Source organism: Ambystoma mexicanum, chromosome 10 (assembly GCF_040938575.1).
Source record: "Ambystoma mexicanum isolate Mex_15411 chromosome 10, UKY_AmexF1_1, whole genome shotgun sequence".
NCBI classification, from domain to species: domain Eukaryota; kingdom Metazoa; phylum Chordata; class Amphibia; order Caudata; family Ambystomatidae; genus Ambystoma; species Ambystoma mexicanum.
In genome coordinates this window covers 192,082,283-192,226,461 of record NC_090932.1, presented here as the reverse complement: position 1 = coordinate 192,226,461, position 144,179 = coordinate 192,082,283, and positions in this window count along the sequence as shown.

Below are 144,179 nucleotides of genomic sequence, written 5' to 3'. Positions count from 1 at the left end.
TTTTCTGGCAATTCATGGCGTGTGGTTTGAGTAACTGGCATAAGATGGCGGTGGTCTAAGTATGTTACTGTTGTGCTTCATTCAGCCCTTGCTTGACAGTGATGGTTTTACATGATTGCGGAATGCAGTAAGCAAGTTTAAGCATCTGGGAAGACTTTTTGGCATTGGACTCAAGCAGCTAGTGCATAAACGGTGTGCAAGTGTGCAATCATTCTGAGATGCGTGTGTTCTAGCATTGTATGAACACCATAAAGATTCCACGCAAATCACTGCGGCCTAAGGCGGTGCAGGGCGCAAAAGTGAAGGCCATGGGTGTGGTGGGAATTCAAAAATAATATCAATCTAACGTTACAAATCGGTTTGTGGTCGGGAAACAAAAAAATACTAAAATTATGACAACACCAAAGTGGGCTGGCGGTATGGGCACGCATATCAAAGAGTGGAGGTTCCTTTGGACGATATGTAACGGTTCTATGTTCATTGTTATTAAGACTGTACTATGTAACATTTTTCCGCAGTGTTTTTTTTGCCGAAAATATTGGGCCTCATTCCGAGTAGGGCGCAAAGGGATACCGGGCACTGTTAAGGACATCGGTGCCGGTAATCCCTTTGCGCCCTAATGCGAGGTCCCTTAGTGGGTCCCGCTATGGGCGCCTGGTTTTACCAGGCGCCCATAGCGGGAGCCGCAAAGGGACCAGGGAGCAAATAACGGTACCGCAAATTGCAGTACCGCTATTAGCTCCCTCCCCATTCCCATTGAGCTCTATGGGGGCTCAAATGGGAATGGGGATTGCCTTTTTCAATGGGGATTTACCGGTCCCACAAAGGTCGGACTACACAGGTAAGTCCCCATTGAACCAGGTCGGAGTCGGTAATGGTATTGGAGGCAGCCATGGTGCTAATAGCACCATGGCTACCTCCAATCTCGGAATGAGGCCCTTTGTCTGAAAAAAACGAATTGAATGTTTGATTATTTTATTTGGCGGGTCCCCCTCAAACTTCTCCTGCCCTATTATGTATTCCTCATTCCCCACCCCAGCCTGCCCCTTATATGCCCTTAACCTCTCACTATTTTTCGATGAGTTTTTTCGGGCAAAAATGTTTGCCCAAAAATGCAGTGGAAAAACAAAATGGCAATGAATGAACGTCATACCATACGTAACATGTACAACAATTTCCATGGCAAAAGTGACGTCACTCTGCTGGCAGAGAACAGTCAGATGTATACAACGATTACTGTGCTCATACCAGCGGCCCTTAATGTAGAGTTAAGGCCCGGTTTATCTCTGCAGCGCCACGTGTGAAGGAGGCTCGGGGCAGGGCCTGGTGAGGCGGGTTAAAGAGTGGAAAATCCGGAGGGGGGAAGAATGCCACGGATCCTGTACAGTCTTCAATCAAAGCTGTTCTCTCGAATGCCTCACAGGTGGGGGCCGATCCGTGGCCGGGGGAATTAATACTTAATTGAGAATGGTGGCTGAGGGCTCGTGGCCAATGGGGGTTGCAGATGCTAAGGGTCTATTTATTGCCCAAGGTGGGGTTGGGAGAATCGCCGGCTCTAACGCATCACGGTGTGTATAATTACAGCTGTGTGATGGAGGGCGGCAAGAGGAGCTGTCCTGGCCATGTAATTAAGTGTAACTGAATGGCATTTACTTTGGCAGTTACCGGATTACTCCCGTGGGCTGGGCACTTAGCCTGCAGCTACGCTCTTCCTAAGTGTGCAATTCCAGTGAGCGGTAATTACAAAATGGCGGAGTTAATCAATTATTGCGTTTGCAACAAAAACTGTCTTTGCTTTAAAGTCCGCTTTCCCCCCGTAGGTGAGAAGAGAAAACGGCTTCACCACAGCTGGATATCACCCTAGGGGCGAAGAGGGCGAGGGTGGACTAGGGCAGTGCCCAGAGCCATGGTCCACCTTTCACGATTTACCGACAGGGCTATGAGTGGGTTCCCTGAAAAGAGACCGGGATCCTGGTGTACTGGCTGCAGATGCACAATTCAGAAGTTAACCCCCTCTCTCCCAGCATGGGCACTTCAGGGCTGACTTGTCATCAGAGCTACTTAACAATCATGGGCGTCTGCAAGCTTCCCTCGTAGCACTTCTCGTACAACCCAATACTGCCACTCTCTAAAGCTAGACCAGTGATATTCAAACCGGGGGTCCGGCCCCGCTGGGGGGGCCCTCTGAACAGCACTCCTTGTGGTGTTTTCCCCCCATCTGTGCACAAGCCTGCAATAGAAGTCTGTACATTTCCTGGTGGGCACCTGCACCTTGGGTCTGTTTTGTGGGGGTGCACTTCATTGTTTACATTGCTGCCTGGTGCATGCCCGGTTCCAACACTACACTCCTTCCAGAGCACTTAGGTCCAGCAACGCTGCACGAGTACTAGTCCCCAACTTCAACAAGAAATGGCAAAGAGGATCCTCTTTTTCACTTCTGGCCAAAAAACTGTGGAACACCCTACCCAAACCTCTCTGCCTGGAAGGGACCCATCTGACTTTCAGGAAACAGCCCAAGACTTGGATTTTCAACCAACCACTTGGAAAGAAATGAAAAATAACAGCAACCAACTGAAAACTGTGCACCAGAAATTTGCACTAATTTACGACAACCACTTTTCAAAACTCGTGGCACTATTGGGAAACCAATTTGATTCGTGGAACATTCTGCTGCGTGACACTGGTTCGCGCCTTAATCTCATGAAGTCTACCACCAAGAGACAGGAAGTCAAGACTTCTGGCGCTGATGCATCTGCAAGATCACAAGGGTTTTGGGGTCTCCAGTTCCGCAGGACCCAAAGATGGTAATACAGGGGATCTGGGGGGAAGTAGTGTATACCAAGTACGAAAAGATATTCCTCTCGTGGCAATGGGACTAGGAAAGAGGTGTACGGCCTCTATTTGGGGATCCTCAGATGGACTGAGCCTTAGCCGCTGGACCAATGAAATGGACCGATGCACGTCCCTAGAGAAATGCACATATAACACCAGGGGTTGCCCTGGGAAGTTCCTGAAGGTCTGGGGGAAATGGACTGGAACTGCGTGAACACCTGGCATGGAAACGTCCCATGGGGCCTGGGTGCACGGTGACCCAAGACCCCTACTATCCCCCCTCATCAAGAACCCTTTGTCACCTGTTTCCTCACTTCTCTTCACTGTTGTACAAATGCAATATACTATACCTTTGCTAACCTGTTTTGGTTATGTTTGTTATTTGGTTTGTCTACCTTGGTTTGTGCTGTAAACCAATAAACAGATTTATTTTTTTAAAAAAAAGAGACAGGTAGTGACAACACCCTCACTGCCGCCTCCCCACCCCTATCATCCCTGAACTAACTTTTCACTACTAAAGTCTTGCACAATCCTTCAGACGGCCCCCTAGGTCTAGTGTTCTTAACAGATTCAGACATTATCCATCTTCAATCCACAACCATGCTTTCAATGTTTGTGCTCCACAATTTGGGGGCTGCACATATGGCTAACCTGCCTGGTTCGTACCAACCACAAACAACCTACAGATTTTCATATCGGCACACAGGTAACCAGTACTTCCAACTTGCATCCATCAACACCAAAGGTTCTGCATCTGCCTTCCTGCTCTCCGACTAACACCTCCTGCTCTCCTTTGTTACAGAGCCAATATTATTGGCAGAAGGGCGTTATATTTATTTATTTATTGGTAATTTATGTAGCGCCTACACACTTATACAAGCGTTTCAAAGCACTCCAATGCAGGGAGGGTGAGTAGTTAAGCAAGACAGAGATACATTCCTAATAGGCATTGGAACATTCAGAATGCGCAAGTGCTATGCGTTTAAAGGTACAACATAGAACAAGAGGAAAACAAAACTGAGTTCAACATATGACATAACTATTGTACGTGCCTGACGGTCGTTTCAATAATGCAAGAGCTTTACATGGAAGAAGGTGAGAGAGGAGGTGAGGGTAAAGACAAACAAAAAATGAGACTATCGTACGTGCCTGACAGAGTTTCTGATAGCGATAAGTGCATGGGATCTGTAGTATGAGAGGAGTAGGGGGGCGTATGGGATAGGGGAATAAGGGAGGGTTAAAGACAGAGAAAGAAAAGGGGTAGGGATAGAAAAGGAAGCGGAGGGAGTGGAGGGTACACAGAAGTTAAACACACCACAGTTCGAGAGTCCAGGGGCACACGCAAATGTTGCAAAATGGAGGGCGCAGAGAAGTTAAACACACCACAGTTCAAGAGTCCAAGAGCACAATAGGTGTGGGAACATCAGGACCTGAGATCCCATAAGAGGCAGGAGACGAGGGTAGGCTACCACCATAGCATCGACCGGAGGGACGAAAGAAGGATGCAGTGTAACAAGGTGGAACAGGGTTCAGGGTGGGGGGAGACAGCACCATAGAGTGAGAGGGGAAAGGCTACCATGCCAGGGAGTGGGCATGAGCAGAAAGAAGCTTAACCCATGGCGATCTGACCTTAGACAGCACTGTCGGGGGTAACGAATGCAGGAGCGGCTATGAACAGCTGAAGATGGAAGATGCCGGGATGAACAGGTTAAAGGGACCTCTGGTCCTTCCAGGCCCGGACAGGGCCAGACAGGGAGAGCCATGGCCCTTCGATGAGGCCCTTTGAGGGGGCCCGCAGTCGCCTGCCGGCTCCGGATCAGCAAATGTTAATGTTGTTGAGGCTGGCCAATCACGGCAAGCCTCCTCCATGGCCCGGAAGAAAGAACAGCTGATCAAGTTGCTGTGCAAGGCGGCTACTATTGAAGGTCCCTCAGTGGCATGGGAAGCAATGGTAGGTGCACTTCCATGTGCAGATGGTGGCGGGGGGAGCGGCAGCAGGGCCGAGGGCGAAAGACCACTTTACATTACATAATCCAATCAGAACTCTACATACTAAGAATGGTAAACCTGAAGTACTGAGAAGGAAGAGTTTTGAGCTTAGGTGCTGAAGCCACAATAAGAAGCTCGGTTTTGGTAGCGATGAGAGCCAATGAGTTAACAGCCATCCACTCATGGATGGCAACATAGATCTTGCTGAGATTGGCTGATTCTGTGGCATATTGTCAAGAGAGTGTCATGACAACCTGAGTGTTATGAGCATAATTAGTATACTGCACACCCAGGTTGTCCAACAATGCCAGGAAAGGAAGAATATAGACATTAAAAAGGGAAGGGGAGATACAAGAGCCCTCAGGCACCCCACTGGTGATGGGAGAGGGCACAGAATTGCCATCCCCACTAACAACTCTAGCCTGTTGTGGCCCCAAAAAAGAGGAGATCCATAAGGTTGCTAGGCTAGAGCAGCCAACCACAGAATAAAGTTGTTCAACTAAAAGGGCGTGGTCCACAAGATCGAATGCCGATGAAAGGACTAAGGGCCTTGATCCACAGTATTTAGGAAGTTGGCTTTGAGATCCAATAGAGCCGTCTGCATACTGTGACGTGCTCTAAAACCGGACTGATGGGTCCTCAAAATATTGTTTTGCTCGAGCAAGACCTGAAATTGCATGTAAGTCGCCTTATCCAGAATCTTTAGAATAAAAGTAACTTTACTGATAGGGCGGTAGCTGTCTGTCACAAAAGGGTCAAGACTCTTCTTCTTCTTCTTCAGGGGGGGGGGGATCCAAGCATCCTTAAGAAGAAGAGGAACAACGCCTTCCGAGAAGGAGAGATTAACATGTTTCATGACCCAGGGGCACAGAACGTCAAAGCCCTTAAAGAAGAGGCTAGATGGACAGATGTCCCCCAGACAAGTGGTAGGCTTCATGTGCGAGACCAAATGGGCAATAGAAGATTCGGTACAGGGAGAAAATGCAAAGATGGGCGACTCAGTAGTGATCAGCGAAGCCGAATCGGCCAAGACCACGGTCACATTTCTAGAATTAAGTGAACTCCTTAACACGTGGGTGGCATTTTGGTGTGCAATAACCTTGTTAGTAAAGGCGTTATGAATAGATTGGGTCGGATCTTCTCGAATCCAACATCTGTCAAAAATGCCTTCCCGGATCTCAGAGCCGGGGAAATTAATTTGCACTCTTTAGTTTTGCGTTTTTGGACTGCTTTAAATAGCGCTAAAGCATGGTTTTTAGGAACCGGAGCAAAGCACTTCACCACAAGACCCCTTGAAACTATGGTAGGATACCTGTGAAAACCCTTGTTAAGACTGTACACTATCAGTAATATTAAAGTACAGCTTTTTAGGTTGAAAGGGCGTGCACCTTTTATACCTTAATTGCAATATTATAGGAAATGCCCCTCCCTGGGGCTATTTTTCAGGTGTTCAGGATTAATCTTCTCAGAGGGGGATGAGGACAATAACACTCTCCAAACCCCCAGTCATTGCCTGGTGGAATCCCACAGTAACAAAATATCAGTTTCCAGTACTGGCTACAAAACCATTGGGAGAAAGACCTCCATTATACGAACCACAGACTCACAAGGGTGTGATTGCTTGGTGTTAACTCGTCTAGCACACGCACTAACCAACTTGTACGTGGAAGTTTACATTCGCAAACTTAAGAGCTGTGTTCACCTATACATTACTGCATGGATTCAGAGGGATGTACGAAAATACATATGGGGCCCGCCGACTGCCAGACTCTGCCTACAGGCCTATACAGACTCTGGCAATCTAAGATGGTGGGCCCTATTGGGTCTGTAGCTAAATATACATGCCGACTAGAAACGCTACCCAGGAAGAAAAGCAGAGAAATCCACATTGCCGGGCGGGGCAAGTATTAAGAGGTGTGCAGGGGTAAGTGGTAGTATGGGAGATTTGGGCAAGCACATAAAATGAGCAGATTGGAGAAGAGGAAGAGGAAGCTTTGGAGGTGGCTGGAAGAGAAAAGAGGCAATGACTTGGAGAAAAAAGGAAGAGGCAGTGAGCTTGTGGAGTAGAGGTGATTGAAGGAAGGAGTAGGGGGAGAGCTGGAGGAGAGGAGAGAAGGTTATTGGAATAAATGAGGATGAGGAGAGCTAGAGAGAAGCGAAGAAAACAGCTGAGAGCAGGAAGGAGGAGGGGAAGAACATCAAGGGAAAGCGGAGGAGAGAAGCCCCTCTAGGATTGGGACGATACCTGTAGGATTGGGGAGAGCTACGCCCCAGAGATTGGGAAGTGATAACCTTCAGCGGTTGGGCAGAGAGCTACCCCTAGGATTGTGAAAAGGCACACCAGAGAGGTTGGTGAGAGAGCTATCCCTCGAGACACTCCTAAGATTGGGAAGAGGTACAGCCCTGAGGCTGGGGAGAGATATACACCCTAGAGATTTGGGAGAGAAAACCCTAAGATTGGTGAAAAAAAGTACCCCTTGATTTTAGGAGAGAGATACACTGTGAGAGACAGCCATATGGTTGGGGAGAGAAGCACACCTAGGTCTGGCAAGAGAGGCACACCAGAGGTTAAAACGGTGAAGGTCACAGGATCAAATAAAAAGGCAAACAGAAGGGAAGCACACAGGGGACGGTCCTGCAAATATACACTAGCCCTGGTGGACCAGTGGGATTGCAAGGAGATATGAGCAAAGCATGACACATCGAAGTAGCGCTAGTAGTTGAGAAGAAGGAAGGTAGCTTCCGGCAGGAGTTCAGCAAGCAACCAGCGAACTCCAAGAGCAACCAAACTACCCGAAGCAAGACAGACACAAGTCAAGCTGTCCTCGGCAGTCAAGGCTCTGCTAACCGTGGCGTCATTGAACTGGTGGGAATTCAGGAGTGGCCGTGGACTTCTCATCTGGCAATAGAGGAAAAAAGGCCACCTTACAAGGATTGGTGGGAGTATTATGAAGACCACCTGCGTCTTTTGTTAATCAGGAACAAACCCCCTTTCGCTTCTATTCACATCTACGTGTCACATTCGTCCTCACTCATATTCGTGAGACTCGCAAACCCTCCTTAGTGCGGTTGTGCTTGCTGTTTCCTTTAACCGCACGGTGTAATATGAGGATACCTTGAAAAAGGTTTCCAGACCTGCATTTAGTTTTCAGCCCAGCTCCTGACCCCCCCCCCCCACACATATGCACCCAGCAAGAGGATTATATTATACTCATTCAGAATGATGAGGCTTGTCAATGGGCTGTGCCACCTCACAGATCAACTGATGACCCAAAACCAACTTGAGGTTCTCTATTTCTTTTATGATCATTGAAACAGTGATTAGCTTTGGCTGAGCCAACACTGATGGGGCTAGAAACAGTATAATGATCTGTCTGGCGCCCATCCACACCATTAGCCTCCTTGGGAACTGTGGTTTGTTTGTTTGTTTATTTATTTGTAGCGTGCACCAGACCCAAAGGTATCAGGGCGTGAGGACAAGGATACTTTAAGCTTACATAGTTACAATGAGTGAGGACAAGGAATACTTTGAACTTACAAAGTTACAGGTTACACTGAGCAATACAACAATACAGAGTGTGATGGCAGAATAGTGATACATGTTATCTTACAAGTAGGGTTACACAAGTGGTCTTCAGACCTTCCATCTCACTCTTAGTTTCAGGCCTCCTCTGGTTTAATCACTCAGTCTCTGGAATTACGTTAGTGTCTTGAACTTTTCTTTCTTGACTCTGTCTTACTTGGTTGGTGAAGAGGTGTCCTGCTCTTTCGTTGGTCCTCCTAGATTCCGATGCTAGGCTCGTCCACCCAACACCCTTAGGTCATTTGATGGGAGTCATGTGTCAGACATAGAATACACAGGTGGGCTCTGGGTGACTCCAACCTTTCCCCATCTCAATTGCTCCCAGCAACACCCGCTCGAATTACGGCTGTACTATAGGTTACCTCCCCTATGTTCCTGTCTTAAGCATTACTTTGCCCCTTGAGCCAGGCCCTCTTCGCCACTTAAGGAGCACTCCCCTGGCCCAGGTTTTAAAGGACGTCCTTTCCTTTTCCATCTTTTGAGGACCTAGCCCCATGCTAGTTTCCTTTAGTTCCTTTCCTCTCTCTTCCGGGTTATTTCTCTGCATTCTCCTCCTCCTTTCTGTCTTTCGGTAACCCCATCTGTTCCTTTCCTTCTCTCTAATGTGACACAGTTTCTGCTCTGTACTAAGTCCTCCGCTCCTCTCGGACCACTCCTCTCAACGATTTCCTTCCGTCTCCTCTTCTTTCTCTATCAGCAGCTTTCTGGTTACCTCCTTTGCTTTATATCTCTTTAGTTGACTGTCCCCATCTCCTTTCCTTTCATTCTTCTTAGCTGTTCCACCTCCCCTGCTTTCCTCTGCTCTTCCTAAGTGGCATTTGATAGTGAAGACATGCAGCTTGCCGAGCCCTGCCTTTGCAGACCCGCGGGTGCCCTGCTCTGATCTCCTGAACTCCTCACTTACAAGCCTAGGCTATATTTGCTATGCCACAATGGGAATGGCGGACACCAAAAATGGTGCCTCACGAGTGCCCATTGAAGGCAATATCACATTAAATGCTCAATTGGGACTGCAAAAGTCACCATGGATCTGTATAGGCAAATGCATAAATATTCCTTTATTAACATTTTAGAAACAACTCTTTCATTCTAAAATTACAATAACAAACCCTGGACACAACACATTTCATAACATTCATCAATAAAAATTGCACAAATCGTATGAAGCAAATAAATTGTGCAACAGACAAGCAAGGGATGTGAAATACGCATAATAGTGCAAAACATATGTTTTCTATAGACGCAATCTATGTACATAAAGCTTCCAAAAAACTCAATGTTTGACCTTATGCAAATGCATTATGACAACCAATCACCATGTAAACCAAGATCAAATGCATTCATAAAGATACAGGTTCATCATTCTGAATGTCGGGGCACTATCAGAGGGTTGACGTTAGAGGCTAGGGATGGGATTAGCACTTTGTGGGATACCTGTATACTGCATCTGGGGCCAGAAACGCAGAGCAAATGGCACGCCTGAGCCCAGAGGTTACTCCAATTCCCAACCTATGGCCCCTCTCTTTCGACCTCTTCACAAAACCCCTATCTATGCTCCTCACCTCATGTTTTGCTTAAGCAGCCTTTAGATGGGTTTGAGCCGGATGGTGAAACAGCCCTGAATTACCAGGAAGGGTAGCCATGTTTTCGTATTGATCCTCACTCTTTGTGTAGCACCTGTACCAATTGCATTGGGTTGGTCCCTATCCCCAGTGGATGATTTAAAAGAGTACTTCCATTGCCTGCCAAGCCCATGTTGCCCTAAGTTCAGTCAATTTGTTCTTTGCACTTAACATCCTGCGGCCCTTAGGACTGTCGGTATCACGTTCATTGGCTGTGGATTTCCTGTCCAATTCTGTGTCTGGAAAACGATTAAAGTAATTACTCCAAAGGAACAAACAATCTAAGTGGCAGACAAATGTATCAAACCATCTCCTTAAAAAATCCAGTTGATTCATATATTTTTAAATGATAGCCTATCAGTTGTATAAACCTCTGAATTTGAAATACCTACCCTGATTGCTTGGAATATACTCAACAATTCTGATCAGTGTTTCTACACCACAATACATACACCTTGTGCCCTGGCCATACACAAAGCAACGTATACCAGGCCTTCCCAACATCTTACCAACTTAATATTCCCAGGTCTGGTCGGGGGTGTTGGAAGGTCTCTCCATCGTGATAAAGTCCCCTGCCTGACCCTTGGGTAGGAAGGTGCAGGGGCTGCTACCTGCTATAGGATGCTGGGCCCGGAGCAGTGTGGGGAGGTTATCCTGGCCTACCTCACCCAGCGGGTTGGCAGAGGCTTCTCACTTGGAGCAAGAATAACTCTTTGCATCCTCTGGCCTTCTCTGCGCTTCCTCCTCAGGTCTTTCCTGCGCCTCCACTGGGGATCTTCTCCCCCTCATTTCAGGTTTTCTCTCCAGCTCTTCAGCTCTTCTCTCCTCCTGATAAACTCTTCTCCCCACCTCCTCTTTCCTTCCCTGAGTACTTCCCCACCTCCTCCTTAACACCCCTACCCAAATGTCCACCTCCTGCCTCTTCTCAATCTACCCAGCCTCTTTTTTTCTAACGCATCCAAGCCTTCTGCTCCAAATGCCCACACTGGGTGTGTTTTCGACAACCATCCTATACTCCAGTGTAGCCAGTAAGTAAGTATGACCTTAATGCAAGGGTGACTTTTAGCTGTGCAGTTTTTACTATGGGTGTACTGAAATGGACACTCAGGTTTACAGTTATTAATCTGTTACTAATCAGTTACTAATCAGTCACTAATCTCTCAACTGGACTAAGTTGAGCGGGGCAGCGCACTTCAGACCCGCGGACCACACTGTTCAGCAATGGGTTCGCCATCTTAAATCAGGATTTCCCTGCTACCTGCACAGCAGATGGATTGCTTGTGGGTCGCTTCTTAACTCCGGCAGCATCTCCCTGCTTCTGCTTCACCCGCTCTGCAAGCTCCTCTATATTTGTATTCTGGGTCCCTAATTGCAAATGTTTAAAAAGAGAATAATTATAGGTGACCTTCCTGCAGTGTGTGTGAGGGTGGTAGAAACCAGTGGTTGGTCGGCCTAAAAGAACTGTATGAAGTAACTAGTTATCCAAGACAACAACACTCATAGAACGATGTTTATAGAAAGAACAAAAATTGTTGAACATCAAAACAAAATGGTTGTTTAATTCATAAATACATATTGAACTTTCAAGGTGAAGCACAATAGTGAGTAACAAGAACAGCCGACCTGTGTTTCGACCCTAATGAGGGTCTTTTTCAAGGCTGAAAGAATTCTTGCCGAATTTCTAATTGGAAACTAATTCCCACGAGGCTCAACAAAGGGTTTTAACACCCATGCAGCTGGTGTGTGTTGAGAGAACAGAGGTATACAATGAAAGGAGGAGGATGTCAAGAACCGAACCCTGGGGAACATGTGGTATGAAGGAAATGAGGTGGACCTATTATCAACCGCAGGAAATGCTAGTAAAACCCAAAGACGTAAGAGTGGAAAGTAGAGCGGGAGGATCAACAATGTAACAAATGCAGCAGAGACGTCACGAAGAATTATTTAAAGGGATGAGTAGAAAGAAGTGAGTTGATTACGCCGAGAAGAGCAGTTTCTGCGGAGTGAAAACTGCCCAATCCAAACTGATATGGAGAAGAACCAGAGATATGAGCATCTGTTGCCGTCTGTCTGGGAAGGCAGCAGCCCAGTGTTCCCACAAGGGTTCTCAGTATTTCTTCAGTAGAACATGCCTTTAAGAGCACTCGACTCCTTAGTCATTTGCTGTGTGCACAGGGCTGCCATTTCACAATGTGCAACTTCCAAGGCTGTTCTTTACGTAAGACTCAAGTCGAGGGTAGATGCGGGTGGATGGAATCCACCGACCTTTATCAGGAGTCCCCCCACTTTTTTCAGAGGACACCTTGATATGCCCATTTCTGGCGACGCCACATTCAAATTGGTATGTTAATGAGTCCTCACACTTTTTTTTAGGACTGTATCACTGACGCCACGTCTGTGTTACACCCACACAAACCTAATGGTTCAGGAGTTTGTTCTGAAAATGTCTAACTTTACCATTATATTTCCACAGTCAGACCCTCGCCAATGTTTTGGGTGCATAGTGGGTGCCTTTGCGTTCAGGTGGACTGTTATTCACGCTGCAATGTTGCTTTATGCCATGTCTTGCCCAGACATCTTATTAGGGATGTTTGTTCAAACACTGCATGTATGCAATTGATTATTCATTCCAGCTTCGTGTGTTTTTATTGTAGACATCATTGCAATCCTGCTTTTTGATAATCTAATGTGTGTTATTGCATATTTTTAGCAATTTTCTTTCTGTGCAAAAGTAACCATAGAAGCATTACATACATTGATATGGGGATGAGCCCATGTTGGATCTGGGATTATCATTACATAGAGGACGTGTATTGACCTTGTTGCAACACTTTGTTGGTCCGTGCCCTGTAATACATCTTCACGTCAGTCTACATTTTACTCCTGAGAGAATTCTTCTTACTTATGGTTTCAATATCCCGTGATTTTACCGACATTTTTTTTTCTCGATGGATTGTTTAACTGAATCGTATCCATTGAAAAACACAGATTAAAAAAAAATATATATATATATATGTATGGGGGTAGGGGTTAAAACCAGGGCTGGACTGCCCCACCGGGACATCCCCCGGTGGGCCTCTGGGGATAGGGCCTCTTTGGCGAGGAGCGGAAGGATACCGCATTAGAGGAGCAACGATCACATGCATCGCGTGATCTGCTTGGATGATTCACATTGAATTGGCTACTGCCACCGCCTACCGAGGCACGTGGCACTGGCACATTTCTTTTCTTCCCCAGTAGCTCGTGCCTGCGCATGGTGATGAGGTCCTGGGAACCACACATGCCCTGCCTGCTGCTACATGCACATTGCAGCTGGCCGGCTAAAGTGTACTGGCAGAGTGGGCAGCTGCAGCAGCCAGCCACAGACCACAGCCATGCGACTGCCTGCTGCTTGTGCCTTCCGATGACTCAACGCCTCAACCACTAAGGTAGGTGAAAACAAGATAGTTGAGGGAGCATCTGACTTGGTGGTGGGAGACAGTGTAGGCTGTGCACCCTGGGCTGCCAGTGGTGACCTCAGTACTTAAGTCCAGGTGCTGACAAGGTGCGATTTGTCTTTAAATGGATGCCGATACCAATATCTGCCCTTAGACCTGTACTACATGATGCAGCTGCATGATCCATTTAACATGTAACATGGATCATGCAGCTGCATCATGTAATCCGTGTGTTTGCATAAGCAGCAGCAAAGCTCTGTCTGTCTGCCTGCAATGGGCTCTTGCCGATGGAGCAGCCAGGCCTGGGCACTTGGCGTGAATGAAGGAAGGCCGCTCTCTGCCCAGAGCATTCACGGTGAGGTGAATGAATTAGCGGCGCCAGAAGGGGGCCAAGCCAGCGCCTCTCGCCTGATGGAGCCCCTTTTCTTGATATTAAAGAGAGGCTCCAAGGTTGTGTTTGAAGAGGACTGTGCACGCCGGCCCGGGTCCTCATGTGGGTGCTGAAGAAGCCTGAGTGAAGCTCATCCGCCTTCACACAGTCATGTGTACATATGGTATGAAATTGCACCACATAATGACAGCTATCCTCATGCAGAAGCGTCATTCTCTGTCTTTCAGCAGGAATGTTGATGTGTCTGTCTTTTTTTTCTTTTTTTACTGCCCCGTGCTGCACCACGACACCTGGTTCACACAGGTATGTATTTTGTTAGCATTGCATTGTGGGACTTGTATTTCTGCACGGATGGACTACTCACACACCTGGTCTGAAAGCAACGGGCAGCTCATCTTAATAATACACTGTAATAGGATATATTTAGTTCCCCTGTTAAAGCTCCCCTCATCGCAAGATATGACTACGTTTCACCTATGCCACACTAGCTGCACTTTAGATGCCCCCCAGAAGATGGAGTGTTTGCCTATGAGTGCAGTTATGCAGGACTCGTTCCTTGGCCGGTATAAAGGCTGGGTTTCAATACTTGCCATAATAGCTGGAGTGCAACACCTGGCATAACCCTGATTGCCCCGCCCAGTATATTAACACATGACATCCCGAAAAAGCCATATACGCATTTTGTCAAAGCACAGGCAATCAATCTGTCATGCATGTGCAATACCTAGGCACATGGTACCATCTGACTGATGAACTGTTCCTAAATTCTCCCGGTAGCCATGCTGAGGAGGCATAGGGTGCTCAGCGGCGGTCCCTACCTTTTGGAACAACGTTTCGAGCTACATTTGCCCAGCCGCCTCCCTGCTGCAAAACAGTAAACTTGTAAGGGTTGTGCTATTCCATTAAGAGTCAGAAACCTGCCCAACAGACTATTTTCTCTACACATTACTTTTCTCTCTCCCCATTATTACTGCAAATTCTCCAATATCTCTCTTAGCGCTAGTACAAGCTTACTTATTGGTGTGCTCTGATGCTGTACCCTGTATCATGTATATACCTGGCATACAATGCTGTGTACTTGGCAGCACCCAGGCAACCCAGGCTGAGCCTGTCATAAGATGGCAGTGCCTCGCCATATGAGGCTGCACCTAGTATTGGATGGCAGCACTTTTGGGTCTTTGTGATTGTGCTGTGGACATGCCATACCCTTGAAAAGGTAATACAACTCACCATTCGTCAACTGCTAGCAACAAATGAATAGATCCCTGTCGCTTACATGCATTAGGTTAAGACTTAAATGATGTGTATACATTAGCAACGTCAAGGGCAAATATTATTGCTCAAATGTCTAGAGTAGCATGATGACAGGGCACTGCAGCTGGAGCAATGGGGTGGCCTGCAGGTTGCTGGAAAGGAAGAAAGGGAGCCTCTGAAGGAGAAATGAACATTCGGCAGCACAGCAAACAATCACTGCAAGAAGTAGAACGCTGGGGGCCACCCCGCTACTTATTGCTTAATTCTCTGGGCTACCTACAACCTCCTTAGTGTACTAGGCTGCACCAATTCTCCTTATTGTGTCACCCCTTTTCCTCTTTCCTGTTCTCTCTCCCGCACACTGTTTTTATCTTCCACCTGCTCTCTTTCCTATCTCTTGAATTCTCTCACTCCTCATGCTCACTCCTCTCTCTAAACATTTCTCTTATCCACCTCCTTCTCCCTGACAATCTCTTTTTCTCTGCTCTCTGATTTTATCTCTCCAATATACCATTCTCTATTGTTATACTTCTCCTCTCTGTTAGAATCTGTCTCTCCTCCCTTCATCCCCTTTCTCACACGTTCTTCTCTTTTTTTGCTCCTTTATGTGTTTTGTCTCTCTTCCCCTGATATTTTGTATTTTGTCACCTTTTCTCTGCCTACCTCCATTTTGAAAAATCCCATCACCATGAAGCAGGGATGGGCGGTGCTGGCCAGGACATTACATAAGTGAATCTTCAAATGTAGACTTCCCAGCAAAGCATGGGGCCAAACATCTGGGCAGACACAGCTCGATCATGGAGAAAGGGGAGCCGGGGAAAGTCATGCTATGGGTATTTGTTATTGAGATTTACATTGTGGACTGTGTGGTTCTCATTGTATACGTATACAGATGTGCAGTGTATGGACCATAGCATCTCTCATATCGTTATTGTACTCGCCTCTAAATTATATTCACAGAACTTGTCTGGCTGATCTTCTCGTCCTCCCAACATCAACTTCCTGAATCCTACTATCCACTTTCTGACCCTATGGTGTCTTTTGGGACACAAAGCGTGCACATGTTGTTTAGTTATTTATCCAGCCATTGACTGCCCATGGCCATGTTAATCACTATGGCCATTTCCACCTGCTTTCTGCCCTTCTCCTCCCAAAACATGTCGTCCTGGGATGTTTTTGAGCTAGCTTTAGCAAGCCTTAGCATCAAAATGTGTGTTTTAAGTGCCTGCCAGTTTTTTTCTCAAAGCAGTCTTCTGAGAGTTAATGACTGAAATGGAACTATAGACGCGCTACTCGTGAAATATAAATGTCAACCAGGTTTGATATGATATGATATGGTATTTATAGCACGCCTATACACAAGTGTTTCAAGGCGCGACGAAGCAAGGGAGGGGAAACAGATGGAAAGACAGAGACAACGATCTTACTAGGCCAGGTGAAATTGAGATCGCGCAAGTGCAGGGGAGCAGGGAAGGGAAAAGTGTAGGGATAAAGGGGAGGGAGCAGTGCAGTACATAGGATAAAATAAATAAAGACAATAAGTAAAAAGTGCGGCCAGCTGGTGGCAAGTGCAAGGGAAAGTGCAGACATCAGGTGTTGAGTGCTGTTAGGGGGCTGTAGGGATACAGAAACAGTCCCCGAGTGCAGGGGTTGCCCGGGTGGCAGTGCAGGTGTTCAACTGGTGGGGAGAGGACCTGGGCCCGAGATCAGAGGGTAGCTAGGTAACCAGTGCAGTTTCAGCCAGGATATCTGCAGAGGAGAGGCGGAGAGAAATCAGAAGCAAAGAGGAAGGTCTTGAGGTGCTTCTGGAGTTGTTTCTCCTCAAGTTTCAGTGACACAGGGAGGCTGTTCCAGAGGGAGGCCCCAGCAGAAGAAAGAGATCTACCACCAACTCGTTGCTTGGAAAAGCAACTGACCCCGAGGGAGTTGGAGGCGGATGAGCGAAGAGCTAGAGAAGGAAGATATTTAGGAAGAGAGAGTTGAAGGTATTGAGGCCTCAGAAGGTTTTGTGGACAATGCAGAGGGTTTTGAACTTTATCCTCACTGCCACTGGGAGCCAGCGCACATATTTCAGTCCTGGAGAGATACGATCCCTGGGCTTGAGGCCAAGGACAAGTGTCGCACAGAGCGGAGAGTAGAGGCAGGCAGATTTAGAAAGAGGCTGTTGCAATAGTCCAGCCTAGAAAGAACCAGAGCTCTGGAGACAGTGAGCTTCTGGGGGAAGGAGAGGAAAGGAAGAAGACCTCTGAGGAGGTGAGCCGGTAGTGTGACTTCTTAGAAATGTCAGAGATGTGAGGAGAGAAGGAAAGTGGGGAGTCGAAGGTGACCCTGAGGTTTTTAGCCACGCAGGTGGGAGCAGATAGAGGGCCAAGAGAGGCCGGCCAGAGAGTGATAGGAAAGGAGGTAGCGGGTGCCGATGAGGAGAATCTCGGTCTTACTGGCATTAAGGCACAGATCATTGGCGGCACACCACTCCTGGATAGCAGACAGACAGTCAGAGATGAGAGAAGGAGAAGAGGTGGTGGAAGGGAGCCTGAAAATGAGTTGAATGTCATCCGCATAGCACTGAAAGTTGGGGTATAGAGCGGCAATGCGGTGGGTAAGAAGTGCCAGGTATTGGTTGAATAGCCAGGGAAAGAGGTTAGACCCCCGGGGAACACCACTGGTAGAGATAGGGATAGAGCAGAGGAAAGACCTAAGTTGGACCTGGGAGGGTCGATCAGAGAGGAAAGAAGTCAGCCAAGCTAGGGCCTGATTGGTGATACCCAGGTTATCACGGAGACGGTTGAGCAGGATGACATGGTTGACCATGTCAAAGGCTGAAAATAGATCAAGTAAGATGAGGACAGAGGGGGTGTTGGAATGAAGGATGGAGAGCAGGTCTTCATGGATGGTCAGGAGAGCAGTTTCCGTTCTTCTGGCTGCTCTGAAGCCAGATTGATGGTCATGGAGACAACCAATAGATTCAGTGTGGAGATTAATCTGGGAGATGGCCAGCTCTTCCAAGAGTTTGCCCAGGAAAGAAGTGATGGAGATTGGATGATGGTTAGCCGGGCAGGACAGAGGAACAGGGGTGAACTAGTTTTGATGAGACTTTCATAGATCAGACTTGTCTAGAAACCTCGTCTGAACAGGGGAAAGGCAAAGAAGGAGGGAAGAGAGGTGGCCGAAGAAGGGCTAGGGGAAGAGCAGGGAGTAGAGTAAGGAAGGGGAGAAGAGAGAGAGCAGGATGTCCTGCGTTTTAGAGATGAAATTAGATGCCAGGACCGTGCAGAAGGCCTGGGAGGGGAAAGGATGTGTAGAGACTGCAGCAGGTTTGGCCAGCTCCTTGCAGATTTTAAGGAGTTCGGCCGAGTTGTTAGATGCCACAGAGACGCAAACTTGGATGTGGGCTCTCTTCTTGGTGCGGACAGAGAGCCGGTATTGCCTTTGGAGCAGCCGGCAGGCCAGTTTGTCAGAGGATGTACCGGAAGCACGCCATTTTCTCTCAGGCACCCTGCACTTGCGTTTGAGGGTGACGGGGTCTGATTCGTACCAAGAGTTGCACTTGGCTTTGGGCTTCAAGCGAATCCTCATGACAGGGGCAAGAACATTGAGAGTATCAGATATAGCAGAGTGGAGCATGGAAAGGGCTGTGTCAGGGTGTGAGTCAGCCAAGGGGGTGGAGAGGAGAAAGTGTCAGCGAAAGCCTCAACTGACACACGCTTCATGGGTCTGATAACCGTGAAGGTAGGTGGCAGTGCTGGAGTTGGCTTGGCCTGAGGGGTCGAGAGGGTGAGCTGGGAGGAAAGGCGAAAGTGATCACTCCAGGAGAGAGGAGTGGTGAGAGGGATCGAAAGGGGAAGGTCTGAAGAGATCAGAACATCCAGAGTGTCCCCTGCAGAGTGAGTTGGGCCAGAGAGGTGAAAAGAAAGAGATAGAGAGTGGCAGAGGTTGTGAAAGAGTCCAGAGGAAGGACAGGAGGCATTCCATTTATAAGCGCTATTTCTGTCCCTCACTGAAGTCCTGTTAAAAACAAGCATTGGCAAAGCCAACAGTTTAAGCTTGTGTATCAATATTAGGCATTCACCAGGCACTGCTATTTTATGCTCAGGCAGTCTCACCACTTTGCAGATGCTACCATCAATGGACAGTTAATACCACTGTGGCAGTGCCTGGCAAAATGCCTTTCCCATGCCTACACAAAAGCCAAAGCTCTTGGCATTGCCAAAGCTCGTTTCTGAATGTTTTTATCTGTGTGCCCTTCCCAGCACAGGATAGGGCGAAATGGATTAGGGATGCATGTTGTCTGGGCACCTTTAAAAACGGTTGAATCAGTTTTTCTCATCTGGAAGATGTTGAAGGTCCCAGGTCCCCTTATCATTGAAGATCTACTTTGGGAGATCATGAACTTATTTTAATCTCTGTATGTTTAAAACATGCTTCGAATGCACTAACTATGACTCATTTTATGCAAGATTTTCTTGGGGGATACTGGCAATCCCCTGATAGAAGGGTTGGGCTCACGCGGTGTGCTCGCTTGTTCGGCAAAATATGGGGCCACTTTGAAAACATTTTCCAGGGCACTTTTGGTTCCCAGTCCGGCCCTGGTTAAAACGGGTGGTGAGGGGCTTGGAGGGTTGAAAACATAGGGAAACGGTGGCTTTGGGGGAGAGTCCCCAAATAAAAATAAAAAAATCTGTGATTTATTTGATGGAGTTTTTTCAGTAAAATCACAGTGGGCCATGGTTTCTAGTGTGTTCATGCTAGCATGTTTACATGTTGTTTTGCATGTCCTGAGGATTGAATGTTAGAATGTTTGCATATTATTTTAGTGGTTTACAGGTACAAATCTCTGCATTATTGCATGTTGTTCTCGCTTGCTAGTGGCCCTGCTGTTCACCGCCTGCTATCTCGCGGTTGGGTTGCTCACTCTTTCTTCATCTTCAGGACTTCTGGGTATTGTAGTCCTATGGGACAAAGAGGGAAACGCGTGGTTTGCAAGAAGTTCTTTTCAGAGTATGAATTATTGTGTGTCTCCCAGTCAATGGGTGCACAGCATTAAGTAGTTTATAGTCTGAGGTGATAACGCAAAGTCTACACAATGTACAGCTGATGTGCATTTGATATGTATTCCATTGTTGGGTTGATCAGTGCATATGCTAATGTTGCAACATATTCTCAAGAGCCGGCCACGTGCATTGAAAGAGATCAGTTGTTATCTTAGAATGCTTAAGGGTGGTAGTTGCTACAGATGTTTACTTAATCATACAGGATTTTCATTCCTGCTTCCTGTGGTCTGGGGAGTAATTACCCCCTCACCACATGTCTTCCTCGTGTCTGCTCCCTTGTGCTTCACGTTGTCTTGAACTTGTTCTCTTGTCTTGTTTGTGGTTTCTGGTCAGGATGTAATTGCCTGGCTTGATAGTTGCTTACGTTGTAGCCTTTACCAAGTTTGTACGGCAGGTATTGTTTTTTTTGTAGTGTCAGCTGCTCTGTTTGCTGAACGTGACTTGTGATCGGGGGCGGCAGAACTGAGGTCGGGTTTGGCAGGCCTAGACGGAAGGAGGTTTGTGTTTTTAAGTGGGTTGTGATTGTAGCGAGGGTTGCTCTGTATAGTGAGCATGGTCCGTGCACGTGTGTGGCACGCCCATGGTCCCTGTGTGGCAGGAGTGGGCATAAGGAGTTATTGTCCACCCACCCTGTGGGCAGTGTTCGGTCCTGTCCGTGCATCTTTGTAGATCTTGACATGCCTCTGTGGTTCAGAGTCAGTGGCTCTCATTCCACGTGTGGCGGTCCGGAAACAAGGGTGCTGGTAAGCTTACGACACCCTTGTTTCTGAACCGCCACACTACGAGTCTGCCTGCAGAGGCTGCTGCCCCCAGCAGGGTCAGACCTGCCGGGTGCAACAACCCCTGCAAGCAGACTTTTCACCAGAAGCACCGGCACGGTTAGCGCCGGTGCCGGTGCTTCCGTCTCCCCATTCCTAATGAGTCCTATGGGACTCCATGGGAATGGGAAGTTACCAAATCTGCCGCCTGCCTCCCATGCCGCCGGGACCTGTAATGTCCCAGAGGCACCGGGGAGTCAGGCGTCAGATTCAGTGTTTCCAACCCATAATCGTTCCCTTACTTTATGTGACCCGGAATACCGTTCCAGGACGGATGTAGGTGATTTGCCCGAATCCATGTTTTCGAAAGAGTGAAGTGACAAATTTTTTTTATTGCAAGGGGAGACTCCCCCGCAGCCCACCATCCTTCCCCCTGCATTTATTAATATCCCTTAACCCCATCCCCAGATGTATTTTATTTAAGACTTTTTTTTCCGGTAAAAAAATTAACAAAACAATTCAATCACTTCTTCCTCAAAAACACTGGATTCGGTCACTTCTACAATATCGTTCCAGGACGGCAACCTTCTTAAAAATCTATATTTTTTAACATCTTTCCAACAGGTGACACGAGCATTAGGCCTGCTGATATCAAGCCACAGCAACATTGCACTGAGCTATCTCTCAGGGGCTGGAAGAGGATTGGTTATTTCAATAGACTGCTTTGGATACAAAACCCATTCCCAAGCAGCCAAAACGCCCAGCTTGATCGCGACCTGCGCATGAATGGCTATAGGCTCAGACTTGTTTGCAGGCAATGGGGGGGGGGGGTGTCTGTGGCTGGCCATGTTCTTTAAGAGGTGCGAACGGAGGATGGTGAAGGGGAGTCTGCATGAAGGTGCATGCTGAGCGGGACAATGACACACTTTCTTTCATTGTGTTTTCTTCAGTCTTACTAGAACTGTTGTAAAACACAATGTTGCAGGGTGGAGTGGAGGCAAGGAAGGACGCAGGTATCGGGTTTGGATAGGGGGAGGGGATGGCGGTGAGTATGGGGGAGTGGGCAGAAAAGGAGGCGGGGCAGAAGAAACATAGTTCCACCACTTTTTTCTTTTTTTACAATTCGACCAGTGTAGGTGGCTCATGTTTCCCCACATGTTTTACGGACATTGTCGCGCATCTTATATGGTGGTGCACACCCCTTTACGTGTTTGGTGATTCTGTTATCCTCACGACACCTGTACGATATTGGTGGTTCATGAATGGTATTGTCTATTGGCTGGTAGAATCTGGCCTTTGAGTTCTAGACTTCGGTTGATTGTTTTAGGGAGGGAGGTGTGTGGCATTTTGTGTGCCTGGTTTGTTGTGTTAAGAGTGGCTGGCTGTCGAGCTGGGTATGTTGGAATGCTGAGAGTGGAATGTGGTATTCTGATCCTGTTCCTCATGTCATATCTGTGTTATAACCACACACACCTAATCGTTCAGCCATTTGCTCTGAAAAGTTTAACTTTACAATTATCTTTCCACAGTCAGACTGTCTTCAGTGTGTTGGGTGCACTGTTTACTAGGAGCATAGTCGGTGTATTTTGCTACATGATGGTCTGTTATTCATGCTACATGTACAATTCTTGCCCAGATATCTTATTTAGGGATGTTAGTTTAAATCATTGCATCTATGCAATTGATTATTCATTCTAGAATCATGTGTTTTAAGATATTGCAATCATGCTTTTTGATAATCTACTGTGTGTTATTGCATATTATTAATGGCCAATTTTCTTCATGTGCAAGAGTAACTATACAAGTATTGTGGGACGACGTTCATTCATCGACATTGGTTTATTCAATGTTGTTTTTGCTGAATTATTTTTTCAACAAACTCATCAAAAAATATACGGGTTGTGGGTAAGGGAATGTGTGGGAGGTTCGGGAATAGTGTAACATTAATACGATTACAAAAAAACTTATCAATATTCTTTTTTGGGGAGTCGCCCCCTTGCTATCTCCCACCCAAAAAAAAATATTTTGAGGAGTTTTTTTGGAAAAACTAAAAATTTGGCAAAAAACCATCGAAAAAAACACTATTCAAGAATGAACATAGAACCAAGTACTACATTAATTGTTACCGGTTTGAGCCGTTGTCGAATCTGGAATTATCATTACACAGAAGAACGGCAAAGTTCTAAATGCAGTGGCACATTTGTTTAACTTTAATGCTTGATTGAGCTGTGATTGTGAGCTGTTTTTTCTGCTTAAGAGGCTTTGCCTGTGCTGAGAAAAGTCTGCATTGGCTCCAAAGCAAGCACAGAATTGGTAGAGAAGTTAATTTGGAGGTCTTTAATATAATTATACACTTTCATAGCCACATCTGTGTAACCCTAAGAGATGGGGTGGGGTGGGGGACGGTCTCAAACGATCAGATCACGTCTCCACTGCCAGGAAAAATCTCCCTGGTTCCCAGTGGAAAAGACAGTGACCTTTCAGACACTCTGTATTACACATCAATGTCTTCACAGAAACGTTCCAAGTTGTCTTGCCCAGAAACGAGCCCGATTGCTTGAGAGAAGGGTGCTGAGATCTAACAACTCCAATCTCCTGCTCATTCCCAGAGAAAGATCAGTCATGGTTGCACAGAACCCCTCTGCCCACAGAGCCCCAAGCTATAGAATGATCTCCCACTGGACCTGAGGGCTTGTAGCAGCTTTCTGAAAGTCAAACAGGCACTTAAGACACTCCTTTTATGGGTATCAAGTCATATTTTCGAAAACACATTTTCGACATGCCATTTTGTCGACACAAAAATGGCGGAAAAAAAAAATCCGAAGGTATTATTTTTTATTTTATATGTTTTATTTTTGTTTCATTAGTAAAAAAAAGTGTAAAAAAAACGGTTTTGGGGGGAACCCCCCATTAAAAAAAAAAAATTGGAAATTATTTTTTTTCTGCATTTTTGTGTCAACAAAATGGCATTTCGAAAATGTGACGTTTCGAAAATGTCACTATAAACCCCTTTTCTGCTTGTAACCTTGGCCCACACCTGCCCCGCCTGCTCATCCTAATCTGTTTTGTTCCTATATGTGTGTCCTCGCTGTCTAATGCCTACGAGCCATGTTAATGCACATCATAAATAAGTACATACATAACTGTCTGTTAGATACAGCATGCTCTGGCACTTGCTTGCCACCGTCTCCAGCTGAACTGTGGTTCAATTCTTGGTATCACCACTGAGTATCCTCTGGCGGATTTCTAAGGAATTGGGGGTGACTTGCTAGGGTGCACCTCAGATTTCAGAAACAACACCATCCGTCAAGCTATGTTTGCAGTGATACTGCACTGCAGCAAACCAAGAATTCACATCAGGCTCCACATCAACTGTTCAGTGCTCTGTGTGCTTTTGCACATGCATGTCAGTGGTGTGCTTTCTGATGTAGTCACCACTGCACTGCAAATGGAGCATAACATGACTGCACCGTCAGTGTACCTTATCGTGCTCCACTCTCTGTCCCTATCAGCTGTGTTTATATGGGTTGGTGGACAAATGAGAGTGATATTTCTCCAGCTTCAGTGGTTGCAAGACCTTTTTTGCTCCACTCCCAAACTATACTCCAGGGTTAAGTAACTCCTACCCAATGTCAATAAATCACTGCTATACAGATAAAACAGGTTTTATTACATTGTGATTCAAGAACCTTGCAGTAATTCCTCAGACAAAGCCGAGTACACAAACATTGAATACTAAAGATTTCTGTCCATTTTGAGTCTATGTTAAGGGTACTCGGCTTGAAATTGCTGCGAAAGCATTTATTGCGCCCCCTTCCCCTAAGCCTCTGTGCCTTATCGATTTCCCCATACCCTGCCTCCCGGCCCTGCAAGCTCTGTTTTCCCTGCTCCCTGCAATCCCCTCCAAAATAATCAAAAACATAAACAGAACACCAAAACTATCATTTACTAAGTCCCGGACTGAAACGGTAAGGCGTAAAAGCAAGGCACTAGCCATGTACACCTTACTTTTAAATCCCAGGGCAACCTTTTGGAGGATTTAACGAATCGGCTGTGCATTCCTCCGCCTCCTTCAAAGGCCATATGCTTTTTTACGCCTGCATGAGATTCTCAGGCAGGCAGGCAGGCTTAACGGGAATGGATTCCCAGGGAACCCACTTGCTAGAACCGTGGGTCTCCAGGTGATAGTATGTAGCCAGCTTCTCCAGGGTCCCCTCCAGACAGTTGCATAGTGCCAGGAACCCAGGGGATAACAAGTCACTTGCCTGCTGGCCTAGCTAGGCCAGCTGTTACCTGCATTGACTCTCAAGGTGTTGGTTTCTTCCTTCTCCCTGCACGCCGTCCCCTGTCTGTAGCCAGCATGTGCAGTGTATCTGAGTGGCACAAACATAGGCTCTATGTGACTAACAGGCAGACACTAATTCCAGTATGACACCCAAGGCTGCACGCAATGTCTGGAGTCATGCAAGTGGTGCAGCCAGAACACTGGTACTTGCCGTGCAGTGCCTTTACCATACACATTCAGCTGTGGTTAATTTCCTAAAGATGTGCAATTATAACGTATTAGGAGGGTACGTTATTAGAAACAATTAACTAAAACAGGTGGACTGCGTGGTATTTGTGGGTCCCAATCAAGCATAAGTAGAAACAAGCATTGTCAATGTCAGCAGTTTTGGCTTTTATGTAGGCATGTGAAAGGAACTTGCCAGGCATTGCCATGGTGACATTAACTGATTATTGATGGTAGCAAGTGCTAAATGGTGTAAATACCTGAGCAACTAATGGCAGTGTTTGGCAAATGCCTAATACTTCTACACAAGCCAAAACTGATGGATTTCAGTGAAGGACACACATAGTGTTTATAAATTGAGTGGCTGAAGGCAAAACTGGTTAGGACAGTGTTATAGCACCAGTAGCACGTTTACAGCACCAATCAAGTCAACTCTCAGAAGACTGGAAAAAACAATTCAAGTGCAAAGTTTGATGGTAAGGCATGTTTAAAGCAAGATCAAAGAGTTCCCATGAGGAGGTGATTTGGGATGGCAGGGGCAGAAACTGGGTTGTAATGGTCATAGAGCTTAGTATGGCCATGGGCAGTCAATGGGTGGGAAAATACCAAACAACACCTACAAGCTGTGTGCCCCTCCTCATATGCATTTTCTCGTATCTGTACTCTAATGCAATTCTTTCGGCTTACAGGTGGCGCAGGTGCCACCTTATAGGCTAAACTAAAAACGACTGTGCTGATTAAAACAAAGGTAGTAGTTAGCTACACAACTATGACTTCTGGAGGCAGACGTGTGACCAAGCAACAGTAGTGGGACTGTGACCCTGGTGGGGTGGTGGAGGGGCCAGGTGGAAGCATGGAGCAGTACATGTGCTAAGCATTTCGGATCGAGACGTGGGCAGACCAAGTCTGGAGGCCAGGCCCAAGAAAGGAGGCCTCCTGGACTGGTTTTCATTTAACAGATTTTAGTTCAGATGGGACTGATTTGAGGGCTTGTGGGGCTGTGGGGGCGGGGAGGGATTCCTTCTGCAAATTCTAGAGGTTCGATGTGGGAAAGTGTTGTAAATTGGAGATTTGCATTTTTCTTGCATTGGCAATCTTCCGGTGGTATTTTATATTTGTAACCACTGTTCAACATTGTTGCAATTTTTAATAATTTGGGTACAAAGAAAACAGGGGATGCACCTGCCTTGTGCCCTCGTCCTCTGCACTAGCTCCTTGGGATGAGGAAACTGACCTGAAAGTGACCCGGTAGTAGTTTATCGGAGCGCTAAAGGTACACACAGCAAGCAATAGAAAGGGGTCCTGTTTAAAGCCAAAAGGGATGCATAGATCCAAGAAACGGGCGCTTTGGCTGTGCCAGAGCTTTTATAAAGAACAAAACACATGCATGAAGGGATGCATGTGTGCTTCTACACGTGTACTACATACTTCCCAAAATGTGCCTCTTTAAGCATGAACCAGTTCAAACTGCAGAACCCCCAACCCCCCCCCGCCCCCCCCCCCCCCGCGCACAGCTCGAAAGCAACACCCAACAAGGCCTCACACTTTACTGTGTAGCAGCTCAGCAGGAGCCCGGGCGAAAAGATTAGCTTCAAACAGCCTAGAAAGTCAAATTGCCAGTAAAGGTATGCTTTAACCACCAAAAGAAGCGTCGTGAAGTGAAAATGGGTGTGGAAAAATAGACCTACGTTCCTGCTCCCTTCCACCTCTGGATGGTTTGACGCCCTCTGTGGTGCTTCTGGCCATTGTACAAACATAATTCTGGGGTTCACTTTCCTTGGTCAGTTTCATGGAGGCAGTTATTTGCCCCGACTGGGGTAAATTGTAGTATAGACTGTATAGTTTCCGCAGTAGGTGTGTATGGGATGGGTGGCCTCAGGAAGCCGCCCGCTCTGATCACTCTGGGCTTTCAATCTCTGGGCACTGCTCTGCATTGGGACAGATTTTCGCCGTGATTTGAATGTCCAGCCACAGTGAGTTATTCCGCAAGCCCGGTGTACCCACGGGCTACACCGAAGTTTCATGTAAGTAACCTGTACCATCAGACTTTTCTGTGTGGTGACAGCACTGGTCACACTGCCTGCTTGGTCTCCAGCTCTACCTATACTTTCGCAGTGCCGCTACTCTATGGTTCATTTGTTGAGCACAACGGAGTAGTGGGGAATGCCATTTGTTTGATGATTGTAAAATGAAAAACGATTCTTTATTTTAATCACTGGCAAACGAGGCCAAATCCCGTTTTGAAAACTGAGCTCTTTACATGGACCCACCATGTGGGTTCTGCTACGTGGCCTACAAGATCGGACTTCCATTGTTCTGCAATGCAAGAAACCCAATTGGCATGACAAATAAATGTACTTATTGTAATCCTTCACTGACTATTGTAAAGAAAGCAGGTACGTCCCACTCCACACAACTTTCTACAGGATAACAGGTCCTGATGCTGCAGAGTCATCTCGAGTGAGGCTGCCATCAAAATCGTGGCCCGGACTCGGAGACAGAGAGCCTCCCTGACTAACATAATGTTATGTGGGTCAGAAGCGGCAGAGACAGCACCTGCTGCTGCTACTACTCGCACCAGGGCAATAGCGCACCCTACCAGGGCAATCATACCCCAGATGGAAATTTCACCTCCAAGGGTAATTTCACCCCCAGGCACACCGGGCATGCAATGGCAATGGCATGCATTGCTTCCCTGTGTGCACAGGCAACTGAAAAGGTGCGGAGCACCAAGGTGGGTCATGGTGCACTTTGGAGGGAATGACCTTGTGGGTAGAGGTCCGTTATTAAAGGACATGCAAGAGGGCATAAAAATATTAGGGCGCATGCTCCCACAATCTGAGATTGTGCAGTCTGAGGTACTGCCAAGAAGATTGTGCCGAGGAGCAGGGTCAAACACGGCCATGGAAAAGTCTTGGAGATGCTTAAATAAAAACATGGAAAGGTTTATGAAACAGGAAGGACTGGGTTACGTCTGACAGGGGTGTGCCCTTTGACCAGAACACACAGCACCCTAACAATTTTCAAACACCTCACATCTGTGTTGTAATCTGCAAATCTCGCGCTACTATACCCGGACCTGGACATCAGGTTGCATCTGTTCCATTATGAATTCCCACACTTGTGAACAAATAACTCACCCGATCTTCGCTACAAGCGGCAATTAAGGCATGCCTACTCCTTCCCTCACAGATACTGTACTGTTGATATCTATGTTAACTCTGATCCAACATAGGATATTAATTGTGTTTTACCTGCACTGCCACGATTGGCTAAGCCTGGACCAAATTTTACATTGAGTTCTATCAATTGCAATGCCTCCAGCCTCCATCCTATGTTAAACCAGACTAGCTTATTTTCACTACGTGCTACTTTATTCTGCCTGGAAAATAGGACTAGCCCACTGTATTCAATGTTGCTGCTGGACTGCCAAGACTAACACACCTTTGCTAGAATCGGACTAGCTCACTGTTTTAAGTAGTATTGCTGCATTGCCAGGACCAGCCCACCACCTTTACTAAATATTGGTCTAGCCTATTTTATTACGTATTACTGTTTGTATTGCCAGGACTAGCCTACTGTATTAAGCGTTACTGCCGTATTGCCAGGACTAGCCTACACCCTTGCTAAATCGGACTAGCCTACTGTATTAAGCGTTACTGCCGTATTGTCAGGACTAGTCTACCACCCTTGATATATCGGACTAGCCTATTATATCAATGGATACTGCTTGCATTGCCAAGACTAGCCTACCACCCCCTTGCTAACGTGGGCTAGCCTACCATATTAAGTGTTACTGCCTGGAGGGCTAGGACCAGACTACCATTCCCTGCCAATTGGACTAGCCTCTTACATCTAGGTCGCTTCCTCCACTATTAGGACCACTACATTAACTACCACAGCGTGTACAACATGCCTAGACTTATCTCTGTTACCCTTGGTAAATTGAACAAGCCACCACTCCTAAAGCAGACTGTTGTGGCCTAGTCAGGACTAGCCAGCTGCACTCTCCAATGCCTTAAACCATACTATAATCTTGGAATAGCCTCAGTTGTTAAACCTATTGCTCCCCTAGTCACCACGCATACCAGCTACTACAATATGCCCACTACAGTTCTCACCTGCAGTCTCAGTATATTAGTGGTACTCAACCTCCTACCATACTGCGTCACGCTAGCCCTCACGGAAACACAAGCCCTTCCCAGTGTGATCACAATGCCATCAGACATTATATTCTCAACTAGTCATTCATGCCTTGCCATACCTAGCCTAGTCACAAGTACTCCTTGTACCTTGGCCTCTAGAAATGCCAGACTCCGTTCTAGACTACCCAATCTATAGGAACCACCTACCAGATTCTTGACTTCAGTGAACAAAAAAACTAACCTTACCACTAATCAGAAACCGTATATTGCTAATTTAATCAAAACAAAGCCACGCCCTCACGGCATCACCAAATACCTCACTACGCTCAACCCTACTAAACTAAAATGAACTACCATCCCTACCCCGCCACAGACACTACCAATACTCACCTACTCAAAGGAACCCTAATAAACGCCAGGTCACTGGTTGCTCATGCTACAGATATCTTTGACTTAATAGTGGCAGATAACCTGGACTTCCTTGCCATCACCGAGACATGGCTGCATGATGCAGCAGGTCCCATGTTATCGCTAGCTGTCCCTGACGGCTATATGATAGTTAGACAGGACAGAGATAAGGCAAGAGGCAGAGGCATTGCCATCATTTCAAAAACCTGCCTCTCCATAAGACTTGTTCCAACCCAAAGTACCCAATCCTGTGAAGTACTCACAGCCAAACTCCCACTGGTCAACTCCCAAACCCTCACTATCTATCTTATCTACAGACCTCCGGGTCCCATTGGCACGTTTGAAGAGGACATCCTCACCTTATTTTCTAACAATCTCAAAACCTCCTCGCAACTAATACTTTTAGGAGACTTTAATCTGGGCTTTAACGACCCGCTAGACAATCATGCCACACCTATAGCCAGCATCCTACATGAACTTGGCCTATCCCAAAAAGTCCTCAAACCTACCCACGACAAAGGGAGAACCCTAAACTGGGTATCAGATTATAATTGCACAGCCAACATCATCTCCATCAACCCTCAACCTTAGACTGACCACTTCCTCCTTTCCTTTACACTCTTAACTACTAGACCTCCGCCAACAGCCATACTGATGGCCCTTCCTTGCCTAACAAGGAACAAAAAGAACATTACTGTTAGTGGATAATGTGATCCCTGCCATCCTTCCTACCCTCAATGCATTAGCGGATACTTTAGATCCTGGAACACCGGTGAATGAATACAACAAAATCATGCTAACCTTGCTTGACAAGATTGCCCCGCTTAAACTTAGACCTAGCAAGCCCAAAACCCATTTGAACAAATGGTTCACCTCAGAGTTAAAAGATTTACGATTCCTTAAGAGGGCTTGGGAAAAGTCATGGAGATTTCATCCCTCAGAAGGAAACAAAACCAAACTAATTGAAATTTCATCTCAATAAAAAAAAGAAATTGTCTTGGCTAAACGTAACTCCTACAATCAACGCATCTCCAACTCCAGTATGAAGGAATTATTCACCATACTTAAGGAACTCTACTCCCGACATCTGCACGAAGAACAAAACATGGTGTTCAGACATACAACAGGCACCATCTAATAAGGTAACCACCCTCAAAAATAAAATAGCCCCAAAAAAAGCCTCAGTCACCCCTCGTCTCAACCAACTAAAATATCTCCCGACACACTTACTAATGAACCTACACCTGATGCCCCTACCTGCTTTAACCAAAACAACTATTCTCGAGGTTGAAAGAGTAATTCTCTCTCTTAAGCCCTCTAACTGCAAGGGTGACCTCTGCCCAGCTCAGCTCATTAAGGATGCAGCAAGAGATCTTGCCCCATTCATCTCTAAACTCATCAACGCCGCTTTCACCTCCGGTACTATCCCCACTAACCTTAAGCAATCTTGGGTGCTCCCATTGCTAAAAAAGCAAACACTTGATCCACTAATACCTACTAATTATCGCCCCATAACCACAGTGCCATTTCTCTTAAAGATACTGGACAAGGTTGCATACCTCCAAATCCAGAAATATCTTGGACTACACAAACTTCTAGGAGCACGACAATCTGGCTTCCGTCCCCAACACGGAACCGAGACTGCCCTTATAGACCCGAAGTCGCAGGTTGATGAGCTAAGAGACAAAGGGAAAACAGCTCTCCTCCTACTGCTCGACTTATCGGCGGCATTTGACCTTGTGGACCACAAGGTCTCATGCAGCCACTTAGATTCAGCCGCTAATTTCTCACCTTAGGCTATAGCACGGCTGGAATAATTCCTGAGTGACAGGACCATGCGAGTCTTCTCCCCCTCGGCAGCAGCTGACCTTATCCCCATAACATGTGGAGTGCCCCAGGGCTCCTGTGTCTCGCCTACTTTGTACAATATATTTACTAAGCCTCTTTTCGATGATCTGGACCATCTCGGTATCACTTACACTAACTATGCAGATGATACTCAGATTCTCCTCCCACTTTCTGGGGGATTATTACAGGGATTTGGCCTTGGTAAATAGAGTGTACCTTATCATCCAGGCATGGATGGCATCACACGGTCTATGCCTGAATGATGACAAAACAGAGTTGGTCATTTTGGGTACCCATGCCAACCTCAAGAAATTAGGACAGGACTATTCATCCTTCATAATTGATGGTAACTCTATTAAAGTGGCCAAGGAGGTGAACACTCTTGGCTTCTACCTTGATGCCACTCTTTCCTTCTCCAAACAAGTGAATGCCTTGGCTTCTACCACGGCCTACACTTGTAAGCTCATTAGAAATGGCAAACCCTTTCTCTCCAATGACAATTGCATTATCCTAGCCAGAGCCCTTATACTATCTAGGCTGGATTATTGCAATGCCCTCTATATTGGCGCCAACAAATCCATTATACAAAGGATACAAACACTCCAAAATAACGCCCTAAGGGCGGCACTTGGTGTGGCCCGAAGAGCACATATATCCACGATAAGGCGTCAAATTAACTGGCTATCTACATATAACAAAATCCAGTTAAAGACTGCATGCCTGATCTATAAAGCATTGAATAATGCCACCCCCAGCTATCTCATGGATAGATTCCATAGAAGAACATCTGTCAGACCCACAAGATGAACCAACTGTCTGAATACCCCTAGATTTAAGCTCTCTAAAGTTGGGGTATGCAGCTTCACGGTCAAAGCTGCCCAACTTTGGAACTCCCTGCCACACTCCTTTAGAGAAGACCAACCTTACACAAAGTTTAGACTTAGCCTTATTAACTGGCTCAAATCAACAGATGTGTAAACTTTTGCAATAACTGCATAACCTTCTTTTGTATTTCTCTCTGATTTCATGCACTGTATCCTTGTACTTTTCTCCTTGTCTTTTGTTTCCGTACTATTATATTGTAACTTTGTATATATCCTGCAAACCAAAGCTGTGCATTTTCTGTAACTGCTGCGCCCTGTTACCTTAGGGTTTGGTGCGCATTACAAGTGAATAAACAAAGAAATAAACAAACCAGATGTTGTGCGAGAGGGAACCATTACATTTAGCAAAGTACGGGGTACACCTGTCTGACGCGGGTACTGATATTTTTAACTGGAGTCTGCGCGGAGTGCTGATGAAAGGCGGATGCTCGTAAAGAGAGATGATGAGTATGATGGGTTGAACATAGGAATGGGCTAGTGGGGGCATTGTAGGTCGCAGGGGGGCCACATCCCAAGAGTGGCAGAGTTACGAGGGCGGTCCTAGAGAAGGAGGCACCTTGCGGGCTTCCCGCAAGCTATACCCGCTGGCTGCATGAGCCAGGAGGGAGTGAGACAGGCACTGACACCACTAGGGACACTTGGGACTCCTCAACAAATGAATGCAGCCGCCACGTTCGCTCAATTTAAATACTATGGGAGCGACTGAACTGGCAGTTGGATACCAGGGCGGGCCGTTCTCGCAAGAGCGGAAACCGCTTTTAAAATGAACTATGTAACACAGGAATGGCAGAGCCACCTGGAAAAGTATTTGTAGGCAAGGCATACTTATGGCCTGAGCAGGGCTAGAACTTCCCGTTACGATGACTCCAATGAAGTGACCATGTGTTCTCCAATCAGAAAATGGTCTTTGTCAAAATTATTTGGGAAACAATGTGTATTGTGATGTATTGCAATGTTTAGGGGGATGCAGTAGGGCTTAGCCCAGCTATGACAACATACTCATTTGTGGAGCTGTTACCTTGTTGCTCCAACACACTATGTAGGTCATTGGAGCAGTACAGGAAGCGATCTGCAGTGCCGCACCAGTCTGAACAAGACAAAGCAAACATCTGGGAGTGTTTTACTGCAGAACCTTCTAAAGAAACTGCACGAAAAACAGGATTTGTGTTATGTTATTTTAATTGATACCATGATCGCTGTCATTTGCCTGGTCTCCAAGTGCACTGGTGGATCTGAAAGCGGGGGTTGGGTTAGGTTGGTGGGGAGAGAGGGAAAACGTAACATTGCGTTGCTGATGTGTTGATGCATGCAGACCGGAAGTGCCCTGAGCTCTGCATGCAGGTCTGCTTCTAGATGTTGCACAGTTTGAATCCAGAGGGCAGCCTCAATCCTTGCCTTCCCTCTTTCTTTTATCTCCAGTCCACCCTCTCGCCAGTTCTGCCCATCTCCATTTAGTGTTTCTTTTTTCCCTGTTACTGCTGAAATCCATCTCTTTCTTCTGTTTATCCTCTCTCATGTTCCCCTCGCCTGCCTTTTTGACACCCACTTTTCTTACCCTTCCAATCACTTCTTCCTCTCTTTTTGATTTGCTGTCAATGCCTGCTTCCATTTCTCACATTCTTTTTCATAGCTTCCACGTATCCTCCACTCTCTGCTTCTCCTGTATTTCTCGGGCTTGTCTCTTATTCCCTATCACTACCCTTTCTCTCGTCACAATCTGTGGCTTGCCTCATTCTGTGAATCCATCCAACCACCAGCCCTCTTATTATCCTTGACCCTCCCGTCCATCTCACCTTATGAGAGCAAACCCCCTCCAGTACGGAGGGGGTGTCAGGGATGGGCAAGCGGTTGAGGCAAGGGTGGAGGAGACAGGCGGCCAAGTGGGAGGGCTGCTCGATTCAGGGCACGGCGTTCCCTTTCCCCTAGTCACCACTGCCCTCAGCGCAGCCATTGGGATGCAGTGGCTTCAAGCAGGACATGGATGGCATGCTGGTGGCTGGGGCAGCGGAGGAAGGGAAGCGAGCCAGACTGGTTGTTGCGGGCTCGGGACTGGCAGCGGGAAAACTACCATTTAAGCAGCGACCAAGGAGGGGTGAGCATCGGCCTGCTCCTCCTCGGTGCTCCTGCTGCCAGTTCCTGCTCCGAGCCTGCCCCAGCCGTGAAGAGGAGGTAGCATTTCGATCCCACCCACCCTTCATGATTGTGAGGGTTACGGGCCTGTGGTGGTCCCGGGGAGCCGAAGGGGTGGGATCAGGAGGCAGTAGGTACAGTTGAGACGGAAGGGTCCTCCTGGTATCTTCCCCAGATAATGGGCATGGCGGGGGGCCAAGCAGGGGCTATGAGTCCCACCGCCATGCACCACGCATGGACCACCTTCGGAATGTTAGGAACTTGTACTGATGTAGTTTGTTGTTGGTTACCTGATTTTGATCTTGAATTCTTTGAACAGGTCACATTTTATGAGTACTTGTTTGCGGTTGCTGTAAAAAATAATGTGGCCATCAAAATCCAGTGCGGTGTCAGTGTTTCTTCCACTCTTGCATGCCGCCGCCTGCAGAGCCCATTTTGGTTTAGCTGCACGGATTCCATTTTAGAACTCAGAGCTTAATCTTGCAGGCAGAAAAAACAAATGGACAGGCTGACAAATTAATTGTAAGTTTCACTGTTTGTTTTTTGAACTGTCACTAGAAACAGTGGTGTAAAGCAAAATGAGGGTCCCCCCTTCTGTGCCTTTCTGAGAACCCCCCAAACTCTTTGAAGAATCGCCTTCTGTGCAACAGACTCTCAGGCCAGCATGTGCCAGCACTCATGCCTAATATGTATGATGATCATGCGGCCGCAGCGTTGTGCTGCAGACTGCAATAGGTGAAGGCTGTAGGGCAGCCTGGGCCAGCACTCATGCCTAATATGTATGATGATCATGCGGCCGCAGCGTTGTGCTGCAGACTGCAATAGGTGAAGGCTGTAGGGCAGCCTGGGCCAGCACTCATGCCTAATATGTATGATGATCATGCGGCCGCAGCGTTGTGCTGCAGACTGCAATAGGTGAAGGCTGTAGGGCAGCCTGGGCCAGCACTCATGCCTAATATGTATGATGATCATGCGGCCGCAGCGTTGTGCTGCAGACTGCAATAGGTGAAGGCTGTAGGGCAGCCTGGGCCAGCACTCATGCCTAATACGTATGATGATCATGCGGCTGCAGCGGTGTGCTACAGACTGCAGTAGGTGAAAGCTGTAGGGCAACCTGGGCCAGCACTCATGCCTAATAATTATGATGATCATGCGGCTGCAGCGGCTTGCTGCGGTCTGCAATAGATGAAAGATGTAGGGTTTTGAATCCAGTCTTCCATCTTACACCTAGCAAAGAAACCAGGAGGGCATCACCTTGCAAATAGCACCCACATGTTCCAGCCACAACTTTGTGAGGTCAGTAACATTATAATGCGCATGGCAGTAAGAGGGGCAGCCTTTGGTACCAGTGGGTGAGGCGGCTCCTGAGAGGGAATTGTCATTGTGAAGGGTTCAAGGTCAGTGGTGGCATTACGGTCTTCCACAGATTAGCTTAAGTGAGCAAGCACAGCAAGAAAGCCCTATGTAACTTGCCTGATGCAGTCCCATGCCCCTACACACATGGACGCATCGTGAAATATCACTGACACAATAAATCAGAAGCTAGAAGCAATGGCATGTACAGACTTGAACTCAGATGATGCAGGAAGGAAAGAACCAGAAGACAGGCCTTCTCTCTCCTATGTCTAGGGCCCAGACACCACCCCATCAACACCGGATGCACCCCTTGCTTTTACATGCCAGGGCAAAGCTCAAGACCCTCCTCTTGCAGGAATAGCTTCTCACTGGCACACCACCCACTCCTCGCCTAATCTGAGACTGGGCGTACGTCTTCGCCTTGTTTCCTCCCTTGGTTGCTTGTAGATTCCTTGATGCCAAATTGCCCGTCCTCCCCCTCCTCTGTTGTTAGCTCCCTGCTCCCTTTCATCTGTGCTTCCATCACAGTGTCCTTCCCCCTGTGATTTGTAAAGTTCTCTGTTGCTTCCCGAAGATAGATCCGTGCTCCATAAGTATCATGATAATAATAATAAAAATACTTAAAATTGTGAAAGACAGCAAGCATGCGTTTTTGGTCACTAAGCATGATCTCGGGTGGTCTTGTTTGCATCCAGTCTGCATATTGTAAAATCATTTATCTGTCTCCGTATATAAACAATTCAATGATTGAGTAAATCTCCCTCATTCTGTAAGTAAATCTCCCATGGGAAAGGGCATGGGGATAAATGGCACAATAGGTTCTGGCAGCTTTGCATAAAATCAAAGAGCATTTTGGGAACATACAACTGACATTGATTTTTTTTATGTAACACACATGTCTGTGATAATGATGAAAGCATGTATTTTGAGCACACAATGCATACCAATACTTGTCTTTTGGCTTGCTGCATTCGTTGGTTTGTTGTTGTGGTCTCCTTTTGGGGGTCCCCCTGTCTCTGACCCCTCCCAACTGACACTCTCCCAGAGGCTGCAGGGCCCCCCTAGGCCAATGACTGGAGGCAATGTGAGTTCTCAGCTGTAAAGTGCAATGTATTCAGGTAAAGAAAAGTGGAGAAATGAAGGGAGGCGGAAGATGGGGGCCATCGATCCAATCCTGGCAGGTGGCAGTCGCAGGACCTGCCAATAGAGCCTGGCAATCGGTTGAACAGACCTACAGGTGTTAATACAGAAAAGAGTAGTGGTCAGGAGGGGTTTAGGGGCTGATCTTTATGGCGCAACATTTGACCAAGGTGATGTCATGGGAAGTTACATCGTGGGAAGTGACATCACAGCAGGGGCTGCAAAGGCATCATGCATCAAGACACTGATAACAGATTCAAGGTTCAAACAAGACACCTTTATTTACTTAAATGTCAGGATGGTGTAAGGCCTAACTCGCCCTTTAGTAAGGTGGGATTTCCGTACCTAGAGAAACTAAGGATAGTCCGAGTCAGTAAGTTCAACTTAAAAGTCTGTCTGTACCCAAAACATACACTTGCCCTCACAACTAAAGCTAAACAATGTGTAGGGATGTTAGCAATAAAATATATAGTGTTCCAAATAAAGTTCCGAGCTTCTTCCAGCTCTTGGTTTACTTTCCAGCTCCCCTTCCCCAAGTTCAAAGCAGCTCCCAAAAGACTGTGTAGTTCCCTTCCTCAAGAAGACAACACAATTCTGAAAAGGCCTTAGGGTTCCCTTCCCTAAGGCGACAACCCAGTTCACGAAGTCTCGGGGGTTCTCTTACCCAAGTTCAAAGCAGTTTCCAAAAGGATCTTGGGGTTCCCTTCCCCAAGAAGACAACACAGTTCCAAAAAGGCCTCAGGGTTCCTTTCTCTAAGGCGACAACACAGTTCCCAAAGTCTTGTGGTTCTCTTCCCCAAGTTCAAAGCAGTTTCCAAAAGAATCTTGAGGTTCCCTTCCCCAAGAAGACAGCACAATTCACAACATCTCTGGGTTTCCCTTCCCCAAGATGTCAGCTCTTCCAGCTTGCAAACAGTTCAAGCCTCTTGATTCTCAAAACCAGTTCCAGGATGACTTTATAATCCTTCAGGCTCTTCAATAGTGCATACAGATTGCTCTCATTCGCATTCAGTTCAGCAACCTAATTCACAAGTGGTAATGCTTTATCTTTACTTTTCTTGGTTTTTCCAAACAGGGTATCCTCGGTCTAAGTGCAGTTGTCGGACAACACGGTCCACTCATTACAGGTCACGCAACCGATAACCCTAGGTTTTCTCGCCCACCCAGGCTTCTTTCTCACTGCACCTGTGCTTTGGTTCACATTCACTTTGGATTCTCCTTGACAGTCGCTTGTCTTTGCCACAGTGTGTTCTTCCATACAGCTCACTCCGTGGTGCTCACTCTTTTCCTATACCTTGCTTTCACAATCTTCATAAGTGCTCATCACTTGCTTTTCACCTTATTCATAAAGCTTAATTCTTTGTCTTTAGGTGTTTATTACATGTGTTTTACACATGCTTTCATTTCACTCGCAGGCTTATCAAAGCTTTCCTCTAGTTCATTTTTCAATAATGCTTGCAAAGCTTTCCTTTAATTCAGTATTCAATCATTCTTGATTTATACTCAAGTTCCTTCCCTTACATATCAACGTTTGCTTGGTGTTCAAAAAGCCCTCACTTTGGGTTCACCATCACTTGCACATACATTTCAATTCATCCAACATTACCATATGCCCAGTTGTAGCCCCAGGAGCGCCCCAGTAGGTGTGTTCCCTTCAGTTCACTCACCGATCCTCAGCTGCTCCTTTGGGCGTCCTCTCTCTTCTTGTTCCTAACGTTCTTCGGCTCCGCACACACTTCTCTGGAGCTCTGCGAGCATTGCTCGCCTTCTGCAAACTTCACTGTGGGTTGCAGATAGCTCTGCTCTTTATCCGCGGACACTACCGGTGGCCGGCAGCACTTGGGAGTCTTCCAAGCCCAGAGCTCTGTCTGTGGGCACAAAGCAGATGAGACTCTGGTGGGTTCAACCTTCTGGTGGCCCGCTCATCATGGTCTCTCCTCTGCAGTAGCCGACATCCTGGCCTCCAGGCAGGACTCTCCTCTGCAGCCCCCTTCTGGGCAGGAATTCTGCCCTCTCAGGCCCGTCTCTCCAAGCCCGGCATCTCTCCTGCTTGTTTCCCCTTCCTTCCTGACAGCTCCACTTTTATGCACCTGCGACCTGTTAACAGGTTGCAGGTGCGAGCCGGCTCTGGACATGCCTGATGCTTGAAATTGTTTCCAGGCCTCTTCCTCATCTCAGTACCAGAATGGTGTACCTGAATGTTAGTGTATTCAACTCCGAGTCGCCAATCCTTATACCAGTACTAGAGTGGTGTGACTGAAAGGAATTAAGCACAAATCTCTGCAGTTTTTTCACTATTTTGGCCTAATGTTTCTCTGAAACAATATTAAGGGGCTTATATGTGTGCTTACCTTCCCAGAAAAAGGAAACATCTTAATTTTTAACCTCTTTCTAGTATCAGTACATTGATGGCATCTTCCAAGATCATCTTGAAAAGAAGAAAAGGGGACAGGATGACAATAGCCCACAAAGGCTTCTGGGACTGAAGGTTCATCATGAACTGGAAATGGGGGATACCCCGTCTCACCCAGGGACATCCCCCTTACATTCCCCAATTGTCCTCCACCCAGGTAATCCTCCATTGCATACCCACCCCCAGGGTTGGGATCCAAAAGCAATGGCCCCTCCCTGGGCACCTGAGCAGAGGATATTGGGGAGAAGAAAATGAGGACACCCTCATGTTCCTCACAGCGCCTGTGAGGCCTTGTATTTGTAATGACAGTTTGCTTTTACAGCAAAACTAAAAAGTGATAGAAGGTTTCAAATGAATCATTGCCAGTAGCATTTCTCTGGGCAACTTTGTACACCACACATCGGAGGCAGGACCAGGACTGGCTAGTCCCTTCGATAATGGAGCAGACGGGCTAATAAATGATGGCGTTGAAGGCTTCCGCGAGCAATGACAGTGGTCAGGATTAAGTCAAAGCCTTGCATCCAACAATTTTGTAGTGAAAAAGACCTCCTAAATGGAAGACATTGCGCTATACAAAACCCAGTTGCATTCTTTTTAATTTGACTCCAATTCCCCTTCCAGAATTCCATTTTTCATATACCAACCATCATGTTTCACATACCCTCAAGAAGGTACACCCACAGGTGAGATCATCTTAATATAATTTGTAAGGCACCTCAGTTGGCTGACCTCCTGCAGAAATCTGTGTGCAAGCTGCACGTCTCATCTTTGTATCCTGGATGGGCCAGTAAACAATGAGTAGGCGTATGCCCCCCTCTCTGAGAAGGGACGGGCGCTCAGAAAACAGAGCTGCTAGTGGGTTTAAACCCAAGGAGAGATTTCCCCAGTTCCCCAGTAGGCAAACCTGCAAGCAGTAGGTGGCACCCACATGACCTGGATGGTGGGAGAAAGGGGAGGAAAACTGAAGCGATTTGTGGAAGGTAACAATTCTCAGGTGTGGGTTCTACAAATAAATCAGAATTTATTTTTATTTATTTATTTACATTTTTAAAGTGCTACAGGAATATGTCTCAGTTGCGTATTTTTAATGCACTTAATACCCAGAGGTTTCTAAGCACAGACCGGGGGATCGAACCTGTGTTGTTTTGTGCCGGCTTGTTTCCAAGGCGAGTACGTTGCCGCTGAGCTATCCTCCCGGGATGATGGCAAACTCCTTACACATTCATGGCCCAGGGAATTTGCCTCACCTACCAAATATTGTAGTACTTAATATATTTAACTTTTCTGCTAGGACGGTACCACTGCTCACAGGTGATGGTGCCATGCGCAATGATCAAGATAAGGGGCCATGCCGCATGTTATGAAGCTATGCAAATGATAAATATTATTATATGCATGCAGTCTATGAAAACATGAATGAGGGAGACGTTTTGTGTAGTTCACACTTCACAGAATCACTTCTCAGTGATCCCAATGTTGGCAACCAAAGAAAATAAGATCTGTTAATGTAGAGTGAATTGCTCAGGATTACATAGACTGGTGAAACTAGAAAGCTATGCTTCATTTTAAATGGAAAGCTTAGGGTTTCTGGTTGCACAGTGTGCAAATGTGTGCAGTTGTTTGCTTCCACATTGCATCTTTAACTGTCCTGAATAAAGGATGGATGTTAATCAGGTTGTGGCTTTTTAGCTCAGATCAGTGTACATGCTGGTACAGTATGTGTGGTTTCATTGTGGCAGCATGCAGGAAAGGACTACGCATACCGGAATATACTCCAATGTCAGCCTTAATGCTAGGACTCACTAAACATCCCACACGGGCCAACTTGATATGCCTTTAATATGCATGTGTCACAAACCCCTATGATATTTCCAAAAGCATTGCATCTTCATATGCATTATGTTGGAGTCCCACATGTTGTTGCTTACAGTAAATTACACCAAATGCTGGTTTTCAGTCTTACGAACTGGTTTGACTTTGTAACTTAGTCCATTTCTTCAGAGAGGTTGGAATTGAATGCATTTGGGCAATGCACATATCTGAACCACAGAACAAATATTTGATGCTGTTGACATTGCTCCCTAAACTTCTTTCCCAAAAAAGGCCCCTAGTCCCCCCAAACCATCAAAGCAAGCTAGAGGGGTTACCCAGCAAATATGTCTGACTTGTAAAGAAAAGTTTAATTTCAGTCTATGAAAAGTTGTAAGCCAGTGGATGCTCTAAATCAGGGGTCTGCAACCGTTGGCTCTCCAGGTGCAATGGCCTACAACTCCCATCAGCCCTGTGACGTGCGAGTCACGTTGCGCGCATGCGCGAGCCTCGTTCGGGCTACGCGCATGCGCCGTTGAATAAAGTGCGCCCGTGCCGGCAGTTGCGGCCGGGACGCGAAACGGCCAACACCGCCGTGTCCTGTGTGTTCCTGCATGAATGGGCGCAGGAGTGCATGCAGGCAGGCCCGAGGCACGGGCGGCCACACAACATCGTGGCGACGAGGCGGGATACAAGCGGGGCGTAGAGTGAATGTTTTTCATCTTCACAACGCCGCACCGCGGTATGTTACGAACCCGGCGCGAACACAACAGAGGTGTTTTCACACTTCGTAGACAGCAGTAGCGGCCTGAAAAGGTGCTCGTGCGCTGCTTTTTACCTGAAAAGCCTCTCATAACCTAATTTTTGGAAACTCTGCAGTCTTCACCAAACAGGAGGACTGCACCTGAACTAGCCGCCACCACCCAAGGGGCAGCTGGTGCAACATTCAGGCAACTTGGAGGTTGAAGGACCGCGCAGTGTTCCAAGATACGTCCACTAGTCATCCAAGGCAGGTTTGCGGCCTCGAACCCACCACGAGGTGCCTGTGCGACCTTTGAACATGGCAGAGAGGGACGGCGAACAAGAGGCAGTGCGAGTGGTGGTAAGGAGGCAACAAGGTGCGTTACTACCCATGCAAGAATTCGATACGACGGGCCCCCCTTCCAAACTAGGCCCGAGGTGGCTGCTGTGGATCAAGAAATTAGACATGTACTTTACTACGACGGGGGAAACCGATGACTACGCAAAGAGAGCCACCCTGTTGTACTTGGCGGGCATGGACGTATCACGCATCTATGAGTCCCTGAATCTACAGGTAACAACCTATGACGCCGTCAAAGCTGCTCTTGAGAACTACTTTAACCCGTTGTCCAATGTGGACTATGAGAGATTCCTGTTCTGCGGCGAAAAGCAGCGGGAAGAGGAGTCACTCGACCAGTTTTGCGCTCGCCTGCGTCAAATGGCTACAACTTGTCGGTGGGAGAATGAGGAATCCATGGTTCGAAATCAGGTCCTCCAAGGCTGTGGCTCAGGCAAGTTACGCAGGCAAGTTCTGAGGGAGCCGGGTTGGACTCTACAACAAATTTTGGACAGCGGCAGGACTTATGACCTGGCGGAGTCAAGGGCTGCCAAAATGGATGCCGCAGTGCGCCCGGGAAAAGTGGAGGAGGCATTTGCCATTGGCAAACAGGGGGCGTCGAAGGCTAAGTGGGTCCAAAGGCGCCAGGACACGGGGTCGGTGCAAGGGGCGTCATCTGTGTGCCAATACTGTGGATATGACCTTCCACACTCCGAAGAGTGTCCGGCCAAGTCGAGAACATGCGGCAGATGCAACAGTCCTGGTCATTATGCACGGATGTGTCGTGCTCCTGCCCCGGTGACCGTACAGAGGGGCCCCGCCAGGGCGTTTGGCGGAAGTTCAAGGAGACAGAGGAGCGTTGCCGTACTAGAGCAGGAAATGCAGAGGCTCAACATGGCAGAGGAAGAGGAAGATGAGGAGGAGGAGGTGTTCTTCATTTCAAGTTTGGCCACGGGGGCGAGGAAGAAGAGGCAACCAAAGTGTGTTGTGGACATTCAAGGGGTGCCGACACAAGTACTGGCAGACACGGGAGCCTCGGTGTGTGTACTGGCGTCCAACCACTACCAGTCCATACCGGGCCCACCGGCGCTGGACGTTTCAACGGCGAAAATATTCACTTTCGGAGGAGATACACCGCTCCCCATCAAGGGCGTTTTCGTGGCACCGGTGTCCAGAGGAGGCAAGACTATCAAAGCTCGTTTCTTTGTCACAGATGTGAGCCCTCACTCTCTACTCAGTTGTGCAGCTTCTGAGGCCCTCGACCTGGTGAATTTCGCATGGGAAGTTTACCAAGTCGACATCGAGCAATTACTGGGCAGGTTCCCAGGCATTTTCGAAGGCGTGGGGAAATTGAAGGCTCCTCCGGTACGTCTGCACATAGATGACACCGTCAGGCCTACGGCGCTCAAGCATCGTAGAATCCCATCCCACCTCAGGGAAAAGGTTGAAGAGGAGCTTCGTTCGCTTGTGCAGATGGACATCATCGAGAGGGTGGAAGGCCCTACGCCCTGGGTCTCGCCCATTGTGGTAGCCCCCAAGCCGAAGCAGCCTGGAGCGGTGCGCATATGCGTAGATATGCGTCTCCCCAACGCTGCTATCAAGAGGGAGAGACACATCACACCCACTCTGGATGACATTATAGGCGAACTGCAAGGCGCAAGAGTGTTCTCGAAGTTAGATTTGCGAGCAGGCTACCATCAGCTTGAACTCCACCCAGACTCCAGATTTATTACGACGTTCACGACGCATGAAGCCCTGTACCAGTTTAAGCGCCTGAGCTTCGGCATTTCATCAGCTGCCGAAGTCTTCCAGAACACCATCAGGGGGGCGCTGGCGGGCCTAAAAGGTGTTTTGAACATGAGTGATGACATTCTAGTATTCGCAGAATCTGAGTCTGAGCACATGAAGAGGTTGGAGTGCACACTAAAGAGGTTGGATGATTTGGGACTCACCTTACATCGCGAAAAATCAGAATTTTTCAAGGACAGGATCGGGTTCTTCGGATTCATCTTCCATGCCAGCGGTGTGTCTCCGGATCCGGCAAAGATTAAAGACATTCGCGAGGCCGACGCGCCCCAATCCCCTACCGAGGTGAGGAGTTTCTTGGGGATGGTCAATTACTGCGGGCGCTTTATCAGAGGGTTGGCCTCCCTGTCGGAACCCATCAGGGCATTGACCAGAAACGATGCCGTGTGGACATGGGAGAGGGAGGAGCAAGAGGCCTTTCAGCGCCTCAAGAATGCCCTGTCAGATGATGACACCATGGTGTATTTCAACCCATCAGTTGAATCAGAAATTGTTGTAGATGCGAGTCCCGTGGGTGTTGGTGCAGTGCTACTACAGCCAGACAAAAGAGGGGAAATGAGACCCATCGCTTATGCGAGCAAGGCACTCTCTGACACTGAAAGGCGCTACTCGCAAATTGAAAGAGAGGCTCTAGCTATCCTGTGGGGCTGTCGTCACTTTCGGCTGTACATTCTGGGCAAGCCCGTGGTGGTCGTGACTGACCATAAGCCGTTACTGCCCATCCTGGTGGGAGTGTCGTCCAAGCCGCCTCCCAGAATCGAGCGGTGGATGCTGGCCCTGATGGAGTATGGGGTGAGGCTCGTGTACAGGCCAGGCACCAACAACCCGGCGGACTATCTGTCGCGCCACCCCAACAAGGGGAGTGGAGACCTGAACGAGGAAGTGTCGGAATGCCAAGGACTACTCTGCCACGTTGTGGAAGGGGCATTGCCAGTGGCGCTATCGAGACTCACCATCGCAACTGAGTCGTCCAAGGATGAGGTGTTCCACATCATCAAGGCGGCAGTGAGGAGTGGTGACTGGAAAGCTGTGCTAAGGGACAACTCCAGGCGGCAGCTAGAAGCCCAAAAGGACCTTCAGGCGCTCTGGAAGGTGAGGGATGAGTTGTCCATTTCGGATGATGGGCTGCTACTGAGAGGGAGACAAATTGTGATTCCGCAAACCTTGAGGAATCGCGTCCTGGAGTTAGCACACATCGGGCACCAAGAGGTCGTCAAGACCAAGGCGAGGCTCCGTCCGAAGGTGTGGTTCCCCTACCTTGAGGGGATGGTAGAGCGCTTTGTGGGAAGGTGTCTGCCGTGTCAAGCAGCGGCTCCCGGGGACAAGGCCCCACCGATTAGGTCGATGGAACGGAGCGAGAAGCCCTGGGGAACTGTCCACGTGGATTTTGGATCAACTGGTCGGGGCATGTACTTTTTAGTGGCCGTGGACCAATGGTCGTGATACCCGGAGGTGGAGGTGTTGGAACACACGGCGACTGAATACACCACTAGGGCCCTGGACAAAATGTTCGCGACACATGGGTTCCCGGAAATATTATGCTCGGACAATGGCCCCCCATTCACAGGCAGTATTTTCGCCCAGTACCTCAAAGACAGAGGCATTCACCACCGGAGAGTATCACCTCTGTGGCCTCGCGCCAATGGGTAGGCCGAAAGGTTAATGCGCACTTTGAACAAAGTGCTAAGAATTTCCGCTCACGGAGGGGAGGACCTTCCCAAGAAGCTAGTGGAATTCTTAAGAGAGTACAGAATCACCCCACACCAGTCCACGGGGGTAGCCCCCGCTGAAGCACTGTTCGGACGCTGCCCTAGAGGCATGATACCGGAGATGGATGGCCGCGGGCCAGGCGTCATTGACAACGAGAAGGTCAGAGAGGATCGCATGGCACGAAACCAGCGAGAAAGTGAAAGGAGGGGTCTACAAGACAAAGAAGTACGTGTAGGGGACGCAGTGCTAGTCCGTAACCGCCACCCCGAGGGCAAGTTGTCATTGCCCTACGAACCCCACCCGTGGAGAGTCACACATGTAAAAGGGACCATGGTGATGGCAGACTGTGCCCGCGGCACAGTCACTCGCAACAGGTCCTTCTTTAAGAGAGTCGATACTTCAGCGGAGACGAGTGAGCCGAGCGAGAGCAGGGCTTCCGAGGAAACCCCGGAGGGTCGAGTGGAGGACATCCAGAGGGATCCTGGCCTAGCTGAGGATGGCCTCTGTGGAGCTGCGCCAGAGATGTCCAGGTACCCGATGAGGAGGGGTCGTCGACCGCCCTCATACCTCAAGGACTACTTCCTGGACTCGGGAGACTGAGCCGGGGTGTGTGAAGGCGTTTTCTCTGGGAGTAAGAAAATGTTGGGGGGTGTTACAAGTTGGAACTGTTATTTCCATATATGTTGGGTTTGTGTTTTCGTTAAAGAAAAAAAGGGATGTGACGTGCGAGTCACGTTGCGCGCATGCGCGAGCCTCATTCGGGCTACACGCATGCGCCGTTGAATAAAGTGCGCCCGTGCCGGCAGTTGCGGCCGGGACGCGAAACGGCCAACACCGTGTCCCGTGTGTTCCTGCATGAATGGGCGCAGGAGTGCATGCAGGCAGGCCCGAGGCACGGGCGGCCACACAACAAGCCCCAGCCAGCAAATCCCATCAAATCAGTAGTTTCAGAGGATCTCCACGTGTTCATAATAATGTATGTAAATATGTCCTACGTAAAGCGCTATTAAAAACGAATTATTATTTTCTGTGCAGTGTCGTAGTCAGTGTGCCCTGGCCAGGGCATTAAAGTGTAGAGTGATCATGGGCTTTGTAGTGTAAAACCTCTGAAGAGCCGGAGGTTGCAGATCCGTGCTCTAAATGTTGTATTTTACACTGAAAATGGCGCTGCATGCTTTCATGCGATTCCTTGAATCAAAAGGCTTCATATAGAGAGGAGTTAATGTGTTTTAAAGAAAAAGACAAAGCCAAGCCTTTAGAGAGGACTTTGGTCACACACTCTGCTTGAGGTAACAATGTGGGACAGCAGGTGGGAATGTCGCACTTACGTGTTAATGGCCCTTCAACACACAGTTGACGACTTTGCCTTTGTCTGCTTTGAGCTCATGGACCCCAGCGAATAAGGTTAACGAAAGATGTTTTCCTGGCTGGGAACTCGCCAGTACCTGTAATTGCCTCCCCCCTCCCTTCTACCCCCACCATCCAGAGTTTTCCTGCAGGGCCTGGACGCATCCAGCCCCACGCGGTCGGCGCCACTGTGACTGAATGAAAGATCATTTTGTGACGCACTATTTAAAACTGGTGAAATGTCTACTGTCATCTGATTTATGATTGGTACTTTATCAGAGTGGCAGTGGTAGAGTGCATATGTGCTGTGTTCAATGACGTGGCTCAAATGTGTATGTTGCTGCTGTGCACCCAGTTTCTCTATCGGACACACATTATTCCGAAAGGGGCCGTACACGATTTGCTGAGGCGAAATGTGCCTGTGTAGTGTGTACTGACAGGACTTGGAAGTTGAAATAACAGTCAAACTTACAAAGCCAGCTGCCGCATAAGTCATAAAAGGCTGGAAGGATGGCGTGAAACCTTTTGAAATGGAGGCAATCCATTATGGTCAGAAGCTTGAAGCTTTAGAGGTCACACTTGTATTTAGCACGTGTAATGCCACAGCATGTTGATGAAATGGTTGATGGCCTCCCCAGCAGTGGTATATATGAAACAAATAATGTTACCTTTACTCGGTCCCACTTTTTGATTTTCCATGTTTTGCTATGTTTGATACACACATTGCATTTGTTTATTAACCTATACATTGCACCCTCCAAACTCTATTGCCTATATGCTCCATGATCCCAAAAGGGCACCTGCTATGCACATGTTGTGTAAATATGATTTTATGCTGCTAAAAAACATCAGTAGTTTCAGAGGATCTCCACTTGTTAATAGTAATGTATGTAAATAAGTCCTATGTAAAGCGCTATATAAAAAACAAATTATTATTATTATTTTCTGTGCAGTGTAGTACTGCACCCCCGCCAAGGGTATTAAAATGTTAGTCGGCTGGAGAAAAGAAAAAGAGCGCAGGGCAGTTAAAATGGTGGGAAAGTGGGAAATAGAGGCTAGGGACAAAGCCAAAGGGGATGCAGCAGGAAAAGAATGTGTTGGGATAGCTGGGGTGCAAATCAGTCATGTAAGGTCAGGGGGGATAGCTCAGGGGCAACATGTATTTCTTGGCAGTGCAACACAGGTTCGAATCCCGATCCCGTTCTTAGAAACCAATCTCTGTTATTAAGCGCGTTATAAAAGAACAATTATAATTAGAAGGCAGACTGTAGTTCTTCAGAAGTTAGGAGGATGTGTCCTGTGGGTAAACATTCCCTCTTATGTCCTAGAAATGTTGTGTCAAAAGCTCAAGATGAATTCCTCTATGTCACTTTTCCTTTAAACAGCCGACTCATTCATTTACACTTTAAATCGACTAATTGTTGGATTTGGCAATGCTTGTTTTATCCCCATATTGTGTTAGTTGTCATGTGTGGACTTAAACTCAAAAACTGTTGTCTTGCACTTTTTCGTGCCAAGGACTTTTGTGAGCATGTGATGCAAAACAAGTACAAACCACAATGTACAAAAGGAACTACAAGGATGTGCCACAAGAGTGAGGGTCGGCAAACCCCTCCGGTGGGAACGTGCAGAGGGACGCGTCAAGTAAACTGTTCCATGGTCATCTGCATGAATGGTGTACTATTATAGAAGGGTGTGTAGGTGCTTGTTGGGTTGGTAGGGTTTCCTCCCATGATGTAGGTCTAAGACTATGAATTCTAGAAGGCTCCTGGTAGGTTTTACATTTGTCACCTGGCCGTGACCAGGGCCGGATTTCAATATGCAAAGGAATCATGGGACGTTAAATGAAAAACAGAGTGTTTAAAAGGGGTTTTGTTGGGGGGGTCAACTTCTTCGTCCTCGCGACCTATTAACCATTCGGTATGCCAGTGTCGCGTGTGTGAAATAGGTTCGGAGGAGCCACTAGTCCACCTCCGTGGTTGTGTATAGATTCGTTATTTTCACACAAAAACTGCACCACAAAATATTTGATGTGGTTATAAATGTTTGATTTATAGTTCAAAAGATTTAATCAATTCAAAACAAAAAGTTGAATCAATTCTTCCGAAGGAGAGCCCTTTTACAATGACATGTGTTTCAGCTCCTCAAGCCTTTGTCAAATAAGGGCATATGTTTCATTCACTTCATTGATACAACAAAGCATAAATAAAAATGGTGTATTGTGTAAAGACTGAGAGTCAGGAGGGGGATTAATTGGATAATAGGGTTCACACAAAAAGGAAAAAAAAAAGAAAACGAAATTCAATCACAAACCATCTAATTGTAAATACGTAAAATAATCTTAATTACGGATTTTAAATACAACTTTTGGTTAATTACTCAATAATTGTCATCCGTTTGAACGATCAAATCGATACAGTGCACCTGATAATGCCATAACCATAAAAAGACATCATCTGCACAAGTATAGTTGATCAATATAGTTCATACCCCATGGTATTGATTGTAACATTGGTTACTCGATATCTACATCATTTAAAACATATATATCTAGGTGTTGTGTAGTTTAAAGTTCCATATTCTCCTACTCCCTTATTAGACATACATAAATGGTAATCTGTATTAATAGGTTTTATCTTACCAAGTATCAATTTAGTGTTCATTCGTTGTTGTGTGAAGTCTTGATTCCTAGAGGTCCCGGGTTAGAATCTCACCTGTAAAATATTGTTCATTGTCATGCATACTGATCATTCTGTTATTCCAGACCACTCCACTCTTTCATATGTCATTACTCCTTCCCTATTCTTTTTATCTATAAGAATGGGTTATTACTGTTTGGTACCAGTATCCTTAAAAAGACTAATAAACTTGTTTAATCATAAAGCATGTTATGGCATTATCCTAAAAATCCTCGTTTCTATTAGAAACCTCCATCTCCACTATGTCCTAACTCGAGTATTCTTACACGCACTTCTTTGTATATGCATCGATATAGATTGTAAAGGCACTAAATCTTAGCCTGACATGCTGTATTCTTGACCTTTAAAGATGTTCCATAGTAATTACTGAGCCGTCAATAGCCATGTTTTACTAGACGGCGCTTAAAGTGCAAAAGTTACCATTTCCTTAATGTGTAAGCACGCTGGTTGCGAAAAAGTAAAACTGTCATGCACCGATTGCATTCGCTATCATAATTACGCATTACTTGCCCGATCGTTGCAGTGATAGGCACATATCATATTATGCTGCAAGATTAGTCAGCCTGCCCTTAGATAAGGGCTTACCTCCATATGCATTTCAGTCTTTTCCCACCCAAAGGCAGTCCAGCAACGAAATGCTAGGCAAATATCCTGTGAACAAGAGTACCAACAGCAACCCCAGACACGTGTTTCGGCCTAGTGGGGCCTCATCAGTGAGGTGGAGCTGTGCCTCTCTGAGCACAGTGAGCAAGGGGTCCATGTCTGGATTACCCTGGTAACTTAGGGTGAGACCCCAAGTACCTCAAAATATGCAAAGAAGGTCTGTGAGTCTCTCTACTGGCACGAACACAGCACATTGGCCTGTTCTTGGGTATATGATGCCCGGGAGAGTCTCAAATTGCGCTTTTCGCAGAGGAGAAATTTCCATATGCATATCGGTCCCACCCAAAGGCAAAAGAAGTCCACGTCTGGATGACCCTAGGAAACTAAAGCATGGTTGAGACTCTCCCGACTCTTCCATTCCACCTGCATCATTACAGAAGGGTACCAGCCACATGTAAATCAGTCTTGATCCTGCCATCAAAACAGCAGACAAACTGCTAAGCCACTCCCCCACTGCACAGGAATACAAGGAACTTCAAAGATGTTCCAGCCTTGCTGTCATGATGCCTACCCCCGGAGCACCAGGACAGGCCCAGCACCCCCGGGAGCAGGCATCATGGCCTCGGGTAAAAGCCCAGCGGCCCCTAATAGGGGCACTTTGGACTTTGTCCTGGCGCCTTTGGCGCCAGGCTCATGTTGGACATCAGTCCTGGCGCCATAGGCGCCAGGCTCATAAAAGAGGGTGTTTGGTGCACTTACCTGACGCAGACCATGCTGCATGAAGCCTCAAGCCAAATGAGGCTTAGGAGGGACTATTTTCTCAAAGGAACTATTTTACTTGGGTGGGGACCGTGGAAGAATACTTACCTGGAACTTCTTCCAAGGCTATTTAAACCACGCACGGACTGCCACACGTGCTTCGCGTTGCTCTGCATCTAGCAGCTGAACGCTCACCGTGCCTGCTCCTGTATCTTGCCTCCAGCCACGCCCGCCTCAATCTTGGGATACCTGAAAGTTAGGAAGGGAAGAGAAAAGGTGAAAACCAAGAACTTAATCAAATTTCTTACCTGTCTCCGGAATCATCACGCCAGCGATCCTAAAGATAGACATTCTTTAAAAGCATTGCGCTACTTGTAGCAGTGCCGCGCATCACTCACCTGCCTCGTGGGCTCTTCACTATCCACCGCGACCTTCTGGGCATTCCGCCACACCTCTGCACCTGCAGGGGAGAAGAAGAGACAAAAGGTGAGCAGGAGGAACAAATGAGGACAGCCTGATTTTCCGTCACAGGACTTACCTGACCATATTTGACAGAACCACTCCTCATTTCGGGTCGGCGCCACTTCTTGGCCTGGTACCGCACCCCGGCCCCTAAGGGGAAAAAAGAAAGACATTACTAGAGGGATTCAAAGACATTTAAAGGGATCATTTTATCACGAACTCACCTGAATTTATCTCCGGCAATATCCCTCGAAGCATCACTTCCACTCTGCACCTGAAAATAAGGACAGATCGCAGGTTAAGAAAAGCAAACAAAGAGAAGACTCTACTCTGGAACTTTTTAAACTGCATACTTACGGCATTTCGCCTTCCGAAACCAGTGAAGTAACTGGTCAAATACGCGCCCCTTCACCAGAAGCAGGATGGAGAGCTCATCCATTCAAACATTAAGGTGAGCCTTGATTGGGGATTTCAGAGGTGGTCAGAGATGAGCAAAGGGGAAGTGGGAAGCAATCACAATACTCTGCAGTCAGTTAATCCCCTTTCTCCACTTACAGAAACATTTTTCTACGGGCCAGAAAAGCCAGATTTGGGGGGTCCAGTTCAGTCGGTGTTTCGAATCCTGCGCATCACGCTTGAAGAGGTCACAGCAATCCAGACCAGGTCAGCGCCTCCGTGGGAGCCAGGGGAGCGTTACACTTGCGTTCTGACAGTTCAGGCCGGACTGTTCACACTGGTAGCAGAACCCTGACGAGTTAGCATGCAGTGATATGGAAATCTGCCCAGAGCAATGCCTCTGGTGCGGACTGTTGGAAAGCTTTACAACCGTCACTTTTTGGTTTTACTTTGTCTCCCTAAGTGGGAGTGTATGCTCTGAAGGCATCATGAAGCAAGAAACAAACAACAGATCCAAAGTTCAAACAGAAATATTGTATTAACTCAAATGTCAGGATGGTTGAAGGCCTGACTTGCCCTTTACTAAGGTGGGATTTCCCTATATAAAGAAACTAAGGAAAGTCTGAGTCAGAAAGAACCTTGTTAAGATGGAGGCACGTGATGATAAACGATCGATGCTGCCTAGACAAAGAGTGAGGCCAGTTTTAGTAGATTGGAGTAAAAAACCTCGGATTTTCCGTATTGGATACTTCTTTAAGTCCAGGTCAGGGTATTGAGAGACATGCTCTGTAGATATAACCTGTGACTGACCCGACTAGGCAAAGGAGTTGCGTGCACAAAGTGTGAAGAAGCGTGAGCCTTGCTATAATGGAGACCCACGGACGATACATGATCGACGTTGTCCAGACAACGAGCGAAGCTAGCCCGAACAGATTGGCGCAAAGGACCTTAGATTTAGGGTCTGTGACGTGATGATGTGACATTAATGACGAACACAAGAGTGCCACATAAAATGAGATCCAGAGCGAAATGGAGCAAAGGAGCCAGCCTGCAGACGTGTGGACCTACCGGACGGCAAGAGAGAAAGCTTTTTCACTTGGAGTAAGAGCGGCGATCGGGACCCGCGAAAGTACTCAGCTGCACTGTAATGTTCAGGTAAGCAAACAGAACAAGCCCAGATATCATGAAAATAAAAGAAGCGGCTGAAGGAGAGCAATGAGTAGAAAAAACAGGATAAAGAGTGAAAAAACCTGAAGAGGGAGGACTGAGGACTAAAGGAAAATCGGGTACCCCATATGTCCTTCATCTGGATTTGGAATCCAGTTACCCAGGGCTGATAGACGTTTTGCAATTTGGGTGATTAAGACCAAGTTCAGAGGTAAGAAAACTAGATTTACAGATAGGAAGAATCCTCATATTGAATGGAGGTAGAGAATAAGAGTTAAGCTCTTACAGGTGCCCGTCTGTTATTGTTTATTTTTTAGAATTGACTGTGCAGACGGGCGAAGAGTGTGATAATACTATTCACATCATCATAACCTAGATAAAAACACACCATAATAAGGCCGGAGAAGATAGAAAAGGAATAAGCACTATTAAAAAGATACATAATGAACATTTGATCATGATTTTTTTTTTAATATACCCATAACTGACAATGCTGAGATTGCGGGTAGGCAAATGTATAAAAGCTCTAAGATACGACTAAAAGAAAGAAAAATACTCTTTTAGAAATGGTCGATGTGAAACCTGTTCCCTAGCAAAAGTGAGGCATGCCAATGACAAAGGAAAGGAAGAAAGTTCAAAATAAATTGTCCTCTTCTGCTGTGATTTAAACACAGTTTGTTGTGGTAACGGAACTACAATAAGAGTGGTTGATTAACAAGACCATGGGGGTCATTACAACCCTGTCGGTAGGGGGTTAATGGGGCCGGTAGAGCTGCCGGCCCCATTAACTCTCTACCGCCACATTACAAGGTTTGCTTGCGGGACCCGCTAAGGACGCCTGGTACTGTTATAGTACATGCCCCTGAAGAATTTCCTAGTTAACTGTGTTAAGAAACAAGGAAAGAAACATGTCGGGTGTGTTGTGATTGTTGAATGGCTGAATGATTGAGTGACAGTTGTACGGATGATCTGAAGGAGTGAGGAGTATTGTGCTCTTCCGTCAATGCAGATAGGTGTTTACAGTAGATCCCTAATGAAAACTTGTTCTATATATAAATTAGGTGTTAAAGAACTGATGTACTAGATAACAGATTGTGTATGGGACGAACATGTCTAAGTAAAAAAGTATTTTAGATCTTAGTTTAAAATATGAAATATAATGTATTTTACTGATATGTGTTTTATAAAATGAAAATAAATTGATATTATTTGCAAAAAAATGGAAGTAGTATGTTATAATTCAATAGATATGTTGTATTAACTCAAATGTCAGGATGGTTGAAGGCCTGACTTGCCCTTTACTAAGGTGGGATTTCCCTACGTAAAGAAACTAAGGAAAGTTTGAGTCAAAAAGTTCAACTTAAAAGTCTGTCTGTGTCTAAAACCTGTACGTGCCCTCACAACTTAGGCTAAACAATGTGTAGGGATGTCAGCAATACAAGAAATGGGGCCTCATTACGAGTATGGAGGCAGCCATGCCCTTATTAAGGGCATGGCTGCCTCCATACCGGGTTCCAGGTCCGGGTCCTGCGAAAGGGGACTTACCAGACCATTCCGACCTTGGAGGGACCAGTAAATCCCTTTTGTGGGACCAGACCCAGTACTTCCCCATTCCCATTTCAGCCCCCATAGGGCTGAAATGGGAATGGGGAGGGTGCTAACAACGGGCCCGTTGTTAGCACCCTCTAATGCTAGCGGGTCCCGCTAAGGACGTCTGGGCAGACCAGACGTCCTTAGCAGGTCCGGCTGCAGACTTCGGAATAGGGCAGCCCGTAATGAATGGTGCCGGTCCCGTACCGGCACCGTTCATTACGGGACCGCCAGGGTCCTAATGAGGCCCATAGTGTTCAAATAAAGTTCTGAGCTCTTCCAGTTCTGGGCTTTCTTTTCAGCTCCCCTTCCCCAAGTTCAAGACAGTTCCACAAAGTCTCAGAATTCCCTTTCCCAAAGTTCAGCTTGTCGACTTGTACTTCTTATCAATCTTTCAGCTCCAGACTAACTTTATACTCCTTCTGGTTTCTTAACAGTTCAATCAGTTTGCTTTCTCCTGTTTCACTTCAGCAACCTCCTTGGCTTTCACAATTGGGGTTTCCCGAACTAGGCGCAGTTGTCAGACCACACGGTCCAACCATTACAGGTCGCGCAGCCAGAAACCCTCGGCTCTCTAGCCCACACAGGTTGTTCTGTATCCGTACCTGTGTGATGGTTCACACTACCTTTGTTTTCCTTGTCAGCCTCTTGGCTATGTCACAATGTGTGTTTTCCTTTGCCACAATGTGTTTCATATATAGTTCACTTTGTGGTGTTTTTGTGCCTTCACCACCTTCCTTTCATACTTTCTCACAATCTTCCATACTTGCTTTCCACTATATTTCATACGGCTCGTGCTTTGCTTTCAATAGGCGATACATGAATTTCACACAAACTTATCATCAGGTAATAGCTTTGCCAAAAGCCTTCATTTAGTTTGGTATTCAATAACTGTGCTCTTTTAATCTGCTTCTTGCATTTTACATTGTCCTTAATTTTCTCTCAACCCGTTGCTTTAGGTTCATTTCATCTTGCACATACTTTTCCAATCATTCAGCAATTATTTTGGCTTCGCCAGAGTGCACAGGAGCACCGCAGTTCGAGTGCTCTTCCCTTTTCACTCACCATTCTCTGGCTTCTCCGAGCAGCTGTGCTTTCAGTTTTCCTCTGACCGCGAGCCGCGCTAGCATTTCACCTTCTCTCCATCTGTTGGTAGCAGCTCTGCTTTTTCCTCGGGACGCTGTCGGTGTCCCTGTTCCTTTGGTTCCATGTAATAATGTCCCCGCAAAAATTTCTCCTGACAAAAAAGTCACAGTTTTTTGTGAGTACATTATTACATTGAACATGCGGGGGACACTCCCGTAACCCTTCATTTTTTTTTTCGTAAAAGGGGAGTAGGGGACATACCTGCAACCCGTCCCCATACATAACATCACCATATGTAATGTCCCCAATGGCTTTTCCCAGTGACATTATGTATGGGGACATTATGTATGGAGACATTATTACCTGATAACGTTCCTTTCTTCTGTGTCCGCAGCTCTGGCTGCAGACCTCTGACCAATGAGGATCACGTATATGTGGTCTTCTCACAGCTCGCCCATGCCTCGACCCCACAGCTTCTCGAGGTGGTCTGCCGGCATCCTGACTCTCCTGCAAGACCAACCTTGGCTGCCTCCTGGTATGCAGGATTCTCCCTCCAGGCCTACAACGATCAGCATCGGCTCCCTCCTGCTGCTCCTGCTGGTTGTCCTTCTCGTGCCGATTGTTCCACCTTTTATACACCTGCAACCACTTGACAGGTTGCAGATGTGAGTCCACAATTGTAATTGCCTGGTCATAATTAGTGGAGCATTTGGCACATGCCTGACCTTTACAGCACTCTGCAGGCCTCTTCCTCGTCTCAGTACTAGAGTGGTGAAATTACTTATTAGTGTTCACTACTCCTAGTCGCCTCTTCCTTGTTCCAGTACTATAGAGGGTTGAATATGGGGAGATGGCTTGCAACAGCCCTTAAAGGTCATGGGAGGGTGAGGTTGGTTTTCATAAGGAAAAGGGGGAAACCATGTCTCGCCCGTGGATATCCTCTCCCCAATCCCCCATCACCCAGCTGATGCTCCCTTGCTTTTCCACCCCGAGGGTCAGGATCCAAAAGCAATGGCCTTTCCCTGGCCACCTGAGAAGAAGATCCAAGGAGAGTAGGTGTGAGAATACCCTCAGGCATCTCACAATGCACAGATATGTGTCCCTTGCTTTGTACACATATGGAATGAAGCTGCACTTCACTGATTAGGAGCAGCACTGCAGAAACACACCAGTAGTTTCCTGTGTTCCCACGAGGAGGGGGTTTGTCCTGCAGTTTTTCCTCACTTACTCTGATTGCTAGCAGGACACATACTCGTTTGCCAATGGCTGGTCCACTTCTCTATTGCACAGGATGGTCAAAAGAATGATGATATGGAAATGCACCCAGAGAATGTCAGTGATTGGGATCAATTCAAAACCTTCCCTACACACTTTTATGTTTTGGTAGAAAGTTGAGTTTCAAGCTGTCCCATGCAAAGGGTAGCTCTGACATACATGTGTTTGAGGATGTCATTACTTGCAAGCAAACGTGTCTGTGTATGTTTCAGAAGTAGCTTATGTTAGGCCTTGGCCAAATGTGGAGAGATGACTTCAAGTTTAGAGCATGAGTGAACAGAGTACACCGCAGGAAACAGGGTAGTTTGAATATGCTCTGAAAGTGCACAGCCACAGAGATAAAGAAAACGTGTTGTAGCTGAGATGGGACATGAGTACTCCTGACCCCTCACAATACAGAAATGCCTGGTTGCTATGACTTATGTTTTGTATCAAGGCTGCTAGACATTTTGCAGGTAAATAGATTCTTAAATAGTTCTCAACATGTTTCTTTCAGTTTCTGTGCTCGTCATAGACTGATATATATTTGGTGGCCTCCGTGTTTTAAAGTTGATGTTTATGCAGGAGAATTCTGTTCTCTAAAGTAGCAGTTACTGTTTCCGCATATTTGAGGTAATGTATGAGGAACTGAATCTTTTTTGTACGACACCTTCCCCACCCCCCAATGGGTCACCATGTTATCAGATTTGATCTTGCTCTGCTTTCCACGCGTGCCTGTGTTATTCCCACGCCTGTCTGTGTTATTCCCATGCATGCCTGTGTCATTCCCACGCTACATCTGGCCCCCCATCTATTTAGTCATTAGTTGCCGGCGCCTGGACTTCTTCAATATGAACTGGCATTCTGCCAAGGTGTTGTTCCTTCTTCCGCTGTCAGTGACATTTGAGTTTGCTTTTGATCTTGTCCGTAATTCTTAGTGTGCTAAGTCATTGCTTCATTTCGTATCGGATATATGTAGCATGTCTCTGGTATTTGATCGTCCCCTTCTAACATTTGAAAGTTTGATGACTTGTTTATGTGGTTTTGAAGTCCATTGTAATGGAACTGTATTGGGTGTCACCTCCGATCTGTTATTTAGGTGTAGTTAGGAGCTGTGAGAAAATCTCTTGCTTGACACTGGGGACATGCCAAGAGGGCATTCGTGGAGCCATCGGCCTCCCAAAGTTAGTAGGTGAGGGACCTGATGGAGGAGGTGGTGAGGACCAACTGTCACTGATACTTGAGCATGTCTTTGGGCAGGCGATTGTTACATGAGGCCCTTTAAAAACTCTGTCCCTTTAAGGACTTAGCTCCTACTGCTCGGAAGCTGCCACATTGTGGTACTCGGTAATAATTCTCTCCCTATGCCCAAAGAATAGCATCCCCTGTACTCTTGCAACCAGGAGCTCTAGCCCTTTAACTGCTCTGAGCCTGGAGAATAACAGGCACTGTGTAATAGAGAAAATATATCCCTCACAAGAAAGTAGGGCACACCACTTAGGCAGTGCTTATTTTGTAAAAAATAAATAAGCGCCATGGCCCAAAAAATCTTGGCCTCATAATGCCGGGCCCAGGGCCAGTGGGCACATTGCGGAAAGCCCGGGCCAGTTCAGTGCTAGACCTAGAGCGGCCCACCACCAGCCCATCACACTTATGCTGCTGCTCCATGTCACATGTTTGGCACTGCAGCACCTGCTGGCACGGGCTAGTAGTGGGATGGATGGGGAAGGGCACACATGGGTTGCGGAAGTATAAAGCTTAAGACCTGGCTCTTTTCCCTGGCTCCCGGTGACGGACCGTATGATCTGGCTCGGTTCTGGTAGCATTGGCAATTTTTAATTACTCCGCGCCCAGTAACCACATTATGATGCATGTACTCTTTACAAAATAACAGATCATAATAAAACAATGATTTTTTTTATAGAACTCCTCCTGCTTTTATGCACCAGAATAAGTGTGTCTATTGTGCAGCGTAAGGGTAATACATCATCCTTAAAAGGATGGTGGTCTTACCAAGCTGCACCAGAAATCACATCTGTGATTGTAAGTTGCTCACAGCACACGGTAGTGAAGGCTTCACTCGATCAGCTGCCCAATCGGCATTATTGAGCGAGCAGTGAAGTATTAAAGAGGAGGTGTGTGTAATCACTTGGGATGTTAGGTTGGCATATTAAAGAGTAGTTATTGGGTGTGGTGGTCGAATAGTTTGGTGTTGAATTAGGTGGTTAGGTATGGAAGAACTGGTGGTTAGAATAAGACATGCGGAGAGGGTTGGCATTAGGAGGCAAAGTTTTAAGATGGGCTGTTGGGTGTAATGGGCGAGGAAGCTATTGAAGTGGGGCATTGGGAAAGGGGTTGAATTATTAACAAGCGTTTTGGTTTAGAAAAGTGCCATTTGAGCCTGTTTGGTGCACCTAGCTTGCGCCCTCGCAGGCGAGTAAGAAGCCCACAATTTGATGAACCAATTATGATAATAATTTACAGGTGCTCCAAATGATTTTCCCTTCACATTGGGCTGGAGGGCCCTGAGCGTGTCCTTTGTCTCAGTCGTCTTGGAGTCAATTGACTAGGCCCTGTTTAAGGAAATAAATACAGCCTTGAGGTTTGTTCCAAGCCGAGTATACCTATGTTTCAAGAGTCTACCCGGCACCTTACACCCCAGAGGGCAAGCAGGAACTGTGGCCACCCACTGCACAAGATAAAAATAAAACAATGCAAAAGAGGGAGAGCTGAAAGAAAAGGTGAAAAAATGAAGAGGGAATAGAATGGGGAGAGGGAACGAAATTTAATAAGGTGAAAGGGGATGCGAGAGAAAGAAGAGCAGATTCTGGGAGGAAGAAAATGACTGCATATGATGAACAGTACGACACACCAAATAGTAGGGAGAGAAGAGGCTGAATCAGAAAGGCAGAGGGAGACAGCAGAAGGGAGACACAGAATCAAAACTGAACAACGGGGAGCGAAAATTAAAGCGCATGGGGAGAATGAGCAAGATAGAGATAAGACGCTCAGGGAAGAGGAGAGGCTGAGGAGAGCGATGATAGTGTGAAAGGAGAGCAAGAGATTGAATGTGGTGACAGCGCTAAGAGACTGAAGGAGAGAGACAAAGCCAATAGAAAAGAGAGGGAGAGTGTCGAGAGCCTGGATATGAGAGACAGAATGCACAGGAGTGATGCAACAAGAGTTGAAAGACAGTCTTGGAGGAAGGGGAGAGGAATGGAATGAAAAGGTATGTCAAGGAATGCGAGAGACAAGAGACCATCTAGGAAGGAGCCAAGTAAGAGAGATCCTTATGAGGAATATGAAAGCACGAGTGAGGGGAATTGAGGGAGTTGGAGTAGAAATGATGTTGTGTGCCACAAGTTGCATGATGTTATTTGTTATGTATTCATTCTTCACTTGATCATTCATCCCTCACATGGTCACGCACTTACTTACCATTGATTGAGGCTGCGGCTGCCTTTGGAGACGGGAGTCGGCGCCGGCTGTGGTGTCTCTGCAGGTCTGGGTGGCCAGTGGCACACAAGAAACAAACAATCCGTCGACCCCGCAAGGGCTGGGGGGAGGGCCTGGCAGCAAGGCAAGCAACTGGGCCACGGTCCTAGCTCAGTCAGGCAGCAGGCTCAGTCACGGGACGACAACGAGTCCACCTCCACCACGCCCTAACAACTCTGAAGCCAAGGTGGTGCTGTGCCAACCCCCACACCACACGTGACGTACAACGTGACCATTTGATTGGCTGGCAAACAGCCAAGGAAAATTGTACATTATGTGTTACTTTACAGAATGTATCAAATACTATTTCTATGTCTTCTATGTCTTTCACTGTGCGGCTGTAGGCAGGCAGGCAGCAGGGGCTGGACCGGGGTCTGCAAGCAAAAGGTTTGTTTATTGACTTATTTCTGTTGGATAATGCTTATTAAAACAGATTACACACTGCACGTCGTGGGCTTCTGTGCCGGTGCCCGAAAAAAAGTGGTGTTGTTGCCCACTGGCAAACACCGGCACAAATTAAGCACTGCACTTAGGCCTCAGAGGCACAGTACAGATTTCAACAGCACTGTTTTAGGGAGCCCGTTGAGACTGCAGAAGCACACACCAAATCCTTACAGCACTCGCTCAGTGAGCCTGCATGCACACCGACAAAATACTAGACTTCCTTGCAATGTCGGTGCAATGGCCATGCTGCATGAATTGACAGAGCACCTGTCTCCCAGTAGCGCAAGCAGAGAGGTGGCACAGTTGTAAAATTGCTTCAGAATGCTTACCCTCTTATAGAATGTCTGCAGGGTGCGGAAAGCCACTACTGGGCCAAATTGATCAGAGGAGCCTTGCAAGGGTCCTGGAGCAATACAGAAGAAGGGAATCCATTCCAAAAGGATAAACAAGGGGTTTAAAGGCATGGTCCTGCTTAAAAAAAAAACAAAATCACAAAGGTGCTGTGATCTGGCCCAACCACTCACAGCCCCTTACTTATTCATAACCACGGGTACAGTCCCTCAGAGAGAACCCAGCGGAGGAATCATGTGGCTATATAAGCCTACTTTAGGATTAGGACCTGGAAATAGCAGTTTGAATCGTGTTTGAGAGTGAGGAAGGAGATCTAAGGGAGACTAGAGAGGGGAGGAGGATAGATACAAGAGGGAGATATATGCTTGAAGGACGTTGCTTTGAGTTATAAGAAGGATGTTGGGAAACATCTGGAGTAGGTTGGGTGGCATTTGGAGGACATTGGCTTGATCCATTAGGAGGAGTAAGGGACACGCTGACATTGTTCGAAAAATCAAAATGTTGGGCACGATGCAGCACCAGACCGAGGCTCAGCTTCTTCTGGTTGCTTAGCAACGAGCTTTATTTAAATAGCAACTTCCGTCGGCAGGCGAAATAGCTGGCGGCCACTGCAAGGCCAGTATAAGGCCCTGTTTTGCCCCTGTTCTGCGCATGTTTGTGCCATGCCGCATCACTCGCCCTAAGCAGAAATCCTTCGGCAGCCATGGACATTGTTCACAGGCTCCACATATGCACTCCAGTTTCCAGTGCTGCCTGTTCCTTGACGACCAGCCCCTGTCAGCACCCGCATCTGATCCTGCTCATCTAGTCCTACAAAACCAAGGTAACTCGCTCTAGTCTACGCTACTACCTTTTCATCCTCTGTGCGCCGGCCCATGGTCTTCACAGCACCCAGCTATAGTTCATACCGAGACATTAAGCTATTGTACCTGGACAAGGATTGTGCATTATCACTGTAGCCCTTGACGGCTCACACCATTCCCGGTAATTAATTTATAACTACATCTCTATGTGTAAACTACTCTCTCACAACGTATATGCCTGCTTATATCACATATTGCTTACACTGCGCATGTTTGCATGTATTTGACAATTTCGATTTCTCCTGTACTCTATGACCCTATGCCCCATAAAAGGACATATAATTCAACCATCCCAGTAGTTGCCTGTCCTAGCCATATACCCCAAACTCTGTCTGCAATTTAGGCTACCCACTATTTGCCTAAATGACGCATTAACAGCATTTTTCATCCCATGTTCATGGTTGCATTTATAGTGATCTTAGCACATACTGCTTATCTGGAATCCAGGTGGCCCATTATATTGCTCATCTCGAATTTAGGTGGCCTATTACCTGTGCTCATGGTCGCATCTACAGCTTTTTTAGCATGTGTTCATGGTTGCTTTTATAGTGATTTTAGCCCATATTACTTATCTCGAATTTAGGTGGTCTATCACCTGTGTTCAGGATCGCATTTACAGCGATTTAGCGTCAGAGTCCCCCACCGCCCAGCGTGATTTATTTTGCACCTAGGTGTCGCGCATTACAACCATGCTCCTTAGGGTGCTCCTTATACTGTACCACGTACTGCCCTTTCAGGCAGCCATTGCCACTCAGATACCCACACCTCCCCCACGGCTGATAATCAATCAGCTATCTGACACCCTGATTCACCTTGGCCTCCTCCACCTGACTCTGCCTAGTGTGATCACTACAATGGGCCCCCCCACCACCACCATAGGCCCACAGTACATCAATAATTACACCAACCTCTATCTCAATGAGCCAGCCCTCTGGCTGGAACACTTCGCTAGGTAACCTACTCCGAATCAACCGTGCTCTTTATCTCTTAGAAACAAGAGATTAGGCACCAGATTCCGCATACGACCTACCCGCAGTAACATCTCCAAGCAAACATTACATGCACCACCGTGCTCACCTTCTCCAACCACTAACAGCACATCTTCTACTACAAAGGCAAAATGCCCCTCATCAAGGGCGCCCTTATCAACGCCAGATCTCTTCCAGCGCACGCACTAGACATTGCAGACCTCATCACATCCTCTGACCTTGACTTTATTGCCATATCTGAAACCTGGCTACATGCCGCATCCTGCCCCTCACTGTCCCTTGCCTTACCACCCAACTATGGTATCACGCGATGCGACCGCACCACTGGCCAAGCCAGAGGTGGTGGCGTGGCCATCATCCATAAATACACTCTTGATCTTAGAGTGTCGACTAACCCCAAACTTGAGTCAGCTGAACTACTATCAGTTAAACTCTCACTAACTTCCAATTAAACAGCCACCCTCCACCTTATCTACAGGCCCCCAGGCCCTGCACCATCCTTTGTCGGCAAAATATCCACCCTCCTCCTCGACAATACCAAAACCAACTGTCAAATTATCATCCTAGGTGACTTCAATCTGGGACTTGGAGACCTGAAAGATCCCACTGCACTGGACCTGGAGAACGCTCTAACCAACTCTGGTTTGACCCTGCACATTCAAGAGCCTACTCATACTGAAGGCAGGACCCTTGACTGGTTAAACAGCTCTAATTGCAATATTAATGTCCTTGCCAATACCGCCTGCTTGTGGTCCGACCACCACATCATCACCTTTACCATTGAAGCCTCCACCCGTGTTCCGACTCTGATAGCTCCAGCCCTACCCACTAGAAATAAAAGGGACATAACCAACTTCTCCCTCTGATACTCCCATCCCTTAATGTTGCCACTGATTCCTGTAATGACCCTACCACCCTAGCAGACATCTACAACCATGGTATGCTCACAGCTAGAGACTCTATCGCCCCCATCAAACTCAGGAAGGCTAAACCACGGGCACACCTTAACTCCTGGTTCACACCACAGTTAAGAGTGCTCCACAAAGCTAAACGCTGTGCCGAAAATCGCTGGAAAAGTCACCCTTCTGATGTGCATAAAGACAGCTTCTTCCTGGCATCGCTCACCTACAAAGAAGCCATTATCGTGGCGAAAAAAGACTCCTTTAATAACCGTATCTTGCAAGCTGACTCGAACACTAAGGAACTCTTTAAGATCCGAAAAGAGCTTGAAACTCCAGCCACGCCCCCTGACACCTGCATTAAAGATAATAAATGGTGTGCCAACATTCAGTCAGCCCTATTGAATAAAATCTCCATGCTCCAATCCAAAATTAAAGACAAACATGATAGTCTGAAACTGGACAATCGCCCTCTCACCCCTGCATGGGCTCTCTCTCCTGACTCGCCTAACTCTAAACCTTTTGCCTTCTTACCGCTTACTACTGCTGAGGTGGAAAACATCATCTTGAGGATCAAACCTTCCAACTGCCAAGGTGATCCGTGCCCCGCACCCATCGTTAAGGAATCTGCCCACGACTGGGCCCCATTCATAACGTCCTTTATCAACTCCTCCATTAAAACAGGTATTGTACCTGACAACCTTAAGGACGCATGGGTGATCCCATTGCTTAAAAAACCTTCCTTAGACCCAAACATACCCACCAACTTCAGACCCATAACCACCACCCCGTTCCTGCTAAAAATCTTAGACCGTGCAGCATACCTGCAGATCCAAGAGCACTTGGAATCCAATAATCTTCTTGGCCTTAGACAATCGGGATTCCGCCCCAGACACGGGACTGAGACGGCTCTAATAGATCTCAAAACACAAATAGAAGTCTTGAAGGACAAGGGCAAACTAGCCATGTTACTCCTCCTCGACCTCTCTGCGGCATTCGATCTGGTCAATCACCAAATATTATGCAGGCACCTCCACTCTGCTGCCCACTTCTCTCCGCCAGCCACTGCCTGGATCAAATCCTTTCTGAGTAATAGATCTATGCGGGTCTTTTCTCAGTCTGCTGCTGCAGATCCCTCCCCAATTCACTGTGGCGTCCCTCAGGGTTCTTGCGTGTCACCCACACTCTATAATGTCTTTACTAAACCTCTCTTTGATGTACTTGACTATCTGGGTGTCTCCTACACTAACTATGCCGACGACACCCAGCTACACATTCCCATTACTGGAGACTACATAGTTGATAGCAAGGCCCTGAATGACATCTACCTGGTCATCCAAGCCTGGATTGCCCAACACCAGCTATGCCTCAATGATGACAAGATGGAGCTCCTCATCCTGGGCACCACGCAACGCCTTAGCAAACTTGAGCCATCCTACCAGTCGTTTATCATTGATGGCAACACCATCCAAGTCTCGAAAGACACAAAAACCTTAGGCTTTTACCTTGACGCCACTTTATCCTTACCTCGACAAACAAATGCAGTCAGATCAGCTTCTCCATACACCTGCAAACTCATCGCAGCCTGCAGGCCATTTCTGACTACTCCGAACAGCGTCACACTAGCCAGAACACCCAATTATTAAAATTGACTATGGTAGCGCCCTCTACTTAGGAACTAGCCAAGAGAACCTGAACAAACTACACATCACCCAGAACAATGCTATTAGAGCTGCCTTAAACATCCCTCGTAACCACCACATCTCTGAATCCAGAACCAACCTACAGTGGCTACCCGTCAAACAGAGAATTACACTGAAATCACTCGCCCTCACACACAAATGCTTTGCCAACAAGGCCCCCCCATACCTCTGCAGTCAGTTATCCCGCCATGCGCCTATCCTACCTGAAAGAACTGCCCAGAACTACTGTTTATCGATCCCTATGTTCAAACTTAAAAAAGCGGGGGGCACAAGCTTCCCTGTCCTTGCCTCCAAACTTTGGAATGCTCTCCCTATCACCATCAGATCTGAGGATCCCTTTAACGCATTCAAGTCCAAAACTAGATCCTGGCTTTTCAATCAGCACTGGAACATGCTCTCCACACCACAGCCCTTCTAACATCGGCCCACTCTTCTCGCCTGCTGCACATTTTCTGTCTCTATGCCTCATGTAAAATATTAGCTCTGTAAATTATGTATATTCATATACCCTTGATCATTATGTATGTACATTTGCCTTTGCTTAAATTCTGTATGATTATGCTCTGTATGTAATTTGGTACAAGTTACGCCCTGATGGTGCGCGTTACAAATAAAACAAATACAAAATACACATCTGGAGGCAATTGTTTAAAATCACCAGGAGGTTGAGAGATACCATTAGGAAGTTGGAAGAGAACATCAGGGTAGCAAGACCTTAGGTAGATAGAACCGGAATATTTGTTACGGCATGTTTGGCCAAAGGTAGGGATTAGGGATGAGGACCCAACCAGAAGGGGTAAAGCATGTGTTGAGAGGAGGTATGAGGAAGTGGCACAGCGACAATGAGCATGAGCAAGATTATTGTGGTGGTGCCAAGGGAGGAGTCCGGACTATTAAAATGGGGGAGGACAGAGACCCTCTAAAGGTATATCCCTCGAGAATGAAAAAGGATGCAGGAATCTCATAAACCCAGGACTGAGTATTAATGAGACGGGAGACAGCACAGAGTTCATCAAAGTGTGTGGCAACCCCTTAAGCCTGGGTTGAGAACATAGAAAGGAGGAAACTCTGAGAAGGCCCTGTAGAAAGATTGCTGGAAGCCTTAAGCCCGGGGCTGGGAAGGAAACCATTCAGAGGACTGCAAGGAGGTGGTGTGGGAATACCTTACATATGAGACTAGAAGTGGGTGTCTCTTGGTTGATGATTTACATACTGTTCTTGTGATGGTATCAGTTGCATGGCCAAGTTTTAGACACATTTGTAGGGATTTTTTCAAGCAAGGCCCAGTGGGTTTCTCTCTGTGCAGAAATCTGGTATTAGAATTCTAGAACATGGCTGAGAAGAAGGGAAAAGAAGATCCTTGGTGGTGTTTCCAGTTAAACCTTAGCGCCACTACTAAGGCAACGTTACTGGATCAAAGCATTCACAATGGTTTGTAGTGGCTGAAATTGCTTGCTGTGGGTTCTGGGCCCTGCAATGAAAGGCACAGTGGTTTATGCATTGAGGTGAGCTCTCCATTTGATCAGGAGTCTGTGGAGTGATTGGAGGGCTGTGGTAATTGTGGGACTGGCATCATGGAAGGAGACAAAGGCAACAGATTCAATGTATAAAAAGGCTTTTATTAAAGAAAATGTCAGGGTGGAGTAAGGCCTAACTTGCCCTATGCTAAGGTGGGATTTCCCTACCTAAAGAAACTAAACTAAGGAAAGTCGGTGTCATGAGGTTCAACTGAAAAGTCTGTCTGTGTCCATAACCTGTGCCTGCCCTCACAACTGAGATGAAACAATGTGTAGGGATGTCAACCATAAACTACGTAGTGTTCCAAATGTAAAGTTCGGAGCTATTCCCAGCTCAGGCCTATTCAGCAGCCTCTTTTCTCAAATGTCAACCAGTTTATCAAAATGTTCAATGTACCTTCTGCTGAACTGGAAGTAATCAAGTTCCACACTTTTATAAATGTCAAGTTGCCCTTCCCCAAGTTCCATATAGTTCCAGGGCAGCATGTCTCAGGGTTCCCTTCCCCAAGTTCAATGCCAAAAGACGTCACAAAAAGAAGTATCTTGAAACTGTGTTCTTTAGACTGTGTTTCAACACTTCTTTACAGCTCAGGGTTCCCTTCCCTAGGTCTCGTAATACACCAATGGTAGCCTTCCTTTTGATATAACAGCAAGTTTCCTTGTTAGTTTATAGGGGTTCCCCGGTTTTGGCACAGTTGTTACTCCACACGGCCCACCCTTTACAGATCACGCAACCAGGAACCTTGCATCCGCTTTCAACAGTTCTTTATTCAACATGTAGGAGCTATCTGGTCTGGGCGCAGTTGTTGGATCGCACAATCCACCCATTACAGGTCATTCAACCAGAAACTTCAAGTTCTCTTTGAGTAGTTCAATATTCAGAAAAACCAGTGGTTTCTTAAATGTAGCTCCACAACTTCACTAAACAAGTGGTTTCTCAAATGCAGTTCCACAACAAGCACTTGCTCAGCGTTGATTTCAGCTCTGCAGTTAGGATCCTTCATTAACTTAGTTTCCTATTTTCTTTCAGTTCATAGTTCAATTTTAGGAGGTTTGATATTTGCATTCAGTTGGATGTTTAATGTAATAGTCTTGCTTTTTTCAATAGCTTGTTTCATTCAATTTGATATATAATAAGTGCGTCTTTACTTGTTTCATTCATTGCAGTATTGAAAAGGTGCAGTTTTACTTGTTTCATTCAAATTGGTATTTAATAAATGTAGCTTTGCTTGTTTCATTAAATTTGGTGTTCAATAAAGGCAGCGTTGCTTTTTTCACTGAATTTGGTGTTCAATAAAGGCAACTTTGCTTGTTCCAGTCAATTCTGTGTTCGATAAAGGCAACTTTGCTCACTGTCGTGGACCGGTATAGTAATTACGGTCCCTTGGGGCACCCGGGTGGTTTAGGTGTCCCTAATACTTACAAGGATCCGGCAGCTTCTCTGGGCGGCTTCTCCCAAGCGGGAAAGCCTGTTCACCAGGTGCTTCGTTCAGCACCCGCTGGCTCTCATGCGCAGCTCCACGGCAACGCCTGCTGCCCGCCTTCCCTTCCAAGTGTTCTCCGTCCTTCCGGGATCTTGGTCTGAGTCTGAGCTTTTTGGCTTCTAGCGCTCCAGCAAGGCTCCTTCTGTTGTGTCTTCCAATTGCCTTGCTGCTTATTCTGCTTTCTTGTGCTTCTGCAGTCCACCTCATATACATTTGTGGTCCGTTAATGGGCTGCAGGTGTATTCCATCAATTGAGGCTGCCTGACTCTGATTATAAAGACACACCTGACCTTCAAGCATCTTCTTCATCCCAATACCAAAGTGGTGAGAGTATGGGTGTCCATTACTCTCAGCTGTTTCTTCCTCGTTTCAGTCCAAGAGTTGAGAAAGTGTGGTATTTTCCTAACTCTCAGTTGTTTCTTCCTCATTACAGTACTCTTAGGTAGCCCAAGAGGGGAATCAAGGGGAACTGCCTTATAATGACCCATAAAGGTTGGGGGAGGGTTTGGTAGGTTGTTACTAGAATAAGGGGTATACTGTGTTTTGTCTCAAGGTACTTCATCCCCAATCCTTCTCCTTCTCTTTCTAACATGTCTGGGATGATAATATCTCCTGCCTTTCTCATAGAGCAGGGGACACGGTGAACAATATCCCATACCTACATATGGGGTAGGGGTTGCTTCCTGGAATAAGGATGTGGAATACTGTGTCTTATCTAAGGGCATGCCATGTCCAATCCCCAAGGACCCTCCTTCCAGGTGGTCCTCCCTCGCTGGTCACCCCCAGGGGCAGGATCCAAAAGCAATGCCCTTTCCATGGCCACCTGCATACAGGATCTAAGGGGAGTAGATGTGAGAGCGTCCTCAGGTTTCACACATGATGTGTTTGTGTCTTTGAAGTCTCAGAAGAACTGTAGCTGCCAGGGCTAGGACTCTTTTCATACTGTTCATGATAATAATAGAGCCCAAGGTGGTGGCTGTTGGCATACTCGAATCCTGAGTACTAGTGTGATCAATGCCAGGGTTCTGTGTGTGTGAAGATCTAGTAAGGTTGATACAAAAAAGGGTCAGAGCTGAAAGAGATAGATCCTAACAATCTTTTTTTCTTCTTTTCATTACAATTTTGAAAAACACACACAGATCTTACCCACCCCTTTCACTATAACCCTCCCCAGGTGGTGGCAACATAGCTCATTCAATTGTCAGTCTGTACCTTACATTCTGGAAGCACCCAATAGTCCAGTCTTTTAGAAACCTGAACAGATCACTCCTACTGCTTGAAAGTGACATCACATGTAATCAGTCCAACCAGAAAAGAAGTTTTGGAATTCATAGTCTCTGAGCACAAGTAAAATTCCAATGAGCTGTTGGGAGGTTATCAATAATTTGTCCCCATTGATGAAGAAACATCAAATGCAAAAAGTGTAGTTAGTGAGATACCTGCTGAACAGCCATCAGGTCCCATAACTGCTGAATCCAGAGAGCACGCGGGGGAGCTGCTACCTTACTCCACCAAGATGGAATGGTAGATTTGACACACATGGCGTGTGTCTTCCAGTCCCCCTGGGCAGTGACGGCAGATCATCAGATCTTAAACCAACATAATCACTGGGTCTTCTGGAATATGAAATGGCATTATTTCAGATTCACCAACTTCCCGCCACCAAATCAAACCTCTTGAATTGGACGGAGGCTTGTGCAATCTGTGTATACAACACATTTCGAAAATGGGATTAGTCCTGCCATTTCAGATGTGTTTCATGGAGCCCAAATGCAAGCTTTTTCAAGAAACGCCAAATCTTTTTACTCTTCAAAAGGGATTTTAAAGTCCAAACCTTGAAAAAAGTATATATTATGTCTAATTGAAAATGAGGATTTCTTGAAGATAAGCTTCTTCAGAGTTTCCAAACCCAGGTGCCCACCTCTTCTGTGGCCCGTGCTCATAGGATCGCTGCAAGGTCACCTACTCGAGATCCACTAGGCTCCTGCAACAAAATACTGTTGCCACAACTATTCCTCAACAACACATCTAGAACGCAATCAAGAAGGCAACAACCCATTCAATGTAACAGAGTAAAAAGACAGTAAAAGGAGCAAAGATAGCAGGTTCAAGCTTTCTGGCACCCTATGCCTCTCCCGGAAAAACAAAAGAGTCTGCAGCTTATAGCAAAAGGAGCTTACAACAAGCTGCTGTCAGAGTACATGAGGCCAATTACCAGCCTTCCGGCCCATCATGCAAGAGAAATTTGAGAAAAAGAAGATATCAACACATTAGTTACTTTCGCCTTCTCAGTGTCTCAAATGCAATATTGATTTAGTTGGAGCGTCAATCCATCCAAACAAAGACAGAGTTTCTGTCTGGCCTTACAGACAATATGTATCTTTGACAGTGAAGGTTGTTGACTTCACCACAATGTCTCTTGAAGGTGCATGAGAAGCATTTGCTACAGGCCAAAATGGTGTGCTCGTTCAATATCAATGGGGGTTGAGGATTGCTGTCCCAAAATCTCTCTGAAAATCGACTAAGCATAGGCTACAACATTAGTCCCACCTTTCACACGCTCCGATATTTAATCCAACTATTGTCTCGCTTGGACCCATTTTCAAGATGTGTACAATGTACTTGGAGTTCTTGGGTAAGCAGGTGCAAGTCTTTAATGGATTCCTTTTCAGAGTTGCTCACCGTCACAACCATCCCCAAAGGCACTCTCATTGGTGTTTAATCCTTTGCCCAAGTGCTGAACCTCTTGTCTCAGATTTATAATCAATGTAGGGAGCTCTCCTTTAAAGTAGTTAAACTTACCGTGAAAGGTTTTCAATTTGTTTTGAAATGTGTCCAGGCAACACATGAAATGTTCTTTCCTGCATAGGAGGTCAGGGGACAGGTCCAAAACCACGAATAAAGATGAAGGGCTCCTCCCTTCAGTTGACTGCTGGGAAGTGGTTCTCACAGGTTTATTCCAACAGCTGTGTAAGATATTGTTTTTGCCAGTTATGCCAGTTTATGGTGTCTGTCTATTAGATTGCCCAGGCTGTGTGGAGCCACCTCAGAGGGTCCAAAGAGACAGGTGTCCAGGCGCAAAACATGTAGATTGGCTTGCTCCCATAAGACACATACAAGCTTAGCAACTCATACTCCCCCAGTGTATAGAGCATCCCCCAGTAGTGAGGTCTCATTGATGAAGGGCCTGGGTGGGAGCTACTGTATCTTCCCCCAAGATTCTCCAAATCACAGAAAGTCTGGCACTTTTCCTTACCTGGCTAAAGAATCCCACAGCAGCCTCAGGCCATCTTCTCACCAAGCTCCAAATGATATTATGGCCCCTGGCACGTTCTGCAAGACTGAGGAGGGGACTGGGACGAGGGTGGTCACAAGCAGGTCCATCATGTATGCATGGCTCCCAGAAGTAAGACAGCCTCCCTCGTAGCTCGGAACTCGTCCAAATGCTCTTCTCTCCAAGGCACGTCCCCCTCACCTGGAAGGCTCGCAAGACTGTGACCGGCCAGAGAAACACATAATGGTAGGAGGGCAGCTGATGAAGAGCCCTCCAGGATGCCACAGCACAGGGTCTCTGAGGCGAGACTGCCCTCCATCCCCGCAGGCTGGAGCGGGTAATTTCCCTGTAAGGTCGAGCACATGTTATCCGTTAGCCACCATCTTTATCCCGAGGCAGCCAGGAAGCCGATGCTATGCCTCAGCTCTTTATTTACACTCTGGAGGAGTCCCATAAGTAAACAACATCATGGGCCTCATTACGACCCGGGCGGTAAGGGATTACCGGTACCGGTAAGGGCACTGGTAAGGGTAATCCCTTGCTGCCCTATTCCGAGGTCCCTTTGCGGGTCCTCCCTTAACGACTAGTTTTACCAGCCATTAAGGACAGGACCCGCAAAGTGACTTTGGAGGTAATAACGGTACCGCAATTTGCGGTACCGTAATTACCACCTTCCCCATTCCCATTGAGCCCTATGGGGGCTCAAATGGGGAAGGGCCATGGTGAATGGGGAATTACCGCCCCCGCAAACCTTGGAATGGGACGGTAATTCCGCCATTCACCATGGTGGAATCGGTAGTTTACCGGTGGCAACCATGGTGCAAATAGCGCCATGGTTACCGCCCTGGTCGTAATGAGTCCCCTTGTGATGTCCCAAGGCTTTCTTTAACATTTGTTAAGGAGCCTTTGGGATGGACCACAATGGTGCCTCACATTCTCTCCTGTCTGCAGCAAGCCCCCCTTACAATTTCTTTAAAATGTGGTCAGTTGTGGGGCCACTGTCTATCAAGATTCTGAGATGTTCAACCATTATCATAAGCAGATGGCTGGGTCCCATTTCTTCAGACCGATGGATTAGTGTGGGGGACAAGAGGTTTGGTGCCACAAATCGTAAGCTTGTTTTTAGTTGGTTTAGGTCTTACTCTACTTGTCTTCATCCAGGAGTTGGGTGTATAGTTGTTTGTGAGCTTGCAGATTATTTGGGGATCATATACATAGGTGAAGCATGTGAGTTATGAGATATTGATAAGTTCCAGGTGCTGGGTCATGTAGTTGTTAAAAAGTAGAGCAATAGACTGAATCTTGGGGTACTCCACACACGAGTTTGCAAGGACATGACTGGAGGGGTGGCTTGCTTTTTGTTTCAGGCCTGTCGTTGAGGAACTAAGTGATCTAGTGTAGATCTGTTACTTTTAATCAGTTGTTCTCTAATCTTTTTATGAGGATCGCGTGGCTGGTAATACCAAAAGCAGGTGAGATGTCCAGTAGGATGACTGCACGCTAGAGAAATTATCTGTTGATCTTAAAAGGAACTTTAAAGCAAAAATGAATGTTTTCAATTGCATAAATTACTAGGTGCCAAAAAGTATGGCTTACAAAAAGAACCCATATTAAACAAAAAAAGAGTTGCACAGAACCACTGTGGGGATAGTGTTGAACTTGTCTAGGAAACGTCCCAATTATGTTTGTCAAAACTTAAATGAATTATGAAAATCTTCTACTCAATGCAGAAATCAAGATAATTGCTGGAATAGATCTACACAGAAGCCAGTAGGCCTCTTTCAAAACTGAACTCATTCTAGGCATGCTGGAACTTTAGTGATGTAATTCTTTTTTTGCATTCTTGCTCATTGCATGCCTGGCCCTGGGTGCAGCAGTCCCCCCAGCCTGGTGAGAAATCGCCCCTTTGCCCCCCCTTCCCGGTCCGCCCGTGCCGTCTCTATATATTAAATAAACAATGCTTTTCATCCATCTAGATTAATGCATCTGTATTTCATGCTATAACCGTCTCTATATGTAAAGTATGATTACTGAAATTAGTCCGCACTGAAGGTGGATAGCAAATAGCTACTTAGCTAACAGCTATACATACTTATCAGGTGTTGGAAACTAGGTGCATTGAGTAATGTTGAAATAGGTTGTATAGTCCTGATGGTGAAATTATTTAACCAATGGACAGAATTGCCAAAGTCGTTGTATTGGGGTCAAGGTGCAAAAGCGTGTTTTCCTGATGTGTATTCTAATTCTGTTTTTTGCGGAAAAAGAAAAACTGCCCCACACTATGACTTTGCTTTTTTCATGCATTGCCCTACTGCCGTATAGGCAGTCCGAGCATGCCTGCACTTCGCCTAGGCGCATTTGTGAAAGAATCCGTAAATGTTGTGGGACCAGGCGCCTTGATGCCATTAAAATGGAAGTAAATATTTTGCTATGTGGAATAATTGAAATATTTCATTGTGTTTCACTGCACAGCTTAATGATTCTGTTTATTTTCCTTTTTATAGTTACCCTACGTTTAACTTTAATCAAATACGTTTAAATATTTAATCAAATATTTAATTACCTGAACAAGTTAAGGCAAGTTAAGGCAAGCCTCTTCTCATCTGCCTCCTAACCCTAGATAAGCGGCACACCGGCGCAATCTAGGGCCAGACACCACAAGACGGACAAGATAGAATGGTTGGAGGGCAAGTTGTTTTAAGTTAAACGTAGGGTAACTTTCAAAAGGAAACTGAATAGAATCATTGACCTGTAGCTGCTTGTGTGAAACAAAGTTAGGGTATAACGCCAGATCCAGTACCCACAAATAGTTCCCTAGTGTGTTTTTTCACTGCACAGCTTTCCATAAATTTTGTTCATTTTTGTGGCAATTGTTCCCTAAAACGAAACTCGCTGTGGCTCGTTATGAACACTGGATAAAGGTCTCATTGTTATTTGTCCTTGAATCCACTGTACTAACAATTTGAAGGACAAAATGCATCAAATATCCACAAAAAATTGATCAGATTCACTATATTGAAAGCAGACATAGGAAAGTTACGTTTCTATTACTGAGATCCGTCTTTCGGAACTGTTGGTCATCCGTCACATAGAGAGGATGGAAAGTCAAGACCTAATGTAAGCAAATGTTTTAAATAATATTTAGGCAAGTGAGGATGGCAAATGCTACATGAATAACCTTGTGATGGATGAATGTTCAATTTGATGCAAAGAATAGACATTGTATGTGTTAATTGTAACTTAAATTGATAGTTTACATAGTTTTGTGCTGTGTATATTCTATTATGGGGAGCAGATGGGGAGCAGGTGCAAGTGGATCTAGGTCACCTGGCCTAAGCCCCGCCCAACTGTTGCCTTCCTGCCTGCCGCTCTTTTTCACCACTTAGCAAGCCCTGCCCAACTGGTGCCTTCCTGCATGCCGCTCTTTTCCACCACTTAGCAAGCCCCGTCCACCTGGTGCCTTCCTGCTTGCCGCTCTGTTTCCCTACCCAAGGAGCCCTCCAGCCTCTTTTCCTTTGCAGATGGGGAGCAGGTGCAAGTGGATCTAGGTCACCTGGCCTAAGCCCCGCCCACCTGGTGCCTTTCTGCCTGCCGCTTTTTTTCACCACTTAGCAAGCCCCGCCCAACTGGTGCCTTCCTGCTTGCCGCTCTTTTTCACCACTTAGAAAGCCCCGCCCACCTGGTGCCTTCCTACTTCCCGCTCTTTTTCACCACTTAGCAAGCCACGCCCACCTGGTGCCTTCCTGCTTCCCGCTCTTTTTCACCACTTAGCAAGCCACGCCCACCTGGTGCCTTCCTGCTTGCCGCACTGTTTCCTTACTTAAGGAGCCCTCTAGCTTCTTTTCCTTTGCAGATGGGGAGCAGGTGCAAGTGGATCTAGGTCACCTGGCCTAAGCCCCTCCCACCTGGTGCCTTCCTGCCTGCTGCTCTTTTTCACCACTTAGCAAGCCCCACCCACCTGGTGCTTTCTGTCACCATCACCGTCTTGTGGCCAATGCTGGATTTGACTTTTATGGACTTCATTCATTTACGGTGCGTCACTCTTTCTCAACTCTCATGCTGGATTTCCTTTGCATCTTGTACTCATGGTGGCCCTGAATCATGCTGTTCCCATCTTCATCTTGTATCCTGGCTTGCAACATTATGTGTTACTACCGACTTCTGCAATTGTATTCCCTCTCCACTCTTGCTTCTCCACTCTTTTTGACTGCTTACTCTCTTTTCTCTCCTCCTTTCCCTTCTTCCTTTTCCTATCTCCTCCCCTTACTTTCTTCTATGCACTTACTCTATCTAAATTGTCCCTGGACCTAATATGATAGCAACCTCGTCTGTTTCCTCCACCCTCCCATTACAGTTTTTTTTCCTCCCCACCACCCCTCCAGCACTATCTGAAATGTCATCAGGCCTAGTATGATAGTCGCTTGTTTTGTTCCTCCCCTCCCTTTCTGCACCCCTCTCCCTCACCTTTTGTTTTTCTCCGGGTCTACCAGAAATGTCATCAGGCCTAGTACGGTAGTAGCATGTCTGTTCCATTTCCTTCCCACTCTCCCCCACCCTTCCTTATCTATGTCTTAGCTCTTGCACTATCTGAAATGTCGTCAGGCCGAGTACAATAGTTAATTTCACATCCTTACTGTTCATGGCCTGTAAGAATGTGGTTGTATTTTCCCTTGTTCCCTCCCTTGCCTTGAAGCGCTTTGAAACACATGTGTATATAGGCGCTATATAAATAAACGACCATATCATATAAATAAATAAATATAAATAAATGATCATATCATTATAAAGTGGGTACTGAAATATATATATATATATATTTTTTTTTTTTATTTGGTTTTTGTACAAACCTTTAAAAATAGGAGCAGCTTTACAAGACTTTCAAAAACAGCCCGCTTAATTTTGCACTTTAGGTTTGGTATGTGTGACTACACCCCGAACTCATCAACCACCCCATGGCTTAATCCTCATTTTTTGTGGCTATATATACTTTAGGCGAGCTTTAACTACCTGAAGAAAAGATACCAGAGCATACAAGACAGGTTTGTTAGAACCATCAAACAAGGCTTTCCACCAATCGTCACGAGTTAAGCATTTAAAGTTCTTTGTAATTGTACTAAAAATGCGATTTCTTTCTTGCTCAAGACCAGAGCATGACATCGTCAGGTGCTTCAGCGTTTCATTTGTGATGTTATAAAGGCGACATCTAAGGTCTAAGTCAGGTCGTTGGGACCAATAACATATCCGTTCCTTCGTCGGCAGAGCGTTCAATCTAAAATGTAGGTATAGAGAACGCAACCACTGATCCGGAAACCGTGACAAATAGGTCGGCACACAGCCATAGGCTCTAGCTTCTCCCGGAACTCCTTGCATTGACCTTGATTTTGCTCTTTGGTCACAGGTGTTTATCCAGTCATTTCTCCAGAGCTTCAGTTTGGCTGCATCTGGATTTTCTAACAGTAGTTGTGGCGTAATATCGTATGAGGTAAGAACCTCCTGACATAGCTCATTCCATTGATGGACCATTGACGGCGCATTGGCAGACTCTGGGTTTTGGAGAATTGCAGTTTGGAGCATGGGTTTTGTTTGTGTTAGCTTCCTGTAAAGGTTTAGCAGATTCCAAGCAACCCTTGCATGTAGGGAGATATACCCAAGCTCATATCTAATACAAACCGTGGGAATACCTTTTGGGAGATGTAGAACTTTGGACCAAAAGATATTTTCAAGAGTGTTCCACACTTCGTTCCCACAGCCAAAGGCATTTTCACCAGCATAGATTAGTGAGGGAACAGCCTTCTGCTGGAAAAAATATAAGGTCGGTTTTAAGGAAAATTTTCCAAATTTTCTGTTTATTAGAGAAGCTTGACATGCTAGTTGGCGGCATTTTCTCTTTGCTTCTTCGACCCATGGAGCGTCATTTCTACTTGCACTTAGACGCATCCCTAAGTATCGGGTGTTTAATACACGCCCAATGGGTTCTTTATCTATGTACCATTTGAATATCCGCTTGTTTGTTTTTGCACCTTGCAGTTTTTCAAAGACGATGATTTCGCATTTCCCCCTATTGATGTTTAGTCCATTCTCTGTTAAGTATTTTGCCACAGCAGTAAGTTTGCGTTGTAGACCTATAGGTGTTGAGTCTAGCAAGATGATGTCGTCCGCATAGACTAAGTAGTCTACGTGTGTGCCGTGAATTTTGGGTGGGAACGTACGTACCCCGTCGAAAGCGTCTTTGATGTCAGATATAAACAGATTAAAGATGCTTGCTGCTAGGGGACAGCCTTGTTTCACACCTCTATAAGTGTTAATAGGAGCTGATAACTTGCCTTTTAGATCTAATCGCACTCTGATTGAGGTATTTGTGTGGAGTTCACAAATGGCGTCCAACAAACTAGGCGGACAAGCCCATTTGGACATTTTTTTCCATAGTAGCTCTCTGTTTATGCTATCGAATGCCTGAGATAAGTCCACCAGCGCGAGATAGATCTTGGCATTTGAGCAAAGCGCTTCCATCTTCATAAGGTTCAGAAGTAGGAGATTAACGCAGCAACCTACACCCTTTACAAAACCTGTCTGTCTAGGGTCTACGCGCTGGTTATTTGAAGACCACTCCAGCAGTTTTTGCTGAAGAAGGGTGGCATACACCTTTCCCAACACGTCAAGGAGTGCAACAGGTCTATAGTTTTTAGGATTACTGCGGTCTCCTTTTTTGAAGATTGGGATGATCACTGCGGATTTCCATGAGCTGGGGGTCTTACGACACTCAATGGTCCTTTTGAACAGTGCCTCGCAGAAGATTGCCCAATGTTCGGGCTGGTGCTTAATCGTAAAGTTCGTTAGCCCATCAGGGCCAGGCACTCTAGAGTCATGTACATTCTTGATGACTCTCAGGATGTCTTCGTATCCAAATGCGAGGTCCCAGTGTGGTAAATTTAGGGGCTTCCAGATGTGATTATGAGTGCCTTTACGAAATAGATCAGCATAGAAATCTGTCCATTCTGACTCGGGCACCAGGTTGGCCTGAAGGGCATGTTGAGGAGCAAGATGGTCATTTATGAGTCTCCAGTATTCAGCTGGATTAGCGGACTCCATTTTTGCCAGCATGAACTCTGCGTCATTTTGCAGCATTATAGCCTTGTGGGACTTTAACCAGTTCTTATAGTCTTGTTTGATCTTTTGAGCTTGACTTCCATCGTCTATTGGGGTTTTTTTTTGTGCCATTCTCAACTGTCGGCGTAGAAGGCGTTTCCGTTGTTGTACTTCAAGATCAAATTTATGTTTAGGTATAAATTGGGTGTTTCTTAGAGTATTTTTTTGTTCTTGGTATTGCGTCAGCAAGTGGTCATACTCCAGAGAGTCGGAAGACTGGAATCTCGTAAGAATGTTGTTCACCTCACTTGGTTCAAGATTTAAACGAACCCGGCCAGTTCCTGTTCGAACAGAGTAAGACCATAGGTCCTGGGAAGGGTGAAGATTCGAAGTAAACTTCTGTACCACCATGTCGTGGTCGCTATGAGTCATTTTAATGACATTGAACCTGTCAGTTCTTTTGTGAATCGTTGAAGATACAAAGATGTAATCAAGTGTAGACTTTTGTTCACCTCTTCTCCAGGTTGGAGCCGCCGGAATATCACCATGGGTTTGACCATTTAGCATTGTCAAGTCACGTAGCTCCATTTCTAAACACCATTGAAGTGACAATTGGTGACCCAAGTTGTTTAATCTCTTCTTATTCCCCGATAGATTTGAGAAATTAAGGCAGTCGATGTTGAGATCGCCGCAAATGATCAGCTCATGTTGAGGGCCAGCTTCCAGAATCTCGTCCAGCGCAGTTGTGACTTCGTCTATAAAATGTTTAGACTCAGCAGCTTCATGGTTCCAATAGAGATTGATGATGTGAAGATTTTTAGCCAAGCCATCGGCTGCCTTTCCAGAGGCAATCTTTACCACTTGGATAAAGGGAGAAATGTTAGCAGAACCTAGGATCCGGAAACCTGAATCCAGTTTAACTGCCACCAGCAAACCTGCCATAGGTCTGCCTTTACACTGCTTGATTTCAGGGTTATGGGCAATTTCGAAACCTTCCAGTATTGGTTTATCACAAAGCCACGTCTCCTGCAGGCAAGCAATGTCCAATTCAGCAGCCCAGGCTGTGTTGAAAAGATGATTGAAGCCCCTGGTGTTCCAGGATCCTAGTGTGTAATGTTTGCGTGAAGAAGGTGCCTGGCGTTAGCATGACTGGTCATTATTTAAAGTTTCAGCGAGCCATGACCAGTCGTTTCCACTCGTTTTATGCGACAAGCAATGATCAATTGCTTCAGTTTTAGAGTGAGCTAGATTGGTACCTTGAATTGTTATTTTTATCCGGTTGTTGCTAGATGGATCGAAGGCTGGCTTCCAGTTATTTACTGCAGGACATTGTGATTTAGCACAAGAAGTCATTTTTACAAAGTCAGTTGTCTTCGTGTTATACACTTGATTTGCTTTACCGTCATGTACCATGTTAAGAGCTGCTTTTGGTGCGCCAGTAAGGGTGCGGGCCGGTGCCATGGAGATGTCGAAGCCCAAAGACAATAACACCGGACCGGCTTGAAGAAGTATGTCAAATATCAGTTTGGACTGTACGTGTAAGATGACTGCGTCATTTTTTGTCTCGTCGAAGAATTCCACTATTTTTAGATCTTCGGATTCAATTGCTCTAAGACTTGGGACGAGATGGCATAACCATAAAATGTTGTGCCGATTCATGATCAAATCGTCTGCAGAGTCGATACGTTCCAAGAGCACCTGATAAGGCAATGGTTCATGGGTTATTTTGCGAAGATTGACCTTGTTGAAATCATTTAGTAGGTTACTTCTTGTCGGTCTTGATGATGGACTCACATTTGAGGTCGGTTGGGGGAGTGTGGGCAAATTGAGAGCCCTTGGGACTTTGTTTGCTGAGTCCAAAGTGACAGTCTCAGATATTGGCATCTTTCCACGATTATCCAACATTGTCTGGGCACTGGTCTCATCTGGTTGACAAACCAGATTGTGGGATAATGTTGACTGCCTAGAACGCTTTTCGTCTAGGGTCAAAAATGTCTTCTTTTGACAGTTCAAGCTGTCCGCTGGAGCTATTTTAGACTGTCTGATTTCGCATAATGTGACCACTCTGTTTGATGGCTGAGATGACTTGTTTAAGCAAGGATGGATTACAATTGCGGCTCCATTGGTCTCTGAATTTGCACAGCCCACTACCAGAAAATCTGAGTTGATCTCTGCAAGTTCAGCAACTTTGGCAGAGTTACCGTGCGAGATTTTTGTGTCTTCAACCTCACCCAGATCTTCAGTCTCTACATCCTCGTATACTGACATGTTTAGTAGTTCTTCGGAAGAGTCACATGAGTTGATTTTGGCTCCAATCGGTCGGTCCTGTTCAATGACAACATTTCCGGAGTAGGTTTTGGCTCCAGTCGGTAGGTCCAGTTCAGTGACAACATTTCTGGAGTTGGTGTCCAACACTCCACTTTTTTCTTTCAGCACCGTCTTGTTGACAGTTACATTAACTGTTTTCAGGTTTCTCAGAAATTTCCTCGAGTCGTTGCCTCGTTTTGTTTTTTTCAGGGGCATGTTTTTAGGTTTTTTCAGCCCGTTTCCTCTGCCGATTTTAACACTAGGTCCAACCGGAGGATCCTTCGTGGCAGATTTAAAAATATCAAAGACAGCCGAGGCAACGCTACACGCCTCTTCTGATACGAGTATAGGCTCCTCGCCGATTAAGTCTAGATTTCGGGTCCGGGTCGATGAGGAAGCCGGTTGAGGATCTAATAAAGCCAAATTTCCAACGGCTTGAGTTACCAACAATATGTCTTGAAACTGTGTAGGGTTGCTTGGGTCAGGCCCGGCTGAAGCTAGAAGGTTGTTACTTGTCTGAGCCCCAGGTTGACTACCAGCAGAGAGCTCCACCACAGTCGTCAGATCTTGGGTACTTATCGAAGGAGCTTCTTCCATTGTAGTCGTCGGAATCTTACAACCTGTGTGAGCTGTTGCAGGATTCTCCACGGGCTGCGCGTGGGAGGTCACAGACAGACTTCTAGAGAGACCAAGTGTCGACTGGTGTAAGCTGCAAGAGGACTCGTTTCTTCTGTCGTCTAAGAGGCCATTGCACGGGTGGTACGCTGACGTTTGATGAAACAGGTTGAGAGCTTGTTTCGCCACATCTGCCAGTAATTTTCTGTCTAAATAGGCGTTTTTGTTGCAGTCTGTTAGGGCCCCCAGAGCCATTTCAGCCTTTTTGTTGGTGTTCAGCACTACGTCCATATAGGACGTGTGCGTATTTTCGAGCATAGCAATCTTAGTGTTCATTCCAGAGACAGCTACTGACAGATCTTTTAGGCTTTCATTCAAATGTTCATACATTTTGAGAAAAGGTGACAACGACATCGTTGTTGACGACATGATGATGGTCTGTAGATCTTGCATGTTTGGCAAATGGCGTGCATTGGCAATTGACTCTGTTGTGTGACTCACTTGCCGTTTTTTGTTTAGCGGAAGTCGTCTGATTTTAGGAAAGGGTCGCTCCATCAAGGATGAATCAGAGGATGAAGACTCAGTTGTGGAGTCAGCACGCCCATCATTCAATAGAGAGCCACACGCATCCTTTCGTGCGGTATTCGATGAGCAGTTTTGCTTTTGCGTTGCAGCCGCGAGACCTATTTTAGGGAGCTTCCTCTGTGAGCATTGTATGCTCGGAGATGTACTCGAATAAACTCTTCTCCTTTTTATCAGATTGTTTTTAGGAGGGCTCTGCAGTTGGCATTTACTTGCGTCCGCCTGTGGTTTTGCATTTGTCACGGCTTCAGTTACATGTGTATTTGCCGTGTGCATAAGTTGCGATACGGCCTCCCTTGGATCCACATCTCCCATTGTGGTATCTTTTGTGGGTGAGGTAGGGAGTCTTTCTTTGTTTATCTGTTTCAGATCTGTTAGGAGCTTGTTAACGATATCTAAAGAATTTCTGCGGTTAGTAACACCCTTGTCTTCCGATGGCTTCGATGTTTCCCAGACAGCTCCTACAGTTGAGTGGCAGTTAGGGGCCACTAGGCACGGCTCAAAGACAAGCTCCGCAGCGTCCCTGTATGAGGAAGCAGCGCTGTGAGGGATTTCAGCCTGTGCCCTGTTGGGAGATGTGGCTGACAAAGGTAGTAGATTATCGTACGCAGTGAAGAATCTTGGTCGGTACGAGCCCATACTTGTTTCTTCCTGAGCTGTATTGTTTGTTTTGTTCAGCGCACATGTGCTCGATTTGTGAGCTTGTTCGCCAGTAGATTTGCACTTTGGCATTGTGGTTACAGACATCAGGTCAGACTCAGATTGCCAATCGCTCAGGTCGTTTGTTGGAGTACCAGTGATCGACTTGATGGAGCTGTGACTTGTGTCCATGTCGATCACGTTTTCTCGGGCTTTAGCTTGAGTGGAGTTTCCGTTTAGCAAAGAGGTAGATAAAACCTCTTGCGTAACGCAGCTCGCAAAGATAGAGGCAGAGTGTATTTTCGGTTGTATGGAAGGTGCGGAAGAGTCCGCTGCAAAGTTACCACCCATGCCTCTAACGTCACTGACCTTGTCCCTCGACACGGAACAAGCCGCAGGTAGCACCAACACTGGTATGGATGGAGTATTCACACACTCACTTACTTTTGTGAGAATTGTTGTTGTCTGTTTCGAGGCCGTCGAGGTCGTCGGCGTCGTTCGTTTTTTTTCTGGGACACGATTGTGCTCAGCTGTGAGTGGAGCCGAAACAGGCTCAAGTGCATCTTTAGGAGTCATCTTCTGAGGGGCGTCAGGGAGTTCGGGGGAAGCCGCCGATGTCCAAGATTGTTCCAAGTCAGTGCACGGCGACTCCCGTACCCGCTTCCTTTGGGCCCGTGTCTTCATCGATGTGCACGCTGCTTTACCTTTGGCTGCAGCAGCAGCGATGTTCACCCTCATGATCGTGATAGAAAGTTAGAGGGGGCAGAGGGAAGGAGAGCCCACAGGGGGAGTCCGAGATTCCGCGGACTTCCTCGGACTCCTCAGACTCTGCCAGACTCCGCGCCCGCTCCGCGGGGATCGTCAGCTTTTGAAGTCACTCCCACAGTAGAAAGAGTAGAGTTACTGGCAATCACTCCTCAGACTCTGCCAGACTCCGCGCCCGCTCCGCGGGGATCGTCAGCTTTTGAAGTCACTCCCACAGTAGAAAGAGTAGAGTTACTGGCAATCACTCCTCAGACTCTGCCAGACTCGATTTTACATAGTTATATTCTACTGATGTGAGCCTGCCATGGGTTCAATCTTCCAGTTGATGGCTTCTTCAACCATAATTGGACAATAATCATGAACAACGCATCTGTGATAACCATTATCTGGGACGATCGCCAGACAGCAATCTGTCCTTTCGTGGTTGCAGTAATAAGGAGCAACATGGCAGCCTATAGGTTATGAAAATGTGTGGGTGTGAAAGTGTTGCATTTGAAAGTGAAACCACTCCTTTCTTTTCACTAATGGAACACCATGTGCGTCGATCAAGAATCGGTGATGGAACATAACTTACTGTGAAGAATGCAAAGACTGGGATTAATCAATCGATGAACAGAAATCATTATAAGATCAGTGGTTTACAGTTATACAAAAAATACGAGCCATGCAATATTTGCTAGCTATAACCTCTACTGGGAAAAGTTATCCATGTTTTCGTGGACATAATCTACTCTTTTCAGCGTCATGTCAAAAATGAAAGTTACAGAAAAATTGTATCCTGACAAACAGCGCTTTGACCATGTGCGTTAGAGACTAAAGAAGACTTTCTAAATGATACAACTTCTTAGAACTCCAAATGTGTACTGAAAAAAAATATTTTTAACAGTAAGATCTTGCACAGCCGACATGTGTTTTGACCTATGGTCGTCCTCAAGGAAACTTGTTTCATTAGTTGGTTTCCCTTACAAACATGACTGTCGATAGTTCATCCATTAGTAGCGAGAACTTTAAAAAGTTCTAAACGGTCACCACACCAAATTCAATTCTAGTGCTGTTGCGTAAATCAATTATTCCTCAAATGGTCAATATGGATTTTCAATCCTTTGATGCTTGTCCTTCCAATTTCGAATTGTATCAGAGTGACTGGTTCCAAATCATCCTCTTAAATAAGTAGTTTGGCAATTAGTGTTACTTCTCTCTTGCATGTTTAAAGGGTCCCATACCCAAGGGTTCTCTGAGTATTCTCCAGGATCAATCCCGTGTGGAACATTCGACAGTCACGTTGTATCATTTATAAAGTCTTCTTTAGTTTCTAACGCTCATGGTCAAAGCGCTGTTTGTCAGCATACAATTTTTCTGTAACTGTACATTTGGGAGGATTAGGGGTACCTCTTTATGCTGATACTGCTCCAAATGACTAATATATATTAATTGGAGAACTGTGCATCCATGTTAGGTTACACCCCACCTCTAACTAAATAAAAAATGAAAGTACTTGTTATGCTCCCGACTATTGGTGTTTTCTTCAAAATATGTTTTTTATCCTTTTGGTGAAAACAAACACATTTTTAGCATTTCGTGTGGATGTGTGTTCTGGTTCTGCCTTCCATAACGTTATGACTTGGGTAATGACAGGGTACGTTTGGCTATGTTGCCCACTAACGTCATTAAAATAGGTGGAGCATATAGTTTTGACTAGTGATGTAAGCTTTAGGTGCGGGTGATCTGAATTACTGCAGCAAGGGCACTTGAACTTAGGGTGATGGATCAACGGATAAGATGAGCACACAATGGTGGTACCCGCCTTCGTTGTTTTCTCATGTGTAAAAGTGAGAAAAATAAAGGTAAGATGCATTGGACATTTTTTTAAGATCGATCGATGTATGTTCAAAAATACATGCCGATGGATTGAGCCAATAACATTTCTGAGAGAACTACCCCTTTAACTAAGGCTCCCGCTTTTATAATATTTATATTGTCTGTATTTCTTTCTGTGTTTATACATATTTATTTTCTTGTCATTTTATCTGCATCTATTTATCACTCTGAAAAAAGTGAGTTGAAGCTGTTGTTTTTCCACATTTATTCATATAAAATACTAACATAAGTCCATGGAGAGGGGTACTAGCTCTAAATAAATAAATAAATGTCCTGCTGTGGTAGGTCCCACAGCATCTTGACTTTTATATGAAGAGCAGAAACTCATGTCTAATGCCAGGAACAGGAATACATAGGTCATGCAATGTGGTGTGAGTACTTTTGGAAATATCAGGCAATGTCCTTGAACCAATGATGTCTTTATGGATAAGATCCACTTAACTGGGCACCCGGCAATTGAGCAAGCCACTCAGCTGGCAAGAAGGACAGTGTTTGATTTGCTATACAAAGAAACATGAATATATCCACGCAATGCTTCAAACCGAGAGGAACTTTAGACATACTCCATCCCAACACAACTTGCATCCTCCAAAAACTGGCACCCCTCAAGCGGTAAAAAGTTAACTATGGACAGAATCAAGGAACAAGTAGTACAGTATAGGTCCGCAGAACTGAAATATTCTGGTGAAAGTCTGGAATGGCAAGGGCCGACAAAGCTTAAAGAGGCAGGCATGGTGGCATGCAAAAGACAGAGAAGAGTGTACCTGCCAATCATCAGGAAATCAGAAAAATACCCTACTCCAAGTGCATCAATAAACAATCAGAAGGTCCTGCAAAAAAATGATTAGAACAATCCTTACAAGCCCTTCAACATTGCAAAAGGCGTGCCACCTTCTTCCACTCTAAAATAAAATAAATCTAGGAATACAAAGAAAATCAACGTTGAACCATGTCCATAGCCCCCTTTATCCCTGTGCTCCTACAGTCTTCATTTGCAATATTTACTCCCAGGGAAGAGGATAAAGTCAGTTTCCAAATTAAACATTCATATTATTGCCTAAAATATGCCCTGTGTTAAAATGTTCTTTCCATTTCTTAACAATGACATCACAAACAGTGTGAATGCACCCTTTCTAGAGGGAACAGTCCCCGCTCTCTCAAAGGAACCCATCGTGTCCGCTAACTTCCGACTGAGAGATAACTCCCCTTAGCCCTCAAGGTCTGCAATACCCTCCAAGACGGAGGCTTCCACCCAACATTGATTTTCAAGAACACTACCAAAGCCTATGACACTGTAGATCATAAAACCTTGTCAAGTAATCTAGAAGTCTGGATAGTAATGACTGCAACAACCTTGAAAGGAGCACGTCATTAATGTTGTACTGGCACCATTATATAAGTATGGCCAGAATGTAAAATTCCACTGGCTGATCCACCCTTCAGACATGTGTCTATAGGCTTTGGAAAACGAGTTACTTCGAAGTATAAAAGGATAGTGAGTGGTGCACATACGCAACTCTCATGACATATGACTAGGGTGGGCAACTTTTTGAGATCCTTTTGTGGTACACTTGCCCACAAGGCGGTGATGACGTCACAACGTCATTCACGTTTGGCCCGCCTCATTTGTAATTTAAACAATTTATGCTTAAACATATTAAACATGTTAAACAATTTAAACAAAAAGAATAATGGGTTTCAATAATATTGCTAGCCAACTCGAATGGCTACACTAAGGAGCGGAGCTGGGACGGGCGAAGATTCACATACTTCTTTACACTATTTTCCAAAGCTCCTTTAGGTTTCATTTTATATATCATTAGTCCGGTGTCCAGCGTTTTGCCGTGCCGAGTACACACATTAAGCAAAGAGCAACTGCGCCATCTAGTAGTTCTGCCTCTGCTATTTTCTGTGTTTAGTTGGCAACGTCGGACAGGACAGCCTTGTGTGATTATCATTCGCATGCACCCTGCCGAGCTTTCGTGTTAATCCAAATCCATTTAAAAGACATCCATTGGTTCAAGCAATGGCTTATACAATGGTAGACGGCCACTTCGGTTTGCAGAGTGGCTGTGCTGCACGTAGATTATCCTGACTTCCTGTCTCCCAAGAGTCACACTACAGGGAACAAAGCAAGTTGGGATAACCTGCGTTCCGCACAGCCACTCTGAAAACTGTGGAACAGAGTCCCCAAATACGGGACGATCCCGCAAAATACGGGACAGTTGGCTGCCCTACATATAACACAAATAGGCAGACAGGTGCAGGTGCTCCACTGACAGGGCAAGAAATAGGCAAGAAAGACACAGAGTTAATGTTGTGTTATGTTATATGGAATTTGTATATTGCCTAGTGCCATTGGTATGGCCTCTGAACTCTGTGGGTGAACCCCCTTAAAGGATCGAGGTATGAGAATTGATAAGAGGATTTTTTTAGAATGAATGTGTGCATTTTAGCCAATACGAAGGAAGGTATAGGTGACTAACTCCCTGCTAGCGACCCGTGTAGATATGGCTTGTGGAGGGGTGCTGTGAAGGACTTCCTGGAGAGTATGCGAGTCAAGCAGACTGAATATGTGCCCAGCTACACCAACTTGTTTCGTGGGACTTAGCTGCATTCTAGTGGCAGAGGTGATCTGCGATGTGAGTGCGAGTAGTGGACTGTTGTAGATGTATGCAGATGGGTGGCCATGCCTGGAGAGGGACACAGCTATCTTTCATTGAGATGGTGTGCGATATGTACCCGGGAGCCACGGCAGATGTGTAGTTGCGATGAGTGAAGGTAGATCATATCATGCGGATCGGCTGGAATCCTCTCTGTGCGTGTTCGGTACTCTGTACTGTGTTGTCTCCTTGTGTGATTCATCAAAGCTCCCACCTGCCGGTCTGGGGGTGACAATTGTTAGGACTGATTTTCTATAATCTGGCCTGGTGGCCAGAAGTATAGAAGGGCAACCCAGTTTAGTGATAGGGACAACTCTGGGAGCTGTAGCCAAACAGGTTCAAGGTAGCAAGGCGAGTGGTCAAGGCTAAGCCTCAGGAAGGGTGAGCCTGTAAGGTGTCCTCAATGAGTCCACACAATGAAAAGTCAAGAATCTAGCGTTCGCTTTGAAGTGATATTACTTATGGGTACACGGCTTAGCTGCGCTAAGGAATTATTTTGAGAGAGACTTCGAGGGACTTACCAGAGTGCGGAGGAGTTGACAAAGATTCTTGATGGCCTTGACATGGCTTTGTTTAAAAAAAAAGATATTTTTCACTCAATGAACTTTGGGTGTGGTATATATAATATTTATCGTATTGCTCGTCCTATGCTATGTGTATATACGGATTTTAAAGCGTTGTCACTCTCCTTCATGTGCCGTTTCTTTTAAGCTACTTTGTGGTAATATACACGACTTCTAGGCAGGATGATGTACAGTTGTTACTTTTTCAATTGTATGTTTGCAGTTCACAACCCTGTATGGGATATAGTTACTTCTACTGCACACAGTTATCTGCATGTTTCTAAGTATCTACAGTTTTTTGGCATACTAAATAAACATCTATATGAGTATTTTTGGTGTTCTTATCTTACCGGATATGTTGATTCGGCTGGTTTAATATGCTAGTATGTCAGAGGGACGTTTCATTCACATGGTGTTCACTTTAGGTACACAATTCCTGGTTATATGAAGTGGGCTATTCAGATATGTGTTCTCTTATCCTTGGGGCTATGTGACTGTTAACATTATTTCCTACAGATATGTGACTACTGTGGGGGCACATCATGGGCACGTGTGTGAAGGTACCTTTCAGTGTACTTATTTTGGCAATTAAACTTGCATGGGTATATAGTGTATTTCATGTGAAGAATTGTAGATTTTTTCATTTGGATGGGGGGGCTCTCAGGCAGTATTTAGTGTGGGTATGGCCCTTCCGACCCCTCTTCAATGTGACATTGCCTAACATTAATTTCGGTAGAACAAGACAACTTATTTGGCAGAGGTTAATAGTGGTAAGTAGGAAGAAGTATAGAATGTAACATGCCTGTATACACGTGTTTTGCTTGCCTATAATTTATTGGTTTGTACTTCAAACCTGTGATGTTCTTGTAATGAAAACGTCACCAGTTATGCATGTATTACTAGACACAGGCAAAATACATTTTATGGGGCAATAGACTCATTCATGGAATGTTTAGCGCTGTGCAAAATGACATTGGACTATCAACGAACACATTGAACCAGGCCTAATTCACAGAGCGGTGTAAAGTGTTTTGTTGCTGAGCAAAGTATGTTTTAGAGATTAGGCAATAGGGTTGGGAGTTTGGGTTACATGGTGGCGGTGGGATGTTGCAGAGGATTGTCATTGCTTTGTGAAAAGGTTACAAATAACAATGTATTGCTTTATATTTGGGTCAGTTTCCGTATGTAGGTGTTGAGTAAGGAATTGTACAATTTTGTTTGTGGTCGACCTTTATATGAGGAGCATTGCTAGGATGTGGTGGATCCCTTTCTTGTGGTATCTAGAGTTCATTTTAATTTGGGGGGGGTACTGGGGCATCTGGGCTTTTATATACTGTAATATTGGCTATCAACATTCTGTCAATACGGGGAGGGTGGGGTTGTATATATTTTAGTGTGTTTTTTTGTATTTTGTTTAGATTTTATGTAATGCACCTAGTATTCCTTTGAATTTGTTGAAAGAAATGGTGTCTCCGATGAAGCAGGGTCCGAAGGTGATGTCATGGAATGTTAATGGATTGAGTAACCTGATCAAACGACAGAGAATCTACAATTGTATGTGTGAGAAGCAGTGTGATATATTTTTTGTGCAAGAAATGCATTTGCTTCTCCGAAAACAATTCTCTTAGGAGTCCCTATAGAAGGTAAATATGCAATGTCAGGAACGACAGCCAAGCTCATTACTCATCTATTATCAGCAGCAAGAATGACCCTTGCACAAAACTGGAAAAACAAAGAGGGCCCAATCTCAGCATGGTGGTGGATCAAGATCTGGGGAGTAATGGCTATGGAGAAGATATGTGCTATCAGTACTGGAAAATATCTAAGATTCTTAACTACCTGGAACCCATTCCATGAACATGTGCGGGACAGAGAAGCTCATTTCTTCAAACCCCGCCTGTTCCGGAACACACATTTCCTCTGAATTCTCCCAGAAATAAAGACATCGAGACACTAACGTCAGGAAAAGATTCTAAATAGACTGAACTCTAAAGTGTAAAAAAGTGATTAAAGTTGGGGGGGAGAGAGATTTATAGGGGGAGGGGGAAGGGGGATGGAGGGATGGGGTGAGTGGGGGAGGGGGGAATTGAAAACTGAAAATCCTTGAAGGCAACGCGAACTCCTACAAACTGTAAGATATGAACACAAGAAAAATGTAGAACCTAAATAATTATTGATGGCAAATGTTGTGTTGAAATTACCTGTATGCCTTCGACCCAAAAATAAACTTGGTTTAAAAAACAAATGCATTTGCTGAGTAAAGAAATCCAGAGATTACAGAAGCAATGGGTTGGTGGTGCATAGGGTTCCTGCTATTCTTCGAGATCTAGAGGTGTGGCGATTTTGGTTCATAAAAATGCGCCGATTAAAATTCTGAAACAAAAAACAGACAAGGAAGGAAGGATTGTAGTATGTTGATTGAACTTCAAGGATGCAAGGTGACTCTATGTAATAGTTATGCGCCTTCCATTGATGACGGTTCCTTCTTTAGAAAGGTTTTGCAATTCATACAGGATTTTGATACACCGAATGTTATTGTAGGTGGGGACTTCAACTTGGTAATGGATGCTAAATTAGATTGAAGTAAGGGGCGTGTAGTTGACAGAAAAGATCTTTTCAGTCACTTGTGGCGGATAATGATCTGAAGGACTGTTGGCGTCTAACGCACCCGCAGCTAAAAGAGTATAGTTTTTATTCAGATTCTCATTGTACCTATTCCTGCATTGATATGTTTCTCACGAGTGGCAAAATTGCTGAAAATTTTATTGCGGGGGAAATTGGGAGTATTGTAGTGACGGATCATGCCCCCGTCTTTTTGAAGATGAAACTTGATTTTGGAATACATAGATCTCTCACTTGGCGGATGAATACCTCAATTTTGCAGGATGAAGCGATAGTTGATAAGATTAGCGAGGAAGCAGACCATTTTGTGAGGGAAAATAGGACAGAGGGTATGAGTGTGAAAATTATTTGAGAGACATTAAAATGCAGGATGAGGGGCCTAGTCTTGGGTCTGTCAAGTAGGAAGAAAAAATGTATGGAAACATTGGGCTTAGATTTAGAGAAACGAATTAAGGAAGTGACGAATGTTTTGGTGATCGATCCAGATAGTCCAGGAAAAAGAAAAGAATTGAGCGCCTTGAAGAATGAAATGAACAGAATGATAAATGTTAAGGCTGAGGGGTAGTTATTTCATCACACATGCTCTTATTTTGAACAAGGAGAGAAGAATGATAGTTGGCTGGCCTATCGGCTTTGTCAGCAAAATTCTGAAGGGGCCATTACATCAATTTGTGACTTGGATGGTGGTATTACATTTGATCCTGTGAAAATAAATGAGGTCTTTAAGGAGTACTATGCACATTTGTATAATGATGAGCCCGATATTAAATGGCATGGCAAATCGTTTTTCGAGTCCCTACAAATACCACAGGTGTCTAGTGAAGATAAGGAATTACTTGAGAAATCTATAACTCTAGATGAGATGAAAATGGCAATTCACAATTTAAATGTAGGAAAGGCTCCGGGACCGGACGGGCTTCCGGTGGAGTTTTACAAAAGTCTGCCAGAATCTGCACTGGGCTTGTTGAAAGATACTTACATTTTGTCCCGCGATGAAGGTCTTTTACCGTCTTCTACTCTTCATGCAACAATTTCGGTATTTTTGAAAAAAGGCAAGGATGCTAATCTTTCGGCGAATTATCGCCCCATTTGTTTAATTAACACTGATATTAAGATTCTGGCAAAAATATTAGCATTGAGAATTACTCATTTGATGGGTACTTTGATTCACTATAACCAGTCAGGTTTCATTCAAGGTCAAAAAACCTTCAGTAATGTACAGAGACTGTTGTTAACAATGTATAATGCTCATTCGTCTGTGGAAGATGTCGCTGCCTTTTCACTTGATGCCGAGAAGGCATTTGACAGGATAAATTGGAAATATCCATTCTCGGTTCTCACCAGAATGAACTTCGGGGAGAGTTTTATCTCCTGGATACATCTTTTATATTCTCTTCCAACAGTTGATATTAGGACTAATGGTTTGTGGTCTAACCCATGTCTTCTGCAGAGGGGTACTAGACAAGGCTGCCCCTTGTCTCCATTACTTTTCGTTTTGGCTATCGAACCTTTGCTATTGCCTTGAGGCAAAGTTTAGATATTAGGGGCATTGGTTTTCAAGGGACTGAACAAAAAAGATGGTTTTATGCAGATGATTTACTGTTGATTATCAGAGATTTGAATGTTTCACTACCCGGCTTGTTGGGGATACTGGATCAATTTTATAGAGTGGCGGGCTACAAGATCAATTGCTCTAAATCAGAAGTTATGCCATTAACGCCTACTTGTGACAGGTCTTTTGTTATATCATTAGGCTTAAATTGGTGTGAGAAGAGGATAAATTATCTTGGTGTGTGGCTCACTCCGTTAGTAGAGAACATGGTTGAGGAAAATATGAATGAGGTGTGTAGAGACTTTAGGGCAAGTTTGGATAGATGGTCCTTGTTAAGGCTATCACTGTGGGGCAAAGCAAATGCTTTGAAAATGACTGCTACGTCTAGAATTAATTACATACTGGGCATGTTACCGCTGGAAATTAAGTCCTCATTTTGGAAGGAGCTTGACTATTTGGTTCAGTCGTTCATATGGGATAAGAAGCCCCAAGGTTACAGCTGTGGAAGCTTCAGCTCCCTTTAGAAAAAGGGGGTCTGGGTTTGCCAAACTTTTGTGCTTATCGTTTAGCCTATCATGTCAATTTCTTGTTTTGTTTCTTGAGGTGGAACCAAACGATTGGTCTGTTGCAGAGACAGGGCTGGCAAGTCCACTGTTAACGAGGGCGACTCTAACTACGACTAGCATTGCGAGTAGGAGGAATCCCATAACTGAGTTTTTGAGGAGGAGTTGGAAACAGCTGCATGAATTTGTGGGTTCGGATGCTTTACGCTCGCGGAATGCTTCAATATGGTTAAATTCGGCTATTAAAGAGAAAGGAAAGGTGTTGTTCTGGGTGGAATGGTTTTTGGCTGGTGTGTGCTGGATTGGGGATTTATGGCAGAATGGAAAATGGTGTTCGGGAAAGGAGGTGTGTGAGAGATGGAATATTGAGAATTTTTTTCGGATTATGATTACAGGTGCTTGAAAAGGAGTATTGGTAAGGTGAGGTGGGAAGAGGATTTGAACATTGATTTGTTGACGGCTGTGAGAGGTCCAGGTGAAGGGAGGATTGCAAGTAGGGCATACAAACATATTGTTTCTAAATATAAAGAGAATGTGAAACTGAGGGAGGAATGGAGTCAATGATTGGGATGTGATATTACAGGGGTGGAATGGATAGAGACGTGTGGTAATGTGAGACTATGTTCGCTGAATTTAGGTGAAAGATCAAGACAGATTAAAATTTTGAACAGGGTTTATTGGAGCCAGAGAGAATGATGAGACAGGGTATGTCTGAGTCTGATGATTGTTGGAAGTGTTTGAGTGATGTTGGTACATTAGAACGCATGTTATGGCATTGCTCTAGAATTTGTGGATTTTGGTCTGTCTGTCGGATGTGCCTATGTGTGTTAGGGACGGACATTGATCTAGATTTCAAAACAATGATTTTATGAGGTAAGAGTTTGTTGAATGATCTGACACTGTCACAATAATAATTCTTGTTCAGGGGGGCATTGGTAGGTAAAATAGTGTTGTTTTGCATCTGGAAATCACAAACATTACCATTGTCATCTGATTGGATCTATAAGATGCATTCTCTAGCGAATATTGAGATGGTAATCTTCAGGAGACAAATTAATCTGAAAAGTTTCGAAAACATTTGGAGGAAATTTCTTACCTATATTTTATATGTGGAATTGTTTCATATAATGTAATTTAGTTGAATTTTCAATAATTATTTACTGTTTTTGTAAATAGTTATGATTTGTATATGTGTTTCTTGTTTACTTCTGAATAAAGAAATACATTAAAAAAATAAAAAAAAAGAAAAGACAAGAATCTCACTTAGACAATCAATTATAAAAAATACAAATGTATTTATGGCTATATAACACTATGAAAATGACTACTAGCATGTAATATTATCACACAATACTAAATAAACGATACAATCACTGGAGTAGGGCAAAATATATAACAAACCCCTGAAAAGGAAGGTAAGTATTAGTATGCAGCACTACAGGTCCACAGAGATTCGACACTAACCTTAAAAGTCCATCCCTAAGATGTATGGGGCCTTGTGCCCAAAACTACACCAAAGTTCTGCACAGTTTTGTGAGATGGGAAAATGTTAGTGGAGGGCTTCTGGTGTCCAATGAAGAGTTCCAAAGGGTAGAGGGTAGGTTATTCTAGCTAATACAAGTGTTCCACGCTTTCAGAATGCTTGCACACAAGCAATGGCAAAGCCAAAGTGCTGTAATCATTTCTAAAAATTACGAAACTTTTAAAAGGGAGTTACCTCCCCCTGTACTCCGATTCTTCTTAGGATTTAGCAGGTTTCCAGAAGAGGGTCCAGGTCACATTTCCCACCTTCTGCTCCCGTCCCTGATGCCGAGGGGTTGCAGGTTCGAGCACCTCTCCGGTCAGCGACAAATACTGGTGCAAGGTCTTCAGTTTGGAGAATGCAGAGGAACTCAATGCATGTCTCCTCTCAGCACAGGACTGGATGCAGGAAAGTTGTTTTGGATGATAGCCACTGATGCATGGTAATGCAGGGGGACACACTTGGTCGGACTTTGCCTTGGATCTCGGGTACCCTTGATGCTGGAACCACAAAATCTGTCAGAGCTGAGTCTTGTAGCACAAGCTGTTGATCCCCGAAGTTCCAGGCCTCAATGGAGAACAGCCCTGTCTACAGCACGGTAGCCCAAACTATGAGCTTAACTGGGTTTGTCAAGATGCGGAAGGAAAGGTCTTACGTGCCTTCCGGAACGTGAGGTGGTCCTCAATGCAGAGGATGCTGATTGTTGCAGAAAGGCGACAGTGCTGAGGGTCTGATTTCATTGTTGGCCTTGGCAATGGTGTTTTGGTAGTAGGTGATCTTGGCAGGGATGATCATTCGGCTTTGTGTAACAAAGAGCTCCTTGATCAGGGTGAGGTCAGGTGCACTGCAGGATATTTGGCAATCATTTTCTTTTTTTCTGATGGTTCATTTGTTGAAGTTCAGTTCTTGAATGTACCATAGTGCAGAAGGCTTGAGCATGTGTTGTTTCACTGGGGCATGGAGGGTGATGTTGTTTGTGAGGGTGGTGTTGACTTCATGGAGAAGCGAGTTGCAGTTTTGGTTTGTTAGAGGTAGATCAATCCATTTGAGGTGAGGTTTGGTGAGGTCTTCTGTGAGGGCCTCGACTGGGAAGTTCAAGGAAGGGCTCCTCCCTAACACCTTGGTCCACAAACCCGGTGATTTACTCCTCAGTGTTCGTCCTGTGGTTGCTTGTAGATCCCTCGCTGACAATTTCCACCCATCCCTATTGTTAGCTCGCGGCTCCCTTTTTCTCTGCTTCCTTCACTATGTTCTTCCCCCTATGACTGTAAAGTGCTCCATTGCTTCCAGAAGCTAGGCCCACCGACAATAAATACCATAATAATAATTATAATGTATAACAGAGAGAGTAAATAAAGTTGCAAGGGCCCGATCATCATTGAGAGGACAGCCTTTACTGAGGGCAGTGCTTATTGTGCAGTAAAGTACAGTATACCATGTGCAGGGTTTCCCCATGCTGTGTAAGCTTAGACATGGGTGAAGGCATTGCACCAGTGGTTGGTTACCTTTAAACTAGTGATGCCTCTGTAGTGGTGGGAGATGGGGGCAGGGCAGCTTAAGCAAAGCTATCCAAGGGTCAGACTGCAGAGGTTCTGCCGCTTGTTTGTGCACACAGGTGACTGATCACAGAGAGGGCCATTGGGGGGCTGAACTATACACACCATTGTGCAAATTCTCAGCTGCTGATTCCTCTAGCGGGGCCCCAAAGGTCCTATAAGGGGACCGGAGCTGCCAAGCTTACTAATGGGCTCTGACCCACCAGTGCCCCTTTGCCTTCAGAGTATAGGCACCGGAGGATAAAAGGGAGAGAGAGACCGGGGAGGCAGATGGGGACAAAGACACCTGCACGCTCCCTGACACAAACAAGAGCGGGGGTCCAGGAAAGGGGATTTGTGCATGCCCTTTTCCAACAATATGACCCTGCTTGGTGCTGTAGCCCAAATCCTTGAGGAAAAATGCCAACCTTTCATCGAGACAGCCAGCCTCTGACACAAACTGCAACCTCCAGCCATACTTTCTGGAGTGCACATGTGCATATCCGCCACTCTCCCTGGTCTCAGGCGGGGTACCCACGTTGAACCCCTTAATGGAATTGGAACAGTATCTTGAATCAAGGAGTTTGCTTATATTCAAAAAGAGTAAAATACATTGAATATAATGAACTATTTGTCAGGTTTGTTCTGTTTATCATAGAATTCCATTTTACCAGGGGTCGCCCTTACATTTTTTTTAAATATCAGTGGAGGCAGAAACAGAGGAAGATACAGAGAGAGAGATACCCAGAGAGATACAGAGAGAGAGAGAGAGAGAGAGAGAGGGAGAGAGAGAGAGAGAGAGAGCATGAGATACAGAGAGAGAGGGGAGAGAGAGATACAGAGAGAGAGGCAGAGGAATAGAGAGACAGAGAGGGAGATAGAGAGAGAGGCAGAGGCAGAGGAAGATACAGAGGGAGAGGCAGAGAGAGAGGCAGAGAGAGATACAGGGAGCGAGAGATACAGAGAGAGAGTGAGAGAGAGAGGATCAGAGAGAGAGATACAGAGAGAGAGATACAGAGAGAGAGAGAGAGAGAGAGAGAGACAGACAGAAAGGGAGGGGGAGAGAGAGAGAAATACAGAGAGAGAGAGAGAGAGGCAGATACAGAGAGGGAGGGGGAGGGAGAGAGGAGGAAGATGCACAGAGAGGCAGAGAGAGAGGGGTAGAGAAAGATACAGAGAGAGAGGGAGATACAGAAAGAAACCGAGAGGCAGAAAGAGAGGGAGGGGGAGATACCGAGAGAGAGCGGTGGGGAGATACAGAGACAGAGAGAGAGAGAGAGAGAGAGAGAGAGAGAAGGAAAGAAAGAGAGAGAGGGAGAGAGAGGGTGGATACAGAGAGAGAGAGAGGGGCAGAGAGATACAGAGAGAAAGGGAGATACAGAAAGAAAGAGGCAGAGACAGTGGGAGGGAGAAACAGAGAGAGAGAGGCAGTGTGTGTGTGTGTGAGAGAGAGAGAGAGAGAGAGAGAGAGAGAGAGAGAGAGAAAGGGGGGAGACAGAGAGAGAGAGAGAGAGGGGCCAATCCAACTATCCTGACCTCAACCACCCACGCTTGCACACATTAGGGAAATGGGTGTTCTCAGAGACGGATCTACACCCATACCAAAGGGCGGGGAGAAACACAGTAGCGCAAGGGGACAGAGGAGGAGGGTGAGAAGAGAGGAGAGGAGACATGAAAGATGAGAAGAGAAGAGTGAAGGACAAATACCAGGTGAATGAGAAATTAGGAGAGTGGAGTGTGAGAAGAAAATAGTGCAAAGAACCATGAGGTGGGAAGAGGAGGAAGAAAGTTAGATCAGAGAAGTGGAGCGGTGGTGGAACATCAAGAGTTAGAAAGAGGAGGGAGTTGGCGAAAAGAAAGAGGAGAAAAGAGAAAGGGAGAGGCAAAACACCACAAGACAAATAGGGGAGGGGAATGAGAAAAGACCGAGAGGCACACCATGCTCCAAGCAAGTCAAAGTGGTAGCCCAGGAACAGGCGAATCCTGAGACTGAAAACGGGGTGCCTGGTGCAAGAGGAGGAACGAGCATTCAGTGCAGCAACGAGGAGTTGCAGGTGTAAGCAGTGACCAGGGCTGCGGAGAAGAAGGGAATAGCAGAAAGCCCCACAGGTACAAGCGTGGTGTCACCAGGTGCTGAGGAGGAGAGGGTTGGCTGGTGGACCACAGAGCCCGGATCCTGAAGCAGGAAGCAGGTGCGAGGTCTAGTAAAGAAGAAGAAGGCGGCCTCCCGTCTGGCTGAAGCTCCAACGCTCGGTGAGGGCTTGTTCAGATTCAAGGCTGGACATGACTCCAGCGAGCAGCTATCATTCCAGACTTGAGACCCCCAGAAAATGCCTTCTGCGCCACACTCAAACCACCTCAGACAGCCATGCAGGAAGAACAGGAGAGGGATGCTTCACCCGGAGACTGTGAGTGAGGGGTACACACCCTGAGAATCCAGAAGGGTACTGTGAAAGGCATTCTTGTTTGAGTTCTTTTAAGATTGCTTTTGGCAAGTGGGCCATGTCTGGCTGCAGTGTGAAGCCACCAGGAGAACACAAGACCCAGCTTGATAAGGAACTGGGGGGACTTTTGTTTCGACTTTGGTTCGATTGCCCAATCCCAGAGACACAGATATTTTTCACGGCCCTGAAACTCACCTTCAGAACAGGGGTGGGAGAGTAGATTGGTGTGGCCCTTGGAGGACCAGAGTTGCAGAAAAGGTCAAGATTGTTCTATACCTCTTCTTGCCTCACAGGGTTGCTTCAAGTATCACCTTAATACCTTCTAAATAAAGAAAGATTGAGAGAGAGTATGGAGTCTGGCCTTTTATGGGTTCACGTTGGTTTCGTGCAAGTGCACAAAGTTGTGCAGTGTCACTAGTTATTATGTTACGGCTTTTGGTAGCTTGTGTGGGGTGCTCAGCCTGCGGATGCTGAAGGGCCTTGGCAAGTTAGCTGACTTACCTGATGGCACCAACACGCGCTACGGCTTGGGCTCAAATATGGCCGCCTGAAGGTTAAAGTTCAAATGCCACAATGTTCAAAAAGGCAACTGGGAACGTCCAGGTCAGACAGTGTTGTAAAATAGGGATGTCGGGGACATGTTAAGGAAGTCAGTGGGACATGAACAGCAACTCTAAAGACTGGAGACTAAAGTCTAATCTTCATTAACTGCGCAGGCCCCGAGTACAGGGCGACCAAAGGGTCAACTGGCCCCTTACTTCCGTAGCTTTAAAGGCAGGAACAGACTTTGTCCCCGTAGAGATGCTTACAGTTTCCAGCTGCGGGCGTACTTCCCGAATGGGCCTGCGCGGAGTGTCGCTGCTGGAGATACAACACTATTGCCGTTCCGTACTTCCCGAATGGGCCTGCGCGGAGTGTCGCTGCTGGAGATACAACACTATTGCCGTTTGAACAGTATCATGGATCTACCTGTAATGTTGAGTTCTGTAAAGTAGAGAAACAGTCGCCCAAGCAGAAAGCTGCGAGGTAGCACCGCAGGTTAGGCGACTGTTGCAGAGATATTATACATTGAAAACAATCTATACATCCTTTGAGTTTTATCGAATTGCTCCTGTAACATTTTCTCTAAAACTTCAAACAGGGAGGGGGGCGATCTCGACTACTTGCTCATAGTCATATGGGGAGGGGGAGTTGTGCCCCCATGGTGAAAATCAAAAGCAAGCACCGAAGATCAGGTGACTCGGTGAAGGAGGTTCCCCCAACTTCTTTCTTGTGTCCCCGATTTTGCAGTGGATTCTGGACCCAACGAGGGTGGAAACACGGGGTTGAAATTCGGGTCTGACTGGTGAAAATCAGTGCTGTTGCTTTCACACAGACCAATAGTGCTGCTGCTATGTTACTCATCGCCGTGGCAGGCTCCGGGCATAGGCAAGGCACCCGAACAGGTGGCCTCTTGTGATGCAAATAGCAATGCGCCGGCTACCTGTGTACTGCCTGGTACCTTTACACTGCATGAAATAGGAATGCAGATGCGCGTGCCCTAAAAAGCGGCGAGTCATGAACGTAAAATGCTTGACTCGTGCGACGTTCCCCGTAATTTAAAACGAACTACTTGTTCCGCAGTGTTTTCTGATGCGTTTCCCCGTGTTGCGTGCCCGAGTATTCATCTATTCTGGGAAAGATTGCACTGTTGCTGAGAGTCATCGCCCACCTGCCCCCCCTTTCCCGGTTCCTCGGCTGCCTGCCGAGTGCGGTGCCAACAGCCGCAGCCCACAGCGCTCGGGACTTTCTAGACCAGGAGTCTGCAACCTTTGGCGTTCCAGATGTTGTGGACTTCTACTCCCATCAGGCCTAGCCGGTATAGTCAATGGTAGGAATCATGGGAATTGGAGTCTAAAACATCTGGAGAGCTGCTGGTTGCAGACTCCTGTTCTAGACGTTTCCAGTCACTCCTCAACCAAACCTGCTCACCGTGCGCCCGCCTCCCTCCTGTGGCCCTGGCTCATTCAGAGCCGGTTCTTGTTCTCCGTCCTTTCTCTTTTCCCGCCATAACCAGTCCTACCTCCAGGGCTGACTGTGTGACTATAGATTTGTCAAGGGTCGCAGCGGCCTATTTCAATATGATGTTTGGGTAGGATGACCAGATTTTGAAGACAAAAAACCGGGACAGCCAACAACATAAAAGAAGGACTCCATGCCACCCCCAACCAACCAGACACCCCTACCCCCCATTCCCACAATATATGTATACAAGTTGTGCGGCTTTGAGTGTTGATAAAAGCTCGTAAATAGCAAGCATGGTACTGATTGAATTATGTATGTTAATGTTATATGTGTACAATGAACTTGACTGGTATTTGTATTTAGTGTCAAAATGTTGAGCATCTCACCTATACCAGTAAACAAAACAAACATGTAAAAATCAATAACAACGGTGCTTTTGCTCTGTTTGACATTACATATCTTGCTATGTACTGTCCTCAAGGGGCTGGGGGTTCCAGCCCATCCTAATATGCCAGCATTCTTAACATCTAATCCTGTTTATATAGTTGAGCATTGGTTGAGATAAAAAAAATACGTGACTGTCACTCTCCCCTTGCCCAAAAAAAACGGGACATCTGGTAACCTTATGTTTGGGAGGGGGGGGGGGGCTTGTCTACAGCAGGTCGGAAAACGGGATACAAAGGAATGCAACGTGGATGTTGATCGCTGCAAATATCACTGGGTGGCAGCCAGGGGGGACTCGAACACCAAGGCCTGATTTACAAGGCGTTTTTCAATGGCAATTTCCCATTCACAAACGCTTTTGTAAGTCAGTCCCGCAATGTCCACGTAAAAGCTAGTAAGTGCGCTTTTCAGCACGATACTAATGCAGAGGAAACTCGATCAAAAGGCAAGGAGGTGTAGATAACCCTGCTGGGTGCTGGATGCCAGCAAAGATACCATGTAATGTGCGCCTTGCAAAGCATACATTTAATGTCATGAATTAAAGAAATATGTTGCTGTCTTTTAAGAGTGCCAACATGGGGCCGCTGCTTTTGGAGGGCTGAGGCTCGGGGCCCATTTCAAATGAAAAAGTTGAAAGGCTCGGACGTAGTCCCTGCCTCCTACATTGCCCGAGACAATCCTGTTCCCATATATTTTGCTTCAACAGTCCCTGTCTCCCCCCACCCCCAAGTTTCCACCAACTCTTCCTTAAGCTTTTCATGTTTTCACACTTTATTTTTCCGCCTGCTTCTCCGCCAGCCAGTATTTTACCAAGCATGTCTTGTCTTTCTCTCGCCAACACTGCCACCCCTACCCTTGCCCCTACTCTCTACAAGTGTATACTTCCCATTCTGGTCTGTTTTCAAAGCTTGTGCTATTGCACTTTTTTCTTTCTGCTGAGGTAGAAGGCTTTGACCAGTATTTTGGGGCAACATCTTTCTGATAAAATGTCGGTATCTTCGATTCAGATATGTTGATCTTTCCTAAGAAATGCCTCGTATAAACATGCAATGGGGAACAGAAAAAAGGGTTATGCCCTTCTGTTTCCTAATGCTGAGGCACTGAAAAGAATGCATGCGTTCCAGCATTGAAGCTTATTTTGTTTTAGCTAAAAAAGATGTCGCCTTAGCGCCACCTTTAAGCCAAAACTATTTCATTGGAGTACAGCTAGTAGAGCTAGGGGGAGATGGCTTATGAGGAGGGACACAATGCTTGTGGGTGTTTTTTGGCTATTGATCAACACATTGACTGCCCATTGGCCATGCTAAACCCTGGGGCCATTCCCACCCTCTTCCTGCTCTTATCCGCCCAAAACACGCCCTGCTTGTATCTCTCTGAGCTAGCTTAAGCAAGCTTTAACAACAAAGCTTGAGCTCGAAGTGCCTGTCAGTGTTTCTTCAAAGCAGTCTTCTGCGAGTGTAGGGTTTAGATAGAGCTGTAAACGTGCTGTTGGTGTAATAAAAATGTCTTAACCAGGTCTGCCTTCAGTCACTTGATTTATAAGTAGTATGTGCGTCCTTCAGGGAAATCCTTTAAAAAAAGCACTTGCAAAGCCAACAGTTTTTGTTTGTGTGTAAGTATTAGATACGCATTTTCCAGGCATATGCCCAGGTACTTGCACCATTTTTCAGCTTCTGCCATTAATGGGCACTTATTACCATTCCCGCAGTGCCTGGCAAATGCCTTTGCCATATCTACACACAAGCCAAAACTGTTGGTATTGCCAATGCATGTATTTAACTACCTATTGATTTCGAATATGCCTCACATGAACAATCTATTGCATACCAGGCCTGCCAGCAATGACCTCATGTTCTGCATTTCTGATTGATGGTCTACATTAGTGGACCCAAACTCACCCAAGCTTCGCCCTACTGCACCGCTCCTTCCTAGCTCTGTGCCTTTCACCCTCTTTCTCATCCTCAGAGCTCATCCCCACTAAAAGGGGTAGACCATACAAACACTTTATGGTTGGAGGTGGTGAGGGTTGGTAGGGACGATCTGATGGGATAGAGCAGGAGCACCGTTCAGGAGCTTGCGGGCAGCTTTGCACACAAGGATGTTCGTGTTGTTTTTGATATATTGTGGTAGGTCATTCCAGAAACACTTCTGTACAAGAAACTCTTGTGTACAGGCGCGTTATACATGTTTTATCATATCATATCACTCATTTTCCTCTTTAGACTAACAATACTCTAGGCAGGGGCACAATATGCCAACCTTTAGACATGCCAGGCAATCTGAGATCACTAACGGTGGTGATTTGCCAATCTGAAAGCCTTTCTAACATAGCATAACGTAACATTCCCCCTCTGAAACTCCCCCAGACTCATTTTCTTAGCATGGCCGCTACCCACCTCTCCCAATGCACAGTGTGGATAAAAGGACAGCCAGTATGTTACTGTACTGGGGAGACCCCTGGCCGGCCCATAGAGCCGAGGTTTGATCCGCAGTACTTTAAGACGAGATAGCTGCACCTTGAGATGGATGGGGGTGCAGATTCATTACTCTAACAGCAATCAATAAGGATAACTCAATGGTTTGGCAAAGGGAGTCCGTTTAATGACAAGTACAAAAAACAGGGAGTTATGGATATCAGCAGTGATGCGATCGTCCTCTCGGTTCAACTCCAACGAACTTCATACAAACAATGACTTTTATACTCAAAACTCGTCATAATTGACGTGTAACACTCAAAAGTTAACATGCAATTCTATTGGTTGGAAAGGTAACTTTACTATAGGTACTATATCTGTATACAGTAACAGAGTGAGGCGATTGGGTAAACACTGTCAGGTGGGCGTCTAAGCCCTTCCTTCAAAAATGACTACTTCAAACGTCACTAAAAGTATGACGTCCTATTGGTTCTACTTACTATTGGACCCTAGATTATTTGGTTCATTGTGATTGGGTTGGCACCAACCCCATCCATAAATTTCCACTTTGCTTAAGCAGCACGCAGAATGGTAAGCCAGGTGCAGGGTGCCCCTAGATTCACCAAGCCTTACTTCAATCAATCATTACTTTAGTGGCTATGTGTCAATTAGTTGACTGTGGTTGGCCTCGAAACTGTATCTTCTTGTCTGGAAAAGTTATGGTATCTCTGTCTGGCAGGATGCCAAGCGTAGGTGTGAACCCGTGCTCCTTCTCGCTCGGATTGGTAACGTGCTACTAACACGATGAATTTGCCTAGTTTCTCTCAATGTGTGCATTTAATTCTTATTCGGCTTGCCACCTGCGTCCTCCTCCTTATCTTGACCTTCCTAGGACAGGATACTCTGTTCTTAAGTTTCAATTATGTGTAGCTACTGTTCGCTTCTTCTATTGGTACAACCTTGGCTCCTCCAGCACAAGTTGCTCTTGCTGAGTTTCGATTTAGCTGGAATATGAATCTTGTCTGGTTTGGCCTCTAGTAACCTGAGTTGATTCTGCTTTAGTGCAAAGTGGAAATCACGCTTATAATGCTGTGCTTCGTTTTGAGGTGGATTATGTATAATGGCGCATACCGCTCTATTCTTCTACTTAGCATAGCAAGCCGTACTGTTTTCTTAGCTTTCTTGCAGTTTCAAGCATATGTACAGGCGTTAACTGGTTGAATATCTTCATCATGCTTACAGCGTAACTCTCTTTCCTTTTGATAGCTTCCTATCATTTTTAGGCTCACGATATCTTTATTCATGGCATTTCATCTCTTTGTTTCATCCTTAGGTCGTCATATCTTCTATCTGCGAGTCCGTCTGGGCGCTTGTGACGTCACCATTCGTCTTCCATTAAGACTTTTTAGGTTTCTTCTGGGACCATACTTAGGTAATCTTCATTTCGTTTCATTTGCTGGTAGGGTTGTCTTAATGGATACCTTACTGTCCATGGTTTTCTGGGTATTGGTACTTCAATAGGTGTTGCTCTCTTCATAGGTACTGGGCAGAGCCCTACTGCGGCTCTCTGCCGGTTTATTTGCTCATCATACGTCACATATTTTGGCGTGAATGTTCCTGGTACTTCAAAATGGGCTTTATTCGGGACCCCCTCTACATTACGCTTTAAAGGGTATTTGTAAAATTAACCAGCAATTCCGTTACATTGTATTTATTGCCAAGACTTGGTTCTGCAATCAGAAACATGTACATAAGCAAGTCTTGCAAGGGAGGGGCTTTGCAGTAGATGGGTAGCAATCTGAGAATGTGTCCATTGAGGAAGGGGATAGAATGCAAGAGGAAATAGGATAATACTGAGAGGGAATAGAGAGACATATGTACAGGCAGTACTGCAAGGGGTAGACCATACAAACACTTTATGGTTGGAGGTGGTGAGGGTTGGTGGGGACAATCTGATGGGATAGTGCAGGAGCACCTTTCAGGACCTTGAGGGCAGCCTTGCACACAAGGATGTTTGAGTTGTTTTTGATTTCTGGTGGTAGGGCATTTTAGTGATGGAGTGTGTGAATGGGGAAGGAGCGGATGCCAGAGGCTGAACGGTGTGGGTGAGGGACAGAAATATTGAGATGGGTTCTAGACCGCAGGGCAAAAGGAGGAGAATAGTGTGAGAAGGAGCTAGGCAAATAAGGAGGCGGCAAGTCTGTGAACTGATTTAAAGACAAGTAGAAGACATTTGAAGAGGGGCTGGTGTTGCATAGAGAATCAGCTGGCGTGAAGGTGGTAGAAAGAGGTGGCAAAAGAGTAGGGAAGTTATGCAGAGTGCGATTTGCAATGCTGAGATAGTTGCTGGGGGACAAATTAGTATAGAGACAGTAGTCAAGGTGACAGGTGCCTGGGTGAAAATTGGAGCTTTTGTGGCATGGTAGGTGAGAAGATGAACGATTTTCTGGTTGTTAAGCTGTCTGCAGTAGCGGTAGAGGTGATAAACTGACAAGAGTTTAAGGTCTCAGTCAGAGAAGACCCGGGATTCCAGCCTTCAACACACTTGGAAAGGCGGCCAGGAGGAAAGGAAATGGGTGAGGGTAAGAGGTGGGGACATGGTGAGCAGGGAAGTGGGCATCTTCAGTCTTGGGAGAGTTAAGCTTGAGACAGCATAGTGCCATCCCGGATGAAAGGTGGAAATACATTTGGAGATGCCTGAAAACAGGTCCTGTGTTAAGAAAAGTTAAGAAATTACGTGTATCATCTGCAAAGAGGTGGTAGGACAATCTGAAGAAGGAGCTGAGCTTGTCCAGGGAGGGGGTGTGGAGGATAAATAGTACTGGATTTAGGACGTAACCTTGGGGGACTCCTAATAGGAGAGGGGTGCATGTGGAGTGGAGGGCTATGTCAGAAGATGGACAAAAATGATTTGCAGAGGTAGGAGTCTATCCAGGTGAGTGCAGAATCCTGGATTCGGAGGTTGTAGGGGTGAGAAGGAAAGAGCTGTGGTCTGTTGTGTGAAAGGCTGCAGAAAGGTCAAGACAGAAAAGGATGGATGAGAGTTTGTAGTAGTTGGCAGTAGCAAACAAGTCTGAGACGTTAGTCAGTGCTGCTTCCACGGAGTGACAGCTAGATAATCCAGACTTGAGATTTTCAGAGGGTCTTGTTAACCTCTAATTATATGGTTATATTGTTGGAGACCATATGCCCTAGGACTTTTGAATAATGGGAAAAAAGAGACGTACTGATAGTTGGCAGGGCTATTGGGGTGAATTGAGGGTTTCTTGAGGATGGGTAGAGCATTGACTATTTTTAAGCATGTTGGTAAGCTCTGGTATTTATAGCAGAAGCACTGACTTAACTACTTCCAGTTGTCTGGTGTTCACATTGTGTTACATCTTGAGTTAAACAATCAATCAGTTCTGGTTGAATGTGTTTCCTTCAGAGTGTTGCCATTTCCTAGTAGAGACTTTGATTCTAGGTCTGCTCTGCAGTGGTTCTGTGTGCATCAACTGCCCCCCCCCCTTTTGGGCTGGTGTACTGCCACTTTAACCTCCTGATGTCCCATCAGAGAGACTGCTGTGGCCACATGGATATTCACTATCAACTACCTTTGGTTTATGGTCGTTATAGCTCAAACTGCCCTGTCAACCTGCCTCTTCTGTTGCGAAAATGTACCTTCATCAAGACTAGGGCTCACGAACATGCAACTCGGACAGCTGAGGGCACCCATTGTAGACTAGCTGTGGCTCGCACTTTGTCACAATTCATACTGAACTATAGTGTTGACAGGGGGCCAAATATGACCCTCACACCCCCACACAACTCTCAACACAAAGGTAGAGAAACAACAAATGTGCCTCACTCTTAGGCCCATCGCCGCTATCCTCGATGTATCACAGGTGTGAGAAACGCTACTTTCTCAGACACCCATTTAGCCCGTAACCAATCAATGATTTGGACAACATGGAAATGACATTGTTTAAGCAAGTTAACTAACTGCAAAACCAGAAATCAATGACATCATCACTGACATCACGACATAGCCACACTTATACATGAAGTACATACCCATCCATACATGAAGCTACACAAACATACACAAGTTTATTGTATATAGGAACGAAGCACATGCTTATGACCCATGAAGTTAGAGGACGAACACACATACATATTTCTATATATTCATATCTTTCGCCAAAGCTGAAACCGCAAGATGCAAAGTATTCATATATTTGGTTTGCACATGCTTGACTGCCACTAATAGGGGGAAGCCGCAGGGAACAATATGGAAGCTATAGGCCTATGAAGCGAACAGAGAAGGAGAGACAGGCTTTAGGTGCATGGAAGGGCTTAAATGATCGCTGCAGCCAGAGGCAAGCAGAAAAAAGGCACCCAGCCAAGGACTGTTAGGATTCCATCGGGATCGCTGTGGAGGAATTGGAGGAAGCGCCATTTTCGTTATGGACTACTGAAGGCAAGATGGCACCTCCTTGGTTCCGTTTCAACTATTCCCTTGCAGCGCACTAGTCTTTTCCAAGATGGCGACATGCACACTACCCGTACTATAACTTTCATCGCAACGAATGGGTAGGTGCGTCGCTTCTGTATCGCTCTGTGGTGCCTAAACTCCGTGCCTCAGCACTACGATATTTTGCTACTTCGTTAGCGCCTTCCCTTGTCACTCTTCTTTTCCTTCGCTCCTTTCATTCTAATTCCTTACCGTGCCCTTGCAGTACCTTCCCCTGACTCTCTCCTTTTCCTACGTTCCGTTAATTCTAACTTCCTTATTGTGTCTCTTGCGGAAACTTTTCCTTCCTTATCCTTCCTTTTACGCTGTCTTTTCTCTTCTTTCCTCTAGTCTTCCTTCTGTGTCTCTTATTGTTTCATTCTGCAGGAATCTTCTGCCAGTATTGGCTCCCTTCCCGCTTACTTGTCAGTCTACTTACCTTCCTTCCCCGGGCATCCTTTCTGCCTTGGAAGCCTCCGCTCGATTCCCTACTGGACTGTTCCACGCCACCTGGGACCCTTGACTCTGCTCAGTGCCGCTCACCTTCAGCTTGCTTGCAGTATTGACGACCTCCGCTTCTGCGGCTCCCGCCGCCTTCTCCACTTCTACAATCTCTGCAGTCTTCATTACATTGAACGGAACACTTCGCTTCTATTCTACGGAACTTGGAATGTCTACTAGATTGGGTTTTCTTCCCCACAAGGGTTTCCCAAGGAAGCGGCCCCCAAGGTGCACAGAGCCCAAAACTGATCTCTGGACACTCTGGGGGACGTATTCCAATTACTACTGTCATCGCCTGCTCAAGGCTGAAACTGTGAGTAATCGACAGTGTGTCCTAAAAAAAGTAATAGTAAGCGATGCCCAAAAAAGGAAATGGATCAGCAGGTACAACAATTGATGGCAGCAATGCAGAAACTTAATACTGAGGTTCAGACATTAAGAAACGAAAATGCAGTCCTCCGACAAATGGTAACTTCCCGTAATGAACTCCCTCCCAGACCACTACCCATGGGGAAGTATGATGGCAACCCTAAAAAACTGAAGGAATTTCTGGACTCCTGTATGGTGCAATTCACCCTGAAACCTTCATTTTTTCCGACAGAACGAGCGAAGGTCAGTTTTTTTATATCAAATCTATCCGGCAGTGCCCTTGCCTGGGCTACACCTCTCGTTGCTACCAACAACCAGCTTATGGATACTTATGCAGGATTCATCAAGAGTTTACAAGCCATGTTCGGCAGAAAGGAACTAGTGGTTTCCGCACAAGAAAATATACTCAATCTCAAGCAAGGCAACATGGATATCCTTGCTTTCATCACTCAATTCAAACAACTAGCCAATGAAACTGCATGGGCAGATGATGCTCTTCTCGCCATTTTTCGCAGGAACTTATGTGAAGAACTCAAGGACGAGGTATCCAGAGTACCACGCCCTCAGAATTTAGCGGAAATGATTACCTTGGTACTGCAGTTGGATTACCGCATACAAGAAAGAAATCAAGAAAGAAGTAAAGGTAAATTCCGTTCGCTGCTAGCGCCTTCCAAACCAGAGACTCCTAAAATCACCAGAAGTCCCGACGCAGGAGAACCTATGCAGCTGGGAATGGCCAGAGGACCCTTAACCCCGGAGGAAAGACTGTGAAGAAGAACATTAGGGCTATGTATGTACTGTGGATCAGATCAACATGTATTGAAGGATTGCCACCTTACAACTCCCCGACGTCCGGGAAACGCCGCCACCCACCCATAAAGGGAACCATGAGTGGGTCCTTGGTGCAGTGTTCCCAACAGAGTCCTTCAAGATCTCAAAACATGGTGGTAATCCCTGTCACAATTTAATTCCATGAAAAACATATCCATAAAGTTCCTGCCTTGGTGGATTGCGGAGCCGCAGGGTTATTCATGGATTCAGAATGGGCCTCTAAAAATAAGATACCACGTATCAGAAAAACCACCATCTTGCCAATAGAAGGAGTGGATGGTGCTCCTTTATCCTCAGGCCCGATCAAAGAGAATACTGCTAGTCTTACAATGAAGATTTCTAACCATACAGAGAGTATCGCATTTGATCTAATAAAGGCGGCCCACTATCCTCTGATACTAGGACTGCCGTGGCTTGTCAAACACAATCCTTACATAAATTGGGCTGCAGGAACCTTGTTCTTCGGCTCAGAAAATTGCGTAAAATCCTGCTTACCTGAGGGAGCGGTAGGGCTGTTATATACATCGACCCAACAAGATCCTATCCATGAGAATCCAACCATTTCTAACTTAGTCCTACTACCAGAATATTATCGGGATTACCAATCGGTCTTTTCTTTTTTTTTGGACAAAAAATATTTTATTGAAATATCGTATAATCATGAATTTATCCGGCAAATGAATGTGGAAGAAAATTAGGAACAATTACAAATGATCAACACATCGACATTTCATTTTCATCATTATAAATTCATCAAACCATATAATTCCATCAATAACTGGCGTCTTATGAAAAAGTTTAGCTAAACCTGAAGTCTGTTAAGCAGTCTGTTAAGCAGAAGAAAGAAGAAAAAAAAAGTCCCCCCCCACAATGTCCATGCTGAAAATTCATGAAGGTTTCAGAAGATATTTAATCAGTCTAGTTTGGAAAAACATATGCTCCCTCTCGGCAACATGTTCTAGGAATGGTCCCCAACCATTCTTAGCCGTCTTGGCTTCCAATGTGGCCGTTAACTTTTCCAAGCCCAGTAATTCCCAAATCTTAACCCACCAATATGCTATATGAGGGCCCTCAATGTCTTTCCAGAAACTGGCACAGGTGAGATGGGCTGCCATAAGCAAGTGAGTTATCAGTTCCGCTCTGGGACCTGACTGCAGGTATGAAGCGTCATCTGGGGTATCTCCCTTTAACATTATAAGCGGGTCCATGGGGAGGAGAGTTCCGCAGATGTCTTTAATCTTAGATCTAACCTCCAGCCAAAAAGACTGGATGATTGGGCAGTACTACCACAGATGGCCCAAGTCCGCTCTCGTCCCACATCCGTGCCAGCAGGTGTCGGGATAATCAGGATTAATAGCATGCAGTTTCTGCGGGGAAAGGTACCAACGGATACATATTTTAAGCGCACACTCCCTTACTGTTGTACATCTAGAGACTTTGGGAGCTCTACCCGATATACTTTGCCAAGACTCCTGAGCAATTTCCACTCCCAGTTCTCTTTCCCAAGCTAACATATTGGGCATTTTCTCCTCCCCTGGGTCCTCCTCCAAAAGGCGATAACATGCGGCTACCCTTGGTGCGAGTTGGCCTTCCATCATCGTCATCTCTAATCCCGTGGGGGATCTAGTGGCTACCTTTTTTACATCTGGATTAGTTATCCAGTGGCGGAGCTGGATGTATCTAAACCTCTTGGTCTCTGGAAGATTGAATTTCTCTTTGCACTGGTCGAAGGTTAGGGGCGAGTTGTCCTCATAAAGGTCGCCCAATCACAAGGGTTTCTCTCTCCACCATAGGAGAAAAGAGTTCGGTTGAAGCCCAGGAGTAAAGGCTGGGTTTTACAGTGCAGGAGATACTGGGCCCAGTCCCGGCGCGAACCCTCTTTGAGCACAGGATCTATCCCATGCGCGGAGTTTAGTTTTTCTGGAGGGAAGAAGGGATCCTCTGTGAATACGCGCTTCTCGAGGGATAAAGGGCAGATGATCTAGGGGTATCTCAGTGTAATGTTGTTCGATGTCCTGCCATCTAGGGTGTTCTTTTGGGTGAGACCAACTCAGAATGGCGGCTAACTGGGAGGCTCGGTAGTATCTAACAATCGAAGGGAGACCCAGCCCACCCGTCAGTCTGCCACAGGTCAAAAGCTTACGTTGGATACGGGGAGTTTTATGCTTCCAGACAAAGCGACATATTTCCTTCTGAAGCCCCAAGAGGTCTCGGTCAGGGATCACTATAGGAAGCGCCTGGAATGTATATAGAAGCCTGGGGAGTAAAGCCATTTTGATAGCATTTATTCGCCCCAGCCAAGATATTTCCTGCAGTGACCATCTCCCTAGGGATTCTTTGGCTTCTTTAAAAAGTGTGGGGACATTGGCCTTCAGCAGACCCACAAAGGTCGGGGTGAGCTGTATTCCGAGATACGTAATGGAGGTATTCTTCCACTTAAGGGGGCAGAGACTCTGCAGGGACCTCAGGGTCTCAGAGGTTTCAGACAGGTTTAAACCCATTGATTTGGCCATGTTTATTGTAAATCCCGAGATCTTTCCGAATTGGGCAAGGAGGTCCATGAGGGGAGGGAATGAGGTTCGGGCTTCTTTCAAAAAACAAAGGATGTCATCCGCGTATAACACGACTTTATGACATTGATTCCCTACGGTAAAGCCTTTAATCTTCGGGTGAAGACGGATATGCTGGGCTAGGGGGTCGATAGCAAGGGCAAACACCAACAGGGATAGGGGGCACCCCTGCCTAGTCCCTTTACCTAGAGGAATTTGGGCCGACCAATGCGAGTTCATTCGAATGTGGGTTGAAGGAATCTGAAAATTTGAAAGGATTAATTTGGAAAATTTCTGGCCAAATCCAAAGCTCTTCAGCACTAAGTTCAAGTAGTCCCAGGCCATGCTATCAAATGCCCCATGGGCGTCTAAGGACAGAAGAGACAAAAGGCCCGGGATAGTGGAGGTGAGGGAAACCAAATCTATCGCCCTGCGGATATTATCGTGTGCCGAGCGCCCAAGGATAAATCCGGTCTGGTCCTTATCTATGATAGATGGGAGAACTTCCCCTAAGCGCCGGGCTATAATTTTGCAAAATCATTTTGCATCTGTATTAAGCAAAGCTATAGGGCGGTATGAGGTACACTCTGTTGGGTCCTTCCCGGGTTTTAAGATTAGAGTAGTAGAGGAAGCTGCCATAGATTGAGTGACCGAACCAGTCTCCCACAGATGATTAAAGAGTTCGGTGAGGCGAGGTGTGAGCTCGGGCGAGAAGACTCTATAAAATTTATTGGTAAAGCCGTCTGGGCCCGGGGCTTTACCCAAGGGGAGGGCCTTCATAGCCATTTCAACTTCTTGTGTGGCTATCGGGGCTTCCAAAGGCTCTCGCAAAGCCTGAGGAAGTTGTGGAAGATTTGCTCTGGCCAAGAAATCTTTAGAGATCTGTGGATTCCCTAGGTGGAGGTTGGCTTGTTCAATGAAGACTTTCTCGACAATTTGGAGTTTGCCTTCCTCTGTATAGACACACCTCCCGGACTCATCTCGCAAGGCATCTATCCTATTTTGTCTATTCTGCTTTTTTAATTTGGCAGCGAGGAGTTTGTTCACTTTATTCCCCTTCGAGTAAAAATATTGGTTGGTGAGCATCATCTTGTAAGCCGCTTTACCCATGTGGTGCGCTTCCAGCGCCCTCTGCGCTACCCGCAAATCTCTCAGGGAACGTCGGGAACCTTTTGTTTTATGTATCTCTTCAAGTCTGCAAGCTTCTTCTTCTAAATGCGTTTGCAGTGCCTTCCTGGCCTTCCCCTCTGTACTGCCTGTTCAATCAGATGCCCCCTGATAACTGCTTTGGCTGCATCCCAGAGTGTCCCCAAATTCACATCCCCCGTTTCATTCTCCCTGAAAAAGGATTCCAAGGTTCCCCTTATGTGTGTGCGGACTAAAGGATCTTCTAGTAAAAAATAATTCAGCCTCCAGGGGGGCTTTCGAGGTGGGGCTGCCTGGAATGGTGAAAACGTGAGCTTCACGGGTGCATGATCAGAGAGAGCCTCCGGCAGGATCTCCACTGCCCCCACCAACGGGACTAGAGAGTCAGAAATAAGAAACATATCTAACCTAGAGAAACCCCCATGCACCGCCGAGAAGTATAGTCTCGCTCATTTTGATGACAATAGCGCCAGATCTCAATAAGGGAGTGATCACGCAGTAGAGTAGTAAGGGCCTGAAAGTTGTTCTCATCTACCGACGATGGGGGTAGGGTTGTATCTACCAGAGGATTTATAACAGCATTAAAATCTTCCCCCAGGAGAATTTCCCCATTCGCATGGTCAAATAGGGCTTTTGATAATTTTGCAAAAAATATATCTTGTTTAACGTTTGGAGCATATATTGAGACCAATGTGACTTTGCACCCTCTCTAATAGCGCCACAACTAGTAGGAATCTCCCCTCTTCATCTCAGACCACCTCCAGAGTCTTAAGCCGGGTACCTTTGCGAACCAGGATGGCGACACCTCGTTTTTTAAGCCCACTGGAAGCAAAATATTTTGTGGGATAAAGTTTATTATTGAGGTGTAGTTCATCCGCAGGACATAAATGGGTCTCTTGCAAAAATAGAAGCGTTGCCTGCAAAGTTGCCAATCTATGAAACAATGCTTTACGCTTTAAGGGAGAATTTAAACCTTGCACGTTCAGTGTGACGCACGTAACGTACGGCGGCACCATCCCAGGTTCAGCCCGGTCCCCTTGCTCCATGCTAAAGCAATCAGTCGAACCCATTACAGCTCTTTGTAGCTTATAATCCATCTTGGGGAGACCAAACAATCTCCCACCAACTCTAACAGCGTGGGGCAGGGCATGTGTGGCATATGATAAGTAAGATCAGGGAACAGGTTTATCAGGACCATGAGGGGAAAGGAGACAAATAAAAAAACAATAAAGAAATTCAACACAAATAAATAATTATAACGAATTAGGGTAGGTAACAACATTAAGAATCTAGTCATGCTTAAGACCCAAGTTATTTTTTTCCCATTAATAAACATTTTGGGCGCAATGCGCACAGGCGCCCGGATCTGCAAAGTGAACTGAATTTTAACAGCCCTAATATACCCGCAATTAAACATCAGGCATTCCAAAAAGCCAGCGTGTCCAGAAACGCAGGCGGGGAATTGCAATCTAAATGACAAGGAGGCAAAAATACCAATCAGAGCTCCCAGGAATGTCCAACCCAAGAAGGAGTCCCTCAAAGGAGGAATCCGAGGCTAGTAACTATAGGAGAAAGTGAAGGGCAAAACCCCATCTGTTCGCCAAATCAAGAAGCCTAAATCAACTGAGTGTCCAGGTCAACCATTCGCCAGGTTATCCACCTCTGACTCCAAGGAGATCTCAGTAGAGACCCGATCCTCTACTCTCTTCATGGCTCCCTTTTCCTGTTGAGGGGTTGGTTCCAAATGGTGCCGGCCACAGGGCTTCCTCCGCTTATCTCTTGGCGAGGGGGCAAAAGTTAGCTCAGTCGAGGCCTGGGAGCAAGAGTGTGTGGAATTTGACCTGGGTGCTTCCGCCATCAAGGCCCTGGCTTCCTCCTCCGAGGAGATCACGTAATGTTGATTCTGGAAGTCAAAAAGTAATTTACAGGGATAGCCCCAGCGATAACGGATCTGCTTAGATCTCAGCCAGGCCGTTACATTGCGTAGCTGTCTTCTGTTAGCAAGTGTGTATGGAGAGAGATCCTGAAGGATCTGGACCGTCGTGCCCCGGAATTGCACTGTTGAGGAGCCCCTGGCAGCCGCCATGATCTTTTCCTTCTGTTGAAAGAAGTGCACACGAGTGAGGACATCTGGGAGAAGGTTTCTTTTAAGTTGAGTCGAGGAGTAGACACAGTGAGTTCTGTCTAGCAGAAGTTCTTCTGATGAGGGGATGTCTAGGATGGATCTAAACAGCGCCTCTACGTAGTCAGGCAACTCCTGATCAAGAACTTGTCACGGAACACCACGAAGACGGACATTGTTTCTTCTTGACCTATTTTCAAGGTACGCTTGTTTTGCCCAGACATCCTCTAAATGATCCTCGATGGACCTCACTCTCTCGGTCAGCACCTCGACGTCGTGTGTATGCTCGCATGTCACATTTTCCAGCTCGTTAACCCTAGCTTCCAGGCCCGTAAGGGGTGTTGTCAGGTCTGCTAGCGAACGGGCCAAAGAGTCCTTGGAGGTTTTAATTTCCGATTGATTCTTGCTTGAGAATCTAAACATTGCCTCAAAATCTTCTCTGGAGAGAGACATATTCAAATCTTGACCCAAGGGCGGCGCTGGGTGTACTTATGCTGTAATAGTGAGTGAGCAGGGCGGGAGTGTCGTCTGCGGCACCAGGAAAGCTTCAATACACTGGGTTTTCCGCTTAGCAGCTGTTTTAGGCATTGCCGGGGCGTGCACTGGTTGAATGTCCCTGTAGTCTCAGTGACAGAGAACTAGCCACATCAGGAGTGGGGGTGGGGGAGGGGCGAGCTTCCTCCTGTCAGAATTATAGGGGGGACCCTCCACTTGAGGTACAGAGTGCGATGGGGTAGCTGGCACTCTCAATCGAAATTGTCTCCCTCCAGGCTGTGCAAACTTTTGAAACGTTATCACCCCAATCGCCCTCTCATCTTTTCACCCTCCAACTGACCCACTCCTCCTTTCACACGTAGATGGGCTATCTCTTTGGGTGGTATAGATTTCCTCGCCCCAGGTCAGTCCTCTTCCTTCTCACTAGTCTTTACCGGCCACTTTTCAATGGCTGGGGCCACCACAACGACTTTGGCAGGTGATCAGAGCTCCGTGGGCAAGTGGGGGTCTCCAGCCTGCCTGCGCCACCACAGCCTGCCCAGGGCCGCCGCAGAGATTCCTCGGGAGCGCGGTATCAGGCACTCCGACCCAGCACGCAGCGCAGGAGATCCCTCGGGGATGCGGGATCGCCCACCAGGCAGCGAGGGCGCCAGAAACAGGAAGGTGGGTGCCGAGGGATGCCGCCAAGCAGCACGCCCAGAGTCCGCGCAGATCTCCAATCTCCCTCCTCCGGGTCTCCTCTCCCAGGGCGGTAGGCGCCCCGAGCGTACGGCAAGCCCTAATGAGTCACGGCAAGCCAGTGGGGAGCTCCAAATCGCCTGATCTCCCTCCACCTTACACGCAATGGGGTCTGCTGAGCCAAGGGGCACCCCAAGACTGCTCAGGCATTCATCGGCTGCGGGGGCACCTCCATCCGGCGTAGGACATAATATTCAATGCCGCCTTCACTTGCCGCCATTTTCGCTTCCAGCAGCCAGAATGATTTCAGAATTAAATGTCAGCTCCAACGGGCATCAGGCTTCACTGCTCGCTCCCCAGAGGTGCCGCGCTATGTCATGTATCCACAGGGCAGAAATCGGGCAAAAAGTCAGATATTAGGGCATAAATAAAACGAAATTCAGGCGCCTGATTACGGAGCTCATAGCAGGCACGTCCGCATGGCGTGCCGCTCAGCCAGGCCCCCCCAATCGGTCTTTTCAAGTGAAGAATTCAAAATATTGCCACCGCATAGAGGAGACGACTGTTCCATTGATCTCCTACCAGAGACCCAAGTACCATTTTGCAGGATGTATACTCTATCGAGTCCGGAGAAAGAAGCCTTGAAGGAATATATGCAAACCAATTTACGCCATGGCCTTATAACGGAATCCAAAAGCTCGGCTGGAGCTCCTCTTTTCTTCATTCCAAAAAAGGACTGTAAAGAATTAAGGCCTTGCATAGATTATAGAGGCCTAAATAAGGTTGCCATCAAGGATTGCTACCCCTTACCCCTCATACAAGACATCTTAGAGGCAGTAAGAGGTGCTTCCATATTTACAAAGCTTGATCTTAGAGGAGCATATCATCTAATCAGAATAAAAAAAGGGGATGAGTGGAAAACCGCCGTTTGGGCATTACGAATAACGGGTAGTGCCTTTCGGGCTTGCCAATGCGCCTGCAGTATTTCAGCATTTTGTTGACCACATCTTTGCAGACTTACTCTTACATACCCTCATCGTCTACTTGGACGACATCCTCATCTTCTCCAACAACTTACAAGAACACATTCATCATGTTACTGAGGTGTTAAGAATGTTACGGAAACATCATCTATTTGCTAAAATAGAGAAATGTTCCTTCCACATGTCCAGTATACCTTACTTAGGATTTATTCTATCAGCAGAGAGAGTGGCAATGGATCCAAGGAAGGTCAAGGCTATACATCAATGGAAACCACCCCGGAATCTGAAGGAAATGCAGAGATTCTTGGGATTCACAAATTCTTATAGAAAATTCATTCCTAATTTTTCACGAATCATCAAGCCTTTCACTGATCTTCTTAAAAAAGGAAAAACATTCTGCTGGAATCAAACAGCTCCACAAGCCGTCGAGAAATTGAAGATGGCCTTTCCACTGCACCTGTGTTGAGATTACCCGATCAAACCAAACCCTTCATACTGGAAACAGATGCATCCGAGTCTGCCATAGGTGGAGTTCTTAAACAGGTTTCTAAGGAAGGTATAGAACATCCTATAGCTTACATATCCAAGTCTCTGACATGTTCTGAACGTAACTATACGGTTCTTGAAAAAGAGCTTCTAGCTATTAAAAGAGCTTGCCAAGAATGGAGACATCTACTTTTAGGGACTCAACATCCAGTCCAGATTCGAACAGACCATAGAAACCTGAGAGTTCTACAAAACCTGGAAGCCCAAAACAGTCGCCAAGCACGATGGGCGTATATATCTTTTCCTATGACTTTGTTCTTACCTACATACCAGGAACCAACAATCAAATTGCAGATGCTCTTTCCCAAAGCACCTACACTCCGCTACCTTTTACCCCTGAAAAGATGATGCCTCATGCCACCTTCATCTACTACATTTCGTCTTTTTTGCAGGACATACAAACGCAAAGCCAAAAGGTATCCATGATGGAAGTAAACAAGCACCTTCTAAGAAAAGAAGGAGAACTCTATTTCCATGTAGATCAACTCTACATACCTGTGGGGAAGTCTAGACAACAGATACTTCACGTGTCACAACCATAAGACAGCTGGCCATAGAGGAGTCACTACCAATTTGGAACTGATCAATAGGCACTTCTGGTGGCCTGAGGTACAAAAGGATGTTAAGGACTACATATCCTCATGTACTGTCTGTCTTCAATCAAAAGTACCTCGACAATTACCTACTGGCAAACTGGTTCAACCAACTCTGCCTACTCGTCCATGGGAAAGCATTTCTACAGATTTTATTGTGGAGCTGCCACCTTCCTCTCACCATACCACCATAATTGTAACTGTAGACTATATGACCAAACTAGCCCATTTCATCCCCATTACCAGACTACCTTCAGCAGCTCAAATGGTGTCATGTTTTCTTCAGACAATATTTTGTCTCCATGGACGACCCAACAGTATTACATCTGACAGAGGGTCACAATACATTTCCACCTTTTGTAAGCATCTATGCAAATCATTAGGTATGCAACGTAACTTAACATCAGGCTATTATCTGCAAACCAATGGCCAGACAGAAAGACTAAATCACAGATCAATCATTGGAACAATACCTTTGTTGTTTTGTTTCCGCATCACAGGGCCCATAGGCTCAATGGGAAGGGGGAAGGTGGCAATAACGGTACCGTAAATTACCGTACCGTTATTGACCCTGGAGTCCCTTTGCGGGTCCCGTCCTTAACACCTGCTAAAAGCAGGTCTCGTTACCGGTGACCGTTAACCCTTACCGCCCTACTTCAAATGAGGCCCCTTGTTTGTGTTTGAGAGCCCATATCCAAATGTTTTGGGACAGCTTGGCTAGTCCTGAAGAGTGAGTGCCGCCCTGTTTGTCAAGGTAATACATGGCTGTAGTGCTGTCCGTTACAATCAGCACTGTCTTCCCGTGCATTTGCACTTGAAAGGCCTTCAGAGCCTTGAACACCGCTAATAGCTCCAGTAGGTTTATATGGTTGGACGCTACTTGAGGGGACCAAACACCGTGCGCTGTCTGCGGGTGAGCCCCCCACCCTGTGAGAGATGTGTCTGTAGTGAGAGTGGCTTCCACTGCAGGGGTGGTGAAGGTCTTCCCTTCAAGAGGTTTTCTCTTGACCACCACTGTAGAGAGAGAACGAGGGCTGGCGAGACAACTACCAGATCTTCCCATTGTCTGCTGGCCTGACACCACAGGCTGTTGAGCCACTCTTGCATGGGACACATGCGCAGCCGCGCGTGGGGAAGCAAGTATATGCATGACGCCATCATTCCTAGCAAGCGCATGGCCTTGCACACAGTCACCTCCCGACTGGCTACATATTGAGGGATCTGAAAAAGCATGTTCTCAACCCTCTTGTTGGAGGGGAAGACGAGACTGCCCTTCATCCGAATTAGAGCTCCCAGAAATTGTTTTATTTGACTGGGGACTAGACTACATTTCTTTTCGTTGATTGAGAAACCCAGACTGAAGAGGAGATCTACTGTTTTTTGGGTGTTCGAAAAACATGCGTCGAATGAGTCCGCCGTGATGAGCCAGTCGTCGAGGTAAGGGTAAACTGGGACCAACAGTCTGCACAGGTGTACTGTAGCCACTGCCAGGACTTTGGTAAACACCCTTGGTGCCGAGGTGATGCCTAAGGGGAGTACCTTGAATTGGTAATGCCTGTCCTCGATCGTGAACCTTAGATATTTCCTGTGCGCTGGAAACATTGAAATATGAAAGTATGCATCTTTCATGTCCAATGTTGCCATGTAGTCCCCCTGTTTCAGCAATGGGATCCCCTCTTGTAGTGTTACCATGCGAAACGTCTGGGGTTTTATAAACTTGTTCGCTGGGCACAGGTCTAGAGCAGGGCGCATGGTGAGATCCTTTTTTGGTACAAGGAAATACACTGAATAAATACCCTTGTTTACCTGAAGAATAGGGACAGCTTCTACGATGTCCTTTCCCAGCAGTACTTCCACCTCTTGAATCAGGACCCGCAGATGGTCCGTTGAAAGGCGCTGTGAGTGTGGCGGTCTGAATTGTGGAGGTTGGGCGAATTCCACGCAGTACCCATTGGCGACCGTCTTTATGACCCACTGGTCTGAAGTTATCCCCTCCCAAGCCATGAGGAAAGATGTTAATCTCCCCCCGACCGGGGTGACATGGGAGGGGACCTGGATTTGGTGGTCATTTCTGACCGGAGGCTGTGGCTCCTCTGGGGTTGGGGCCTCTACCTCTGCCTTTGCCGCGTTTCTGACCCCTTGAAGGGTAGTATGCGGGGCTTCCTGAAGTTTGTCCTGTGTTGAAGTTCCCTGTGCCGTAGTTGTTTTGACCAGCACGGGCTTGCCCTCGAAAGCACCGCCGAGAGTTATTACCCCTCTGGGGGGAAGGTTTCTGTGTGATCTGCTGCAGAGACTTCAGAGTCTAATGCTCCTTCTTGGCTGTTTCCAAGGCCTCATCCACCGCTTTCCCGAAGAGGTTAGATTCCTCAATGGGCTTATTGATGAGGGAGGCTTGGGTTTCCGGTTTAAAACCTGAGGTACGCAGCCAAGCGTGTCTTTTAAGTAGGCTCCCTTGGGCCAGAGACCTGCCTTCTGTTTCCGCAGTGTCCAGTGTGTTTTTGATCACATGCTGGTTAACTTATCTTCCCTCCATTACAATGGAGAGAAGCTTTGAATTGGCGGGTTCAGGAACCTCTTGGAGGCCTTCCTGGAGCAAGTTCCATTGAGCGTTAGCATAGCTTGCCAATAGTGTGGTATTATTAGCAATCTGCGTAGTGTATGCAGCCGCCGAAGTGACACGTTTGCCTAGAGCATACAGTTGCTTGGATTCCTTGTCCGGCGGTGATTCCCCCGTGGCGAAGGGTACCCCTGCCCTTTTCCGAGTGGTAGTCACTACCAATGAATCTGGGACGGCGTGCCCTCTAATGTATAGAGGGTCAGAAGGGCAAGGCTGAAATAATGTTTCCACTCTTGGGTTCACTGCCCGAGTTTGAGCTGGTGAGACCAATGAAGGGGCCACCCTTCTCTTAATAGAATTAAGGAGGGGGATGGCATGGCTATATGGAGGCATCTCCTTAAGGATATCCTCTACAAAATCCTGCTCCGACACAGCCTCTTGAGTGGAAATTTTAAAGTATTCAGCTGCTTTTTTCAACATGGAGTTGAATGCCATTTGGTCATCTACAGGTGAGGCCTGGTGAGCCGGAGTGGACGCACTGTGGCAGTGAGGCAGTGTTTCAATTGAGGGTGGGTGTCTGCAGTGGCACAAGGTTCATGGGACAGTGACGGGATTGGCTGTGCCAGCGTGTGCACGGGCACATTGTGGTGCCCTGTCATGTCTTCCTTCATGATTTTTGGCATCCGCTGTGTATTTGGTAGATGGAAGGGGGGTGATGCATGTGCGGTCACAGCGGCACACTCACAATGCTCATTGGCCTGGACACACACACACCACTTCGACAGGGTTGTAGCATTGTCAGCTGTACTCACCCAATAGCCATGTGCTTTGTCCGGCATAGCGTTCCATGTACCGTGGCAACGTGGAATTCCGCAGTACCATTGAGTCATGTGATGATCCTGGGAAACGTGCGCAGCAGTGTGTAATCAGTTGCATGGCATCACAAACTGTCTGGACATTCAAAGAGTGATACTGTTTCCTATTGCGGAACACCGCCTCAATTGCACGTGGTACTGTCAGCTCAACGTGGGTGCAGTCAACTGCGCCTATGCAATTTGGCATGCCTGCTATGGCATGGAAGGCCAACTTGGTGGCAATGACCTCGGGGAGGGTGCGGGGTAGGGCTATGTGTTGCGACACATGGCGCAACAGGGCATCCAGTAGCTGTACCAGGATTTTTGAGAAACAGGGTTGTGATATGCTGTGCAGCTCACCAACCATGTGTTGATAGGTGCCAGTGCCAAGGAAATGCAGTACTGAGACATCCTTCAGGAGGGGGGGGATGGCGGTGGGGGTGTCAATTTGGCTGCTGATGTTGTCCTCAATCATGGCGGTGATGTGCAGGATTGTTGCACGGTCCAGCCGGTATAGTGTGTGGATCTGTCCTGGGGTGAGGTTCCAGGGTGAGGCCTTGATGCGTGGTATTGGTGGCTGGCGGCGGGGTCGGGCTGGCTGGGCAATGGGGTTTGCCATAGCTGCAGGGTTGGCTGGTTGCCGCCTGCGCCTCCTCCGCCTACGCCTCCTCCTCTGCGCGATTACTGCCACCATGTGCAGTGCTGCCTGTTGGTTGAGTAGGCCCATTCCCAGTGCTGCTAGACCTGCTGCCTGCATGGTTCTATGTTGTGTTGGGCTGGGTGTGGCCCTTTTGTGGGCTCCCAGTGGCCTGCTAGGTCTAGCTGGGCTGATTTGGTGCACCTGTGCCCTGATTCAGTTCAGCAGGAAGTTATAACGCCATGTTTGCAGTGGCAGCGGTTCCGCAACCGTGATCACGGTATTTACGCCATTTTTTTCCCGGTATTTCCGTGTCCGCGCTAGTTGTGATGCTCACGGTGTTTCGTGTTGACGGTAACGGAGGTGTTTCCATGCAGACGGACTTAACGGGACCCCTATTTCCACGGTGGCGGTTGAGGGTGGTGCTATTACCGGGGCCGCGGGTCATGATTGGGCGGACATGGAAAAGGTGCCGGTATGGTTTTACCGGCAGTGTTAATTCCGGACCGGAGTACTTGTAATGAGGCCCAATGTCTCTTGTAAGACCTCTGCTATAGGGCGACCAGTTATCTGGGTGGAAGAAAACAATCTGAGGGACCTCGGCGCATGAGGGATTTTGGGTACACTACAAGTCACGATAGGGATAGTGTTACAGACACGCCTATGCCGACGTCCCCTTTCGGTCCCCGAAAGACAAGATGCAATACTCTGCGGTTAACACTGGATGTCGGACCATATGCACAGCATGTGATTCCAAGCAGATTAACAAGCATCAGAAATGTGTTTCTCTGGTGTGATACCTGTCATTTTGTTTGCTAATAAAAGACAGGAACTTTGCCTCATGGCAGAGTCTCCCATTATTGTGGCAGGAAGTATTTGATGTGCCCAAGGGTTCTCTACTGATAATTGGGGTGACTGCTAGAGAGCCCGGGCCACATCTATACAATAGCCATTCCTATTTCTGGCTTTATTTTACCTTGGCAGGGCAATGGAACATCCCTATTATGTCGCACAAACTACATATCCCATAATGCACCATTTGGCAGTTCTCAAAACTTGGTTATTCCTATGTAAGAGTCTGAAAACTAAAATCCTCAAAAGCCATAGTGGCCTGCACTGCTTTCACTTTCCCAGGTCCAGAGAGGGAGGAGGCAAATGATCTTCAGGTGTGGTGGGCCATGCACTGCAAACTAGCCTGCTTTGACTGAGTGTGTAAATACAGAAGGAGCTGCTGCCATGCTCCCTGCCCAGTAGCTCTGCTTCTCTACCTGAAGTCCTTTGCTCTCTGCCTGCAGTCCTGTACCCTCTAACCTGCAGGCCTAGTCAACCCATCCATGAAGCCCTGCACTCCCTGCGGCACTATGCCCTCTGCCCTTCAACCCTGCATGCACTGTCTGCAGTTCCCCAGCTCCTCCGCCTGCAGTCCTCTGTTCTCTGCCTGCAGCCCCTTGTTCCCTGCCGGCAGTTCTCTTGTTCCATGCCTGGAGTTCCTTGCTCTGTGCTGGTAGTCCTAGTTATCTGCCCATAGTGTCCGTGATTCCATTCAGAGTTTCCTGGTTACCAGTCTGCAATTCCGTTCTTGTTATTCCAGTGCAGAGTTTCAGTCTGTGGTTACCCTATTGGTATGTAGTTTAGTCTGCAGTCCCTGGATTCCAGGCGTCCATAGTTTCCAGTCTGCATTGCTAGTCTACAGTACCCGTGTGCATAGTTTCCAGTACTCTTGCATATGCTCTTTCTCCCTGTTCTCTGTCTGAACCTTGTTTATTTCTACTTCCTAGTCCTTCCCATGATATTTCTGTGAAGGTTTGTATTACTATCCCCACTTGTGCTTCTCTAATGACTTTGTCCAGAGTTTAGCTGCTGGGTTTTCCAGCAGGCAATCTCTGTCCCTTTCCTTTGTCGTTTCACAGTATTGCTATATATGTTAACAGTGTGCTGGTTCCTTTTTCAGGAGAAAGTCACTGTTCCATCCCACTTACAGGCTTCACTTTTGTGAGTATTGTTTCCTTGTTTGTGACTTACAGTCCACTCCTGCAGCCCCTTTCCCTGAGCATTCGGAGTGAGGCACTCTGATAGCAATTTGCTCAGGAGGCTAGATGGGAACCAAAGGTGTTTCTCTTAGTTGGACTCCCAGCTCTTTTCTGTTCCCTTTTATTGCTGAGAGTCCATCCTTTTAGCCTATGCTTCTGTGTCTTGAGGACTCTTTCCCTTCCTGTCTCTTAAATACATTCCTATCTTCAGATTTGGGGTTACAGGACCCCCTTTCAGCCACTGGCAGCATGACTGTAACGTTAAAATAGCAAGTATTTGAACTAACATCTGTTTTTAACATCCACCTGAATACAAGTCATGAGATATTTGCCTCGTGCAATATTCCAGGGAAATTCCACATAAAAACTGCATGATTAGGAGGGTGTTTTCAACTTAAAAACAGTATCTTTTTTAACTTCACCCAAGAGAAGGAGGTGAACATTTTTAAAACTTCAAAAGATGTTTACAAATATGTTGCCTTCAGATTCGGGGAAATAATGCATAGCGAACCGACAGGAGATGAAAAAGTGGGTATCTCAGAAGCCTATATGTTCACCACTTATTGCAAAGTAGGATTGTTACTGACATGCGCATTATTGTGCACGGTACAGTGGCAGTATTATCTGCTACTGTACCTTATCGATTTGCATCCCAAAACATGAAGGTGCCAAAATGTAACAAGCAGATTTTCAGAAATGCTGCATGTATCATTTCCTAAAATGTGCACATTTTATGGTCTGCATAGCCTTGAAGCCATCATCATCCCGAAACCCTGTTTACACGTGTGACACGTGTGACGCAACAGCGCTGCATCTATCATAGATGCCCAGTAAAAAATGCAGTGTGTGCTGTGTGTTACAGTGTGCTGTGCTGCCAGGGCCTCTACTGCTTACTGCAAGTCGTCTGAGGCTGGGCTCCAGTCTTTCCTCACTTTTCTACCTGCAGTGCCTGGAGGCTGACCTCAAAGGCCCACACTGGCGTGGAGCGTGCAGTGTGTGCTGTGTGTTACAGTGTGCTGTGCTGCCAGGGCCTCTACTGCTTACTGCAAGTCGTCTGAGGCTGGGCTCCAGTCTTTCCTCACTTTTCTACCTGCAGTGCCTGGAGGCTGACCTCAAAGGCCCACACTGGCGTGGAGCGTGCAGTGTGTGCTGTGTGTTACAGTGTGCTGTGCTGCCAGGGCCTCTACTGCTTACTGCAAGTCGTCTGAGGCTGGGCTCCAGTCTTTCCTCACTTTTCTACCTGCAGTGCCTGGAGGCTGACCTCAAAGGCCCACACTGGCGTGGAGCGTGCAGTGTGTGCTGTGTGTTACAGTGTGCTGTGCTGCCAGGGCCTCTACTGCTTACTGCAAGTCGTCTGAGGCTGGGCTCCAGTCTTTCCTCACTTTTCTACCTGCAGTGCCTGGAGGCTGACCTCAAAGGCCCACACTGGCGTGGAGCGTGCAGTGTGTTCTGTGTGTTACAGTGTGCTGTGCTGCCAGGGCCTCTACTGCTTACTGCAAGTCGTCTGAGGCTGGGCTCCAGTCTTTCCTCACTTTTCTACCTGCAGTGCCTGGAGGCTGACCTCAAAGGCCCACACTGGCGTGGAGCGTGCAGTGTGTGCTGTGTGTTACAGTGTGCTGTGCTGCCAGGGCCTCTATTGCTTACTGCAAGTCGTCTGAGGCTGGGCTCCAGTCTTTCCTCACTTTTCTACCTGCAGTGCCAGGAGGCTGACCTCAAAGGCCCACACTGGCGTGGAGCGTGCAGTGTGTGCTGTGTGTTACAGTGTGCTGTGCTGCCAGGGCCTCTATTGCTTACTGCAAGTCGTCTGAGGCTGGGCTCCAGTCTCTCCTCACTTTTCTACCTGCAGTGCCTGGAGGCCGACCTCAAAGGCCCACACTGGCGTGGAGCGTGCAGTGTGTTCTGTGTGTTACAGTGTGCTGTGCTGCCAGGGCCTCTACTGCTTACTGCAAGTCGTCTGAGGCTGGGCTCCAGTCTTTCCTCACTTTTCTACCTGCAGTGCCTGGAGGCTGACCTCAAAGGCCCACACTGGCGTGGAGCGTGCAGTGTGTTCTGTGTGTTACAGTGTGCTGTGCTGCCAGGGCCTCTATTGCTTACTGCAACTCGTCTGAGGCTGGGCTCCAGTCTCTCCTCACTTTTCTACCTGCAGTGCCTGGAAGCTGACCTCAAAGACCCACACCTGCGCGGAGCACACAGATTGCACTGTGTGTTACAGTGTGCTGGACTGCCAGGGGCTCTACTGCTTTCTGCAAGTCGTCTGAGGCTTGGCTCCAGTCTTTCCTCACTTTTCTACCTGCCGTGTCTGGAGGCTGACCTCAAAGACCCACTCCCACGCAGATCGCGCAGATTGCGCTGCGTGTGACAGTGTTCCAGCAGGGCAGCTGTATTGCGCTTGTTCCATTTTGGATTTTGGATTTCCTTTTCATCATTGACGCCAGAAGTTGTGCCTACAGAATTAAAAGCCCTTGAGATTCGTAGTGGCCCGTGGCAAGCACAGTACGTAGAAAGGTGATTCGTCAAACAAATTGAACTTTCTTTATACTTTAATTAGCTGCAACCTAATGGAAATGAAAAAACAGAAAATGCGCAAAAACGGCTTGTGTAGTGCTACGGCACAGGCATCACAACAGTTGAGTCATCTGATGACTTGGTCTTCACCAACATGCATTTATTCGGCATCCAGGAAGGACATTTTAGCCAACCATGCAGTTGACGCTGTGGAACCCATTCCGGCAAATGAGAAGGCTGCGCTGGCTAACATTGTAGTTGAACGCGCAAAAAGTACAGACTTTTTAAAATGACCATTGCCGGTAGTTTAAACGATAACAACAAAAACAAAAATAAAATTGCAGGAGCCTCGGTATCCCCTGTTAGATTGACGGAGGAGTATCTGATGCTGCTCGCCTCGGGAGGATAGCTCAGGGGCAACGTGCTCATCTTGGAAGTAAGAAGACAGGAGCAACACAGGTTCGATCCCCGGGTCCGTGCTTAGAAACCTCTGGCGTTATAAATAACCAATCATATCAAAGCTCTTTAGGCTCCTCTCCTATTGATAATAACAATTAACTGCTGAAGCTTTGTTTGGGTTTACAGAATGAAACAGCTGGTGTGATCAGGCAAAGCACGAACTTAGTACCCAAGTACAACAACGGGATTGGCACACAACTTTCGGCTACACCGGATTTGGAAAGTTTGCTCTCAAGCCCATCACGTTCTTCCACAAGTGAGTGATTGTGAGTCCGTGCCGTTTCGACCTTTAAGCACTTCTTTTAAAGATGCTAAGTGTTCACCTACTTGAATGCACTGGCTACTTCTGTTGATGCACTGTTTTCTTTATGCTCTACTATTGCATACGAACGGGTTTTAGCTCTGGGAGTCGATATTATTCTTGCAAACTCCTGCGACCCGCCGACCGTAAATGCCAATATGGCTCCTTCAGACCTGCTGGCTATAAATATGGCTTCCAAAATGGCTCCATCTCAGGAAGAACTCTCTCCTGGCAATGGTCTATTGATTAAAATGCAAGCTCGGGCTCCTAGACCCGAAAAAGTGAAGGCTGCGCCTATGCAAGTGATGGAGGCAGGCGAAGTACAGGCTTGCGCATCGACTGCGATCTCGAGCATGCGCGCCAATGGCACAAAAAAACTACGGAAGTGTAGCTAATCGACCTGTATTAAAACTAGCGCTTTGTCAGCTAGCGCTGGGTGTTTTGATCCATCAGCAGCTGCCGTTGAGTGTTCTACTACACAACGAGTAGCACTTGCACTCGCACCAGTCATAAGGTCAATTGAGGATGGTAGTACTAGGCAACCATCTTCAATTGGGTCGATGGACAAGTGGGTACAGCCAGTTCCACCTCCAGTATTGAATGAATTGCATCAGAATGTTGTGGAGTGCCCCATTGACAATAACAAGGCCCTACCTGCCTCTTTTCTAATGGGATCCAGTGACAGTCAAGATGCGCTTGCTCCTTTGCAATATTTGCAAAATAACAAAGCAAACGTTATTTTTAACATTCCCATAGGTGAGAATTCTAGGCATCTTGTGGGTAAAATTAGAAGAACCATATCCCACCAACAGCAGACTTTTTTTGAATCCTACATTTCTATTGGAGCTATTTGACAAAATGGAGCTCTGAAGAATATTTCTTCAGACGACATTAAATTCATAGAACTTCCTAAGATTGATAGCCCTACCAACTGGGCCGTGATGGAATCTTCATCCGCTGCTGTGGGGGCTTTACTGAGTACCAACTATCCTGCCATTAGTGATTTAGGCTTTCAAATGTTTGTCATAAATGTACGACATTAGTACCCAGCAGAAATTAGCAACCTAGGGCTGTGGAGCTTTCTGTTTTATCTAAACAAAAAATTATGGAGCAGCCGAAAAGACCATCCTAATGGCATCTGTTGAATACGCCCAACACATTAAGAGGGACACATGGGAAATATCCAGTTGGATTCCATTCACATTGAGTGTGACCAATATTGAAGGTGTGTTAAATTGTCTAAATGTAAGAGGCTAACCTGGAACACCCGCAGATTCAATTTTTTTCTAACAAGCGACATTTTTCTTGGTTGACCAAATCTTTTAGTGCAGATGGATATAACGTAGTGTGTTGCCCAGCTAGCCACAACCGCAGAGGTCGCTCATCGGATGGCCCAGCTGTTGGAGCAAAAACGGATCTTAATATCAAGTTGTTTATCTGCGACCCTCCTTTACTACCCTACGTCCTTCCAGGATTCACGACAAGTGGTAATCTATGTAGTAGTGGATTGTTTATAATTAATGTATACGACCCTCCGGATGCATTGGTATCTAAAGCTACTCAAGAAAAGGTTGAAGCATTGGTGATAGCATGGTTGGATATTTACCCGGGTGGTAAAGTCATTGCTGGTGACTTTAATGCGCATCTTTCTTTTGAAACCCAGAGATTGAGTAATTTTGATGAAATCGATCCTCTGTCCTGCATGTTAACTATGGAAAATAATGTTGATCATGGATGGGGGGATTGTGCAATTCTATTGACTTTGTCTGTCTAGACAAGAAATTACTTAAGGGTCTACCATTGAAACGTATGTGGTCCAATGGCAAAAATTCTTCTGTAGTTGATTATTTTTTTCTGGATCCTGGATCAAACGTTATGTGCTAGATCCATCCCTGTCAAACTTACGGAATTAAGAATTAGCTATCACTTTCCCATCTCATGGATGCAAACTTTATGTGGCACATGTACCTTTCCACCAGCGGATCCCAATTGTAGGTTGAGCCTACAAGGGAACCGTATGATATGGTCCGATGGAAATATAAAAAAATGGTCTGCTTTAATAAATCTCGATCCCCACATTTTGGAATCTTGGCTTAAAGATAATAATTAGGATCTGGGAGCGTTCATTACTTTTCTTGGTCAACGACTTATTCTAAACTCCCCAAAAGGAAAACATTAGTATGGTAGAGAGGGAATGTTTGATGTAGTCACACAACAGCGGAAAAGGCTGTATCAAAACTGGCTTGGATGGCGTAGGAACCACAAGTACAATAGTAATTGGAAATGTATGTTTGCCTTATTGAAAACTGTGGTAATGAAAGTACACAAGGTAAGTTCAGAAACACCTTTATTGACCAGCCAGAACAGCGTCGTCCCTGCCTTCAAGGACGTCTCCGCAGGGATCACAGGCCAACGACGCTGGAGATCAAGGCGCGTGGGTGGGCTGGCTGGTCACTCGCCGCCAGTGTGGTAATGAAAGTACGCAAGGTAAGTTCAGAAACACCTTTATTGACCAGCCAGAACAGCGTCGTCCCTGCTCCCTCAGAGACCCCAGCAACTGCCCTTTTCAAATCACTGCAATGTAACATGGAGTGTGAACATGGAGTGTGGAATTCGACACCATACATAAAGTACTTACAACAAAAACCAACAAGAACAAGAAATTCTCTGCATTTTATAGAAGCCTCATTACGAGTTTGGAGGCAGCCATGCCCTTAATGAGGGCATGGCCCCCTCCAAACTCGGGTCCGTGGTCCCTGAATGGGGAAATACCGATTCATTCCGACCTTGGAGGGCCCGGTATTTCCCCATTCAGGGAACCCGGACTATCCCCATTCCCATTTGAGCCCCCATAGGGCTCAATGGGAATGGGGAGCAAGCTAACAACGGGCCTGTTAATGACGTGCCTGTTGTTAGCATGCTGGGCCGCTCACGGGGCCCACTAAGGACATCTGGTAAAACCAGACGTCCAGAGCGGGTCCCGCGAGCGGACCTCATAATAGGGCGGTATGGGGTTAATGGCACCGGCACCTTTACCGGCGCCGTTAACCCCATACCGCCCACCTCGTAATGAGGCCCTATGTTACTAATGCTAACACCCCAGAAATTAGCGCGGTATCAGAAGAGGCATGGCTTGAACATCTTTACTCTTTATATTTGGATGATACTTTACCCCAAGTTAAACTGCCACAAAGAGATTCCTTTGAAGAATCTGTGCTGAGATAGGACCTGGATGACATCCTATTGATACATAAATTGAAGTCATCCCGGGCACCAGGCCCTGATACCATCGCAAATGTGGTTTTCAAGGCCAATCCTGAATTCTGGGCCTGCCAACTAGACCAGGTATTTCGTCGGATCATGGTGAATGGTATGCCAAGTAGTTGGAGGGAATCCATCCTGGTTTCCGGTCCACAAGAGAGGTGACAGGGAGGATCCCTCCAACTATAGACTCCTTGCCATGGCCGATTCCAGTTCAAAGCATTTTGCATTTTATTTTATTAAAGCAACTATCACAGTGGGTCGAAGCAAGTCACCTTTGCGGTACGTTTCAGACTGATTTTAGGAAGGGGTATAGCATGATTCATAACTTATGTGTTCTCCACTATCTGTTTGATGAAGTTTATAAGCAGTCTGATGGGAAATTGTATATTTGGTTTATAGACTTTTCAAAGGCGTTCGATTCAGTCTCCCGTCCATTACTGTGGCATAAACTCAGAACCTGGGCCTGGACCCTATGCTTTTGTATCTCATTCAGTCCCTGTGACATGAAGGTGTCCGTCCTCTTAAATACAGATGGCATCCTTTCTAAACAGCTGGGCACAAACCGGGGATTGAAGCAGGGGTGCGTCTTGGCACCCCTGCTGTTTAATATCTATATATTAGATATGGATCTTCCTCCACGTATAAGAAATGAAGCAGTGCTGTGGATGCTATACGCGGATGCCACTGTACTAATTGACCGCATCCCTATTGATTTGCAGCAGTCTATTACCCCACTTTCTTCCTATGCTTTGCTGAACCAATTTACCATTAATGAAGCTAAAACCATTGATAATTGGGAATAAGCGTATTTTGAGATGCAATTTTGTATGGAAATTGCATAAGCATTTCTTGGAAGTGGTTGAAAATTATGTATATTTAGGATTTCCTATCAAATCTTTGCCAATGAAATCATTTTACAAAGACCACATTTCAACTAAAACTTGGAAGAAGCGGATGGTAATTAAAAGATTTATTGCGCACAAAGGTGGAAATAATGTTGAGGGGCTACTGTCCATTGATTGTACTAGTATTGTGCCAGGCCTTCTCTACGGCCTTGAGACATTGGGTCTCATTACACGGTACGCGGTAAAAAATGGCATTTACTGGCATGGCGCTATTAACGTGTACGCCTTGGCAAGAGGCCGCTAATTGCGTACCATTACGAGTACGCCGACACGAGCATAGCGCCATGCCGGTAATTACCCTACCGCCATGCCGTTAAAGACCCCAAAAAAACCCTTAGCGGCACCGACAAAAGCGCACATAGCACTTCCGACCTCCTGCACCACGCAAATAGCGGTCACCGCTATTAGCGGTCACCGTTAAATAACGGAACCGGAAATAGCGTCATTGCACAGGAACGGGAAAGAGCACGGCGGCCATCTTTAAAAACACAATCCATTGCCATCCTCTGCCCCCTGGACCTGTTTCGACAACTATGCCATCCCAAAGCCACAAGGATCCCCTCACCATGCCAAAGGCCATAAAAAAAACACTGACCGCCAGCGTAAAGAGAAGTTTAGGAACGAGGAACTCATAATGCTGACAGAGACCCTAGCAGCAAACTCTGATGTGGTATTTGCCAACGACATGCGGTGGGAGACCCTGATCCAGAAAAAGGCCATCTGGGCAGAGGTCGCCCTGAAAGTGAGTGCGGTGGGCACCACCACCACCTGCACCGTCAGGGAGTGCAGGAAGCGGTGGGACAATCTCTGCTTCCGGGTCCGCAGCATACTGTATGCGAACCGCCAGCTGGCCATGGGCACAGGAGGCGGCGCTGATTCACCAATTAAATTGAAGGAGTGGGAGGAGACTTGCGCCAGCACGATTGGCGTCAAATCAATTGAGGGAGTCTGGAGCATGGTGTGGCCACTACATCCGATGGAGGTGAGTGTACACATGAAACAATGCACTGTGAATGTTGAGGCACCCCCCAAATGTGAGCCCAGATTCACCTCATGGATGCGGCCACAATCATACATGCACACAACCCTGCCCATGTGAGTGTCACACCCCAACACACAAATGCACGCATCACCACAGACAAGTGCCACACAGACCCATGCATGGATGACCCACTCAACGGCCCCATCACCTGAATCCCCACCAATGAAGTCCCAATGCACAGAACAGCATGATGAACTGAATCTGCATGAAGCACGTTGAACCATTCCCCTCTTTGCCCCCACAGGCTCACATACAGACAGCGAAGAACCTGCCACTGCGACTCAGGCTCCCCCTGCTAAGAAAAAACCCAGGAGACAGGGGACACCACCACCGCATCAAGGGGCACAGGGAGGAGTGAGCCCCTGCAGAGGGTCAAACATCGCAAGAGCGCCACTGCACCAATACCGCAGTCTACGCCAGCAACAATTGCCACACCCACTGATGTGAACCCCCCGCCACAGGTTATAGCCACGGAAGGCCCACCCTCCGCTGCCACAAGTTCCACTGGTGAGGCAGCAGCCAAAGCGCTGCTGTCAGATGTGGAGGACCCTATAGAGTTCACCATGCAAATGCGCACCCCAACCCCCCCAGGGAGCCCAGAAGCAACTCCACGGCCAACACCAGGATCCAGTGTCCATGGCCAGTCTGGCGAGGAGAACACGGGAGGGTGCTGGAGCCCACCGGTGGCCTCACCTGATGTCCGGGACGTAGAGGAAGGCAGAGCAGCCACACCACAAGCTGGCCACAGTGGCCATGACCTGCTGGTTGGGCAGCATGTGGAAGAGGCTGCCCGTCTCAGGGGGGAGATCACAGAGGCTGCTAGGCACTCGAGGGAGGCGATGGAAGCCTGTTCCAACAGGCTGTGCATGGAGATTGGCCAACTGAGGCAGGTCCTCACGCGCATAGCGGACGCGATGGACCGCCAGTTACCACCACCACAAGGACAAATAGCCACCTCATCATCTGCGAGTTCAAGGCAGACAAGCCCCCTCCGCCACTCCATGCGCACCACGAGGTGCACATCATCCCAACCTCCTAATGGTGGTGGTGGCAATGGGAAATAGGGACAGCAGGGTCTAGCTGGCACGTGTGCAGCAGGACACCAACATTGTGCAAGCCACACATGGGGTTGTTGTGGGGGGACGGGGGAAAGAGTGTTTCGGGAGTGTTGTAGGGGGAGGGGGAAAGGGTGTTTCAGGAGTGTTGTGGGGGGAGGGGTGGGTGAAAAGGTGACATGCACTTTTTCATCTCATTATACCTTAATACACTGGTGACTAGTTGAAACACAGGCCTGGACTTTGTCATTGTGTGTCACGATCCCTGCCCTAAGCCTGGATAGCCAGGCCAGGTGGGCTACTTCTACCCCCATCAGGCCATCAAGGGCCTTGACATTTGCCCCCAGACTCTCTTGGAGTCAGACTTGCCGCCTTTGGCGCCAGGCTCATATGCTAGAGCAGTAATCAGGGCCCATAAGGGCATTGCGCAACAACATGGATGCCTCCACATGGCTCAGTTCCTAAACTGAACAATGCGGTCTAGCATTTTGGGTGTGGCAGGCCCAGTGATACCTGGGATGCCTGCAAGCTATATAAACCACACCCGAACTCCAGTACAAGCTTTGCGTTAGTTTGCAACCCTGCAACGTGACACTCACAGATTAGCAAAGGAAAGACACCTTAGAGTTGCATAAAGCGCCTACTCGCCGCTTCCAGGCGCTCCAAAAACGCTAATACTTACCAGCGAAACCCGAATCCACTCTTCGCCACGAATTGGACTTCCATGTACCGAAGGAAGAGAAAAAGACATTGTTAATTCCAGAAAGGGATGCTAGGACAGCAAAGCACCATAGCAATAAGACCTACCTGAAAGACTCACGTCGGGCCGGCATCAGTGAAGTAACTCGACCGCCATTGCCCGCAAAGAACTATGCGCCCCTGCCGAGACAGCAGGACGGAGAACCCGCCAACATCAAGAACAAGGTGAGAGGAAGCCCAGAGGGGCCGCAGACATACCGGATGGTGGGAGGCTGTTAATCCCAGTTACCCGGTCCTAAACATTGTTTACCTGTATTTCTGGCAGGATTATTCCACTGGTCACTACTAGGCATCGCAGGGAGGGATACCTGGACTCCGATTGCTGGGTGGCGCCCCCGTGGAACCAGGTGAGGGTAACAGAACGTGAAGCCTCCAAACTAAAATCCACCTGGGCGCCATGGAAACCTCAGAACGAGACCAATTGGCCCAACTGATTGGAGAATTACGCGCCAAGGTTCATTCTGCCCGTCAGGAGACTAATGCTCTCCGAAGAGATTTAACTGTGACTAAGGAGCGCACAGAAGACCTTAGCAGACAATACTTGCAATCACAAGCAGGCCAGACACCTCTGCCGGGAAGCAATCCAACGATGCAGAACCCTACACTGCGTTCCACTTCTTCAACTCCGGTGCAAATTACTCTAGCAGGAGCAGTTCCTTTAGCCCCACCAGAGCGATTTACAGGCGATCCACGGAAATATGCCTCTTTCATGACTCAATGCTGCCTTCACTTTCTTTGCAGGCCAGGAGCATTTCCAAATGACCAAGCTCGGGTGGCCTTTGTTCTATCGTATTTGAGCGGTAGCGCAGCAGATTGGTTAGTACCATTAGTGACCCATGATGATCCTATATTACATGATTTTGGGGGATTTCAGAGGGAGATGGAGAAACTGTTTGCCCGTCACACTCGAGAACAAGCAGTGACAATGAACTCCTTTCCCTCCGACAGGGAAATCAGGATTTGGTAACGTACATCGAAACTTTCAACAGACTGTTCGCTGAAGCTAGGTGGCCTGAAAACAAAAGAACCACGTTGTTTCATCAGGGGTTAAGGGGAGAGTTAAAAGACGTTCTAGCTCAAGTAGTGGACCCCCCCTCGAGACTGTTCGGAGTTCATAAACTTAGTCGTGCAATTAGATCACCGGCTGCAAGACGGAAAAGCAGATTGCTCCAAAATGGATCCACGGGCAGTGTATGTTCGGTCAAGGGACAATGCAACTCGTGCACAAGAAAACCCTGTGGGGCCCATGCAACTTGGGGGACTGCGACCCCCGTTAACCAAACAAGAGCGAGATAAAAGAAGGCAGCAACACCTATGCCTGTACTGTGGAAAATCAGGACACTTTCTGAAGGACTGCCCAGTAAAACCCCCTAGGAAGGTTGTCGGGGCCACTGAGAAAGATGTGGAGAAAGAACCTAAGTCAGAAAACTACCCAGCTCGACAAACATAGAGGTCAGTTTGTCGAGTGAGAGAAAGGAGCCACCGACCTCACACTTTGCAATACCAGTAATCCTAATCAACAACCAACGGTCCTCAAGAATGCATGCCATTGGGGCTTACATCGACAGTGGGGCAGTCGGAAATTATATTGATCAGGATCTGGTTGCAGAGATGGGACTCCCCTTATGTTCCAAGCTGACTACTGATAAGGTGACTACAGTTGATGGAACTGAAATTGCTTCCGGACCCGTTACCCAATGCACAGCTGAAATAACATTGCTGTCACAGGATGGGCATAGAGAACTCATTTCGTTTGACATCATCAAAGCGCCTCAATTTCGGCTTATACTAGGGATGCCATGGTTAGTCGCTCATAATCCTTTGATTAACTGGTGAGACAGGAAATTAACCTTCCCCAGTGACTGTTCTCCAACCTGTTATTACCAAGAACAGAAAACAGCTTGCAGTAGTTCAACAACTCCCCAAACAACGACATCTGTCTTCGGTGCAATCAGTAATCTGCCTGAGGAATACCGCGATTTCCAGGATGTATTCCAGAAGGACCAGGCAAATACCCTGCCACCCCACAGGCCCTATGACTGTCAAATCGACCTTGTCCCTAGTGCCCAAGTCCCTTGTGGGAGAATGTATGCTCTAACTGAACCCAAAAACCTTCACTTGACTACCGCGCATTGAACCAGATCACTGTAAAGAACCGTTACCCTTTGCCACTCATTCCGGAAATGCTGGACCAGGTCAAAGATGCTCAAATGTACACCAAATTGGATCTTCGGGGAGCATATCACCTGGTTCGGGTCAGAAGCGGTGACAAATGGAAAACTGCCTTCCGTACTAAATATGGTTTGTTCGAATATCAAGTTATGCCCTTTGGGTTATGTAACGCGCCAGCAGCATTCCAATACTTCATGAATGACGTCCTGAGAGAGCTAATTGATGTCTGCGTCTTAGTGTACATTGATGACATCCTGGTGTACTCAACTTCCAAACAAGACCATGTCAAACATGTCCGTTCAGTCCTCGCCAAGCTACGTGAACATCGTTTATTTGCCAAGATGGAAAAGTGCCTTTTTCACGTAACCGAAGTAGAGTTTCTAGGCTTCGTTCTTACTCCTGGAAGCATCAGGATGGACCTGTACAAGGTTGACGCCGTTCTGAAATGGCCATCACCAACGTCTGTAAAAGGAGTACAAAGCATGTTAGGCTTTGCAAACCTTTATCACCGGTTTATACCAGACTTCTCCCAAATCGTACACCCAATCACTGCATTATTGCCAAAAAATAACAAAACAATTGCCTGGACTGAAGACGCAGAAAAGGCTTTTCAGGAACTAAAAAAGAGATTTACCTCAGCACCAATCCTGTGACATCCACGTCCAGACCTCCCGTACATCGTGGAAACGGACGCTTCCAGTATAGCAATGGGAGTTGTCCTCTCTCAAAAGGATCCCAAAACTGGCCAGCTACATCCCGTAGCCTTCTGGTCAAAGAAGTTCTCACCCCCAGAAATAAATGATGCCATAACAGACAAAGAACTCTTGGCAATCAAGTCCGCTTTTAAAGCCTGGCGACACTACCTTCTGGGAGTCAGACACACCATTACCGTAATCACTGACCACCGACACCTGCAATATCTTAAGACAGCCAGAGCCCAATCTTCACGTCAGCTGCGATGGGCTCTCTTCTTCGCCGAATATGATTTTGTCATAACGTTTCGACCCAGCGTCAAGAATGGAAAGGATGACGCACTTTCTCGTACTGACACTAATGACTTGGTCTATACGGCTCCAGATCCAGTCCCCATCATACCAGTAGACCAGCTCTTAGGCCTTACTACTGCCTTAACCTACACAGAACTGAAAAAAGAAATTCAACAGAGGATGAATCCGGATGCCTACCTTGCGTGGCAAGCGCAAGGAGTACAGTATTTCGTCCAAGACCACTTACCATTCTTCAAGGATCGCTTATACATAACCACCAGGAACTTACAACAACAGGTTATTTCAAGTTACCATGACTCCCTAATCGAAGGACACCCCGGAATTACCAAAACCTTAGCCAAGGTTAAACAGAACGTCTGGTGGCCTACCTGGCGAAGAGATATCATCCAATACATTCAGTCTTGTGGAGTCTGCGCACAGAATAAATCGCAAAAGCACAAACCATCTGGCCTTCTGAAACCTTTGGACATTCCTCCAGCGCCGTGGCACACTCTTTCCCTCGATTTCATCACTGAGCTACCTACCAGTCAAGAGTTTAACACCATTCTTGTAGTTGTTAACCTATTCCCAAAAATGGCCCACTTTATTCCACTCAAGGGTCTTCCAGATGCATCCACGTTAGCCAGGGTATTTCTGGACAATATTGTTAAATTATATGGCTTTCCATCTGTCCTGATCTCCGATCGAGGTAATCAGTTTGTCTCTAACTTTTGGAGGAAGTGCTGTGCTATTGACGTTCGGTTATCCACTAGCCATCACCCTCAAACAGACGTCCAGACCGAAAGGACCAACCAGACCCTTGAGCAGTACCTGCGATGTATGTTACATCATGAACTAAGAGACTGGAAAGACTTGCTATGGATAGCCGAGTACGCTTATAACAACTCATTACATTCCAGTACTGGACAAACACCCTTTTATACTCTATATGGCAGACATCCACGTACCTCAGAATTGGATCTCCCAACCAATTTAGAAATGCCAGCGGTAAAAACCCTTCACACCAACATCACTCAGGCTTTCAAAAAGGCCAAAGAACATCTAATTCATGCCGAAGACAAGCAAAAACAATTCGCCAACCAACACAGGACTATGGCCCCTGATTACCAAGTAGAAGACAAGGTTTGGCTAGCCACCAGGTTCATACCCATCAAAGGAACCCAGACCTTCCAACCTAGGTATTTAGGACCCTACACCATCAAGGCGGTTATCAATCCGGCGGCCGTCAAATTAGATTTACCATCCAATCTACGCATCCATCCGGTATTTCATGTGTCCCTTTTAAAACCAATGCAGCCTGCTACACGGATTGAAGCAGCACCGAAACCCATTCTTGTCGACGGGGAACCAGAATTCCCAGTTAAAGGCATACTGGATTCTAAGAACTCAAGAGGAAAGTTATACTATCTAATCGATTGGAAAGGTTTTGGACCCCAAGATAGATCCTGGGAACCCTGGGAAAATGTTCACGCACCACGTCTGATTAAAAGCTACCATCGAAACTTCCCAACTAAACCTGGGCCGGACAGAAGGAACACCTTGAGAGGGGCTTTAGGGGGGGAGTGCTGTCACGATCCCTGCCCTAAGCCTGGATAGCCAAGCCAGGTGGGCTACTTCTACCCCCATCAGGCCCTCAAGGGCCTTGACATTTGCCCCCAGACTCTCTTGGAGTCAGTCCTGGCGCCTTTGGCGCCAGGCTCATATGCTAGAGCAGTAATCAGGGCCCATAAGGGCATTGCGCAACAACATGGATGCCTCCACATGGCTCAGTTCCTAAACTGAACCATGCGGTCTAGCATTTTGGGTGTGGCAGGCCCAGTGATCCCTGGGATGCCTGCAGGCTATATAAACCACACCCGAACTCCAGTACAAGCTTCGCGTTAGTTTGCAACCCTGCAACGTGACACTCACCGTGTTCAGCTTCAGCCACGAACCTCGGAAGCACAGCATCTGCAAAAGAGGAAAAGACCTTGTTAGAAAAGGTTGCAGCTTACCTGAATTTCATCATTAGCGGTCCTCAGCTCTTTCGACTGGTATCCTGGAACTAGCGCTCCTTCGGATCGACGGACCTGCAGAAAGGGAAAGACAAAGCATTAGACATTTTGCACAATTAACTACATTCGCCAAAAGGCTTACCTTGCCACTTGCACTTCATTCAGCAACACCTCTGGAATTCTACACTCCGGCAGAGCACTGCGACCTGTGAAGACAAAAGATAACAGGTTAGCAAAGGCAAGACACCTTAGCGGTACGTAAAGCACCTACTCGCCGCTTCCAGGTGCTCCAAAAACACTAATACCTATCAGCGAACCCCGAATCCACACTTCGCCACGAATTGGACTTCCACGTACCTAAGGAAGAGAAAAAGACATTGGGCCTCATTCCGAGGCTGGAGGTAAGGGTTAACGGTCACCGTTAATGGCAACGGTGACCGTTAACACTTACCACCATATTCCGAGTTCCCTTTTGCGGGTTGGCATTTAACGCCTGCTTTTAGCAGGCGTTAAAAATCCAACCCGCAAAGGGACCTTGGAGTAAATTACGGCACCGTAATTTACGGTGCCGTAATTTACTCCTTCCCCATTCCCATTGAGCCCTATGGGGGCAGGAATGGGGATGGGGAACCGGTATGGTGAATGGGGAATTACCGGTCCCTCCAACCTTGGAATGGACCGGTAATTACTCCATTCACCATGCCGGATATCCATGGAGTAAATAGCTCCATGGTTGCTTACCATGGTGCTCTTTACTCCATGGATAGCTCCAGCCTCGGAATGAGGCCCATTGTTAATTCCAGAAAGGCATGCTAGGTCAGCAAAATACCATAGCAATAAGACCTACCTGAAAGACTCACGTCGGGCAGGCAATCCGTGAAGTAACTCGACCGCCATTGCCCGCAAAGCACTACGCGCCCCTGCCGAGACAGCAGGACGGAGAACCCGCCAACATCAAGAACAAGGTGAAAGGAAGCCCAGAGGGGCCGCAGACATACCGGGTGTTAATCCCAGTTACCCACTCCTAAACATTGTTTACCTGTATTTCTGGCAGGATTCTTCCACTGGTCACTACTGGGCATCGCAGGGAGGGATACCTGGACCCCGATTGCTGGGTGGCGCCACCATGGAACCAGGTGAGCGTAACATTGTGTATGTGTACTTTATTGGTGACAGGGTCCATTGTGCGCTTCACCACAGACACCAGTTCACTAATACCCATATCCATCCTACAGAGTTAAACCATGTGTCTCAGAATATTTGGTTGACCAGATGCTGTCACACATCGCGTCCCTCCTGGGCATCGCCTCTTGCATGACCAGCATCCCCGTCACCTCCGTCCTCATCACCATCATCATCCTCATCAGGTGGTTGCATTTCAACGTCAGGGGGCACATTCCGTCTGATACACATATTGTGCAGCATGACACATGCCATGGTGATCTTGGCCACCTTCTCATGGCCGTACAGGAGAGCCCCACCCGACCTGCTTATGCACCTGAACCGTGTCTTCAAAAGGCCAAATGTCTGCTCAATCACGACAGGGGAACGGGTATGTGCACGATTGTAGTCCTCTTCGTGCCTGTTCTGTGGGTTCCGTACAGGGGTAAGGAGCCACCTCTTCAGGGGATAGCCGGCATCACCTGTATGGGGGGAAGAATGGGGACCTGTTACTGTTCACCTCAAGAGCGGCCAGTACATATCACACAAATCGACTTTGCATTGTGATTGAAATCCACGATTACCAGCATGCACGCAGACGATCTGTGTGACTGCAATGTGCAAAGGTGAGCTCGACCCTGCAAGTGGACATGCCCGATTCATGCCTCCGACAGTAATTGACATGTCCTGGGTGAGGCCAGGTTTTAGGTGTCCCTGGGCCCAGGCAAATTTGGTACCACACTGCTAGTGTACAGCCATTCCGACATCGATGTTGCCATGCTGTGAAGCATCACTTCAGTGGTGCTATAGGTGTGTGGTTCAATGCTATGGCTAGGGGTGATCCCTTTGCATGCATTCAAGGGCACATTGTTGTATTGATGTTGTGCTGCGCTAATTCTGTGTAACTATCTTGAATCCATGTTGCTGATTTGTGTATTATGTGGTGTGGCATGATGTGCAATGTGGATGTGGATGGATGTGTAATATTTGGAAACCTGGATTGTTCTCAATGTTGTGCAGCTTCAAATTGCATGTGAGTTTTTCTCAAGTACATTGTGGCCTTCCCTGATGGACATTGGCGTACATCTGTATGTCCATTTGTCCTACGGACGACAGTCAACACCCAGTTGGAGTATGTATCTCTCCCCCCCCAATCAGACCCAGTTGGAGTATGTATCTCCCCCCCCCAATCACACTGCCATGTGCTTGCCTTGCTACTCACCAAGTAGCCACGAACGTTGTCCGGCTTGTCGCTCCATGTAGCGTGGTATGGTTGAGTTCCGCAGGACCATGGAATCATGGGTTGATCCGGGAAATCGGGCACAACAATGTGTGATTATCTTGTTTGCGTCACATACCATTTGGACATTGATGGAGTGGAATTGCTTTCTGTTTCGGTAGACTACTTCATTGTGATGTGGGACCACCAATTCCACAT